General features: G+C 38.9%; 1 protein-coding gene across 1 annotated transcript in view; it reads left to right on the top strand.

Moving 5' to 3' along the window:
• BMP2 (bone morphogenetic protein 2) overlaps positions 1 to 4,488 on the top strand; it is a 10,266-nt gene extending 5,778 nt beyond the window's left edge. The window contains exon 3 of the mRNA XM_036245084.1: positions 3,592 to 4,488. Within this exon, the coding sequence (XP_036100977.1) occupies positions 3,592 to 4,436 (845 nt within the window). The 3' untranslated portion in view covers positions 4,437 to 4,488. The remainder of the gene's footprint in view (positions 1 to 3,591) is intronic.
• The last annotated feature ends 139,691 nt before the right edge of the window (positions 4,489 to 144,179 follow it).

Here is a 144,179-nt window from a genome sequence, read left to right on the forward strand (position 1 = left end):
CATAACCTCTGTGAGCTCCAACTAGTTCATTCATAAATGAAGATAACTTTGTCTCTCTAACCTGGTTGTTGTGAGATAATTCATATAAAACTCAGTCCCAGACTGGCATAAAGAAGCATTAAGCACACCAGTTATCATTATCACTGTGACTCTTGTATGTCATATTCTCCCCTTATCTAGAAAAGAGGAGACCAGGGTGGATCTAGACTGGCTGAGAGAATTCAGCTTTATCTTTGCATTATTTTGATGTCAGTGACTAATTGACAAGAGTATAGATGGTTCTTCACTTTTGGAGGAGAAGCTGAATGCCGTTGCCTTTCTTTTTTTTTTTTCCCCTTTACCCCACATTTTTGCCATCATAGCTCCATTTATTTGGTTAAAGATTTTTAAATACACGGAGAACATTTATTTGGTGAAGAACTGGGTTCAGGAACCCAGGTCTGAGATAAGCTGGAATCCTCAAATCCCTTGGCAAGTTCAAATTTTTCCACAAGGGTTATTTCCAGAGAATTAACAACTGTATAAACCTCCAAAAAAAAGCATACATTCCCTACGTAGGTAAACACTCTATATTTTTGGACTCCCCAGGCTTGTTGTGATACCATGCAGAAGTTTTTTTTTTTTTCTTTTCTTTTCTTTCTTTCGTTAATTTACTTTATTTCACATGGGTCTTGATTTTTCAACCCTGAAGAAAAAAATTCAAGTTGCTCCCTTGCCGATGAAAGGAAAAGGTGGTCGGCACTTACTTTCCTGGGTTTGAGGGTTTCAGAGAACTTCTCACTCACGTCTCTGGCCTGAGTCTTCAGCCAGGGGTGTTGTCATGCAGGCTTCTTTTGTTAAGGAGGAAGAGGGCTCCTTCAGGGAGCAACAGGTGCACTGAGATGAAGCTGAAAAGTCAGAGAAAGGTCTTCACATTATTTGATATTATTTAACAGGGGAATTTTTTTTTCTTCCTTTGTTAAGGTAACTAAGTGATTATCCTTTTTGTCACTTACCCCAGGTGAGATTTTCAAGCACGTGAAATTTCTGTTTTTGTAGCTCAAATCTGGTCAAACGGTGGCAGTCTTATCTGATTCAGTTTTATGTTTATCTTTGGAGGGTTATTGTTGATTGTCTGCCTTGTTTATACTCATCTTCTTTACTTTGGTTACCAGTCTCTCATGCTTGCCTTGGAGAGTGTCCCTTCCTTGTTCTCCTGGCTGTGTGTGCATGTCCAGGTGTCTTTGTGTATATAATTATTTTAATTTATAGATTTAGATTTGGAGTTTCTGTTGCAGTTGTGATTTCTCTGGGTGCCTTCATTAGTACAGTTAGTCAGCAAATGCCCTGGATAATTTGCCTTTTCTTTTCCTTAAAAGAAAAGAAGGTGTTCTTAGGTGTGCTGGCATTTGGAGAAGTCGGGCCCAGGTTTGGCTGCGGGACACTGCCTCTGGGGAGCATCGCTGATGTTTCTGCTGGTGTCCTGTTTCCTCTGGTCGCCTGTGGCTTCTCTGCTGGAAGAATGCCTCAGGGAGAAGATCAGAGGGCTCCTGAGCTGCGAGGAGGAGAGGAAAGGAGCTAAAACACAGCTCTTGAAGCTTGTTGGGAGACACTGAGGAGAGCCCTGGTGATGGGAGGGTTGTTTGAAAAATAGTGCCTGGTCTGAATTATCACTCACCTACAGTGGGGTTTAGAATGTGGATAGCTCTCAAAAGGTATCCCCAAAACATGTGGATTAGGAGGCACAAGGGGACCATGGAGGGCTCAGTTGGCCTGATAGTATCCATATCCAAGTCGATAGTTTTAGGAGATCTTTCTACTTCATGGGCCTCAGCTCACTCCTTGGCCAACACTAGTGGTTCTGCTCATTTTTAGATTATTCAACAAAAAAGCACTTAAAAAGTGTCTTCCAGCAATTTGCACTTGCATGTGTAAAGCATCCTTTAAAACCTTTAGGCTCCAAGGGTAGTGCATGAGCTTGCTAGAAATGCAGACTCTCAGGCACTACCCCTAACCCACTGGATCAGAACCTGCGTTTGAAGATTTAAGGTGTCCGAGATGTTGTGTGTGCAGGTTAGAATTTGAGAAACTTCACATCGAAGCATTACTCCCTAATTTGGTATAATCCGTCCCTGTGGAATTCAGTGCTTCTACTTTCTTGCGTTGATGACTGCTGCTTTGAGGACGAAGGTTTGCACAGGCGGGACCTCTGAGCCAGTGATCTGAAGTGGTTCTCCCCTGCTACGGCATCCTGATTCTGTGAACAACCTATAGATGTTTGATTTAGGAAAAACACAACAATAACAGTAATGAAAATGTGGTCTCCTCTTATGGTGATGACTTGGAACTATGGCCAAATAGATTTGTTAGCACTTACATTAGATCCTGAATGAAGCATATGCATTTTTTTTTTGGACAAATGACAGGATGTGGTAAAGCTAGAAGAAAATAAACCTGAATATCTCAAATTCTAGTGTTGTATACTATCAACTTAACAATATTTTTTACCTTTGATAACTTGCACATTACAGCATTCAAGGTGTTATGCTATGTTTTATTTTTTATTGTTTGCTTAAAAAACAGTACTCCTTACTACTGAAATTCAGGAAATGAGAAAGAACTTTTATATGTAGCCCACTTAATTGTCTCTTTTGTAATAAATATAATAGATAGAGAAAGATTATTCTGTAATAGGATGAGATTATTTCTCTATGTTACAACTATCATAATGGCATCTTTTTATTAGTTTTTTTGGGGGGATGGTTTGTGTCTGTTCTTGGGTATGTGTTTGTTTTTTATATGATTTATTTTTTGAAAAGATAAAGAAATTACAGAGGAGAATCATTTTTTTTTTCTTCTAAAAGCATCTAAAATGAGATTTTGATTTTTGAGGTCATAACGAGGTGAGAGGACAGACAACACTTGGGAAGATATTTCTCTTGGAATTGTCTGGCCTTAATTACTACAGTGTCCCAGTACCACCCTGACGTTTCCAAAGAAGTAGATTCCTGTACATGCCTTTGTCTCTGGATTTTTGAGTAAAATAGTAGGGTGTGCTTTTCAAAATGTCATCGTTGATGTTGAGTTTCAGAGTCTTTAATTAGGAAACTGAAATCTGTATATCGAGATTTGTAAATCATCTAAATTGCAGAGCAATGTTTGAGAATACCGCTTAAGGGATTGACATTAAAGCCCTTTTCTTTTTACGAAATGCAATAATTTCCTCAAATCCTCACTCATTAGACCTCTACTAACTATAGTGCTGACTTTTTTTTTTTGCCCTAAAGTCTGTGAATTGCAAAGAAATGCTTCACCATTTCCCCCATTATTATAGCCACCTGGAAGCAGTATTCATGTATTGGATTAAAAACATAACAATGAATGATGAAATTGTGTTTCATGGTATGCATATTGACATAAATGTATAGAAAAGGGAGGCTCTATTTTTATCTAAAGGGAGAATTTTTATTTTCTGGCTGAAAACTTATATATGGGTTAAATCAAACCCTGAAATGAGATTTACAAATTCTTACATAGAACCAGATTGTCATTACTTATCTTACCCAAGTATTTTTCTTCTTTTTTTTCCCCTACCTTTTTATATCAAATTAGAATCTTTGGAAGAACTGCCAGAAATGAGTGGAAAAACAACCCGGCGATTCTTCTTTAATTTAACTTCCATTCCCACCGAGGAGTTCGTCACCTCAGCCGAACTTCAGGTTTTTCGGGAACAGATGCAGGAAACTTTGGAAAACAATAGCAGTTTCCATCACCGAATTAATATTTATGAAATCATAAAGCCTGCAGCAGCCCACTCGAAGTTCCCCATGACCAGGCTTTTGGACACCAGGTTGGTGAATCAGAATGCAAGCAGATGGGAGAGTTTCGACGTCACCCCTGCTGTGATGAGGTGGACTGCACAGGGACTCGCCAACCACGGATTTGTGGTGGAAGTGGCCCACTTGGCGGAGAACCAGGGTGTCTCCAAGAGACACGTTAGGATTAGCAGGTCTTTGCACCAAGACGAGCATAGCTGGTCACAAATAAGACCGTTGCTGGTAACTTTCGGCCACGATGGGAAAGGACATCCACTCCACAAAAGAGAAAAGCGTCAAGTTAAACACAAACAGCGCAAACGCCTTAAGTCCAGCTGTAAGAGGCACCCTTTGTACGTGGACTTTAGTGACGTGGGGTGGAATGACTGGATCGTAGCCCCCCCGGGGTATCATGCCTTTTACTGCCATGGAGAATGCCCCTTTCCCCTGGCTGATCACCTGAACTCCACTAATCATGCCATTGTTCAGACTTTGGTCAACTCAGTTAACTCTAAGATTCCTAAGGCATGCTGTGTCCCGACGGAACTGAGTGCTATCTCCATGCTCTACCTGGATGAAAATGAGAAGGTTGTATTAAAGAACTATCAGGACATGGTTGTGGAGGGTTGCGGGTGTCGTTAGCACAGCAAAATAAAATAAATATATATATATATATATATATTTTAGAAAAAAACCAAGTTGACACTTTAATATTTCCCAATGAAGACTTTATTTATGGAATGGAATGGAGAAAGAAAGAAAAAAAAACAGCTATTTTGAAAAATATATTTATATCTACAAAAAGAAGTTGGGAAAACAAATATTTTAATCAGAGAATTATTCCTTAAAGATTTTAAAATGTATTTAGTTGTACATTTTATATGGGTTCAACCCCAGCACATGAAGTATAATGGTCAGATTTATTTTGTATTTATTTACTATTATAACCACTTTTTAGGAAAAATAGCTAATTTGTATTTATATGTAATCAAAAGAAGTATTGGGTTTGTACATAATTTTCCAAAAATTGTAGTTGTTTTCATTTGTGTGTATTTAAGATGAAAAGTCTACATGGAAGGTTACTCTGGCAAAGTGCTCAGCACCTTTGCTTTTTCGCAGTGCTACTGTTAAGGTCACAAGTTCAAGTCCAGAAAAAAAAAAAAGTGGATAATCTACTCTGCCGACTTTCAAGATTATTATATTATTCAATTCTCAGGAATGTTGCAGAGTGGTTGTCCAGTCCATGAGAACTTACGTCCTTATTAGGTGGAATATTTGGATAAGAACCAGACAATGCTGATCTAATATAGAAGCCCTCCCCCTCCCCCTTAATTTGCAGAAAGAATAAAGCAGGACCAATAGAAATAATTAGGAAAATGATGAACCTGCAGGAAAGCGAATGATGGTTTGTTGTTCTTCTTTCCTAAACTAGTGGTCCCTTCAAAGGGGCTGGTCTGGCCAAAGTATTAAATAAAACATAAGATTTCTTCATTATTGATATTGTGGTCATGTATAATTAAGACTCATATCTAGTGGCCCTCATGAAGACTTGGAAGTGGATTTGCATTTAACTTTTACCTCATCTGGGAGCTCTTTGTGCTCAGAAGGACCCCGTTTTCTAACTTTGCCCAACACACAGCAAAATTGCGCTCATCATGTTCTCTGCCCACCCCGTTCTCTGTTCGATCAGTTTGCTTTTCTTTCCAAGGTTTTGTGTTTGAACACATTTCTCCAAATGTTAAACTTATTTCAGATAATAAATTTCAAAGCTCTGGCATTTCAGTTTATAAAGTCCAACCTGTAAGAAGAGAAAATGATGTGTTTGTACAGTGTTCTCAGGGATTACCTTGGGTTTTCATTTTTTCCTTCTGAAGTTACCCCTTTTGGAGGGAGGTGGGGAAAAGGCAAGGAATGGTTGGAAATTTGCAAGCAAGCCATTTGATAATTCATATTTGCACCAAAGGAATTACCAATGATTGAGTATTTCACATGAACCTCTTTGGGGCAGAAAGATTTAAGAGAAAACCAAAGCTACAAAACAGGCAAAACCTGGGGAATCCAAGATAAAGTTTCAGAGATGATATCCCATGCAACAGAGGCAATGGTGCCAAAAAATTAGAAAGGGAAAGTGTCTGAGATCAGCTTCTACAAGGACATCTGCCAATTGGATTGAAGCCCAAGCAGAATGAAGTCAAATTAGGCTGCTCAGAAGGAACACTTAACAGTGGCAGGGCTTCTGTGCTCTGGGCTGAAATCAGACCCAAGGAAGGGTTCGGTGGGTGGGTCGGTACAGCCAGCGAACCCACAACTCCCCATTATTTCACTGGAAGTATTTTAGGTCAGTTTCTAGGACTTTGTGTCACTTCTGATCCTGCTAAGATTTGTGAGGCCTAGTTCTAATATCCTTTCCTAGCCCTGCCTTGGAATTGGCTGAAAAAATAGTGTGTGAGTAATGGAATAGACTTAGATTCTTCCCAGGAATAAATTTGCGGTGACCGTGAACATCGTTACATTTTGGGTGTGATAGGTTTCATACTTGCCTTGAGATTATGTAGATCATATTTTTAAATTAATAACGAGCTGTCTTTTATTCCTTCTACTTTTACAATCTTTTAGTTTCTTTTCATCTATAGCCCTGTTGCTCTTGTGTAGGTGAGGATCTTGAGGATTAGATCCAAATTTACAAGGCAGGATGGGCTCTGTCCTCCGGCCCTTCTCCGCCCTCTCTTGCCATGCAAATGAGGGACAGGCAGCATAGTCTTAGCAGCTTTAAAATAACTTGTTTTCTCATCTTCAAATACTCTAGAGAATGAGAGTATAGCACAAGAATTTATATCCATTTGGCATTTGCAGCCACTCTTGATTTCTCTGTTTTATTGGTTCTGATTTACTTGGTTAAAATGGTTTTCATTGGTATCAACTCAAATGTGTTCTCTTGCATGTCATTATATATATATATATATATATATATATATATATATATATTTATATATGTATATATTTTTATATATATACATATATACACACACATATATATAATGCATGAATAAATACATATACAGTATGTAATAGGTATAAATATGCATATGCAGAATTATGTAATAGATATTACATATGTATAGATGATGGCGTTTTCAGTTTAGTTTCAGAGATTTTGTAATACTTGAGGACTCTGACCCTCTTGGCAGCTCATTTGAGAAACAGAATATTCTTACATTCTATGTTCTTACAGACATTTTGGCTCACGTTCTTCATTCTGAGGAAAAAAAAAAAACATGTCACAACTAAACCTATGACACTGAACCTCTGGAATCTTCAGTCACTGTTCTGTAGGAACCTTTAATTCCTTTTAGAGTTGGTATTTTAAAAAGTGTAGTAGTTTCTGAATTTGGGGGGATCACCTTTCAAAGTTGATTAAATGTGTCATCTGTTTTTGTGCTTGTCTGGGCTGTGTCACACGCCTCCCTGGCCTGGTTTTAACCTGCATGGCGGGTCCAGAACGCTCTGTTCATTTTTTTTTCACTTCAGAATTGGGGAGGGGGAGGATGAATGGTTTACACATTTATCTGTGCTTCCATCTTTTCGTAATTTCTACTCCAATTACTCTTTACATGGTATCTCGAGAGGCCAAGAGTGGAGAGATTATCTGTAAATCTGATCTACGCAGCAAGCTACATAAATGCCATATAATCAAAGTGTTCCATATCTTTCCCTCCATTTTTTATTAGAGGTGGAAAAATCATGTGTGCAATTCAAAGCACTTTTAAAAATAGCATATTTCTCTTCTACAGTCATATTAATATTCAGATATTGATTCACTGAATGTGAGATGCCACAGCCCCCTCCCTGGCAATCTGTCACAAGGCCCGAGGGACACAGCCTTGCAGGAAAGATAAGTGTAAAAGAAGCGGGACCGAGTGGACAAGCACAAAGAAGTAAGAATGTCTTGGCATTATTTCTTTCCTGCTCTATTTTTTTATTTTTTTGCAGGGGGCAGGTAGGCTGAGATGGGGGTGAAATGCAAGTCCGCTTCACTGGGGTAAATTGCTTTCCTCTTTCCTGCACCCTGCTGACATAAATTACAACCTTCAAGTATTCTCCAGGGCAGAGTTTCTGACCATCTCCCTGCCCTGCAAACTTCAAAGTGAACATCTACCTAACTTGCTCTAAGTAAGACTTCTTAGATTTTAATGTGCGCATGAATCACCAGTACTGCTTCAGGGAGAATGCAACATTAATGTGTATACAGACCCGCTGGGATCATGTTATAATATAGGTTCTGTTTCAGTAAGTCTGGGGTGGGGCCCGAGAGTCTGCATTTCTAACATGCTCCCAGGTGAAGCTGTTACCGCTGTCCCAAGGACTACAGTGAGTAGCAAAGACTAATAATTAACTTTTTAATCACAACAGCAGAAAGTTGGACCACGTTTAGGCTCCTCTAACAAGTAGCACTTACAGGGAAAAACAAACAAACAAAACCTGTGTACAGGATGGCATTTGAATACATTTCACCATACCTGAAATGATGCCCTACATATTTTTTCAAAGGCATTTTTTTCCCCCACAAGATGACTGGCAATTTTGTGTTCTAGCCACCCTCAGACATGAAAACACTTGGTTGCTTATCTTGTAAAATCTGCCTTGCTTGCTTGCTTGGGCATGTACGTAGTCAGTTTAGTCAAATACGTGTCAGTACATCTATGTGGATGGGGGAGCAGGTGCAAGCCCTTAACGTACTTTAAAAAAGTTTAACACTTAAGTCAGTCCACTGAGTTGATCCCGTGTGATCTTAGTGCCAAGCGTCTGAGTTAAAAGTTTTCTCTTTGAAGGCAGCAACTAGATGTCATACATTTGAAGCATTTGTTTATACTAAAAATGATGCTTGACTTTTTTAAAGTTCTAAGACAGTTCACCATACAACACCATTGAGCCTAGAGGCTGATACACAGCTGCCCAAGCTGGTATTTGAGGTTTGATTTCACGGAGATTGGAATTTGTGATGCCGCGGCTGGCTTCGAACAAGGTGCTGAAGTGAGTGGGCTCAGGCTAGAAAAAGCAAAGGGAAATGATGACCCTTTCTGCAAAAAGTGTCAGCAAAGAAATAACTCTGTGTTGGCACCTTCTTTTTAGCCAAATGACCTATGAAGGTTATCTGTTCACCAGCCTGATTTACTTTAAGGAGAGCACTTTTGAAGATTTCTTCCAAGCAACACAGACTTCAATATTTGTTGAATAAATGCTGGAATGAATGAATTCCTAATCTCAAATATACCTTTTATATATAATATCTGTGTTATATGTAGATATTATATATGCATGTACTATCTATATACATATATAAATATGTATTTTCATTTGGAGATTATATATATATATATATATATATATATATATATGCATGTATATAATATACAACACACACACACACACCCAAGGGAAATTTTTGATTTCTTCATTTCTAGAGTTCAAATGCTGGTGCCTACTTTTTTATTCATTGGGTTTATCATTTCATTGAGGTGTCTATGTTTTGAATTGAGTCCCTCTGAGGGGCTTAAGCAGCGTGCCAGACACTGACTTGAACAGCACTTCCAGCCTGGGTTTGCCCCGTGCCTGGGCCCCCCTCCAAGGCAGTGCCAGGAGTGCATTATTGTTGCCGTCCGCTCTGATGAGATCTCTCTGCAAACCAGCGATTTGCTTAAAGCTTCCCTCATAAGGAGCATGATCTCATCTGGACTGCATTTACACTGGAACCACTTGGCCACAACACTATGAGAGAATAATTATTGAACTATTTTACTGTACAACTATTTCCAAATTGTTGATTTTTTATTGATTTCAGGAGGCAAGCTAATTGCCCCATGGCAACTTGATGTGAACGTTTAATGAAGATCAGGAAACAGAGTTTATGAAAAGCTTTTGTATAGTAACTGCAAAGTTTCAAGAACTGTTTTATACTTCCTGACAGTGCTGGGCCGAGCTTAATGGTTTGTTTTTATTACTTAAGAGTGTAAACCTGGCTTTAGCCCAGTGTGTGGAAACTATACCCTCATCCCGCATTACGCATTTTCAATTTGCTTTTTACTCACTCCCGACTTCCTTTCCTGCCATCTACACTCGGGGACTTTTTCTGTTTTAATTGTCTGAAAGCAAGTTTCTATCTTTGCACGCTGAGAATCTGAACACACGCACACACACTCATGAAGTTAAGTGTCTGTATTGTTTCACTTTGTTTTGGGTGGAGTTTCTTTTCAGCACTCGGTTGCTAGACAACCACGCTGACAAAAGTTAAAGATTGAAAAGGCATTTTTAAAGATGTTGAATCTTGGCAGCTGAATATTTTATCTTTGTCTTTATATGGAAGGCTTAGTTTTCTTACCAGGTTGCCCTGGCCTTTTGTTGGGTGGATGGCTGGTAGGAGGTTTTTTGATGTCGAGTTCTCAAGGCATTATCTGTTTGAGAAGTTTCTGAAGTGTTGTTCCCATTTGCTGGAACATGCTTCCCACCTGGATGGACAAAAAGAAGCCAGCTTAGTTTCCAAGGGTGTGTTTTAAATCACTAATAAAGTCGAGCTCCAGCTCACAGCTGCTCCGATTGTTGCGAGGCAAAGAAGGGGAGAAAAGATTGCCATTTGAGGCAACGTTCAGAAACACAAGGCTTCAGTTTGTGGAGAAAACTGTCTCCAGGAAGCTGCATTTGCTTTTTGGGTAGATAGTATTGGAAATGTTTTTGTTTTTTTAAATTCTTAAAAGCCTAATTTTAAATCAAAGTCATTTAAATTGCTCATTTCAGTGAGATGTTTCAGGAACATGTTATAAATACACGATCTTTATACATCTGCCAAGTTGGACGTGTGTTCACAAGTTCATCTCGCATGTGTACACAATTTGTAGCTAGCCTCACTCCAGGTCTGTCCTGTCCCCTCCTGCACCCTCGGTGATGCTGCCTCTCTGTCTCTCCTCTTTGCAGGATTCCCTGTGCTGGAATCCAGTCAAACCCATGGAAAACTTTACCCATGTTACTGATCCATTTACGGGCAGGATTTCCTGGCAGGGGGATCAGATGGGGAACCCGAAGTTTGTTCATCTTCGGATGTCTTGGAAATAAAGATCTTCTGAAGCCCGTCTGGCCTGTACATATGAATGTGACAAAATGTTCGTCTGTAAAGAAACTTTACCACTGAGTTAAAAATTGCTCAATCACTTGGTGTCACCAGTAAGCCTACAGTCCTCATCAGCACATTAGTATTGTTAATATTATGTCATGACAAGAATAATGCTTAGACACCGGGGCCCTGAAATGCATCAGATGGCCAACCTCATGACAATCAATGAGTGAGCTACATAGAAATAGAAAAATTGGCCCAGGGAAATTTTAAATATTCCCTAGTCTTATAGGATTTGGTGTGTGTTTGCTGCTTGAAGATAGCTTGGCAGAATAAAGGAAAATGGAGAGAACTGAAGAAATTAGGGGCTGTTTCTGCTTAAAAAACAAAAACAATAAATCAATTTCTCTACACACACACACACACACACACACACACACACACACACACACACGTGAACACTGCAGCTTTCCTGAGCAGAGGGGTGATTTTAAATATGGGCTTAGCACAATAACTCTTCCCTGGTGATGCTACAGGGCATTTCACCTATGCAGAGAAGGGCTCAGAAGTAACTTTGGATGGCTCCCTTTTTATTGAATAGCCTCAGCTGAAAAGAGCTGAATTCTAGAATCCTCTTACCAACAACAGCTGCCCTAGGGAAAGTATAGACCTGCCGCGAGGAAATACATATCTGGAAGCTTGTCATATTAGAAAATACGCAAGCGAGCTCCAGATCCTCTCTTGTGAGCGCCTTTCGCTGAATATCTCTTTTACTGAGAAAGCTGGGTCCAGGTCCAGATGTCTTTCCTTTGTGCCTTATTTAATAACTTCAACCCTTGGTGTACTCACAAGTTTGCTGAAATACTTTTAAGGACGTAGCCTGAAGGAGCAGAGAGGGTATTGGCAGACATTTCTGAAGTACAATCAGGTGCATGCTCATAGAATGGCAGGCCTTGTCTCAGAGTGCCTGTTCCCGGATGAGACACTGAAACTGTGACACACTGCTGTTAAACCTGAGGAACACTAATTAAGGAGCATCTCTGGATGGGGGTAAATCCATGTATTTGGTATCATTTCTAGGAAGTTCAGGGGGATAGTGGCGCATTAGCCCCTCTGGCATAAAAATAGGAAACTTCCTTCATGGCAGCTGTTGCTATGCTGGGTCCCAAAGGAGTTGGGACCCACAAGGTCATCCAGTGATGAGGTGGTCCTTCTTTGTCAGGAATAGAAATCGGTACCTTTATCCTTGTCCCCATCACCCAGTCCTAAAAGAACCAGTTAGAATTTTCCTATACTTTTATTTTATATTCAGCTCTCCTCTTCTCCCTCTGTTTCTCTTTCCCTTCCTCTAGGTGTTAGGACTTTCTGTGGAGATAAGGAAAGATGTTAGGGGAAAAGGAGCTGGAAAAGCCAACTTGGTTTGAAGCCAATAAAAGGAGAGGGATTTGATCTTATGTTGTCACAAACCTGAGAGAGTGTGCAGAACCCAACCGAAACTGTGCTGAAGGTCTCTTCTGAGATTCCAGCTTGGAGAAGGCACAAGATCCCATTGTGATTTTTCTTTTCCATGGTGATGGAACTGCGTTTTGGGAGAGGAGTAACACCATAGACTTCCCTCTTAGAAAATGCTGGTGGTGGGGGAGAAATTGCTCTCCTCCCATCTCTAACCAGCCTCTGGGATGCTGGGAAGAAGGGCTGCTCCAGCGGGTGGGGGTGTGGTGGGGTGGGACGGAGCTGGCAGCCACTTGGCCTTTAGCAGAGTGTAAGCACAGAGCAAAGTGCTTCTGTGTCGCAGCCAGAAACAGTGATTCATTTGATTTTAATTTTGACGTTAGCATTTTTCTCATGACTCATTGATAATTTCATATGGAATTTAAAAGGCTGAAACAGTTATTTACTTTTTAGGAACTTAAAACATTTATCGGGTGGAATTCATTTTTTCCCTCTGAAATAGAAGATGCATCATTAAAAAAAAAAAAAAAGAGGAGGAGGAGGAGGCATTTCTCCAACTCTTCTCCTAGCTCCCACCTGTTCCTCTATCCCATCTGATTTCTCACTAATGTGGACCAACTGTTAGCCAGTCTGTGTCATCTTAATGTTTCTCTTATCTTGAATTCCTCTCACCACTATATATAAAAATAGCTATAGGTATTTTTTAAAGAGGTGTTTCTTTATCAAGAAATTCTTCTCTATTCCTGCATTTTGAAAAACTTTAACATACATGAAAAATGCCTTTTATGCTTCAAATTCTGTGATCATATGATTTTTTTCTTCTTTGGTTTATTAGGGTAGATTACATGAATCTGTTTTCAAATATTCAGCCAGCCTTGCATGACTGGAATAATCCCTACTTGGTCATTCTTTTTTTTCCCCATGACAAATGGATTTCGTTTCAGTAGTAGAAGTATTGTTCAACATTCAAAAATTAATGTAATTCACAATATTAACAGAACAGAGAAGAAAAGTTCACAATAGAAAATTATCACAATAGATTCATAGAAAGCCTTTTACAAAATTCTTCATCCATTCATGATTTAAGAAAAAGTAAAGAAAGGAAAATAAACCCTATAAACTAGGGATAAAGTGTCTTAACTTGACAAAGGACATTTAAACCAAATAATACAACTACAGCTAACATCATATGTAATGTTGACTGACTGAATGTTTTTTCTTTAAGATTGGAAACAACAAAATGAAATAATGTCCGCTCTCACTAGCCCTGTTCAACACGGTACTGGAATTCCTAGCCAGTGCAATAATCTAAGAAAAAGAAATTAAAGGCTTAAGATTGGAGCTGAAACTAATGGAACTGTTTGTATTTTTAGATGACATGCTTTTCTACTTAGAAAACTCAAAGGGCTCTACATAAAAGCATATAACTAATTTTTATAGGTATATATATTTCTTAGGGCTTATCACAATTTACTCTTGATTTATATATAGATCATATAAATTATACCTCAGTAAAATTTAAAAATATAAATACCAGCCCTGACCACATGGTTCAGTTGCTTTGGCGTATCATCTTGTGCACCAAAAAAGTTGTGGGTTCCATCTCCAGTTGGGGACTATGCATGAGGCCAGCAATTGTTGTTTCTCTTTCACATAGAGCTTTCTCTCTCTCTCTCTCTCTCTCTCTCTCTCTCTCTCTCTGAAATCAGTCAACATATGCACAGGTGAGGATACGATACACACACACACACACACACACACACACACACACACACACCATAAACTGGGAAACAACAAGTTAGAAATAACAGAAACATCGGCCAAAGAGATTGACAAAGTTCTCAATAAAACAAACAAAATAGCTCTGAAACATAATAAAAAGAATTTTGTTGCACTAAAATAATGGAACTCATTATATAATTTTCTTGCTAATAACATTTTTAAGTATAGCATACATAAAGTAAAAGAGAAGAATTTTAAATGTAACTTTGTTGCATCATCAAGGAAGCAATTCCACTTAACTACCACCCAAATAAAAAGAAAGAACATTACCATTCTCTGGGAAGCCCCCATCATGCCTTCTCCTGAACTAGCCCCTTCGAATTTCCCAAAGCTAATCATTTTGCTGCCTTCTGACAATGTAAGAAGATTTTCTCCTTTTGAGTATTACACAAAGAAAATGAAAGAATATGTATTCTTTTGTGTCTATCTTATTTCACTTATTATATTTGTTAGACTTCCATGGATAAAAAACAATATAACAAAAAAATTTCCAAATGCATAAAACCTTAGTCTCAACAATTGTACTGTGACAAACTTATTTTACAGATATCCATGCATATATGTAGTGATAATATTGAAAAGAAGTATTTAATCTCCACTGTAATCACAAAATCTAAAAATAGCAACAAAAACATCAAAAAATAAATTATTCAATATTTAACGGTATCTACATAGAGTGGAATATTATGGAGACATTTGAAAGAAGGAGCCCATTCTTTTAAAAGGCACATTTAAAATATATACAAGTCTACATCTCTACATATATGTAATTGATCTCTGGAATAATAATTTAAAAGTTTTTGTTTCTTTTTAAAAAAATGGGTGGGGAGAAATTTGTATTTTTATTTTTTTGTTTAAACTAGTGATTAGACATTATATAACTTACTAAGTGATCATTCCAAAAAACCTCATACTCATCTGAACCATACATTATTAGAATATTATTGACTATATTCCCTATGATGTACTTTACATCCCCATGACTATTCTGTAACAATCAATTTGTACTTAATCCCTTCATCTTTTTCACGTAACCCCTCTCCCATCTGGCAATCATCAAAATGTTCTCTGTATCTGTGAGTCTGTTTCTGTTCTACTTATTCATTTATTTTGTTTTTAAGATTCAATTGTTGATAGATATGTGTTTATTGCCATTTTATTGTTCACCTTTTTTATCTTTCTCTTCTTCTTCTTAAGGAACACCCTTTAACATTTCATGTAATACTGGTTTGGTGGTGATGAACATCTTTAGCTTTATCTTGTTTGGGAAGTTCTTTATATGTCCTTTGATTCTAAATGATAGCTTTGTTGGGCATAGGAATCTTAGTTGTAGGTTCTTGCTTTCCATTACTTCGAATATCTCTTGCCAATCCCTCTGGCCTGCAAAGTTTCTGTTGAGAAATCAGCTGACACTCTTAAGGGAGCTCCCTTATAGGTAACTAAATGTTTTTCTCTTGCTGCTTTTAAGATTCTCTTTGTCTTTAGCCTTTTGCATTTTAATTATGTGCTTTGGTGTGGGCCTTTTTGAACTCATCTTGTTTGGGATTCAATGTGCTTCTCAAACTTGTATGTTTGTTTTCTTCACTAAGTTAGGAAAGTTTTCTTTCATTATTTTTTCAATAGGTTTTCAATTTTTTGCTATCTCTCTTCTCCTTTTGGCAAATGTTGGTATGCTTGAAGTTGTACTAGAGGCTCCTTACACTATTCTCATTTTTATTTTTTGGATTCTTTTTTATTTTTCTGTTCTGATTAGATGTTTAATACTTCCTTATATTCCAAACCACTGATTTGATTCTTGGCTTCATCTACTCTATTGTTGATTCCCTGTAAATTATTCTTTATTTAATTTAGAGTAGCTGTCATTTCTGACAGGTTCTTTTTATATGGCTTCCAGGTCCTTTTTTATACTCTTGAAATTCTCACTAAGTTCACTGACTATCCTTATTACCAGTGTTTCAAGCATCTAGTAGATTGCTTGTCTCCATTTTGTTTAGTGCCTTTTCTGGAGTTTTGTTCTGTTCTTTCATTTGGTACGTTTCTTTGTTTCCTTATTTTGGCAGCTTCCCTGTGTTTGTTTCTATGTATTGGGTAGAGCTGCTATGTTTCCTGGGCTTGATAGAGTGGCCTAATGGAGTAGGTGTTCTTTTTTTGTTGTTGTTAATCCTCACCTGAGGATATCTTTCCATTGATTTTTAGATAGAGTGAAAGGGAGGGAGAGAAAGAGAGAGAGGAAAAAAAATCTATGTAAGAGAGACACATTGATTGGTTGCCTCCTATACATGCCCTGACAGGGGCCAGGGATCAAACCTGCAACCCAGGTTCATGCCCTTGACCCTTTGTTTGGCAGGCCAGTGCTCTAACCACTGAGAAAAACAAGCTAGGGCCAGAGTAGGTATTCTGTAGGATCCAGTGACACAGCCTCTCCATTCAACCAAGTTAGGCATTCCGGGTGTGCACCCCCCCACACACAATTGTGTAAGCTGTGTGTACCCTCCTGTTGTAGTTGAGCCTTGATTGCTGTTGGCACATTAATGGGAGGGATTTATCCTCAGGCTAATCAGCTGTAAGGACTGTCTGTGGCCACTGACCACCAATCTCCAACCACTGTGGAGGATCAGCTGTGCAGGGGCCAATGCCACAGACCAGGACTTACTTCAGCGGGGCTCTAGTGCCTGCTGAGTCCACCCCCGGAATTTGTCACTTGTGGAGGTGGTTGGATGGTGCTGAGATGTGCTCTGAAGCTGTCCCCCGGATGTGTTGGCTCTGGGGCCTCTTTGGAGGTGCAACTCAAGTTCAGCCTCCACCTGTGTTCTGCCCAGGGCCACCTGGCATGAGCTACAGAATGATCTGCAGATGGCTGCTACTAGTGCTGGGCTTGGAGGTGCCCAGGCATGGCCAAGCTCCAAACCAAGTCTGGCTGCCGCTAGTGCTGGGCCTAGGGCCACTTAGCCAGAGGTATGGAGCACGCTGAGGCCAGATGCTGCTTGTTTGAGAGATTTTAGGAAAGTCTGAAGCATGAGCCAAGACTGTTCATATGGAAAAGCCACTGGAAACAGCCTGGGTGCTCCTGCAACTTGGGTGGGGCAAAGTTTCAGGGAATCACCAGGGCATGGCAAACAGTGTTCCCCAGGTTGATGGAGACTCAGATATGGTGCCCACCTGCTGGCTCTGGGGGTGGGGCAGGACTCATCAAAGGAACAATGGCCTCTGCCAGTACTTTTGTCTGACAAAAGCTACTCCCTCCCAGCTCTCACCCTGATGCCAAACAATTCAGTTTCTCCCAGTATGTTCCTGGTGCCTTTCGAACTTTTACACCAGTGCCGGAGCTCAGAGGGAGCAATTGCGAGTAAGTTCGTGTGTGGACCCTTTTTAAGAGGAACTGCCTTGGACTACAACAGCCCTCTGTCTCACTCAGCCACCATCCCCACTGGTCTTTTACAGCCAGAAGTCATGAGGACTTCTCTTCCTGGCACTGGAATCCTGGTCTGGGGGCCTGGTGTTGGGCTGGGGTCCCTCACTCTTCAGTGGGGACCTCCACGGCCGAGATATCCCTCTAGGATTTTATCTGCCACACGTGGGTGTGAAATCAGCCGTGTTCTCTGTCTCCATCCCTCCTACCGGTCTCCATGCAGCTTATTCCTTAAATCCCTAGTTGTAGGAAATTCATTCAGAGAGTTCAGTATGATGGTTGTTCTGTAGTTTAGATGTAATATTGATGTAGTTGTAGGAGGATGAAAGTACCAAGTTTACCTATGCCATCATCTTCCCTGGAATTCCTGGAATCATAATACTTTTTATATATTGCTGAATTCTCTGTTAATATACTATTAAGGATGTGTATGCTTCCCTATTTATGAAGGATAGTAATTTACAGTTTTTTCCTTTGGGGGTACTGTTTTTGTCTGGTTTTGTTGTAAGGTACTATTGACTTCATAGAATGAAATAGAAAGTGTTCCCATTCTTCACTTTTCTGGAAGAGATTGTAATAAAATTGGCAATAATTCTTTGAGCATTTGGTGAAAGTGTTCAATGAAAATATCTGGGTTGAAGATTTCTTTTTTGGAAAGGTTTTACATTATAAATTCTATTTTAATTTTCAAAATAGTTATAGGGCTATTCAACTTATCTATTACATATTGGGGATTTATAATAGTTTGTACTTCTTGATGAATTGGTCCATTTTATTTAAGTTTTCAAATTTATGTGTAGAGTTGTTTGTAATATTTTCTTATTATCTATTTGAGGTTTGCAGGGTATGTAGTGATATCTTCTGTTTTATTCCAGATATTATTAATTGTGTCTTTTCTCCTTTTTCCTTGACAGTCTTGCTAGATAGAGGTTCATAGATTTTAATGATCTTTTCGAAGAACCAAACTTTTTATTCATTGATTTTTCTATTTTTTTTTCTTTTAATTTTCATTAATTTCTGCTCTTATCTTTGTTATTTCCTTCCTTCTTTTCATTCGGGTTTGTTTTTGCTTTTCATTTTCTATGATCTTGAAGTGAAAGCTTAGTTTATTGATTCTAGACTTTTCCTCTTTCTTCTTTTTGTTGTTGTTGTTAATCCTCACCTGAGAATATTTTTCCATTGATTTTTAGATAGAATGAAAGGGGGATAGAGAAAGAGAGAGAGAGAGAGAGAGAGAAGAGAAACACATCGATCAGTTGCCTCTGCACGATCCTGACTGGGGCCAGGGATCAAACCTGCAACCCAGGAACATGCTCTTGACTGGGAATTGAACCCATGACCCTTCAGTCCATGGGCTGACAATCTAACTGCTGAGCCAAATCAGCCAGAGCTCTTCTTTCTTCATGTAAGCCCCTAGTGCTACAAATTTTCCTCTCAATGTTTCTTTATCTGTGTCTCACCAATTTTGATGTGGTACATTTTCATTCATTTTTAACGAGACTTTTTCTTTGACCCATGGATTACTTAGAAGCATATTGTTTAGTTACCAAATGTTTGAATATATTTGTTTTGCCTTTCTGCTTTTGATTTCTAGTTTGATTGCCTTGTGGTTGGAGAACATACTCAATGTGATTTCAAATCTTTGAAATTTGTTGTCATGTGTTCTAAGGCCAAGATGTGTTATATCCTGGTATATGTTACGTGGATACCCGAAGAGAATGTGACTTCTGCTATTGTGTAGAGTGTTCTGTGAATGTTGTTTGATGGTGTTGGATTCTTCTATATCCTTGTTGACTTTATGTCTAGTTATTCTATTAATTGTTGAGAGAGGGGTGTTTAAGTATTCTCCTATAATTGTGGATTGTCAATTTTTTCTTTCAGATCTATCAATTTTTACTTTGCATATATACCATATGCATAAAATATACTGTATCACATATTTTTACATCCTTTTATTTTCAACCTTCCTAAATTATTGTTTTCTTTTTTTGTTAATCCTCACCCAAGGATATTTTTCTGTTGATTTTTTGATAGAGTGGAAGGGAGGGAGGGAGAAAGAGAGAGAGAAACATCGATATGAGAGAGACACATCAATTGGTTGCATCCCACATGACCCCCTATCAGGGCCAGGAATCAAACCTACAACCCAGGTATGTGCCCTTGACTGGGAATCAAATCTGTGACCATTTGTTCTGAAGGCCGAACTGGCCAGGGCAAACCTACCTAAATTGTTATATTTGACATTGTTTTCTTATAGGCAGCACATAGCTGGGTCACATTTCTTATTCCACTCAGCCAAATTCTGTCTTTAATTATTTCAATGTCTTTTTAATGACATGTAATACATTACTGATAATTGTTTAACTCTGCCTTTTTCTTATTTCTATTTGTGCTCACTGCCTTTTATTTGTTTTCTTTTTCCTGCCTGCCTTACTTGAACATTTTTGAGAAGTCTATGTTAATTTAGGGCTTTTCTAATGTATCTCATTGTAAAGCATTTTTAGTATATATACATATGTACTAAAGTGGAGAAACTCAAGTGAAGAAACCTGACCTCCCTTGATGTCCCTTTATCCATTTATAATATAGATGTTTTAAGTATTTCCTTTAGATGCATTGGCAATCAAATTAGACAGTGTTATAATTTTTGCTTTAATCATCAGACACAAGTGGAAAAATCAAGAGAAGGAAAGCCTATTGTGCTTAACTCACGTATTTATTCTTTCTGTGCACTTTCTTCCTTGCTGATGTTCCAAGAACCCTTCTTTTATCAATCCTTTTCCCTTATGGCACCCAGCTGGATGCATGCACACCAGGGGGCAGTGCTAGAGAAACCAGACAGCTCACTGAGGCAGCCCCCAAGGTGACCAGGCAGTGCTTCCTGTGACTCTATGACCTACTTGTGCTATTCCTTAGCCGTTCTTTCAAGGTAGGTCTGCTGGCAACAAATTCTCTTAGTTTTTCTAACCTGAGACTGTCTTGATTTCCCCTTCATACCTGAAGGATATTTGACTGGGTATAGCATTATAAGTTGCTAATTCTTTTCTTTCAACACTTACAAAAGACTGTGCCACTTCCTTCAGGCTTCTATGATTTTTGGTGAGAGACACACTATCCTTTGAATTGTCTGAATGGATCCTTCCCCTATCACAATGTGTCATTTCTCTCTGACACCTTTAAAGATTTTCATTGTCTTTAGTTTTTAGAAGGTTGGCTACAATGTGTCTTGGAATGAACTTCTTTGGCTTTTTTCCTGATTGAGGTTTGCTCAACTTCCTGAATCTGTGGTGCCTCCCATCACAATTTCTGACAAATTTAGTAAGTTCTTTGCCATTATTTTTTGGTTACTTTTTCAGCCTCATCTTTCTTCTTTTCTTGTAGGATTTTCATAACAAGATCTTGTTACAGTTAGTTCCACATGTCCCTGGGACTCTGTTTTACTTTTTTTAGTCCATTTTCTCTCTATTGTTTGGATTGGATGATTTCTCTTGTTGTATTCAAGGTCACTGATTTTTTTTCCCACCTGCCTCTTGTATTCTGCTGTTGAGACCACCTATTGAATTTTTTATATCAGTTATTTTGTTGTGTTTTGTTTTTAGTTCTAAATTTCCATTTGGTTTTTTCTTATATATTTATTTGTCAAGACCTTCTTTTTATTCATTTTTCCCCAGGTATGTTTATATTTGTTGATCAGAGCAGTTTTTTTGTTAGCTGTTTTAAAATCCTTGTCAGACCATTCAAACATGTGTACCATCGAGGGGCAGCATCAATGATTGCTTGTTCTCATTCAGTTTGAGTTCTTCCTGGTTCTTGGCACAAGAAGTGATTGAAACCTGGGTAGTTTGTGTATTATGTTATAAATTCCAGATCTTATTTAAATCTCACAGTTTTGCAAGTCTCCTCTGACAGTGCTCTCTCGTGAATGATTTGGGGTAGGGTGTTCTACCTCCTTACTGCCAGGTGGGGGTGGAAGTCCAGATTCGCCATTGACAACTGGGGGAGGGGGAGGGGTCCTTGTTACTGCTGGAGTGGGTGGGATTTCAGGGTTCCCATTAAGCTTCCAGTGACACTGTGGTTTGGGGTATTCTTGTTACCACTGAATACTGGTGAAAATTCTGATTCTCCAGTAGGCTTCCTCTGACACACCCTGGGAAAGAGGGGGTTGGAACACTGTTCCAACCTGCCAAGGGTGGATGTTTAGGCTCTCATCTTGGCCTTTACTGGCAGAGGTGGGGGTTGGGCTGCAGTTCTTTTTCTGTGTTGTTTAGCTGAAGTAGACTGGTTGTTATCTAAAAGTTTTTGTTTGTTTGTTTGCTTGTTTTGTCATTTTAGACTACCCCTACCATCTTCCTTTGGCCAGAAAGGGCAGGTTTTCCTTTAGGCATTTTTGTAGCTGTTGTCCATGACTGTTGGTGATTTTGGGGTGCCAGTTCTCCAGTATCCAGTCTGGAATATATGAAGCAAAAAATAAACCTTAATGTACTCACCCCTTACATTCTTCACAGGTCCCTAGGCAGCCTGCCTTCCTCGTTTTACCTTTCATATCTTCTCGTGTTTGTTTTATGTATACATCCAGGGTTCTTAGTTGAACTTAGCAAGAAGAATAGGGAAAAGTATGTCTACCCGAGCTTCTTGGAAACAGAAATCCCAGCAGGTAGGTTTCATTCAATATCTAAATGTACTTACAAATTTGCAGATCAAAGGTGATAAAATTATTTCAATTTTCCAGAGGAAAAATTGAGACACTTAGAGGTAATTTACCTGATCAAAGTTGCTTAGAAATGTGGCCTTGGCTTGAAGTAAAACCTTGGAATTTTACAGTTATTATTTTGCTTTTCCTTTTCCTTTCTGTATTTGTTAGGAAAGAACGGGGAGTAGGAGTGGTGGGGGGTGGGGGGTGGAAGGGATAGTTACCAAAGAGAAAACGCAAGGATTAGTTTGTCTTAGAAGTGGCAACTGTTTGGAATTATAAAAGGACTTTTCAAGGAGATTTTATTGAACTTTGAAATGTTGTCAATTTCTATAAATGGACTATATGATCCTCAGATTTACTCTTTTATGTCTCATCTTGCAAATGAATGACTTCAACTATTTATACTGTGTCCTAAAACTTGATTGGCAGAGTACACATTAAGTAATCACTGCCATTTCCTTGATTAAAGATGTGCATAGAAATGGGAAGGATGGGGGAAATGTTTCTTCACTTTGTAGTGAAAGTTTGTACAACTTCATCTGAATACTTTTGGTCCTAAAAATTCTCTAAATTGCTTACTATTTCGAAAAAGTTTAGCCTGCTCTCTTAAGACCCATTATGGAGAGTTCTTTAGTGGTTCCCAATATTGTAAAGGCAATGATGAGTTCAGAGAATTAATCCCCCTAAGCACATTTTCCTAATTCGAATATATTTCCTAATACAGCATTCACAGGCCCTCTTTTCTATTTTACTAACATCACTCTTCAAAACTTCCTGAGTCTAAAATGAAGAGGGGATGGGAGATGGGAAACAGCTTTTAGGACCAACTGATCTGTTCACTTGATCCTTTTGTGGCTATGTTGATTCATCCAGTTATTGTGGGTTTAGATCTGGCATACGTTGTAGGAGCTGAGGGTGGGTAAAACAGCATGAGTTCTTAAAAAGAATATGGGGGCACAGGAGCAGGTGGTTGGCTGGGTAGAATAAAGTGAGGGTGTAGTCATTCCAATGGAAATTTCATTTTCTTCCAGGAAGAGTCAAGAGTTGTAACAGTTCTGGCTTTACCTAGAGATTTGGGATTCCACCTCAGCTACTTACTGTTCTGGAATGTCTTGGAGTGCCTCTGTCTTCATCCGGTCCCTGGCCTCCCACAGAAGGAGACAAGGGTAAAATGTGTCTTTGAAGGCATCAACCTCTAGGCTTTCATAAATATGTTAGCTGCAGAGACTAATTTTTTCGAATTGTTCTCGGTGTGCTCCAGCCTTTCAGCTGTAGAACTGGCTCCACTGATGTTCTCAAAGTTGTCTCAGGTGGTTCAAGAAGCTCTTTTGTTACTTTCCCTGCTAAGGAAAGCAGTGACCTTGCTCCCTACACTTCCTTCATTGCAGGCCTAGGCCACTTTCTGCTTGTGGGAAGGGAAGAATGGATGATGATCTTCCTCTGCATTCTCTTTTCTTCTTCCCACATATCCTTCTCTCACATTAAAAACACGGTCTGGCATAAACCTGGCCAGAAAAGAACCTTATATCCCATGAGCTCGGCAGGAGGCAGGCTTGCAGGTTAGGGGCACCTGAGAAAGCTGTTATATGTTTGTAGTCATTTACGTGAGGCTGATTGTCACCACAAGAAATTAGGCCAAAAGGAATAAAAGTATTTTCCCCTAAGAGAAGGAGCATGAGGAAATGGGAACCGGGGATTAGCCCTCTCACAGGAACTGCCTGGGCCTCTGACAGTCATCTGAGACCTGCTACCCAACAGATAAATGAGATGGGGGTCCTCGAAGAAGTGAAGAGTTCATGCTGGTGTCAACTGCTGTGAGGATGGCTTTGGTTTTCTGTAACTCCAGAATAGTTGTTTTGTTAGCATATCAGAATTGGTAAAGCGCCAGGAGTCACAAATCTGAATTTATTTTAAAAAAATGTTTAACAGTCTTCTATTTGAAGTTTTACATTTGGAGATAACAGTTTCTCTGAAGAGCCACCCTTCTGGGTGGATGTATGGAATTCGGAAAGATATCCATCCAAGTATCTTTGCTTCCTCTCTGCAACACAGAACTATTTCTAATGGCTAAAAACAGTAAGAAATACTTAGAAAGATATAAAAATATTTAAGAAAGACTTCTTTGAAGAAAAAATTAGAAGTCCTTTTAAATCTAAATTCCATGCTCTTAAGTTTTCTAAGAGGACAGTGTGTCAATAAAACAGTACCTTATTTCAATAGTAATTTCTGTATATCAGTTTAAATTTGGATACTTTGTGTTACTTTAATTTTTTTCACATGCCACTTAACCTTGTTTCATATAAAAAAGCATGCTAAAAAGTTTGCAAAGAACAATGTAGTTCACTTTCAGGCTTAAGCATTCAGTAATCTTTGTATGTAATACTTCTAGCAAAATGTAGTGCACCTGGAATGAAGAGTCCTATGTCTAAATATTAATGTGTCAATATAAGCTTATCTCTTACTAATTTTATCAAAGAAAGGAGTCTGCTATAACTTTTTCATTGCGAAGTGTAAGTGTATCACATTCATTTGTAGCTTTCAAAGTTTATTAAGTGTTTTAAATAATATTGGAAAAGCTTAAAAGTTGACAGTTGTTCCTGGAGGAAGATAATGACTTAGAAAGATCAATTTCCTGACTATTGATCAATTTCCCAACTTGGGGGAAGATAGCCTTCAAAATTAACAAATACTTACAGGATAATTTTTGTATACTGGGTAGTATTATAGTCCCTGGGAATTCAATGGTGAATACAAGCTTACAAGTCCTTCCATATCTAGTATACAGACCTACTGTTTATTTGTACTCAAAGTACTGACCATTAATGTTATCTGGGACGCTAGATATGCAGAATCTCAGACTCCACTCCAAATCTCCTGAATCAGAATCTGCATTTTACTACGATTCCAAGAGTATTCAGTGGACATAAAATTCTGAGAAGTTTCCCCGCAGTCAGTTTAAGAACTCAGGCTGCAGCTAACCAGTATATGGCATTTCTTTGACCACAGGAATTGGCTGAGAAAGGAGTGTTTTCAAGGAAATGCTAAAGGAAGTTTTTATTCTTTTCTCTGTAGAGACAGCCAGAGGAAGAAATATTCCCTTTGTCCCTGTTTTTTCTGTGCTGTCCAGGTATGATTCTAGTCTGACGTGCATTGCGAGGTGAGGAAAGGCAGAGGCAAGGCCATGCAGCAGAAGGCTGAGTGAGCCATACCTGATCCCCACCCTACCCCTGGACTTTGTCAGTTACAGGAGCCAATATATCGCCAACATCCTAACCGATTCACTTGGAGAGACTTTCCTAGAGCCTTAGTGGAAAGGCCCATGTGTCAAAACACAACATACACCAGAATAGGTAAACCTGGCCAGCTACATGTCAGCCTGGGAGCACCCTTAGTGCCGCCTGCCAAGGGGGATAAATGAGACAGAGTTTTGGGAAATCTCTGGGCTTGTGACCAATTTGGGAGGCAAGGTGGAGGAGTGAAACTGCATGTTTTGCTGATAGAGAGGAGAGAGCGGTGAGTCATAGAGATATACAGATGCTTGGGGTTGTTGTGAAAGAGAGAAGCCCTTGGATTCCTGAAATGGGATCTACAAGGTGGCCTCAGGCAGAATCAGTCTTCTGTGCTTCCTGCCTGCCTCTTGCCACCCTCACTCTCTCTCACCTAGTTCCTCCCACCACCCAAAACAAACCAGTGGACCTCTGTGGCCTTCTGTTCAGTGCCCTCTTCTTTCTCGTCTTTCCAACTTCCCCTCCCACTTCATCCCATTGCACTTTTCCAACCCCACGTAATAGGGTCATGAGGCTCTAATGGGTATATCAGTATGTATTTAAAGGAGGGCTTTGTATATATGTGACTTACCCCAGCATTAATCTAGTAAGTGGGAGAGAGATCAGGTGTGGAGTCCCACTTCATGCATTCAGCCATCTCCATTGCCAACATACAGGACCACCATGGAAATATGAAAGAATTACTTATACCTACTACATTTATGGAAAATTTGGGTGCCAGGGTTTGTGCTATAAATTTGAAATACCATATTTGTTTTAATCCTCTTAGCTGTCAAAGTAATACATGATTTTATACTGACTTTTCAGATGAGGAGCTCATCTGTTATATAACCATGTTATATTACTTATCTATGGTGCTCAGGCCTTGATTATATAGATATTATTTATATTCTCAATCAGGTCATTGTGGATTTTGATTACTGCTCACGTCAAAGGGCTACAGGTGCTTGGTCTAGTAACACATTCATGTTCTCTGAGTGTGTGTTGAGCCAAGTCCATGCTCACCAGCCAGTTTTATCAAGAAAGTATCTCTAGGTATAATGGCTAATACTGTAATTGTTACCATGGTCTTTTAAGCATCTCTCAGGCATGTTTTCTTACAAATATTAGACTTAGAAAGACCCTTTTAGGGAGTTTAATCCCAGCTGCTTTTTTTTTTTTTTTTTGACAGCTGAGGAATCTGAAGCTCAGTAGATGAGGCAACACACTAGGATCATCAGCTCACTGGCAACAGTGTCAGAACCAGAACCCAGTTATCTTAATTCCCAGATGAATCTTTTATATTATTTCTTTTTCATGCTATTCAAATTTTCCAAACTTCAAGATAATTGTAAGTTTTTACTTTATTTTGTATTAAACTGATATTTCCCTTCAGTATCCCTTTGTTGTGGTTCTAAAGATGTACACTTTCATTCTAGAGGGCAAGGCTTCAGAACGGAGGAAGTGAGGAGCATCGCAAACACTCTCCACGAAAACCAAAGACAAAAGTGAAATTGAAAAACAATAATTTTATAACTCTTGATATAAGTCCACTAAAGATACAGAAACAAATTTAGAAGTATTTATTTATTATTTGTTAATCCTTACCCAAAGTTATTTTCCCATTAATTTTTTTTTATTTTTTATTTAGAGAGAGCTGAAGAGAGTGAGGAAGAGGGAGAGAGAGAAACATTGATGTGACAGAGATACATCAATTGGTTGCCCCTCCACACACACCCCAACCAGGGCTGTGGATTAAATTACAACCCAGGTATGTGCCCTTGACTGGGAATCAAACACATGACCCTACCGTCTGAGGACTGACACTCTAACCACTCTAGCCAGGGCTAGAAGTATTTATTTTTAAAACAATCTACTGAAACTTGGGTTAGAACTGTGACAATCTATTGCATTTTATCTGAAGATGCTTTCATCCACACCATCCATAAGACTGATTTTCGTCAGTACAGAAGTTCTATTAGGGTGTGGCAAGTTGAGAAAACTAGAAGTTTCACTGCTAGAGGGGATTACTTGATTTGGAACATAGTGTTAATAAATATCACATCCCTAAGTGTTAGTAAAAATAGTATGATGTTGGTGCCAAACAAGTAAGGAAGGGCAATGTTTCAACCAGCCTGAAGTTGTGATCCTGGTTGGAAAAAAATTATTTAACAGGAAGAGACAAAGAATGAGTCCACTATAGTGGACCTTGATGAATTCCAGGATTACTCTGGTCACCTGCAAGGATGTGTGCATGGTTAGGCTATACATATGCTCAGGAGAGACTGGGGAGGTCCCTAGCTATATATTTATCTTGGGTGATAGTGAAGCTTTACACAGAGAAAGTAAAAGTCAGGGCAGTCTTGTAAAACACCTCAACTTTAATTTAAATGCATTTTCAAGCCTACACACAGCTCTATTCTCAAATGATAGAATGGCTCAGGTGCTTAAGTACAACCTCTGACCCATCATTAACTGAGCAGTAAGCTGTACTAATACAAGGGCAACTCCTATGAAGCCAGGCTCAACAAATAAAAGCAAGAATAAATAAAAATCTGAACAAAGACATTCGTGGTCACATACTCCACAGCATTAGTTTAGGCAAATTACTAAACAAATAAAGAAACAAACAAAAGAGTAGCAACAATAATAACCCCAAGGAAGGGAAAATAGAAATCCTTAGTTGCTACCTTATGTTACCTGAAATTTCTGTTCTTAACAAAGTGTTCAGGTTTCAACAACAACAACAACAAAATTGTAAAACACGAAAAAGTAGGAAAATGTGACCCAGCCTCAGGAAAGAAAAAGTTAATACTTATTATCTCTGAGGAGTTCAGTTGTTGCACTCAGCAGAAAAATTCTTCAAAGAAACGATTATAAATACATTAAAAAAATACAGGTAACTTGCAAGGTATTAAAGAACACTATGATAACAATCATAAATCAAATAGAGAACTTAATAAATATGTATTATGCAAAACAACTAAATTAAGTAAATTCTGCAGTTGAAAAATAAAATAACTGAAGTAAAGAATAATTATACGGGCTCTATAGAAGATTTGACATTGAGGAAGAAAGAATCATAAAATTTGAAGATAAAACAAAAGAAATTATTCAAGTTGGAGTACTGAAAGACAAAAATGAGAAGAGACTCAGAGACCTTTTGTGGGATATTATCATTTAGACAAATGTATATATACATATTGGAAGTTTTAGAAGGAGAGGTGAGAAAGAGGGGTCAGAAAATATGTTTGAAGAAATAATAGTCACACTTTCTAAATTTAATTAAAAACAAATCTACAGATCCAGCATAGTTAATAATTTCCAAGTAGGAAAAGTACAAGAGAGCCACATCTAGACACATCATAGACAAATGCTTGAAAACCAATGACAAACAAAGTTTTAAAAAGAATAAGAAGAGAATGACTCATCACATACAGGAGAACAACAATGTGACTAACAACTGATTTCTCATTCAAAACAAAAGGAACTAGAAGGAAGAGGGATGAAATATTCAAATTACTGAAAGAATATAACTGTTAACAAAGAATTCTAAACCTATTAAAATTATACTTCAAAATTGACATTCTAAAAATACATTTCCAGATAAACAAAGATAAACATATTTGTGAATTTGTTGCTAGCAGACCTGTCTTACAACAAATACTAAAGAAATTCCTTCAGACGAAAGTAAATTATACTAGATGGTACGTAGAATCTATGCAAAGAAATAAGGAACAGTCCAGCCGGTGTGGCTCAGTGGTTGAACATCAGTCCATGTACCAAGAAGTCACTGGTTCGATTCCTGGTCAGGACACATGCCCATGTTGTGGGCCCAGTCCCCAGTGGGAAGCATGCTTGGAGGCGGCCAGTCGATGTTGTCTCTCATCAATGTTTCTATCTCTCTCTCCCTCTTATTTCCTCTCTCTCTAAAATCAATATAGAAAAAAAAAATTAAAAAAAAAAGAAATAAGGAACATTACAAAATTTAAATATAAAGATAAATATATCAGACTGTATAAATATATATTTTCTCCTCTTACCAGGTTTAAAATACATATGATTAAATACACTTCAAAATAATGCATATCAAACTGCATTACTGAGTTTATAAAATATTGAGATATGTATGAAAATAATAGCAAAAAGGAGAAATGAAGGAATAAAAATTGATTTAATACTAATGTGAAGTAGGTTGTATTAAGCCAAACTCTTTAGTGCAAGTCCTAAATAAAACACTAAAAAAAAAAAAGCAAAACAAAAAATCCAAAATATTTAAGAAGTAACCAACAAAGTAATTAAAATGTTTTACTACAAAATATCTATTTACCACACAAAAAAAGTAGTAATGAAAAAACAGAGGAACAAAAAGACACAAAACATAGAAAACAAAAATCAAAATGGCAGATGTAAATCAACCAATACCAATAACTACATTACATGTAAATGGGTTAAAAATTCTAATCAAAGGCAGAGATTGTCAGACTGGATAAAACTTTAAGCTCCAACTAAATACTATCTATAAGTAAGAGCCACACTTATGATCCAAATGGATTAAAATTGAAAGCCTGTCAGTGCAAACAATAACCTTAAGACAGTTGGAGTGGCTCTACTCATATCAGAGAAAATAGACTTTAAGACAAAATATGTTACTAGAGACAAAGAAGGGCACTTTATAATGTAAAAAGGCTGACTCCTCAGGAAAATATAATACTTATCAATGTATAAACACAATAAATAACAAAACGCCAAAATATACAAAGCAAAAAGTGAAAGAATTGAATGGAGAAATAGACCACTCAACAATAATGGTTGGACACTTTAATAACCTACTCTCAATTTATGAAATGGTGTTCTACAATGATAGCAAACCAACAAACACAGACTTAAGTAACATTACCGACCAATTTGAAGTAACAATCTGTAGAATATTCTACCCAACAACAGCACACAGGGAACATTTTCTAAGGTAGATTATATGCTAGGCTATAAAAGAAGACTCACTAGATTTAAAATGATTGCAATAATACAAATTATGTTCTTTGATCACAGCGCAATTAAATTAGATATCAACAATGAAAGAAATGAGCAAATCTCCAATTTGGACAATACATTTTCAAATAACTTGTGGGTCAATCAAATAAATTACATGGAAATTAGAAAATGTTTTAAACTGAATTAAAGAAAAAACCACAACATATTAAAATGTGTGGATCACAGCCACAGCAGTCCTTAGAGGGAAATTTAAAGCTTTAACCAACTACATTAGAAGTGAATAGCTTAAATGGAGAAATAGCTTAAGTAAATAACTTAGGCTTCTATTTAATAAACTAGGAAAAGAAGAGCAAACTAAATGCTAAGCAAGCAGAATAACATAAGTAATAAAGATTTATATAGAAATCAATGAATTGAAAACAGAAAAGCAGTAGAAAATCTTAATGAAGCCAAAAGTAAAAAACTCAACAAAATTGACTATTATTTTGTTAAAGTTACTAAAAAGAGAGAGAGAGAGAGGAAAAAAGAGAGAGAGAGAGAGAAAGGACACTACCAAAATAGGAACAAAAGAAGGGATATTAGTGCTAAGCATAAAAAAATTAATAGTTTTATAAGGGCACCCAGCCGATGTGGTTCAGTGGTTGAGCATCAACCCATGCAGCAAGAAGTTGTGGGTTTGATTCCCAGTCAGGGCACATGCCCAGCTTGTGGGCCAAATCCCCAATGGGGGGCATGCAGGAGGCAGCCAATCAGTGTTCTCTCTCATCAATGTTTCCATTTCTCCCCACCTCTCCCTTCCTCTCTCTCTAAAAATCAATAAAGAAAAAAATGTTTTTAAAGTTGTATAAGGGAGTATTATGAAGAATTTGAGGTCAACAAAGTGGACAACTTAGAAATAAACAAATCATGGAAAGTTGAAAACCAACTCAAGAAGCAATAAAAAAGTATTAGTCTAGAACTCTAACAAGTAGAGAAATCGAATTAGTAATTATAACTCTTCATGCATACAAAAGCCCAGACCCAGATGACTTCTATTAAATATTTAAAGAACAAATATTACCAATTCTTCACAAACTCTTCCAGAAAATAGGCGAGGGAACTCTTTTCAACTCTTTCTAAGAGGCCAATATTACCCTGGTACTAAAGCCAAGCAAAGTCTTCACAAAAAATTAATAAACCAATATCCCTTGAGAATATAGATGAAAAATTTCAAAATATTAGCAAACCAAATCTAGCAACAGATATTGAGGATTATACACTATGAACAAATTTCATCTGTCCTAGGAAAGCAAGGTTGGTTTAATATGTGAAAATCAATATTACATATCATCTAAATTTTGAAAACTATAAAACATATGGAAGAAAACGTAGAAGAAAAACCCTCATTACCTTGGGCATGGCAAAGAGTTCTTATATATAACACCCAAATCAAGCTCTATAAAATAACTTCACAAAATGGACTTCATCTAAGGCAGTGGTTCTCAACCTTCCTAATGCTGTGACCCTTTAATACAGTTTCTCATGTTGTGGTGACCTCCAACCATAAAATCATTTTTGTTGCTACTTCATAACTGTAATTTTGCTACTGTTATGTCTTAGGTGACCCCAGTGAAAGGGTTGTTGGACCCCCAAAGGGGTCGCGACCCACAGGTTGAGAACCGCTGAAAGTAAAAATTTCTGTGCTTCAAAAATGACCATTAAGAAAATGAAAAGACAAGCCACAAACTGGATGAAAATATTAGCAAATCATATATCACTTAAAGGTTCTGTATTCATGTATATATAAATAACTTTTACAATTGAATAGTAAGAGCAACAACCTAATTAAAAGATGAAAAATTATTTGAGTAAGTATTTTATCAAGAAGATACATAAATAACTAATAAGCATATGGAAAGATGTTCCTCATCATTAATGACTTGGGAAATTTAAATTAAAACCACAATGAGGTACCAGTGGGAAGGCTATAATAGTAAAAGCAGAATATAGAAAAATGTTGACAAGGATATAGAAAAACTAGAACCCTCATACATACTGATGAGAATGTACACTGATGCAGCCATTTTGGAAAACAATGTAAGAGTTTCTTATGAAGTTAAACATAAATTTACTGTACAACCCAGTAATTCCACTACTAAGTATTTGCCCAAGAGAAATGAAAACATATGTTTTCCTAAAGACTTTTATGTGAATGTTTAAATAGTTTTATGCATACCAGTCCAAAAGGGGAAACCACCCAAATTTTTCATCAACAATTGAATGGATATACAAAAAGTGGTATATTCATGCAATAGAATACTATTTAGCAATAAAACAAACTGTTGATACATACTACAATGTGGATGAATTTTAAAAATATTTTGCTAAATGCAAGAAGCCAGTGGCAAAGACAATATATAGTATGACTGTGAAATGCTCACTGAGGGGAAATTTATAGGCACAGAAAGCAGATTAGTGGTTGTCTGGTGCAGAGACTGACTGCAATGGGTCTGAAGGGATGTTTTGGGGGGTGATGGAACTGTTCTAACACTAGATTGTGGTAATGGTTGCATAACTCTATAAACTCACTAAAATTTGTTGAATTACTTAAAATAGGCAGTTTATGGTAGGTTACACTACAATAAAACTGTTCTATTTAAAATTATTTTCTAGGTAAAATTGACTAACTAATAAGCATGCAAACCAAATATATATATATATATATATATATATATATATATATATATATATGTATATGTATATATATACACAAACAAACACTAAAACATATTATACCGAAAACATCTTTTAAATGCTAGCTTTGCCTTGAACTCTGGGTCAATGTTGAAATCGTGTTCCAGAAACAAGGCTAATTTTGTTGAGTAAAACTTAGCACAAGTGTCCTGCTCTTTGAAAATGCTAGATACATCATACACTGTGTATTCCTAAACAGCTGTGAGCTTCTTTAGGTACCTGTTTCTTCTTTTTATTTGCTATCACTTTCCTATGGTCCCCTCAGGAACCCACAAACAGTCAGAGCTCAGTCAGTGTTGACTGACACCCCTGTTGTCCTCTCCCAGTGGGAGCAGGACTGCAGGTAATCCTTTCTCAGCCTAAATTCTTGTGGGAGGAGAGGGAGGGCACAGAGCCAGGTAGCTAGTCAGGACTGAGCTTCATATATGGGCTAGCAGAGATGATTCTAGTCTGTAACTACAATTGTCACACGTTCTTACTCCATAAGGGGCTTTTGGAGGTCACCTGGCTGAGCTCACCGTTTCCCAGCTGGTTACCACCTGTCTTAGTGACTCTAATTCTCTGGATTCAAAATAGTAAAATTATGTGCTCTTACTTCTCTGACTCAAGGCAAATTTTAAAATTTAAAGGGCCCTAGGTTCTTTGGGTAAGGATTTCTCACTGTAAGTATAAAGGATTCTTATCATTATCAAAACATTATGAAAACAATGGTGTTCTTGGCATTTGACCCGATTTCATATCTAGACAAAAAATAATAATAACTGTGCACTAAACTCTTACTATCTTATGTTTTCAAGGTTCCAGAAAGCAAGAAAGTGGTAAATATTACAAATGGAATTTCTCTGTAGCCTCACAATTAGGCTTCTGAGAACACCATAAGCAAAAACACTAAATGAAAGAAGCCTATAGAATCTGCATTGTCCAGACTTTTCTCACTGTTTCCTCAAAGTCCCCAGGCTTAAGACCTCAGGGAACTGGCAGGTGCAGATTTCCATGGAAACCAAGCTTAAAAGAATGAAAACCCAAAGAGAGAATTGTGTGAAGTACCCTGGCTCCTGTGTGATTTCTTTGCCAACAGTTTTCGAGGTCAACTTGGTTTATTTCTTAAAATTAGAGGCCCTGCTGCTAGGATTTCCCCAAACAAGGAGGGTTGCTCGGCATCCTTGGTTGGAAATTCACAGATTAGGGCTGGTTCTGCTTCTAGAAGAACAACCCTCAGTACTTGGTCTGACTTTATATTTTTTTATTCTGGCATCATTCTAGTAAACCAGAGCCTTGTTTTATTTATTTATTTTTATTTTTCACTTTTAGGTTGTTTAAAATCTTAATTAAAGAAAATTGGGTTTTTTTAAAGAATCACATAACAAGGTTTTTATATATGCACATATAACATCATATATATATATATAGTAATGATAAGAAATATAGATAGGGAAGAGGGTGTCTGCAGGGGTAAAAGAGAAACATCTGTAACAAAAATAAATTTAAAAATAAATAAAAGGGAGTTAGGATGCAGTTATAATAATTCTACTTTCCTAAAAAAAAACAAAAAACACAAATTCCTTTTATTTATCAATTCACTTATGGTCCTTTTCATTTGTATAATTAGTTTTATTGTATTGAAATCACAAATGCACAGTAATTTCATACCCTGTTATTTTATTTAATATTAGATACAGGATATTCCAAAGTCTGAAAGTAATAAATTTGAAGGTTTGCATACACACACACACACACACACACACACACACACATAGTTTAAAATATTCTGACAGTACAAAGTGTTAAAAAGGTAAAAGGAAAATCACTGAGTTCTTCTCCTCAAAAGCAAAATGGTACAAGTATAAATTTGGGAACCTTCTTCACCTTGCTAAATTAGTAAAAATGTAGCTAAGAAGACTTTATCGGCTCACAGACCCAACTCATGTAGTAGATCAGTGGTTCTCAAACTTAACAGCATATCAGAATCACCTGGAGGACTTGGTACACCCCTTTTCTCCCAGATGACCAGGTCCATCCTCAGGGTTCCTCATGTAGTAGGTCTGGGCTGGTGTCTAAGAATCTGCATTTCTAAGCAGCTCACATAGGCTGCTGATGCAGCCAGTTGGTGCGCCATCCTTTCTGAAGTACGGTGCCTGAGTGCTGTGGGAAGACGGAGAGGTCTCATCAGCCACACAGCATGCCATTGTATGAATTCATCACACTCTGTTTAACCAGCCCCATATCTTAGACATCATGCAGTTCTTTCTGTCCTCTCATTATCCTCCTCACAACCATATGGTGTAATACTGTCAATAGCCACCATTTTTAAGTACTCACAATGGGCCAAACAGTGTGAATTACCATATTTTATCCTCACAGCAATCCTATCCTGAAGGTATTACCATTATCCCATTTTAAAGATGAGAAAACCAAGTCTCAGAAATGAAATAATGCAATTAGGTTCATAACAACTAGTAAGTGTCAGAGGTTGGAAATTAAAGGTGGATTTGGGTGATTCGAGAGCCCAGGTTCTTTTTAGAGTTCCTGCCTGCAAGGAAGTTACAGACTAGTGTGAGAAGTAAGGATGACACTCTGAGGACTAAGAATAGTAGAAATGAGAAGGGCCATGAGGAATGCAGAGAAGGGAAATTGGTTTAATCGAGGCAATCAGGGTCTGCGGTTTGCACCGTCACATGCTTCGAAGTGCTTGCCCGTGCTTAAAGCTCTAGGGTCATCATCTTGAAATTCTTAATAATATCTTTACAAGGGTCCCATATTTTCACTTGTATTGGGCCTCACACATTATATGGTCACTCCTTGAAGGGTTCATTTACTCCAAAAGCTTCAGCATTGCCTTAATGACCACTAAACTGATATGTCTACAGAGTTTATTTTTCACTGTTCATTAGCTGTTTACTGTACCTTCATGGTGGGGAGGACATTTTCATATTGTGCAGATTTTTATTCTATACTGCTTTGTTTTTAACCTCCAAGTGGACACATTCCTGGGATAATTTGTTTTTTACCTTTAATATGATCAGAGAGGCATTCTTTTTTTAAAGAATAAACATCACTATGGGAGAGCATAATTGCCAATGATACATCAGATAAGGGGTTAATTTCCAATATATATAGAGTGCTCATACAACTCAACAAAAGGAAGACAAAAAATCCAATTAAAAAATGGGCAGAGCATGTAAATAGACACCTCTCCAAATAGGATATTCAAATGGCTAAGAGACATATGAAGAAATGCTCAACATCACTAATCATCAGAGAGATGCAAATTAAAACAACAATAAGGTATCACCTCACACCTGTCATCAGCAAATCATCAAACAACAAGTGTTGGCGAGGGTGTGGAGAAAAGAGGATTCTAGTACACTGCTGGTGGGAATGCAGACTGGTGCAGCCACTATGGAAAACAATATGATGTTAACTCAAATAATTAAAAATTGAACTTCCATTTAACCCAGTGATCCCACTTCTAGGAATATACCCTAAGAAGCCTGAAACATCAATCAGAAAGAATATACGTACCCCCATGTTCATAGCAGCACTATTTACAATAGCTAAGATCTGGAAACAGCCCAAATGTCCATTCTAGACGAATGGATAAAAAAGCAGTGGTACCTATACACAATGGAATACCATGCAGATGTAAGAAAGAAAGATCTCTTATCCTTTGAGACGACATGGAGGGACCTGGAAAGTATTATCCTAAGTGAAACAAGCCAAGCCGAGAAAGACAAGTATCATATGATCTCATTTATTTGTGGAATAAAATGAACCTTACAGTCTGAAGAACAGGGTGGTCCCAGAGATGTTGAAGTAGGGTACAGACTGACAACCCCTAGAAGAGGGGGTGGGGAGTAGAGATAAACCACAGAACTTATATGCATGTATGCATAACCAATGAACGTGGACAAAAAAACTGGGGACAGGGTGGGGAGGGAGGGGAAGGAGGGTGTCAATGGGGGAAAAAGGATAAACATCTGTAACAAAAGTAAATAAATAAAAAATAAAATAAAATAAAACAAAACAAAAACAAAAAACAGAATAAACATCATTAGGAAGATAAGTCCAAAGAAAGATAATACCATACACAGCTTTCCAACGTCAGGCAGAAATGATTTTGTTTTGGGCAGGGAGGGAAAGGAAGACTCATTTGTTAATCCCCATACCCTGCCCGACATTGGTCTGTTAGTATCTTGTTACCCTAACCATAGCTTGATGTTTCTTAAGTTTATTCTCTTTCTGAAAAACACAGTAGAGATTCTAAAATTTTACTGCATTAGCTAATTTCCATCTATTTTTCAGGGAAAATTTTCCACTTTCATATACTGAAGGTGGGAAAATTCCATTTTGAACACAGTGCACATCAACTGTGCCCCGGGGGAGTGCTGCCTTGTGTATTTCATATTTCACGCCGTAACAATGTTATCCGATTTTATAATTAACATTAAACTTTTATAGGGAAAAGTACCTTGTTATATTAGTTGTTAACCTTTCAATGTATTTAAAGCTTATTTCATAAGGAGCCATATGCTTCTTCATCACCATCCTAAGTGGACTCTGTGGCTAAGTGTTATGGGATCTGGTAATGAAAGGTATATACACAATGCATTTGCCCAACACCAGGGGCAGAGTTAAGGGAGCAGTGGGAGCCTTAACTCTTAGATTTCCTGACTTCTGTGGGTTTCATTTGCAATTTCAACATTCCAGTGATATTTCCTTTCTCACACTCATTCTTTTATTTATTTATTTATTTGTCTTTCTTCCTCAGCATGTCTGCCTCCTCTCCAACCCAGATAATAGCTATTTAAACATTCATACTCACTTTCTGACCACATCTGTTACACGATTAGTTTATAATGCATTAATGCCACCTCTCAGGGTTTAATTATTGCTTACATGTTTCCAAACTGTTGCTCAGTGACACAGATCCATCTAAGACAAGACATGTAATAAGAAATCATGAATGAACCTAACAGGTATTTATATAATTTTCCAAAAATGTAAGTGGATAACAGCTTACATAGGAATAGGTTCCTAAGTTTGTATTTAAAGTAAAAATAGAGAATGGTAAATATGACCATTGAAAATCACTTCCAGTATTCCTCAAGATTATGTGTACATGTGTGTTTAATATAACAATGATCTTTACTAAAGCTAAAATTAAAGAACAACTAAACCAGACCTAAAGAAGAAATTAAAGACTACTGGGCAGCCAGACCCTCTGCGTTCTGACGCCTCCCTAGTGGTGAAAAGGACATGGGGAGAGAAGGTCTATGTGTTCTTACCTGCCAGATTATTTCTTTCTGTTCAAGTATTAAGCATCTCTGATATTAATTTATGTTAAGTGAGTTCTTGCTCATGAGAATGAAGAGAAATGGTAGAGTCTCATCTCACAGAGAGTGAGGTTTTAAAACCAGACCTGAGGAAGATTCACATGTGGTGCAAACTTAGACTTCTGGCATTAGGTTGATTTTTGTATCACTCATACTCAGAGAGATAAGACATTCTGATTACATTATCATCTAATTTCTAGAAGAAGAAGAAAAAAAAAGATGGTGATTCCATTAGGTGGTGGTGTAGCCTGAAGCAGTGCTTCTCAAACTTCAGGGAGCCCAGGAGTCCCCTGGGGATCTTGCTGCTTTAGTGGGCCAGAGGTGGGACCTGAGACTGCACTTCCACATTCCCGTCAGGCTGCTGCTGTTGGGCTGCAGGCTGTATGTTGAGTAGCCAGTGTAATGGGATAAGTACTGGGAACTGAGAAAAGAGTGGCCATGACATTTACCTTCACCTCTGCCTTTTTGTGCTAGTAGCTGAAAATGCATTATTTCAGTTCCTTCACCTGAAAACAAAGTATGGGGGAGGGGGACTTTATGATAATGAGTTTTTCAAATGAATGAATATTTAAGCTACATGGAACAGGTTTACAAAATACTTTAAATGTGAAAGTAGGTTACCTTTTATAATGTATACATGTATGTTTTTGGTTTAACATTTAAAAAACCATAATGCTGAAACTGTTCATAATTACTATCAAGGATTAAGGTCTGCGTTGCAGACTTTGAAGACTGAACACACAGTTGAAAGCATCCCTAGTGAGGAAATGGACTATCACTTATGGATGTCACTTTTTCTTTAAAAGAGCTCCCCCATCCTGAACTTTTTAAAAACGTATTTAATATAGTCTGCTCAGTATTTAATTATTTTTTTAAATTTAGAAACAATTCTGTGTGTCCAATTTAAACTCTGCAAATGAAAAGATTTTGTCCCTGGACTCATCTTAGTTAGAGAATATAAATCCACTATCCACTTAAAGAAATCACAGTAGATATCATTTATTTTCCATAAGCCATGTGATTTTCTTTTAATATAGCAAGGCATTTGGGGGTTAAAGATGATTTTTTTTTCTTAAAGATGCAAACTTTGTATCAAAAATATTGTGGCCAATATGTCCTAAGGACTGTCATTTTCCTGGAGAATAAGGCATTGCATTGGAACTCATCTAATACACAGAGCTTCAACTTCCTCCTTTATTCTATAGAACAATGACACACTGCAATAACAATGTCCTTTGACTGGACTCTCTAAAAGCACATGATCAAACTTGGATAATTCAAAGATTCACATTTTTAAAATATTTGCACTCATGGAAAAACTTCTCGATTGAATTTTCTACCCACTGAGATAACATGGAAAACAAAAGTATGAATGGTAGGAACATTTAAAATTGCATTTAACTAATGTGATAAAAATAAACACCTCTTTCTTTCATGGGTAAACTAGACACAGAAGCCCAGGATATTTCTCAAGGAGGAGCTTCTTTTGGATATTTGGTTTTTCCAGTCTTCTTTTACCCGACAGATTGCAAAGGGTCCCTGGTGAGGGTGGGGTAAAATCTAAGGGTGTTGGGAGTTCTGAGAGTTCAGGTTGAGGCCGCTGACCAGGGTGCTGAGAGGGGAAGCTGTTAAAAGTGCAGCTGCCTGCCCATTCCAGTGAGCAATGTAGATGGACAAAGCTTTGCCCTGACCCTGTGGCTCTTCCAATTGGGTTTTCCAGTGTGGAGTCCAGAGGGTGATGTAACAGGGGCAGTTGCCTTTGTAACAAAATAGCAGTGATTTAGAGGAGATGTGGAATTTATTGTGATGACTGCAAGACTTTTCTGTAGAGAATACTAGTTGATATTTTATATTTGTCCAGTTACATTAAAAAGAGGTTTAAAAATGCACTTTAGCTGGTGACTTTTAACAATTATGCATTACCTTTCATGGGACTGGATGAAAACTCAGTGAGATATTTCCTTTGGTTCAGATCCTTTGCTGTATATAATTAAAGAGTTACCACTGCTAACCATGATACTTTCAAGATGTATTATTTGGGGGCTGCAGTTTTTGAATACCTTTATTACAAAGCTTCAGAGACCCAAATCATAGGTAATTAAACCAGATAAGGATTTTTTTTTCTTTCATATATTGATGTTTGTAAGGAGGCAGTGTAGGCATGAAATGGAAATTCCATATCATACCAAGGTCTTAGGCTTGTTTTGTTCTGTTCCACCGTCCTTTTAGAATTGAAAGAGGGCTGCTCCAGCCCCAGTCATGCATTCACTCTTAGGCAGGAAGAAGGAAGAAGGGAAAAGGACTCCTCTCAGTTCAGCAAACCCCCTTTGGATGACTCTCCCAGATGTCTCGCATGTCAGCTTCCTCTCCCATCACATTGTACACACTGATCTAAGGAGGCTGGGAAATGTAGGTTGTAGCTGCCTCCAACAACATAGGGATTTTGTTAGTAAGAGGGAAGGGCATTATGACTTTTAAAGAGTGAACTGGTAGAATCTTGCCACAGATGTTTAGCATTTTAGTGAAACATGATGCAGTTTCATAATGACATGACATGTATCCTCTTCAGAAAGGTCATTCAGCATGGTGTTGTCCATGGGTTGGATAAATTTTTTCTCATATGATCCAAGTAGATGGGCACATTTCTTACAGGTATTAAAAAAGAAAAAAATGAAAAAGAAAAGAAGAATGAAAGCAACTTCCACAATGTGGCAGAGTAAAAGGTGAACTTAGGTGTGGCAGTTCTAGGATGGTGGATGGAATTGTTCACTCCTTCAGTGCCCCCTTGTGCCCAATATATTGTAACAGGATAATAAAGTGAAGCACTGTCAAAGGAGACTTATTAAAAGCTTCTTCCATTGCAGTTACAGTGTGGCAACGTGTGGTTTCAGCTATTAGAAAAGCAAAATGAAAAAAAAATATATATATATATCTTCATGATATTGGGACAATAGGTTATAATGTTGAGGCGTATATTAATTATATTAAGTGGTTTTCTTGTCAAAATATACGTTTTACTTACATTTAGATTAGGAGGTTTTTTTCTTATATTTATGCATGGTCCAGTGTGTGTGTGTGTGTGTGTGTGTGTGTGTGTGTGTGTGTATTAATCTATTAATTCCTCTTAAAAATATGCAAACTGTGAATTTGGGTTATAGTTTGCAAACAAATTTGATAATTCAGAATTTGAGAGGCTTTTGTGCAAATAAAATGCTGATTAGGTCTGTGCAGACATCAAATTACTCTTAACTAAAAACAGTATGGATCAAAATCCTTATGAATTTAACAGGAATTAGATAAATATTTGTTTGCACTTAAAAAAAGTATGAAGAGCCCTGGCCAGTTTGGCTCAGTGGTTAGAGCGTCGGCCTGCGGTCCGGAGAGACCCGGGTTCGGTTCCCGCTAAGGGCAGGTACTTCGGTTGCAGTTTGTCCCCAGCCCTGGTTGGTCGTGCGGGTGGCAGCCACTCGATGTGTCCCTTCACGTCGATGTTTCTCTCTCTCTCTCCCTTCCTCTCTCTCCCTCCCCCTCTATCTGTACAAAAAAAAATGGAAAAATATCCTCGGGTGAGGATAAAAAAAAAAAAAAAGTATGAAGAGCTATGAGCATCATTCTGTTCCTGTTTACCTTATAACTTACCTTCTAGTTTATCATATAAATCAGGATCCTGTGTTTGTTTCTGGAGACAAAATGGACGCAAGCTGGATGATTACGTTAAGATAGTGTTTCATCCTTGACTTGCTGCTACCAGGCATTTGCGATCGGCCACAGAGAGAAACAACAACAGACCTCTAACAGGGTCTGCCAGAGATAAAGCATCAGATTAAATTCATATTAAATTCTGCATAATCTGTTTTTGATCTCTACCTTTATGCAAACTAAATTTAAACTAGAATGTGAGTGTCTTTGGCTTAGCTTTTAAAAATTTTCTATAACTGTCTGAAAAGTGTAAGAACACGTGCTGCAAACTATCATCCAGAAATTGATAAAAGTGGGCAGGAAACTAGAGTTCCCCCTGACCCTTGCTACGGGTAGGCGCCCACTGAGCTTTGAGTTGACCTTGCTGATCTGCCCTTGGGCAGATTCCCATAGAAGCAACAATTAGAGCTGTTATCATCAACAGAGACCAGCTAGCCCAGTTCTCTCTTTACACAGAGGAAAAAGTTGAAGTTATAAAGGAGAAACAAATCCTCTCAGGGTCTCATGGGCTAGAGTAGGAACTAGAACCAGGGCCTCATCCAGAGTTTGTGTTCACTCCAAACTGCTGGCGCCATATTTACAGAAAGGTACTGGGGTATCTCCTTGCTGTCCATCCATGTGTGTGTGACCACCCCACGGGAGGGCTTGGAATTTTTGCCTCTTTGTCCGGCATTCTCTTCTGTCTGTTATATTTTCACTCCATCTTCTTTCTCTAACTTGAAGACTTGATCCACTCTGAACTTCCTTTGGAAAAAAATGGGTCAATATATAAGAATACCACTAGGCAAACACTGTCAATAGAAGAATTGAGTTTTTTCTTTCACTTGAAATAAACTGTTGTCAATGTAAAGTACAGTAGAAAAGTAATTCACCACAGGCAAAGAGGAAGGAGAAGCTTTGGAATTTATTTTCAATAAAAGATCCTGAAAGTAGGAAAAAAAAACCTGAAACTCAGGTTTTATTGAGGCCCATTAACATGTGTACTTGTAGCAAGAGTATGAAGCTCTTAAAATCTGCCCTTTCAAGAACTTTGAAAAGTTATGTAGGGGGTTATAAGTAAATAGATGAAAATGAACACCTTCCCTTGGTAGATGTATTTCCCGAGCATTGAGGAACCATAAAGAGAAATTTGAGGGTAATAGAACCTCACCTGGCAATTTTTAGGGGTGAGAAGAAGAGGCTAAATTGCCCAGAGCTAAAAGAAAGAGGAGAAAGCAGGGCAACACCCTATTAAATTCTGGTCTGAAATTCTTATTTTGGGTAAGAAAGTTTAGCTTCCCTGACAATGTGATCATATTGCCTAATTTGATAAAATGTTTAAGTATATGTGTTTCTGTTCAATAAAAACCTAAATACAAGTGAAATATTTTTGCTTATTCTATAGCAATATAATTAAGTAGAGAGAGGGAAAATTTGATCAGTGTCTCACTTCACATTTAATATCTCTTTTAGCTTGGTTGTAGTGGAGATTCTAGGCATTTCTGTATGAGAGTCTATTCATTTATTCTGTCATGGACCTTTTTCTTATCTTAAATCTGTCCATAAGTGGCCATTATATCCTGGTCCTAACAGCAGTGAGTGAATAGGTGATTAGCAAATAGAACTCTTAACATCCACCTGCTCTCTGCACGATGTCTTTGCTCTTCCAAATGAGCTGGTCACATCAGGATCAACTGGGAGCTTGTTTGAAATGCTAATCTCAGGCCTTCACCCTAACCTGCTGAATCAGGACCAACATTTGAGGAGATGTTTGGGTGAATCATATGCACATTAAAGTTGAGAAGCTGCCATGATCTATATAACACTCTTCACACGGAAATGTTGATCATGAAGGCGATAAAGTGTACACTATGCTCCACATGATTTAAATGTCTACTGTGGGAAATATCTGGCAATATCTGGGAAATAAAACTGAGATTACCTGTGTATATATGTCTCTGCTTGATGTTTCTTTTCTTCATTTACAAGCCAACAATTCAGCTATTCTACTGAACTAGACATGCTTTTCTCTTGGAGAAATCCAGATTCTGACCAAGGTAGCAAACTTGTTGTTTCAAGGAACTAGCTCAGACATTCTGAACTTGAAGTGGGTCATAGGTTTGAAGAACTTGGTAGCACAATGGAAGCTAAGGAAACTTCTTCAGGAAAATCTCCTCAATTTTGGATATTAAAGTAACCAGAGTTGGCCCAAGATGGAATTGCTCATGCTAAGCCTTATGTCAGCAAACCAAAACATAAATAAGTTTCTATGCTTGGCTCTCCCAGAAAAGGAAGGTTTAGGTCCACCAACCTTAGTCCTTGTTCAGCACAAAATACCTGAGTTGCTTCTAAGACTTTCCTTTGCTTCATATAAGAGAAGTAACCCTGCTTTGACCAACCAGTATATGCCCAGTATAAGTTCCTTGATCCTGCTCACATTATTCTATTCAAATCTTTGTCTTATATAGCAGTTTGGGGCATTTTTTTATCTGCTAGTTTGGATGCTGCCTGATTCACGAATCACTGAATAAAAGCCTACTAGATTAATAAATTGTCCATGGACATTTTCTTTTAACACGGGGAATTCATGGTACCACAGGCTCCCATTTTAAGTAAAACTTACAAGGTTTTCTTACTATGGTTCACTTTGACCGCAGAATCTTGGATTCATGAATCTTAAGAGATATCCCCTGAAATCATATTAAAAAGTTCTATGTTGATGTGCATTTTTCTGGGAATAGAAACTATAATATTAGTCTGGTTACCAAAGAAGTCCATTTCCCAAAAAGCAGGTCTAGAAGATAATAATAAATTTGAAGGTTTACAGAGGATTTTACTACTTCAGAATCCTTCACGTGTTACCTTAGCAATTCAACAGAAGGGGTAAACTGAAGACTCAGGGTGAGGTCTAAAGCAAGCGTAAGTGAATGATATAGCTTCACACTCGATTGCCATCTCCCGCCTCTTGAGCAGGTAAACCCTTGGCGGGCCCTTCTCCAAGGCCCACATATACCATGTTCACAAGTGTTCCCAAAAAGGTGTTCTGACTCCCAAATCTTAGTTCTTCCTGGGCATTCCCAATCAACCCCAAATTCCCAGGAGTCCGGTCCGGACCTTATAAAAGAAGCAGTCTCGCAGGTTTCCTGTAGTTGGCAGGCAGAGCAGAGCCACTTTAAGGATCTGAAGAAAAGGAAGGCAGGAAACGGAGGGAGGAAGGGAGGAAGGGTGCAGGAAGGAGCTGTGGGATGTGACATTCTCTTTCAGAGAGTACTAGGGGTTTCCATGAATAACAAATGTTTGCTTAAAATGCAGTAGGTAAGCTTTCTCTTCTGGCAGGGTGAATTAAAAATCTTTTGAAGCCCTGGCTGGTTTGGCTCAGTGGTTAGAGCATCGGCCTGTGGACCAGAGAGACCTGGGTTCGGTTCCCACTAAGGGCACGTACCTTGGTTGCAGTTTCCCGGCTGGGATCCTGTGGGTGGCGATCAGTCAATGTGTCTCTTTCACATCGATCTCTCTCTCTTCCTCCCTCTCTCCCTCCTGCTCTATCTGAAGATGAGTGCAAAAATGTCCTCAGGTGAGGATAAAAAAAAAATCATTTGAAGTTTAATTTAGTAAAGCCCTTTAAAGAGTTTCAGCCTGCCTAAAGTTGCCCAGTTAGTAGAGCCTCAGCTTCATTTCGTAGGATGGGTGTTTCAATATATAGCTCTTTGTATTCTCCTTTGCTTGAGTAATCTTCGATGTCTTCACAAACATGAGCAACTGTGATACTTTCCTTTGAAATACTTTATGCATTAAAATGTTTATTTTCCTTCTGGACTCTAAGCATACGCTACAAAAAGTAGGCAATGGGCTAACGTATATTCCTTTTTTCTTCAATGGTAGAGTTTTGAACTGTAGTCTTAATCACTTCTATAGAACTAGATCCGACAACCAGGGAACATGTTAGGTTAGGGAAAGCTGGCTTGTTTCTTCTTTGAAACGGAATTTCTTCTTAGACGATGAAAATGTTGGAAAAACTGTCTTTGAGTGGAATGTTTTGTGGATTGTTTTAGAATGTAGGTGATGGTTCTTACTTTTTAATGCTGGACTTCATGTATGAATTATAGTGCCTAGAATAGTCTTGTTATTTCATTTTCATTTGCCTAATAGTAACAATTTACTCTAATTGAATCTTTTAATCGAGAAATACCAGGGCACTTTACAAGCATTAATTAATGCTCCCAACTCCCCAGTGCGGTAGGTAAGTGTTTGCCTTGTTCTATAAATGGATAACTGAAAGAACAGAGTTAAGTGACTTGCCCAGGGCCACCCAGGAAGCCGAGGGGTGCGAAGCCGGGAGAAACTGCCAGGACGGATGATCATCCCCGTGGTTCTCAAGCTGGAGGCAGGCCTGCGTTTTGATTTATGTGGTGTAAGAAGAAGGAGAAAACCGGAGATCCTTTCATCTTCACGTCTGTTTCCTAGAGGAGGGAACTCAGTCACAGAGCAGTGATGTGACTTCACTGCCCAAGACGAACTGATCCATTCGTCCACTCATTCCACAGATATTCATTTGAGCACCTGTCCCATGACACACATGCTTAAAATCTGGGAACACACTGAACAAAACAAAGGCTCTGTTCTTGAGGAGGGTATACGACCATGGGAAGAAGACGGTCGGTAAATATACTGTATCAGGTTGTAATCAGTGTTTTTTGGGGAAAAAAAGAAAAAGCCCCAAAAGGGGAGAGGAAGTGTGTGTTTGTTGGAGAGGGGATGTTGCTACTTCACAGATGGTGTGCAGTAAAGATCTCATTACTGGTAAAACATTTGGGTAGAGAACAGAGAGAACAAGACAGGCAGGTGCTTGGAGGAACAGTTTTCTAAACAGAGGGAACAGCATATGCAAAAGCCCTGAGAGAAAAGAGTTTTGGCTTATATGAGGAATAGCGAGGAGACTTTTACCCAAGAGGGGTAAGCAAAGGGAAGAATCTTCAGCAATGAGATCAAAGTATAAGAGGTACAAAAGGGGACACTATTTTAGAGAATGTGGTCAGACGTTGTAAGGCCTTCAGCTTTTGTCCTGATTGACATGTGAAACCATGAGATAATTTGGAAGGAGAAGTGATACAATCTGATTTATAGTGGCTGTTATATGAAGAGATGTCAGGGGTGCATGGGGGAAGTATGCAAATAGGAAAGCCAATTAAATGGGCAAGAGATGAGCTAAAGCTGAATATTGACCAAGAAAATGGCATGAAAGAGGAAAAGCTGTTACATTACATTCCAACTTCAAGGCACAAGCTTTTTTTCCTTGTCATGCAGGTGTGTGTAATCAGCCTCAGGAGACTAAAATATTCCTTCTGGGTGAGTAACAGCTACTGTATCTACATTTTCTTCTATGTGCTTTCTTTAAGATACAGATGCCAAAAGATGACCAAGGATGAGCTGCATCTTAGGTGTGGATGTACGGGTCACTCAGGTGAGACATGTTACAGGAAACTGATTCTGTAGATCAAAAGAGAAAAGAAGGAAGGGAGTTGATTATGTGCTGAGAATCTCTGCTGGAGGCTGGAGGATGGTGCTGGAGATAAGCTTATGAATGTCAGGTCAGTGGACCTGGGTTCAAATTCTAGCTCTGTCTTGGAAGCTGAATGACCTTGAGCAAATAACCTCTGAGAGCCTCAGTTTCCTCATCTGTGAAATGGGGTTAGAAGAACTAGCTCTTTCATTAGGTCAGATAATTCACAAGCCCAAATCCTTGAGGTTGCACACTTACCTACTATTTCTCAGTAGTAGTCAGACTTATTAAAGATGAATTTTTATTATTCTTAGGTTTATTAAGCAAGCTTTTCCATGGAAATGCTCATAAAACAAGTCACTTCTATACTTCAACCTTCACTGGTTATTACTTATAAGCTTCAAGAAAGTTTAGCAAGAAAATTATAGTCCTCAGTAATTCTGTTGGTTCTTTATCATTAGGTATTTTTAAATGCACACTACATTATAGAGTCTAAGATTCTTAAATAGTCAGTCATCATCACTTAGCAAGAAAGTCCTTTGTGAATGAATATATCAATTGGGAATATTTTCAGCTGCATGTAACAGAAAGATATGACCAGCAGGATCTTAAGTGATAAAGATATGTAACTATTTTTCCTGGGAAGGAGTCTGCTAGAGGTGGCTAGGCCGGGAATGGTGTATTGGTTCAAAGATCAGAGTCCTGTGCTCTCTGTATCTTATCATTTATCACTCTTATCATGCTGTTTGTCTCATAGTCACAAGATGGTTGCTCATCTCAATCATCCTAGTCCTGGACATTCTCTCCTCCAGCAATCACACTCAGAAAAGCAGTAGCTGAGAAAAAGATGCTGTCCTGACCACACTTGCTCTTTTTATCTTGGAAGGAAAGCCCCCCCATAGACATCCCCTCATCTCTCGTTAGTATAGGACCACATGACACTTCTAGACCTTTTGCCGTATCCTTGGAGGGAAAGATTACCATCCCTGCTTAGAGCAACCATGAGTCCATCTGTATGGATGAGAGGAGCCTGCATTTCCTAAGATCAAGTTCTCTTTGCCTCCTCTTGAGCACAATCAGGATCCTAGGAGCAGGTGAAAACTACACTTGTGTTTCTGTGTGGGGCAGGGGGCAGGTGAGTACCTGAATCACTACTTTAGATACAGTAGTGTGTGATGACTTTTCCGGAGGTGACACTTAAACTGTGACTGGTATCTTCCCAAGAAAGAGGAACCCTGGTTCATTGGAGGAAGAAGAATATATCCATGGTGGCCAGGTGTGGTGGGAAATGAGGCTGACCAAGAAGCAGGGCCAGGTTAAGTGTTTGGATCCTAATCTAAATAAACTTGGAAGCTACTGGAGAGTTTTAAGTAGAAAAATGACAAGATTTGATCTACATTTCAGAAGGAAACTTCCAGCTGCTGAGTGGTTAATGAATGGAAATGGCAAGAGGAGGAATGGAGATGTATTAGGAGGCTACTTCGGGCACTGAGGCAGATTGGGGGAAGGCGTGGGCTCGGATGATGTGGGAGCCCATAAGGACTCCCTCCTCCTGGTGTTTCTACCCTGTGTAGTCAATGCCCACATTTTGCCAGGGCAAGTCAATGTGACCAATAGAATATAGCAGAAATGAGTTTCTGTGCTCCTGAGATGAGGTTATTAAAGATGACGGCTTCCATCCTGGTCTCTTTCTTGAGTCTTTCACTCTGGGAGAAGCATACTACCCTGTTATGAGCTACTCTAAGGAGAAGCCGATGTAGCAAGGAACAAAAACCTCTAGCCAGGCACCATCAAGGCACTGAGCCATGCCAGCAACTCTGTGCATGACCTCAGCAGAGATCCTTCCCTGGGTGAGAGGACTGAACCATGGTTGGCAGTTTGCAACCTCACGACGGAACCTGAGCCAGGGCCACCTAACAGAGTCCCTTCCCGGCCCTTGGAAACCATGTGAAGTACAAGGTCCTTGTTCTTTTAGGGCACCGTATTCTGAAATGATTTATCATACTGCAATAAATGGCTAATACAGGGGGTAATAGTGTAGATGGAGAGAATTAGATGTTTAGAGAATTTGATGCATATGGATTTAGTACAAATTCCTGAGAGATTATGTGTAAGGACTGAGAGAAAAGAGTCTGATCAAAGTTAGCTTTCAGACTTTTTTACTTGAGAAACTGGGAGACTTTTAGTATCATTTACTGAGATGAGGAGATTTTGATAAAAGACCAGGTTTGGGTAACATCATCAAGAGTTACATTTTGGGGTGTATTAGATTTAAGAGGCTGGTTATGTCTCAGTTGACTATGAATCTGGCATTCTGGGGAGAACTTAGGAATGGAGAAATAGATGTAAGAATCTCTGGAATAGAATATAGGTAGATTGAAGACTGAGGATCTGGATGAGATCATCTACAGCGAGTGTATAGAGGAGAGAAGGGTTCAGGGCACGGCCCTGGGTCCCTCAGGATTGCTGTTCTTATTGCAAACATTGACCAGGGAATGAGAAGTTAATCTTTACATTAAGACATAGCTCACTTTACAAATTAAAACTCAGAATGGGAATACATATAAGTGTTAAGTTGTCCGTGCTGGGCCTATTCAATATTGGGCATTCCTACTGGAGAAACCTTTTAAACCTCTTTACGATGTGGCATTTGTGCGCTGTGGGTGTGCGTAAAGACTGCTAAGGGACCTTAACGCTTGAACTTCCTGACACTCGGTGCGTTTTCATGTGAAACCTTCCTATTGTAGAACCATAAACTTACAAGTTAAATATATGCAGATTTGCACAGTGGCTTCCAATGTGTTGAATTTCCAAGGAAACATGGAGCATGGTATTGGCTATTTATAAGTGTAGAGAAATCTAAGGAAATGTGTTTCCATGTCATATTCCATAGCAAGTTACAGCTCGGTATGGGCCTTTAAAAACAGATTTGCGTTACTTCAAACAACTTGCTTACCCCAAGATTTTCTGAGAGTGTTGGTACATATACTCCTGAGGGCTCTTTTATACATGGTGTGGGTGTGCCAGAACCTTGTCACCCCAGGCTCCTTGGAAACAGGCAGAAGAGGTTATTTTTTGCTTTGAGAGTTTACATAGGGAAAATGAAAAGTAATTTTCCATTTGAGGTCAATTTCCATTACACTGAAAACGTATAGTCTTAGAGATACAAAATTGATAAGAGTGTGTCCCCAGGGGTCAGGAGAATACACGTCCAACATACATTGTAAAGAGATAACGTCAGTTCATTCAGTTTCTTGTGTTGGTAGGATAATAGGACAGAAACATACTACACTTCTTGAAAGTTGCGTGTGAATACAATTTTTTCCCTTTGCTCTCTGGACTTTCCTTTTTCCTATCTCAAGAAAGACTGAGGCCCTGGGGCATGAAAACTTTTGATAAGGCTTTAAGTTTACAGTGTGCACCTCCTGGAAGATTACACCCACCACCCTGCCCTGTACGTCAATCATGATATGTTACCAGCAGGTGGCAACAGCGAGTGCGAGAGAATGGAAAACCCCAGGTCAGGATCTCTGCAGATAGGGAGGAAGGGTGGCATAGAGGTGTATGCAGAAGGGAAGTGACTGCTATTCATTTAAAAAGAAATGTGCTTCACCACTCTATTCCTCCTCTTCAAAAGCCCGTGTTCTTTCTTCCACCAACCCTGATTTGGACCAAGTCATTACTCTATTAACCAGAGGGAGGTCCTTTTAACAGCCTGTAGATCTTTTCCTGTACATCAAGGGGCGGGTGGTTTGCCAGGGTTTGTTAAAGAGCTCTCATTTTCTGACTTGCCTGCCCCTATGGGCCTCTTAAAACAACTCTGAAAGCAAGTGACAAAGAATAATTTATTACTTAGAAGACTTAACAAGAACCAACTAATTTGACCCTGTAAGTGGGGTATCAGAAAGCTGGGAAGGGATGACTAGGTTATTTGCCAACACACAGGAGCACCAGAGCCCGTTGGTTTTAAAGGCTGGCAGCAGCTGTGGTCAGAGGAGGTCACTGACATTGGCTGCAGCTGGTCGAGGGGCCACCTCAGAGAGAGGGAGTTACTGTTCCCCTGCCGTGGTCTCTGTGTGATTTCAAAACTGGCATCATGGCAGGTACAGCATGGCAGAGTGGCCATGCTTGGGCCTGTTACATGCGCGGTGAGGTCTCAAGCTCTCTTTCAGGCCCAAGGAGCACGGTTATTTGAGAAAGGTCACCTGGGAGTGAGTGTTTTTCGAGAGAACATTTGCTCCATAGGCATACAGACCCTTGGAAGGACATTCTTTGCAGGCTGTGGATGAGACAAGCCATAAATGAATGAGGATGAGATCATCCTGTGTTTGGGTCTCCTCTGAGCTCAAAATTACCCTATAGACTTAACAAGTTAGACCTGAGCCACAGCAGTGTGTCAAGGGAAGTAAATATAAAAACATGAGGACACGGTTGCAGACACAGCCTTAGTGGGGCAACTCTAAAAATGAGATGATCCCTTCATTTTCCTCTGAAAGCAAGTGTGTGAGCATTTTGCACAGACCTCTTGCCTCCCATCCCACTGAGAATCTGAAGCGTTGGCAGCTTCCTGAGATGCAGTTCCTGTCCCCCATGAGGCCTATTCCCACTTCACTGGCTCTCTAAGAAAAATGATGTCATATTTTTAAAAGGAGTGGGAATTGTATTCACCTCACTATCTAAAGCTCACTGGTCCAGCGGTGTGGCTCAGTGGTTGAGCATCAACCGGTGCACCAAGAGGTCACCAGTTTAATTCCTGGTCAGGGCACATGCCCAGGTTGTGGGCCCAATGTCCAGTGGGGGGCAATTCCCAGGAGGTGACCTGTCAATGTTCTCTCTCATCAATGTTTCTATATCTCTCCCCCTCTCCCTTCCTCTCTAAAAAAAAAAAAAAAAAAAAAAAATCAATAAAGAAAAAAAAATTTAAAATAGCTCATGGTAGTAACTTGGGCAATGGCTTTAGTCTTGTCATTGACAATTTAACTTCTTGGCAAGTTTTAAAATTTTTGCATTTCCATATACAGTGATACCTCGGTTCTCGAACATAATTCGTTCCAGGAGGACGGTCGAGAACCAAATTGTTCGAGAACCGAAGCAATGAAACCCAATAGGAAATAATGGAAACTGGATTAATTCGTTCCAAGCCCCAGAAAATGCCTATTTACTGGCCTAATTTGTATATAATATGTAGAAAAACATAAGTTTCAACAAGAAATAAAAGTGTACAGTATGTCTAAGGGTTAAATTCAGTGTAAAGCGTGACTCTCTCCACAAAGCGTGACTCTCTCTCTGCACTCACGCTGATGACGCAAGCAAGGCGCGCTGGGCCGAATGAACGCCATTCGGCTCAACTCGGCTCATCTCGGGAGTTCGAGTTCCAAATATTTGTTCGGATTCCAAGACAAAAGTTTCTCGAATCTCCTGGTCGAATACCGATTTGGTCGAAAGTCAAGGCGTTCGAGAACCGAGGTATCACTGTACTGATCTCAAATAGAGTAATCATTTTGCCTTTGAGACTCTACAGAATATATAATAATAATATTGATAACTAATTATGACTATTGCAGAATCCCATTCTAATTGCTAGACCATGTGATCCCCTCACCCATATACCGAATGTTACTCATAACCCATGTCTGGCTCTTTCTCTACATTCCAAAACACTTACCTATTAGTTATGATTATTGTTTATTAACATAAGATCTATAAGTGAAAGAATTGTTGTTGGATTTTTTTCTCAGTGGAGTATCCCAATTACTTTGAAAGTGTTTGACATACAAAGGCATTCAAATTAAAATTTGATTTGGTAAATTAATGACAACAAAACAGTCCTGCAGGTAGGTACACACACCACACACATTCTCAAATACACTCATACAAACTGCATGTTAATTATAAATGATTCTTATCTATTAATTCAACTAGATCTAGCAGAGTGTTTGGCATAGCTTAGTAGCCTGCTTCCTATTACTTCCTATTACTTTAGATACTGAAAATAAAACCACATTTCTCTTAAAATATTCCTATTTTTTGATTTTTTATAGTGACCATCTCATAGTTATTTAAAATTTTTTTTCTTTATTGAGACTAAAGAGAGAGAGGAAGGGAGAAGAAGAGAGAGAGAGAGAGAAACATTGATGAGAGAAAACATCAATTGGCCGCCTCCTGCATGCCCCCCACTGGGAATCGGGCCCACAACCTGGGCATGTGCCCTGACTGGTAATCAAACCTATGACCTCTTGGTGCATGGGTCGATGCTCAACCACTGAGCCACACTAGCTGGGCATCTCATAGTTATTTTATATTAGAAAGATAATACTCTCTGAACTATATGAATAATAAGAAATATAAAATATTTTCTTTTATAAAAATAGTTTCAGAAAAAGATAGTAGGAATACAAAGTAAGATATTAACCAACCTCATCAAGATCTAAAATGAATCCTTTTATGTGTGTGCGAGTATATATGCATTTGAGAATTTATGAGAGGTGTGTGAGAGTGTGTGGGTGGATGAGTACATGTATGTGTGAGTGAGTGTATGTGTATATGAATGTGTGGTGAAGTCTATATGGGCACCTTGTTACTGCTGTTTATCTGTTTCAGGTCAGATTGTAAACATTTTTTTTTTTAATTCTCACCTGAGGATATTTTTCTATTTATCTTCAGATAGAATGGGAAGGAAAGAAAGGGAGAGAAAAGGAGAGAGAGAGAGAACATCGATGTGAGAGGGACACATAGACTGGTTGCTTCCCACACAACCCTGACCAGAGCTGGGGAGGAACTGCAGCAGAGGTGCGTGCCCTTGACCAAAATAGAACCCTTGACCGGAATAGAACCCTTGACCGGAATAGAACCCGAGATTCATTCATCTGTGGGCTGACGCTCTACTGCTGAGCCAAACTGGCCAGGGCTGTAAACCTTCTTATTGACATCATTGGCTCTTAAAATATCCCAGAGCCTAATCACTGCTTTTAATATTCTAGGGAGGATAATTCTGAAGTACAGATTGACCAAGAACCTGTCCAGATATTATGCAAATATAGCCAGGAATCAAATCCAAGTCTCCGGACAACAGCTGTGAGGACAGGCAAATGCAGTGCTTCTACCTACACCAGAGGAGGACATTATTGTAAGTAATGATGATTTTAGTCTTAATTATAATATCTTAACTTTTTCAAATTGATCAAAAGCAACGGATTTACAGAGGGTTTGCTAACCTTGGCAATGTCTTAGTTCCTAGGATGACCCCCAGATTCTAGATTGCTTTGAGGAATAGTGGAACACATAGCAATGATTAGCAGAATTGTATATTCTTCCTCAGACCCAGTTAACAGAATCATCTGAAGGAGACTAAAAATCAGAATAGAGCAGGGTAAAAGAATTATGAAGGACAATCACCTTCGACTTAAAAACTAAATACGGTGACATCTAATATCAAAGAGGACGCTTGCAGCGTGTGAATTGGTTAGCCACTACAACGATCATCTTGAAAAGCAAATCTTCTGCTCTACCTCGATCGCAGTTTTTGTCCACCAGCAAGGTCCCCGGGCTTTTGGGATCCTGCGAGCTATTTTATAGAACGAGTGGGGGTGATGGCAGAGGAAATGGGCTTGCTAACACATGGTTGTTCACAACTCACTGAATTCCTAGGACAGGAGTCTGAACACTTTGGTATTAAGTGTAGAGCAGCCTATGACATTATGCAAAAGAGTGTTTTGCATATTCACCAAACTTTTTTATTTTTGCCTAGCTGAAGTAAAGTTATAAAATGTGGCACGTTACTACAAAGACTAATTTTTTTGTTTCCTATTTCTTAATGGCTCTGATAATCTAACCAAAGGTACTTGTTAAATGGAACATGAAATACATGTGACAACTTTGCAAGACAGTTGTCTCTCTGTGTCATACAATTTCCAAATGACATTTATGATCTTTTTCCACTTTCAAATAATAAATGTTTTGTTATAGAAAACATTGACATTTTTGAAAAGTATAATGAAAGAAAAACACTGATCCAGACATTAGCACTGGTAATATTTTAATGTTTCTTTCCTACCACTGCATTTTATATAATCTATATCATTTTGTGTCTGTTTCCATTACTTTATACTGTTGTTTTGCACATTATGGGCTTAATGTATTGTTTTGCATCTTATGAATTTTTCCTAAATATATTTTGTAATATTCTGTCAGAAAGGATAATTGACAGCAAGATGACCAAACCTTTCTTTTTTTATTGTTAATCCTCACCAGAGGATATTTTTTCCATTGACTTTTAGAGAGAATGGAAGGGAGGGAGGGAGAGAGATCTGAAACCCAGGCATATGCCCTTGACTGGGAACCGAACCCGAGACCCTATGATGCACAGTTGGATGCTCTAACCACTGAGCAAGAGCAGCCAGGGCATGGCAAAACCTTTCTACATTTTAACAATGTTGTTTAGGAAAAACATACTTTAGATCAGTCATTTTCAACCAGTGTGCTGCAAAAAATTTTAAAACATGCAATACCTGACTATCTAGTCAGGGAACTGACCTCTTTTCCCTTAGATTGTCAAACAAAAAAATGACAACAGTCAACACAACAGCTGACAGCCCTCCAGTGTGAATGGATCAAAATTATACCTTTTTTTTTTTTGTCAGATCGGCAAAAAATATAACAGTTTTTGGTGTGCTGCAGAATTATAATACTTAGTTTATGCGTGCCACAAGATGAAAAATGTTGAAAATTGCTGCTTTGGATGATGAAAAAACAGTGAAACCTATAAAGCGAAGCTTCACTGGTTATTGGGCACTTCTGTTGCCAGAGGGAAGAGGGGCCAGCCTCCTCCGACACTCGTGGGCAGGAGACTCGCACGGCAGGATGGGTGGTTTTTATTGGTGTGGAGTTACACTTCTGGGGTTGTAAAGTCCCATGGCCCTCAGTCCAGTCTTGGAAGAGGGACAACCATGGGTTTAGTGAGGCCAGAAATAAAGCCAAAGTCCAGAGAGTTTGCTCCAAGATGTAGCTGGGCTCAGATTAGGATGAGGCTGGATTTCGTCCCTCAGTCCATTGTCTGGGGCCCACATGGTTGTGGGCCACGTGGGAGGTGCAGGGCCTGGGACTCCAGCATGGCAACAAGAGACAAGAGCCAGACAGGGGTGGGGGACCTTTTTTCTGCCAAGGGCCATTGGATATTTATAACATAATTCGAGGGACATACAAAATTATCAACTTAAAAATTAGCCTGCTATATTTAGTCTGGCTAATATGTAAGCGTGTGATGTTAGCTGGTATCGATTTCAAGGGCCTTATAGGGCCTGAGGACCAGCCATTTCCCAACCTGGTGGGGGATTAGATATTCAGGTTTCCCCATGCTCGCAGTGGCCACACCTATTCTGGCCACTGACTTGCTCCCAGGTGTGAAGGGCAGGTAGGCACCTGCCAGTCACTCAGACCTCACTGGGTGAGCTTCTAAACTGCCTTTGTGCAGACCCCTCCCCCATGCAGGGAACCACCTGGAGTGTTAAACCAGCTAATCTTCCCTTTGCTCCTTTCCTGTTAAATAATAACCAGGTTATTGCACCAATATCACTACTATGAAAATATTAAGTCCCCATTAAATGTCTTTTGGCTTCTTGGTTCTCCTGTACTCATGTGACAGTGGATTAAAACTATCATTCAGATGTTGGGAGTAAATTTTTTCAAGTTGGACTTTAGACAGGGAAACTTACGGGGACATAAAACCATTAAGAAAGACACAGAAATCCATGGACCTCCTGCAGGAAAGGTATGTATTTTAGGTTTCCTAAATTAATGTTAAGCTTAAAGAAAGGTGACACTGGTCAGCTTCTATGGACAATTTTTTGTACTATGATATTAAACGAAATAAAAAAATATTCCCAATATCCGGGACACATACATACATGCAGTTTATGGTTTAGTAAAATTTAGAAAGAAAAGATGCTATTTTTCTGAATTTCTCTGTATTTTCTTTGTGATAATCATCTGCATTTTTCTTCTGATTTAATCTGCTTTGTGAGGGGTGGGAGAACTATTAATATAGTTTTTCAGTCTGTTGAAACTTTTGAAAATCTTTGAGCATACAATACCCTCACCTTTCAAGATATCATATAACTCTTGTTTATTTAACAAGGGGGAAAAACCCAGAAAAATGACCTCTAGCCAAATACCAACACAACACTCTTAGACCAAAATGTTCTCTTTGCTGTTTCTGAATAAGTCAAAGTAACACATGGTTAGTGGGATATTTTAGCTGCTGAGGTAACATTCTATTGGCACCCAGGACTCTGAGACTTTTGGATTTTCAAACTCTACCCTGACCACTCAATCCCATAGGTTGATATTCCAGAGCTTCAAATACACTTTTGAGTTAAGCAAGACAATTAAAAATGTATTGACAGCCCTGGTCATGTGGCTTGGTTAGTTGGAGCATCATCCTCTAAACAAAAAAGTAGTGGGTTCAATTCCCAGTCAGGGCACATAACTAGGTTGCAGGTTGTAGGTTCTATCCCTGGTCAGGACATGTATGGGAGACAACAGGAGGCAACCAATTGATGTTTCTCTCACATGGATGTTTCTCTCTCTCTTTCTCTCCCTTCCTCTCTCTCTCTAAAAATCAATAAAGACATATCCTTTGATGAGGATTAAAAAAAAAATGTACTGACACAGTTGAGAGGTACATTAATTCCTCTTATTTAGGATTATGAAAAAGGACACTTTGTCATGAGTTCCTGCATCAAAATTGTAGGGTTCATGAAAAAATTATAAAGCCAGGAGATGCTTGAGTCACCTGTCCAAAGCAATCTTTGTTTTCCAAAGAGTGAAGACTCAGTGGTTGTACCTGTGTAATTCAAACGGCACCTCCTGTTCCTCTCAAGAGTTTCTGGTTTAAATTATAAATGATATAGCTCCTTACTAATGAAGTAAGAGCTGCTCAAGTTATCTCAACAGACCAAACTAAGTTTATGGCAAAGTAGAGATGAACCCTCTAACTTCCAAATGAGGGTCAAATTTATTTTACTGTTGCTATTCACGATGTCATATGAAATGAATTACTGCAACAACTCCTAGATTTTTGACCAAGTAGCGCCTGCCTCATGATGCTTAGTGATGCTGTCTCTGAGAACCTTCAACATACAATGTTAAAGCGACATTTTCATATTGTGAGGGTAGAGGTGTGAGCTTGTCTCTCTCCCAGCTGTCAGTGTTCACTTGTCCTTCGCAGTGTATAAGTAATTTCAGATGTGCCGGAATTTTCTCACAGTAAAACTCAGAGAGGTGGGGTGGAAAGTTCATTGGAAATACAGAATTCGTGGAAGAAGCTAGGGTGATGTGGGGTTGGGTTGGCTATTTTCTTTTTTCATCAGGTGGTGAAACTGGAAGCCTATCCAGTTGGAGGGAAGAAAAGTGCTTCTACATTTATGCTCTAGAACCTTGCTACTCAGAGTGTGTTCGTGATTCATCCGCATCATTTGGAGATTGCTGGAAGTGGAGTTAGCAGAGCTTCCTCACTCCGTCCTGGTGAATCCCCTCTACAGCGTGATTGCAGAGGACACTGAGCCACTGAATTGGAGGTGGCACCCAATGTTTATCTTGATTTGGAGGGAGCATTAAAAAAGTGTCGATTGCAAAAATTCTTTCCCATTGAGATTTGAGCTTCAGAAAATCTCTGCTTCCAATCTACTTATGAAGGGAGGTTAAAGTTTACAATAAACTGATCTGAATGAGTTCTGTTTTCTAAACACAGTAAAAACCTAAACCAGAAATCTGGGTCAGGAAGAGCTGCATCAACTCTCATTTGGAGAAATCCAGAAATAGATGGGAAACCTACCTCAGGTAAGAAAACAGAGGAAGGTTGGTGAGTTTTAAATCACAAGGAAAGCATCATGTCAGTCAGGGGAAAACTTATCTCAGGCGTTGCTTAAACCAAGGTTAGAGAAATCTGGTTAGTAAGAACGAAGTTATGTATTGATAAGCATCATTGAAATCAGATTCACCTGGAAGTTCTGAAGGTGGCGTTGCTAAGACTTTCTGGTCATGTTATTTCAAGCACTTTGAGTTTTCCAGGAATAATTAGATCCAAGTGATAAGACAGGGGCATTCGATTCTCAGTCCCTCCTTTTCTTCAACAACAAAATGGGAAGATCATTTTCCTGTAAAATACGTATTAAAAACAGAATTCTGTGTGAGTCAAATAAAATTACCTTTGCAACTGTAGCAATGGTGAGTCACCATTTTAAATTACTTGTCAACTCTCAAAACCCTGCTGTTGCTATGAATGACATCGCTTTTCCTGGAGCACGCCTGGGAGACAGTCAGCCCGAAGAGCACCATTTTCTCTCTGCCTTTTAACAGGCTGAGCTTTCAAATGCACGCTGCCTTTGTGCACCTGCAGTTTTGAGTCAACAAAAATTGCCAACCCAGGGTGATAAGCTCCATATAAATAATTAATGACATGGAACTAATTACTCCTGCATTAGGCCACCTGCACCCTCAAAGCTCAAGAGCCCCAGGTGTGAAAATTGCAGGGACAACTAATTGTGAGCCGCATTTCATCACATAAACCCTGCAGAGGAAGCCCTGGCTGTTTCCTGCTCACATTTTTTCAGGGTTCAGCAGGCAGAGCATGGCTGCATTTGTAACTCTCTCAGAAAGTAAATCAGACAACACAGTGACTCTTGAAAACTAAGCCCTTGGAGGCCACCAGGAGGTAATAGGGATTAGGTTTAATTAAAGAAAAATATGCCTTGAAGGATATGGTTGGAAATTGTTCCTTGAGGTGTGTGAAACCTCTCACAACCAACCCTAGGTGAGAATGCAACACTTCGGAGGTATGAGAGCTTTATTTCATCATTCAGGACTTGGCCCGACTTTAGTCTCTAAATATGTGCATGAAGTTAAATAGCTATACATTTGAAGTTATACAAATGTACATTTTTTGATGGAGGTCTTTGTTTTGTTCATTGGTGTGTGTGTGTGTGTGTGTGTGTGTGTGTGTGTGCACGTGCATGCATGCATGCGGGTGATATAAGCTCCCCTGATCAAGATCTTAACATCTTGTATAAAAGAAATCTAAAGAAAAGAAATGCACAGGGTATGCTGACTAAAACACCAGTAAACGTTCTCAGGCTGCCTTCTAGAACAGTTATTTTGTGTTGGCTTTGGAAAGAGTAAGAAAAGAACAAAAAAACCACAATTAAAATGACCAGTACTGGCAACTTCAAATTCCCTGATTGTGCTTGGTGCAAAGCGCCATCTGAATCCGGCTCCTCGATTAGTGATCGTTTCTTACCGATCACCATCCCTGTCTCATGGTCTGAAGGGGAGTCGAGGAAAGAGACTTTCACCAAGTGACAGAATTAGGGATTCTAAAAGTACCTGTAAAATATTCCAGCTGAATTTGTTCAACTCTATATTTTCACTTTTACACACACACACACACACACACTTTTATGTAAATTAGGTCAGAGAATACCTATAGTTTTCATCTGGCGAGTTTAAACACATCCTTGTTTTGGCTTACCTTCCTCATACACTCCTCTTCCTCCCCTTCCACCTTCAGCTGAGGCTGCAAGCTGTAGTGTTTTTCTGCTCCTTTTTCTATTTACATAAATATATAGTGATCGCTAATCATTATTTAAATTAATAGGCTTCTTACTGATTTGGGAGATAGATAGAGGCATCAATTTGTTCCACTGTGGATGCATTCATTGGTTGATCGAGGATTGAACCCACAACCTGGGCATATTGGGACAATGCTCTAACCAACAGAGCTACTCAGGCAGCACTTAAATTAATAAACATTTTTGAGCAGTTTTAGGTTTACATAAAAAGTGGAAAGTACAGAGATCTCATGTACCCCCTCCCCTCCCCTCCCCTAGTTCTCCTATTATTATCTTATATTAGTGTAGTACATTTGTTATAGTTGATGAGCCAATACAGATTAATTATTAGGCATTATAATTATATTTTTAACTAAAATCCATAGTTAGGTTTCTCTTGTGTTTTATATTCTGTGGGGTTTGACAAACGTATCCAACATAACAGTATCAAGCAGAAGAGTCTCACTGCCCTAAAATTTCTAACCATTTTTTTGTTTTCCACAAAAATAGGATATATGTTACAGTTGACTGCTTGGATGGTTTGACCCCCTTTCTTTAAATAAAAAAGTTTTTATTGAGCTGGCAACCCAGGCATGTGCCCTGATTGGGAATGGAACTGGGACCTCCCAGTTCATGGGACAATGCTTAATCCACTGAGTCACACCAGCCAGGCTACCCCCTTCTATATAATAGCTGTGTTGTTTTCCATGACACGACTGTGCCCTAGTCTATTCAACATTCCCCTTGTAGATAATTCACATTGTACCCTACGCATAGTCTGCTTTTACACCTACAGGATGAACTCCCAGGACTAGGGCTTCCAGATCAAAGACACTGTGCACAATTAAAATTCATGAGCATTGCCACATGACTCTTAAAGATAGCAGGATCAAGTGACATTTCTAGGAGTGATATGCAAGTGCTTCTTTTTGCCCCAATCCCCACTAATAGCAGGAGTTTTTTTGACACCTAATATTTTAAAATACTTGGTAATTTTTGTCTGAGAAGGATTCAACACACTAGTTACTTAGGTTAGCTCTGAATTCTGATTGGGTTCGAGTACTAGTTCTATCACTTTCTGCTCAGCAACCTCAGGAAATTCACTTCATCTCAAAGTGCCTCAGTTTCCTCATCTGTAAAATATGGATGGTAATGATTCTGTTAGAGCATATGGTAAATTGGGTGATTAGACCAGATAAGGCATATAACAGACTTAGCTTGTGCCTGGCTTAGACTGAGTATTCGCTTAGTGATCATTGTTATTAGAATGTTATAGACTGATAATCAGATCCTCTAGGCAATGTCTAGGATTAGTGATTTATTATGATATCCCTGGATAAATTGTGGATTTCTACCAAATTTGATGCTAATTAGATGAGCTGCAACGCTGTGCAGACACTTCCTTACTGCCAAACCACAGAATAAAACATTCTTCTGTAAATGTGCAAACAACAACAATAATAATAACAATAATAATGATAACAACAACAATTAAATCCAGATTACTGTAGAACCTTGCTTGGTATAAACACAAATCTGTTGTCAGGGTTGAAACTACTGTCTTGGCATATCAAATTTATTTATGTATTATTTTTTCCTTTTCTTATTTGAAAATGAAATAGAAACGGTTACTATTCAGTTATTAAGTAGCCTCTGTAGGCTGTGCCTCAGGGCAAATCACTATATTCCCTGTGATTCTTTGGGTCCAAGGCCATTCCTCTGATTCTCACCCTTTCCCATACTATTCCTGCTACTCACTCACCAAAAATTATTTGTTAACAGAAACCTGGAGCATCCTTTGTGGAGAGAGAGAGAGAGGGAGAGGGAGGAGATAACGGAAGGGGAAGGACTGGTGTTTGATTTCTATTTTTGAAAGGGAAGCGTCACCTTTCAGCAGACTATAGGCCAGTGGCAGTCAGGTGACAGGGTAAGTGTCCCATTGGAGCCCCAGGTGAAATGGTCCCTCCCTCAAATGAAAATTCTCATTCTAGGTTAAGAAACTGTGAACACCTCGATAGTATGGCTTCTGGTCTCATGCTGGATAATGTCTAGTTTTGACAGAAAGCTGGTTATATTGGATAAAGATCTTGAAGAAGTGTGAGAAGTTCTGTTTGTTTGTCTGGGGGCTTTTGTTCTATACTGAAGCAGGACTATGGCTTATGAACCGGATGACCTCGCCTGTATGTCCTGCTAGAACAGCCCTTTCTGAACCAAAAATCAGGGCATAGGTGACAAGGGAGTTTTCATTAACTGCTCTAAGTAATGACAGGAATTGAAATTTCCAACACCTTCTCACTATTTTATGGGATTTTCATAAGAGAGTATTCTCATTAAAATTGGTATTAACTTAAAAGTCAATAAAATTCAGTTTCTCAACAGTGAAATTGAAAATTAGTTGTTGTTTTCTAATTCTAGCCAATTTTTACTGACTTCATACTAGGAAACAATTTATCTCATAGCTATTTTGAATTATTCATTCAGTAACATCTGCTGAATGCCCATGTTATATAAAACATGGGCCACAAATGTACAAAAGGCCTGATCTAGCTCCCCTCTAAGCTTACCATTCAGAATGGTTGATACAATATTTTCTAATACTTTTAATGTATAGAAAGTTGTGAGGAAGTAGAACTGACCCTAAGTGAGTGTGAGAAGAAGAAAGAATAAACTCTCTTTGGAAGGTTAGCAACAGGTCACGTGGGCAGAGAAAGGGGCCAGGCTTAGAATGATGGGTATAGATAGGTTCCAGAATCAGCAGTGAGACGAAGCCTTCTCGAGAAGCAGTTTTGTGTCGTTGAGAGTGTGAGGAATGTTCTGGAGAGAGGGGACAGATTGGTTTGGATGCAAGAGGTGTGGGGTCAGGCTTCATTTCAGATATTCTCTTTTGTTGTTCTTTCATCCAAATAAATTTGTGAATCAATGAAGAGAGAAACTCCTGTGACAGCATGTGTCTCTATGCTCACAAACTCTGTGCACCCAAATCCAAGAGAAACGGTAGGCGGTCACTCTCAGATCGTAGGAGGACAGAATGTTGAGGGACTTGAACAACAGTTTGGAAAAAAAAAAATGGACTGCATTTTTGGTGTCCACAGGGAATTACTAAAATATTTGAGCAGGCATGGTGGTGGAACTGTCAGTGATGAGACAGTCTCTAGGAGATTCAGAGGAAAAACAAGACTTGGGAATTATTTATATGGATGGGACAATGAAATGGGAGAAACCAGAGAGTAATCTGAGGTTTTTAACTATTGTGGGTTGATTGAAAAGTAATATAATGAATGAATGCTTGAAATGTACAGTGTGTGGATATAGCTTGAATCTAATTTTCCTCACTAAGAGTGGGGCTTTGGAAAAGTTTTCTTATCTTTAAAATAGAAATCCTTCTAGAACCCAGAATATAAAATTGCCTCAATAAGTCTGTGCTCCAAAAACGTTTAGTGATATTATTAGGAAAATATTTTAGGCAAGAAAGCTTAGACATTCTCACTGAACTGCCCAAATCTCTTCCATTTGTGAGAATCAATACAGCAGAGGCAGAGATCAAAATTAGCATGAAATAATGGGTCACATTTTGCCTTGATTTCTTTATTTATAAGCAAATTGCATGTAGAATGCCATGGGTGATTCATAGACATTTTGGTAGTGAAGGATGGAGAGAAAAAAGAAAGGCTGGTAATAGGAGGGTGGAACATCCTGAACCAAGGCAGGGAATTATTACCAGGAAAATCATGTGTGATGGGGGGATGGGAAGCCGGCGGGAGGAAGCCTGGACTATGTGTGTACTCATTACACTGCTTATTTTGGAAAAGATGTGGAAAATTGCATGCAGAGTTTGAAAATGACTGTCCCAGCTATGATTCACTAAAGAAGTCACTCTCAGCCTCATCGACCTTGGCATTTTTTCAGAGGTCATGTTTACACATAATTTATAAAGTTATAACATGTGGTTGAAAGTTTCTCTGGCATATTTAGAAATGTCAGGGAGGGCAGTTCTCACCATTTCACTCAGCCTGCTTCAGTTTCTGCCTGTGTTTTAATTCAGCAAGTATTTATTGTGCTTAGAGCAAAGAGGGCTCTCGTTTTCTGTGCTGTGGACCACAAATTTGGAGCACTCTGGAGATTTAGTTCCTGCCACATCTGCCACTTGGTGATCACCTGGTCATTTTTAAATAGTGAAGAAATGCTGTGCTGCGGACTCTGAAGCATCGTTCCTCTGGCCCTGCACATTGGTCCTCTTCATTGTCTAGGTCATAATTGGGGAGGGGTTTTCAAATGCTTTGAAGAGAAGTCATCAGGTCAGGTGTATTGTGAAACCCCACCTGGCTGCTTCTTTCCCTTGTGATTTGATACCACTGAACAGAGGGGACTTGTGCAAAGGGCCTGACTTATTCCTGGGAAGTTTCATTAGCTAATAAGCTCTTACTTAAAACCTGCATCTGTCTAAGATTGGTTGGTTGCTCTGGGAGCTAAGTAGAATAAATCTGTTCCCTCTTTTGCATTAACAGAGATTAATTTGAAGGCTCTCATGTTCCCATATCTCTCCTTGTTTTTTTGTTTTTGTTTTTGTTTTTTTGGTATGTGCCCCTAGCGGGAACTGAACCCAGGACTCTCTGGTCCGCAGGCTGATGCTCCAACTGCTGAGCCAAACTGGCCAGGGCTGTTTTTTTTATTTTATTTATTTTTTTCACAAGTTTAATTTTCCCAGTCCCTTCACTAATTTCTCATGCAACACAATCAATGCTGTTTTATGTTTTCTCTTTCTAATACTTAAATGTCTTTTCTTGGTAATAACAGTAAAGTGTTATGTCTTCAGCATAACTTATCTTGATAGAAATACTGGGCTTTCACAAAGTTAAGGAACTAATTTTTAAAATTAGCTTCTCTTCGGAAGTTAACATGCTGACTATGGAACTGATCATTTCAATTTTTTTTTTTTTTAACCACTTTTCTAAGGTAATCTCCTTAGGCCTAATTTTGAGGGTTGCCCAGTCTTCTTTGCAAAAAGGATTCTGGTGACCAAGTCTGCTTTTAACATGCATCATATTTTTTAGAATGGAGTTCCTAGCTTTTGGGACAAAATTATTTCATATTATTAATTCTTTTATGGCAATATCAAAGTGAGCTGCTTCTTCATTCATTTGTTTATTAAATGTTTACTGAGTGCCTGACAGATTAGGTCAGTAGTCATAAAATATGAGTAATGTTCCTGCCAAAAGCTCTCCTGGTCTGGTGGCTTTGCTCTCCGATTGATAGAGCTCACCATGCCTCTCAAAGTCCTTTCATGTATATGACAGGGTTTAAGCCATGGACTCTGGAATCTGGAGGAGCAGAGAAGCCAGGGGTCTCACCTCAGCGGAGAACTGAGTTATTGAAACCGAGTGGTAAAGTCTTTTGACCTTTGTCCCACCCGGTTCACCAGGCTCTGCAAACAAATAGATATAAAGTCATCAAAGCCACCTTGGGATTAAATGACATTGTCTTTACTCTGTAACCAACAGTGATGTGAAAAGGTTTAAAAGTGGCAAATGAGGCCCTGGCCCGGTGGCTCAGTCCCATGCACCAAAAGGTTCCCAGTCTGGGCACACATCTAGGTTGTTCAACCAATTGATGTTTCTCTCTGTGTCTCTGTGTCTCTCTGTCTCTCTCTCTCCCTTTTTCTCTCTCACTCTCTAAAACTAATAAAAACATATCCTCAGGTGAGGAATAAAAAAAAAAAAAAAAGACAAACATTTTTCTTCTTTTTGAGGGGATTATGTTACTCTCCGTAGATCTCAGAGATTATTTCTGGAGTTCACTGGAAAGGGACAACATGCAGAGAAATGTTTAGACACCATTATTAAACTTCCCAACATGTCTGAGATAATGGCACATATTTATTGTGATTCAGCAACAAATTTATCTGTAGCACATTTTTCTAGCTACCTCAACTTTGGGAACCAAGGCAAAAACCCAGAGAAAATCATAAAAATTCTTCAAGCAGCCAAACAGATGTTAAAGTTCTATAATTGAGTTTTACCAAGAGGATTCTGCAAATTCAAGAAATAGCTAAATGTTGTTTATGCATTATTTTTAAGATGGCAGGGAAGGACTTCATTCATTTTAGAAATATGGCTAACAGATCTAGCTTTTAATGGTTGAAATCCTCACTTATGTGGAAAATTACAAATGTGGAATGAAATTGGATTTGTGAGATGTTACTATGATCTGTTGAGTCGATTTGAAATGGAAGATGACTCTACAAAGAGAAATTGATTAATATGGGTTCGAGAGTTTTTTGTTTTTTAAGTAATATTGCTAAGTAAAAGGATATTTGAACTTAAGCTTCGAGACTGTGCCTAAACCCTTTGAAACTTCAGGCTTGTGGCTATGTGGTGCATTTCTTTACCTCTGTCTCCTTATCACCTTTGGACCCCATCATTAAGCACAATATTGAACAGTATAGGTCAACATCTTTTTAAACAAATGCCACTAAAAATGCAGAAAAAGATTCTCAAATGTCACAAACTTTACATGGCATTGCATACAATAAAATTCCAGAACTATAACACAACTTGGTTAAACTTGAGACTTTATTGTATAGTAGAATTTGGACTGTGACCAAGTTATCTAAATTGTAATAACATTATCCACCTGGGTTGAGCCTGACTTCCCATGAGCTTTTCCCTGAGGTAGGGGGTCTTGAGCTAATTAGTCACTTCTTGCCAGAGCCAGGGATTAAATCATGTTTCCTAGAAGCTTATAATTCCATAGATCTGTTTTCAAAGTCTGTACCTCTCAACAGTGTCACCCATCTGCAAAGTTGCATGTTTTTCCACCAGTGTTTGACTGCCTGGATGTAAAAGGAGAGGAAGCATGTGGTTGGATTGATCTAAGGTGCAGTTAGAAGACAAGGAAAAAGAAGTGAATAGGTCAAGTAGATGCTGAAAGGACAAAGCAGAATGGCGAGGCTGCTCAGGAGAAGGCTGGGAGGAGACTTTTATAATGGAGAACCAGAGGGCTTGGTGAGTGAGGGAATGAAAAACTGAGCAAGAAGGAACAAAGTGCTCAGAAGGCAGGGTGTTTGGAACTAAAATTTCAGAAGTAGAACAATTCTGAATGCAGGATGTGGCCGTGGAAGTAGATTAGCAGAGGCAGTAGAAATTTTAGTTATTGGGTTCAGGTAGACAGAGCACCACAGAGCTGATAATGGCCATGTTTACTTGGATATTGCCAGTTAACAAAACTCTGGTGATTTAAGAAGACTATCATAGAGGTAGGGAAGTCTTCAGTGGATGAAGTATTCTAGGAGCCAATAGGCATCAACCCTGTGGAGGGACAGAGAGTGATGGGGTTAGGTGTCATAGGCCTTGTGGAGAGAGGGAATTTTGCAGGAGGTAGAAGCGGTGAGGAGCAAGGCGAATGCTGGTGTTACACATGCCCATGAGTGGTGGGAGATGGGACAGTCTTCCCTTCGCAAAGCTGCAAAGAGGAAAGGAGTGAACCTGTGAAAGGGCAGGTTTTGCTCAGCAGGGGACACACATTCGACCTCCAGTTTCCTTCAGCCATACAACTCTCAGGATCTGCTTCCCACATTTAGACTTCTCAGCATCATCGACCGCAGAGAGGCCAGTGCTACAGCCTTCACATGGGGAGACCTGGTGGCTTGGTTTTAACCCTTTTTGTAAAAATCAGCAGCCTGAATCGGCAAGCCTCATCCTTTCCTGCAACGTTCCACCGCTGTGAATTCTCCAGTTAATTATATGTTGGTTAATGAGGATTGCTTTTATCTGTACTAAATTTCAGTTTTAAGCTGTATTAATGGGCTTTCATTTTGGCACTTGTGGGAAAAGGGCAGTGAAGAGGCCTATTAAATTTTCTCTGGGGTTTTTATATATGTTCCTTCCTTCCAAATAGAACAATAAAACATTGCTTCATTTCTTCTCCTGTAACATTTTCTCATCTATTTTAAACCAGAAGCCCCTTCCATGATTTGTGAATCCCAGCTGTAGCACTTATTAGTTCTTGAGTTTCACCGTGCCTCAGTTTCCACATTTGTAAATCGATGATAAGAATGATATCTACCTCAGAAAACTGATAGGGTGTAAGTGAAGTAACATTTTCAAAGCAGTAAGAACAGTGTCTGCAATAATAAGGCCAGTGAGAAGTATTTGTTAAATAAAAATATTCCCTGTGTGTGTGTGTGTGTGTGTGTGTGTGTGTGTGGTGTGTTTATGTGTCTGGTGATTCTTTAGTAGTAAAACTTTCTGGGAACTTTGCCACAGAAAACCAAAGTGCAAAGCTATTGACTAGTGTTGTCATCTTTTAAAGATGAAAGTCTTCTTTTTGGCACTCCCCATTGTGGTTCTGCAGACTTGTATATCTTTACTAGAATCTTGTGAATAGACACATCCTCAGTATCAACTCCGTAACTTCCTCTGTCTCTGTCACCACACCACTTAGCTCTCTGCTGTCTCACACTTGTTCCAGCCAAAGATTAGGAATTTCAATCAAAGTCTTAGGAGGGGATTAGGAAGCCTTCTTCTGCTTTGGTACACTACACCAAAGCCCCTGAAGGCCAGTGATTGGGCCATATAAGGGCCTGAGCTGAACTTAATTGTCAACCCACTTCCTAACCAAACCTCTAACTCAATTAGCACTTATTTGACTGTCTAAATCATTGGCTTGAAGCACCCTGCCAGTTTGGGTGGGAGCTTTTGGTATTAAATACTCCCTTTTCCTGGGAACTCCGCCCGAACAAACCAATTCATTTCACACTTCTTTCCTACCGCCTACAAATGGGAAGCAAATCTCCATCCCAGTGCAGTTACTGGGATTTCAGCCAGCAAGCTGATAGATCCCATCAGCCCATCTCTTGGGTTACCTGGTCTTTCCATACTTACGGTAACTTTGGAATAATACCTTTGCTTTGAATAACCATTCAATTGAGAGGCTTCACATGCTTGCTGGCAGTTCCTTTGGGGAGACCAACATTTTTGAAGATGATATTTGTGTCCCTCTTAATGTCATTTTATTGCTTGAGTGTTAAAGATTGTTAAGCAAACAAGTACAGCCTTCGGTTTTGTACTAACATTTTATGACTGGTGAATTCACTGACCTTCTACTTGGGCTTTGATCTTAATTATTTAAAATATCATAGGGTCTGATTCACAAGGCAGTAACAGCAGATCATTATTCCTGGCATGATTAGTCTAGGTTAAAAATTCGCTTTGATGCCTCCGGCGCTATGCTCTAATACTTTCTGAAATGGAACACCTGTGTAATGGCTGCACAAATCATTTGGTTAAATCAGTCTCTAATTTAATGAGCTCTGACTTCACGTTTGTGTGGTGACTGCTAACATGTATGCCTAGTTTTGAATCTGTCATGTTGTACAATAATATGCATGCGCCACTTGAGTAACTTTTTGCTACTAATTTGTGTAAGAAAACTTTGCACAAAGAAGCATCTGCAAGTTGAAAATCTGCCTTTAATTGAAAAGGAATAAAAATAGAAATCCATAGTAATCTATTTACACATCAATCTACCTACTAAAATGTAAAGAGCAGCTATAGAATGTCCTCATGATTTTTATCCTCAGAAACTTTGGAGGAAGTCACAAGTGAATATGAGATTTTTGGTATCTACACCAGAGGGTCAATATTGTGCATGGCCAATTGCTATTTAGAAAGTTACTCTTTCAGTTTATGGTCTCTGGACCATCACATCACCTGGAAACTTCACACTGCAGCAAAATTCTTTTAAAAACTGACTTAAATTCATACTTCACTGCCCAAAACCTTCCATTCCCCCCACCATGTCACTCAGAGTAACTACTGTTACATGTAGACGTGTTCTGCTCACACATTTCAAGCCAATGGACACTAAAAATCATGTGACTGCTCCCTGGGGTGAGTGGATGTTGGGTATCATATGGTGTCTACTTCCCTAATTATATTTTAATACACAGTTACTTTTCACTTCCCCAAATCTTTGGAACCACTAGGGTTTATGTCACTGAGCTTCCTTCACTGAGAAGGGAAGGGATTGCTACTGGTTGCCCAATTTTCCTTGCTTGGGATTCTAGGAAATCGGGCTTGTGGGAAGGGGCGGTGGCAGGCTGCAAGAGAAAGTATTGGAGGCGTGGTGCTCAAAAACCTACCAGTGGAAACCTTACTATGCTGGTGAAATTGCACTTTTTGCCCTTCTTTCTTGCTGTATAACTTTCATGTCTTTCCCTTCCTCCTTCCTTCCTTCCTTCCTTCCTTCCTTCCTTCCTTCCTTCCTTCCTTCCTTCCTTCCTTCCTCCCTCCCTCCCTTCCTCCCTCGCTGCCTCGCTCCTTCCCTCGCTCCATCCCATCCTTCCTTCTCAATTTTTTTCACACGTTCTTCAAGTTTCTTTGAGAACTATTGTGAATTGCTGACTATTATCTAAATGTCTTCATGTTCCTTTCCTTATTTTAAAGATATTTTGAGTTGTTATTGTTCATGTTTCTTTAAACAAATTCACTAGAACTCAAAGGTCCAGATTTTTTTTTTTTTTTTTATGTAGCAATTTAATGGATCTCAAAAGAGGAAACCTCATACCCCTGCTCTGAACATTCAGCAGCATTTGAGCAGTCCTACTCAACTAGTTTACCTGCAAATACCTGTCTGTGGATAATATCCTCTTATGGGCCAAAATTTTTGCCATCAGGTTCCATAAAAACCATCCATTTGAGATTTATACAGACTGTGTTTCTATAAATCCCAGCAGTGATATCTCCCATGCCACATGTTGTGGAATTTTGACAATCTGTTATCAGGAGGTGAAGTCTGTATCCTCCCTCCTTGAACCTGGTTGGGCCACTGTTATTGCCTCAGTGAATAAAGTAAAGAGAAAGCAAACAGTCAGTGACGTCCAAGGCTAGGTTATTAAAAGGTGTTGTTCAGAACATCTGGGATATTCATGCTGTGAGGAAGCCCAAGCAGCATGGGGAGGCCCTGTTGGGAAGAACCATGACCCCTAGCCCCTAGCCCCAGCTAATCCCCCAGCCAGCATCCAGCACAGACTGAGCCAACCATGGGAGTCAGCCATCTCAAGGATGGCTCTTCCAGCCCCCAGGTGAGATGCGTGGAGCAGAGCTGAGCAGTCCTGACTACACCATCTGAAATTGTATCTCCATGAGCAAAATAAATAATTATTTTTGTCTAAAGCTACTAAATGTTAGAGTCACTTGTCATGCAGGAATAGATAACTGATACAAATATAAATATATTTATATATATTAGAAATTCATTTATGGATTTAGCCAGAGTTTGAAAAACACTTAATGATCAAAGAGTACAACCTACTCATTTTATAACCAGGGCCACCCCAAAGAGTAGCCATTGTCTCAGCTTTTCTGAAGCATTTACTTCATCCCAGGGCCACAATTTGAATGCAAGAAACCCTGGAACTCTGCCCAGGATTCATTTGATTTTCTAACAACTTATCGCATTAGGAAGTGATATACTACTCTTACCAGACCCATGTCAGACTCTTGGAAGCAACGATAGATGATGCCTGAGAGGCTTCACATCAGGAATGAAGGTAGCAAGTATGAATTCCAAGCTTAATCACAGCCATTATCTGGGCAGTTTTAGCTTTACTGAGGGCAGGAAGTGCCTAAAATAAGACATGATATAAAAGGGGAATGAGTCTTCAGGGAAGGGTAAGATTGAAGCTAGCAGGACTGAACTGTTCTTGAGAGCTGGCCCCCAAGGAACTTGGATAGAAGTCCAGAGAAGTGTGGTTTATTAAGCACCATCTTGACAGTGGTCAGTACCAGGGATCCAACTTGCTAGGTGTGGGTCTAGTATTAGGAATCTCTGGGCAGAGACAGAGCTCAATTCCAGGCAATTCTAAGCAAAGTTCATCCATGCAGTGGTGAGGCCCTCCGCAGTGTCTGCAATCCAGCCTTTCTTGGAGAGGGGCCAGCCAGGGTCAGGCAGCCTGTCTGAGCTGTGGTTCAGAACAGCACTCTCAATCTGAAGGGGAATGGATCGCCAGCCAATAAGAAAAGCAGACACAACTGGTTCCCCCCAAAGGGGCTAATTTGATATTATGATTGTTGGTCTCTTTATTGCATGATATTTCTCAGCCTCTAAAAAGTAAAATGGACAAGAATAGGGGTCCATAACCCAGTCATCTATTTTCGAATCGGCCTTGACTGTCATTTTTTTCTTAATGTTCTACTCATTTCAACACACGCTCTCAATCACTCACTTATTTGTCCGTGTAAATTGCATAGACCTTTCTTAATTGGAGACCCACAGAAACTATAGAGAGATCATTTCTTGGGTAAAGGGGCCCTTCTGCCAGTTTGTAGAGGTGGTAGAGGGGAGGAAGCAGGCTAGAGACAGGTGAGCCACAAAGAAGATTACCTGATTCTATGGCCAAGTGACACAGGAAGGTGCTCAAGAACACCAGACAAATGCTGCAACAGCCTTAAGAACAATTTGGGGCCCTGGCTGGTTTGTTTCAGCGGTTAGAGCGTTGACCTATGTACCAGAGAGTCCCAGGTTCGGTTCCCAATAAGGGCATATACCTTGGTTGCAGTTTGTCCTTGCCCCGGTTGGGGTTGTATGGGTGACAGCCAGTCAATGTCTCTCTCTCACACCGATGTTTCTCTTTCTCTCTTTCCCCCTCTCTCCCTCCCGCTCTATCTCAAGATAAATGCAAAGGTGTCTTCGGGTGAGGATTTTAAAAAAAGAACCATTTGGGGCAGTTTGGTTCTCCTGTAGAAGAAAATGAAAATTGGGGGGAAAAAAAGTTCATGTTTGTGTCTATTTTATTTAATTTTTTATCTCCAGAAATTTAGGGCTATGCCTGGAGTATACTAAATATTCAAAAATATTTACCAGAGGAAATGAGCACACGCATACCCTGCAGCTCCTATAGCACATCTTTGGGACAAACACAGGCCATTGACCTAAGTTTTCAGTCCCTGCAACCATCTTCCAAAGATTCTTTTTAAAATTATTAGTGATGATAGATGAGCAAGAGCCCTTTCTGTCAGAAATTCTTGTCGCTATTAGGGAAGAATACATTCTTTTGACCATTCTCTAATTGACTAACCGAATATTCCAAATGCAGCAGGATGAAGACTATACATTCTTGGGTATAAAAATCAAACAAAATGTTCCCAGATCCCTGCCTGTCCCACAAAACCTCTCTTATTTCCTGCTTAAAGTATCACAGGTTATAATCGGGCACCATTACTATGGGATTCTTAGCCTTTTTGAGGGGAGGCTTCTTCTTCTTGTTTCAAATGTCCAAAGAGTAGAGACCTGTCATCCCCACCCCCCCTTAAATAAAGAAAAACAGAAGTTAATTCACCGGAGAGATCTGTGGACATGGCCAGGTTACAGCTTCCCAGGGGCAAGGAAACCTGACTCTCTCTTTAATAAGCAGATGGTTGACCTTGGTGACATCCACTTACCACTTTTCCTTTCTCATGTGAGGCCCTGGGAGGTGGGTTTCTTCCTTTCTCTAGCAGATATATTATGAAATTCCAAGTGAACACCTTTTCAGGACAGAGAGCAAGGTATTACAATGGAGCAGAGCCTTCTACACTTCAGGTTCTTTCACATGTTATAATATTTGGGGATTGTCTTGAATAAAATGATCCTGTTCTTGTGGTTCCATATTCAAAGTATAAGAGTGCTCACTTATCAAGTTTATTTTACCCCAGGTCCAGGAAGATGCTAATGTGTAGGAGTTAATTTTGTGCTCCATGCCACGTTCCCTCTGAAGAATTTGGATTTCAGCCACATTCTGTGCCATTCCTTAGAGGGTCCTCACGAGATAAAACCCCATGGCCCACAGTGTAAACAATGAACTCACCTTTAAGGTGGCTTTTCCCTCATCACTTCTTTTATTCTCCTGGGATCATTTCTATTTCCTATGGGATCACCTCTCAAATAAGCTACCTGCACACAAGTGCTTATCTTAAGCTGTATTGTTGGGAGAGCTCAAACTAATACAAACTATTATATGAGAGGGAATAAACAATACAGCAATTTTTTTTTCAAATTTTTTTTCTTTATCGATTTTAGAGAGAGAGAAATATCGATGAGAGAACATCAACTGGCTGCCTCCTTCCTGCAGCCCCCCTCCCCCACTGGGGATTTGGCCCACAACCTGGGCATGTGTCCTGACCGGGAATCGAACCAGTGAACTCTTGGTGCATGAGTCGATGCTCAACCACTGAGCAACATTGGCTGGGCCAATATTGCAACTTTTATATGAAATACACAGTGGTGTGCTGGTTGTCAGCTCTCTGAAAGAAAAATCCCTGATTTGTAGCATTTGATGATTTCTGTGGTGTAAATACTCCCACTCTGACCAATTTCAAGCTACTGACAGACATATCACTCAACTCGGTGGGATGAATGGTGTACCATCAGCTCTCTAGATGCAAGCTGGCTTCAGGACATCACTCCCAGAGCCCAGATCAATATAATTCATGTAACTGACCATCATGAAATAGCAATTAAGTGTGTCAATATTACTAATGTTCTGTCTTCTGTCAGAAGCCCTAACACATTGTACTGCATATTGCTTTATTTATTTTAAGCATTAAAAATGCATATTTTATCCTAAGGTAAGTCACTGATATTTGAAACTGCCTTTGTTGCATAAAAAGCAGTTTCCATCTCCCCAGAAGGAAACAGGTAACATACTCACATGGGAATAATTTCAAGAAAGTTTAGTGAAAGAGTTATCTACAAAGGAGAAGACAGGGTATAGAGAAAGAAGGATTTGTGCAGCACCCATAGGTCTGTGTTACTAATTTTAGGTCTGAAGGGGTGAAGGGAAGGTACAGTTATCAGAAGGTACAGCACAGAGAGGGCTGTGTGGAAAGGGCCAGCTGACAGAGGGCGGAAGATTGCAGAAGACATAGCCCACAATAACTCACCAGGAGGCATCAGAGGCAATTATTCCAGCAGCTTCCTCCTTTCCAATACCCTACTTGGGCAACCCATTGGCAAAACCTTCTCTGCCCTCGAGAAGCTTACAGTCTGTTTCTACTAGGGTCTGTGCATTCATTTTAGCCTCAGAAGATTCACTATGTTGACACAAGAACACGTTTTCACCAAATGAACCAGTAAAGGCCTTAATGAATTAGGTTACAATAAAGGAAGGCTGCAGTGTGAAATAATAATAGCACTTGGGCTGTTTGGAATGATCAGGGGAAGAAGAATCAAATGCAATGCTGATCTGTTTGCTGGGAATGCTGTACTTTAACTAATGAAAGTACCACAATTGAAGTTGGGAGAGTGGAAATTTACAAGGCAAGTATGCCAGAGAACATTCTGAAGGCAATCCAAGGGAAAGGTGTCTAGACAATATTAAGGAGTGGCTGGACAACGCCGTCAGCTGGTGACACAAATAACTATCTGTAAAGTTAGTGGCTCAAAATGGTTGCCATAGATACTCCTGGAATGGAACAATAGGGTTTCTAGCAATGCTTTCTTTCCAACATATTAAAATGTCTGAAGGAAATCTCTTAGATTTTATTTTTTAATTCTGCCTACTGACCTGTCCATGTGGAAAGCCTCAGGTTTTAGAATATGGTCCTGGGAGCAGTATTCTGCCCTGACCTAGATTTTGACCTCATTTTCATTTTCAATCTTTGGTCAACAGGTTTCAGAGAAATTGTCAAGTCCAAGACTTGGATTTAATCTTTGACACTGCTTTCCATTAGTGAGAATTTGGGGGTAGGGCAAGGTGGAGGAAGGGTTGCTTTTAGTAAGATATTTTTGAACAATATTCAAACAAATGACTCTTACCTTGAAGTCATAGGACTCCTGCAGCTGAATTTTCTATTGAATTTCAGTCTGTTGCTTATGGGACACACAGCATCCTGTAGCTTGAAGGGTGCATGCCAGGCTGCCGTACTGCACGACCCCTGCTCCCTGGGACCACAACTTTTGGAGGACATCTTTCTGGAATGGGGTTCAAGCTCATTTTTATAAAGAAGGAAGAGAGAGAAGTATGATGTGCTGGACAGTAGAGCAAGAGTTTATCAAGATGCTTTTGGTTATAATTAAGAAAAGACCCAACCCTAATTGACTTTAATGATATGGAGTTGTATTGGTTTTCACATCTGAAAAGTTTATGAGGCTTCAAGCCTGGTTTGTTCAGGGTTCAAGCTCCACTTTCCAATGAGTCTCCCATTTCAGCCCTCTTCTGTGTGTTGTTCTGTGCTCGTGGTACCAAAGGAGCTAACATGGCACCACAAAGACACCCTGCATCACCCAGAGCATAAGAGTCACCATTCCAGAATCCTTCCAGAATTCCCAGAAGTCACTATGATTAGACTGACTTAGGTTACACACCCACCCCCAGCTCAATCCTGTGGTCAGACCAATAAAGTGAGTGACCTTCTCCCCCCTCAGTCTGTGCCTCTGCAACCACATTCACACAAAGGGAGGCGTGGAATGGGTGGTAAAACAACCACTGCAGCACACACTGTGAAGAGAGAATGTGACAGAAGGAAGAGAGGGCCAAAGGAGAGGTTGACAATAACCAGGCTGATCTGGTTCAGGCAATACCAAAACTATCTGAATCAGAAGCAGTAATCTAAAGTGGTTGTATCAAACAATAAGAAAAGTTTAGACCTATTGCCTGTAAACTCTGTGGTTTTGGGTGGGTTGGCTTCTTTTTCTCAGTTTTTTCAACTGTAAGATACAGATAATAGTTACTATTGTGCAGGGTTGTATTGACAATTAGCTAATATAGTGTTTCTACATTACCTGCTGTAAGATCCTGCGTGAAATAGGCACAAAATAAATGGTGGAATTATGGCCAAAATAACAGTAATTTATTGCTACAATACTTAGTTCATGTTATATACTCCCAAGGTGGTAGTAACTGTATTTTAGGGGGGTTTTGATAATTATAAAACAATATCTCTAAAGGATTTCAAATTAAATGGGGAGAAAATTAATATTATAATTAATAACTATTTTATTTAATATCATCTAACATGTAATTATTATATATCCATAATAATCTATTACTAATTTTATATTTTATGTAACTCTAAGGTGCTAATTTGAAAGACAGCACTCCTTTAAATATTTAAATTTAAAAATGGTAGCTAATAAGATTTGTCTTATTACTAAATGTCTCCATAGCATAGTCATTGTGAAAGGCCAATAAATAAACAGTGCTGGCTATGATTCACTATTATTATTTGTCAGTTGTTATTGCTATAGAACTCTTAACATGTATTCATGTGTTTACAATGCTATATAATTTCCCCCTTTTGGTACTTAACACCTCATGTGCACAATGATACAATTTTGAGAAACAGGGTTCAGATGGCCATGGCTGGATTAGGGGTTGAGGTCCAGTGACGGCAGTGCCTTTCTGGGCTGTACTTTCAATTGTTTTCTCAGTGGCTTATCTTTTTTTAACTTATCTTCATTGTCGAAAGTATTACAGATGTTCCCCCCCTTTCTTCCCCCACTGACACCCTTCTCCCAGCCTCCAACCCCCTCCTACCTTCCCCACACTATTGTCTGTGTCCATTGGTTATGCATATATGCATATAAGTTCTTTGGTTTATCTCTTCCCCATCCCCCTTTCCCCTTCCCTTTGAGGTTCCTCAGTCTAACAGCCAATTTGTACTTATTAATCCCTTCACTTTTTTCACCCTTCCTCCTAACCCCCCTCCTATCTGGCAACTAACAGAAAGTTCTCTGTATCTATGAGTCTGTTTCTGTTCTGCTTGTTCATTTTGTTTGTAGATGAATTGTTGATAGATATGTATTTTATTGTTCATATTTTTTATCTTCTTCAAGAAGACCCTTCAACATTTTATATAATACTGGTTTGGAGGTGATGAACTCTTTTAGCTTTTTCTTTTCTGGGAAACTCTTTATATGGCCATCAATTCTAAATGACAGCTCTGCAGGATAGAGTAATCTTGGTTGTAGGTTCTTGCTTTTCATCAATTTGAATATTTCTTGCCGCTCCCTCTGGCCTGCAAAGTTTCTTTTGAGAAGTTGAATGACAGTTTTATTTTGTTTTTTTAATTATCACCTGAGGACATTTTTCCTTTTTTTTTTTTTTTTGTTCAGATAGAGCAGGAGGGAGAGAGAGGAAGAGAGAGAGAGAGAGAGAGAGAGAGAGAGAGAAAGAGAGAGAGAAACATCGACATGAAAGGAACACATCAAGTGACTGTCACCCGCATGACCCAACCAGGGCCAGGGACAAACCGCAATCGAGGTGCATGTCCTTAATGGGAACCAAACCAGGTCTCTCTGGACCGCAGGCCAATGCTCTAACTGCTGAACCAAACCAGCCAGGGCTCAAATGACAGTTTTATAGGAACTCCCTTGTAGGTAACTAAATGCTTTTCTCTTGCTGCTTTTAAGATTCTCTCTCTGTCTTTAACCTTTTTGCATTTTGATTATGATGTGTCTTGGTGTGGGCCTCTTTGGATTCATCTTGTTTAGAACTCTGTGCTTCCTGGACTTATATGTCTGTTCCCTTCACCAAGTTAGGGAAGTTTTATTGTCATTATTTTTTCAAATTGGTTTTCAATTTCTTGCTCTCTCTTTTCTCCTTCTGGCACCCCATAATGAAAATGTTGGTACACTTGAAGTTGTCCCAGAGGCTCCTTACACTATCCTCACATTTTTGGATTCTTTTTTCTTTTTGCTGTTCTGATTGGGTGTTTTTTGCTTCCTCATATTCCAAATAGATGATTTGCTTCTTGGCTTCACCTACTCTGTTATTGATTCCCTATAAATTAGTCTTTACTTTAGGTCTTTATTTCTGACTGTGCATCCTTCATTTCTGACTGGTCTTTTTTTATGCTCTTGAGGCCCTCACTAAGTTCATTGAGCATCCTTATAACCAGTGTTTTGAATTTTGCATCTAGTAGATTGCTTGTGTCTGTTTTGTTTAGTTCTTTTCCTGGAGTTTTGTTCTGTCCTTTCATTTGGGACATGTTTCTTTGTCTTCTCATTTTGGCTGCCTCCCTGTATTTCTTTCTATGTATTAGGTAAAGTTGCTATGTCTCCTAGGCTTTGTACGGTTGCCTATTATAGTAGGTGTCTGTAGGGCCCAGTGGCACAGCCTCTCTAATCATCCCAGCTGTGCTCTCAAGGTGTACCCCTCATGTGGACTGTATACCCTTTTGTTGTAATTGAGTCTTGATTGGCCTGTCAATGGGAGGAATTTACTCAGGTGATCAGCTGCAAGGAGTTGCTGTCCCCACTGATCACTGAACTCTGACTACCTTGGAGGACCAGCTGTGCACAGGCCCACTACACAAAGCAAGACTTACTTCAGCAGGGCTCTGGCACCCACTGACCGCACTCTTTCAGTGTATCACTTGTGGAGGTGGTTGGGAGGTGGTGCTACAACATGGTCTGGAGCTGTCCACTGGTGTGCTGGCTCTGGGGCAAGGTCAGCCACTGCCTCTGTTCTACCTGGGACCACCAAGCGTGATCTTCAAAGCTATCTGTAGATGGCTGCTTCTTATGCTGGGCTTGGAGGTGCCCAGGCAAAGCCAAGCTGTGAACCGAGGCTTGCTGCTTCAGGTGCTAGGCCTGGGGCCACTTAGCAAGAGGTATGAGGGCTTGCTGAGGCCAGATGCTGCTTGTTTGAGAGATTTGAGGAAAATCTGAAGCAGGAGCCAAGACAGGCCAATCCTATGGTAAAGCCACTGGCAACAGCTTGGGTGGGCCTGAAAATAGGTGGGGCGGGGCCTCAGGGAATCACCAGGGCGGGGCAAACAGTGTGAGCCAGGTTGAAGGAGTTCCAGATATGGTGCCTGTCTGTCAGCTGCTTGGAGGAAGGGCTCACCAAAGGAGCAATGGCCTCTTCCAGCACATCTGTCTTGGAGGAAGCTGCCTCTCCAGCTCTGACCCCAATGCCAAACACCTCAGTTTTTCTCCACATGTCTCTGGTACCTTCTGAGCTGCCTCCCCAATGCTGGAACCTGGAGAGAGCAAGTCCGAGTAAGTCTGTGCGCGGGCCCTTTAAAAGGAGCTGTCTGGGGATCCAGAAGGCTCAGCCTCCCTCAGCCTCAGTTCCCACTGTTTTTTCAGCCAGAAGTTATAGAGACTTCTCTTCCTGGCACTGGAGCCCTGAACTGGGTGCCTATTGTGGGATGGGACCCTTTGCTCCTCAGAGGGGACCTTCACAGCTGAGGTGTTCCTCCTGATTTTTATCTGCCACACATGGATGTGGGACCAGCCTATTTGCACCTCCACCCCTCCTACCAGCCTTGATGTGGCTTTTTAAAAAATTTCATAGTTGTAGGACTTCCATTCATTTTGATTTCAGGCCATTCTGAATGATGGTTGAGCTGTAGTTTAGTTGTAATTTTGGTGTGGTTGTGGGGCGAAGTGAGTACTGAATTTACCTACACTGCCATCTTGACCAGAAGTGCTCAGTGTCTTATCTATAGAAATCTTATTCTCATAAGCTGCTTTTATAAACTCAGGGATCTTAGGCAGAGGGTCAGATAAAATACGTATATTATGGGAGTATTTAGTGTATGTTTTGAATTGTTTGCCGTGCAACACTCAAAACTGTAACATATTTCTCACTTCCATATTCACTGCTATTTGTTGATTACTCATCTCTGGTACTTCATTGTTTAATTCCTAACGCAATCTTGTTTTTGGTCTCAACTGTTGTGTTCTGTCAAAAGATTTTTAATCATAATCGGTGGTTAATTTTGGTTTCATGATCCATGTCATTTTGCCTCCAGTTTTTCTAAGCATTTCTTCCGTGACTTCTTTGGGTTCTTTTCCAACTTTCATCCATTTTAATACATCCTGAAACATTTAAAACTTTTTAAGTCTCAGAAACACATACAATAACTTGATGCAGTAAATAAGTGATTAGAAATTCATAGGATTAATATTTTATGTTATGTTAATATTTTATATTAAATTTCAATGGAAAGACACGAGTTTGCTGTAAGACAACATTAGAAATTCTAACTTATTTATAAATAGTACATAAATAAAAGTTTAGAAATGCATATAATTCTTATTAAGTGTCCTTACCTTTCACCTTTAAGTGTGGACATTTATCAACTAACAGACTTGATTTATCAGGAATCACTGCGAGTGGGGTCATCCTCTAGCTGGCATCGTCATGTGAAAATCACTCCTACCGAATCTTACGGGCACATGTGTACATGTACACATATCCTAGGTTATAGGTGAGAAAATTTGCATTTAGAGATGCACAATCAAGTGCATCTACATTTCTTGGAATTGGACCACCAGTTAAATGAAACTCTGGTACTTTTTGATGTCAAGAAGTAATAAAATGGGTTGTCAAAGGATAAGTTCTTTGCAAAGAGTACATTTTAGAGTCAGGTGTGTCTTACAAAACATCGACATTCAATTCTAAGATGAAACCATTAAAAGAAGGAAAAACATTGTCATGCTGATGAAATGGTGGTTTCAGAAAGCATAGGGCTTTAAACATGACTAACCATAAATTATTTACTTCCAGATTGAAGGGAATAGCAGGAAAGATATTTCTTGATCAAGGCCTTCAAACTCATGAAATAGGACCAGGTTTTTCCCTAAAGAAATTTGTGAAATTTCCCTAGGGACTCCACTTTGAATATGATACATTTGATAAAGGATGTTTTTTTATCTTCTAATTTATTGTAGTAAAATTAGAGCAATATAATGTAAAGAGTAAATAAAATTCAAATAATAAAAGTATCTTGATATATAGCATATTATAATTACATATTATATTATGTACAATTTCATATACTTGAAACTAGAATGGCCCTGTTTAATCGACTGAGGTGCATCTTAGGCTGTCTTTTACTTAGAGCATGTAAGTACCCTATACATGACTTTTGGCTTTTGACATTTGGCAACAGATCCCTTACTACAAGAGTGTTTCATGTGAAAATACACGATAACTTACAGACTTGCCTTGCCCAGTACCTCTTTAAGGAATGTAGTGTGCCTTGGGTAACAAGATTGTCTTTATTTATTCCCATTCCTGGTTATCAAATGTGTGTTGACCAATTTATAAATATTAAGGAGAAGTTTTATCACTATGGGGTTGACATAAACTACTTCAATGGTAGATTTGTGGAAAGCTTAAGTCGTTTTTTCTGTTTGCCAAGGAGGTGAGTAAAAGACTGCTGACAGGTACTGAGTTTTTGCTGTGTGGCTGTGGGCAAGTTTCTTTGCCTTTCTGATTCTCAGTCCCTTCATCTGTAAAATGAGAGTGTTTCAGATTTTAATCTCATAATGAATTAAAGTTGCTCATTGGTAGCACATTAATATGGGAAAGGTAACTAACACGGGACCCCACTGTGTACTTCTTGTCTCAATCTGATGAATGGAGACACAGATCACCTGTTTACAGGTCATTGCTGGCCAGGAAGCAGCACCACTCAGGTGAGCCTACATGGAATTAGAAATGTTCTAAGTTCATTTTGGAGCTTACTCCAAGTAGAAAGGTATTTCCTGGCTCTCTGTGTGAGCCAATAACAATAAGAACAGGAAACCCAATTAACTTTGAACACCCCATCTTCAGACAACCTCCCCTCCCAGGACAAGAATAACCACTTTAGGTATTTGGCTGAAATTTTACAAATGCCCTTAGAATTTTAGAACTTTTCTTTAATGTTAACTTTGGCATGAATATATATATAATTGTAATAGTAGCCTACTTTCAAGTTTTATTCTTCCCAGGACATTTCTGAGGATATTCCCACCTATTTTTTTTCTGTCCCAATCCTGAAATCCTGACCTTTATTCTTGTAATGTTTGCATTTATTTTATTTAGGTGTGTTCACTCATTTTCCAGTGTTCCACATTAGAAAAGAATTTCCATGAAGACAGAACTTGAGCTGTCTTGTTATTCTTATATACCCAGGCCTGACTGACACAAGTTTATTGTGTGCAATGTTCCATGAAAACACTGTGTTAACGATTATCTAATATCCTCCCATAATTTGGAAGTAGGTTATGTAGTCCTTTTCGACAGATGAAGGAACTAAAGATCCAAAATAAATCCAAGTAGATTAAACTTGCTACAAAAAATCATTAGTTTCCATATTTAAAATAAGTATATAACAACAATAAAAAATAACCAACTTACTAATGTATCTTATGAGACACACCCTTGAAGCAAAACAATGAAAGAGATTGAGAAGCTAGGAGATGGAGAAACATGCACTTAAAACTGCAAGAAAAAATTAGACAAATCCATAATTATAAAGGAATATTTATACACATTTCTATCAGAAACTGACCAATGAGGCCAACAAAGGATTATTGTAGATATATAATTTTTGACAATTAACAAGCTTGATATATTAACCTGACCCTCTAACTTGGCTGTTCCTTCTGTTATTCCTTTTTTTCTAAATGCCTTTATTGAAGTATACTTTAACTAGAGTAAAAAGCATACATATTAACTGTACTGTGTGATGCACTTTGGCAAATGTGTATACACATCACAGTTTCCAATTAGGATTAGAGCATTTCCATTATCAGAGAGTTCTCTTGTGACCCTTTCCAGTCAACTCCCAACGCCACCTCCACAGGCAACCCTTATCTGATTTCCATCACTAAAGATTAGCTTTCTTCTGTTCTTGAACTTCATATAAATGAACTAATATAACATATTCTTTTATCAGTTTGTCTTTTTTTACTAAGCATAGTGTTTTTGAGATTCACTGATATTGCTGCATGTATCCTTCTTTTTAAGGTCAGTAACAGTTTATTCTAATATTTCTATTTGTAACTGACATTTTATCATTTAAAAGCAATTGAACATTTAGAGATATTTTCTTTTTTAACTAATTTTTAAATCACAGTTGACATTATATATTATATTTGTTTCAGGAATACCCCCCAGTGATTAGACATTTATAAAACTTACTAACTGATCACCCTGATAAATCTTGTACTCATCTGATACCATAAATAATTATTACAATATTAGCCCTGGCCGGTTTGGCTCAGCGGTTAGAGTGTCGGCCTGCGGTACAGAGAGACCCGGGTTCAGTTCCTGCTAAGGGCATGTACCTCGGTTGCAGTTTGTCCCCGGCCCTGGTTGGTCGTGCGGGTGGCAGCCACTCGATGTGTCCCTTCACATCCATGTTTCTCTCTCTCTCTCTCTTCCTCTCTCTCCCTCCCGCTCTATCTGAACAAAAAATGTCCTCGGGTGAGGATAAAAACAAACAAACAAACAAACAAAAAACAATATTATTGACCATATTCCCTATGCTGTACTTTACATCCCTGTGAGTGTTTTTATAACTGACAACTGTCACATTCCTTCCCCCTTTTCACCCATCCCCCTAACACTCCCCACCCCATTGCACTTCAGATCGAAAGACACACACAGACTGAAAGTAAAGGGATGGAGAAAGATATTTCATAAAAATTGAAACAAACAAACATATATCAGACAAAACAGACTTTAAAACAAAAATTGTAACAAGAGACAAAGAAAGATCCAGAAATTCCACTCCTGGGTGTTTACCTGCAGAAACTCAAAACACTAATTAGAAAATGCATGTGTACCCTGATGTCAATTGCAGCAATAGCCAAGATATGGAAGCAGCATAAGTGTCCATCAGTAGATGAGTGGCTAAAAAAAGTTGTAGTACCTATATACAATGGAATATTACTCATTCATAAAAAGTACTGAAATCTTGCCATTTGTGGCAACATGGGGGTGGGGAACCTTTTTTCTGCCAAGGGCCATTTGGATATTTATAACATCATTCCAGGGCCATACAAATTTTCAACTTAAAAATAAGCCTGCTGTATTTGGTCAGGCTAATTTGGTGAGGCGTGTGATATCAGTTGGTATTGATTTCTATGGCTTTATATGGCCCACGGGCCAGATATTCCCCACCCCTGTGAGCCAGGTATTCTGCTAAGTGAAATAAGGCAGACAGAGAAAAACAAATACCATATGATTACACTTATATGTGGAATCTAAAAACTAAATAAATGAACAAACAAAACAGAAACAAACTCAGAGAACATTTTGATGGTTGCCAATTCATTCTTTTTTAAAGCTAAGTAGATTAGTGTGGATTTATCACAGTTTGTTTATTTGCTATCTTTTTATCATCATTTGGATTGTCTAGGTCTTGGTTATTATGAATAAAGTCTCTGTGAACATGTAAATACAGGCCTTTTTGTAGGCATATGCCTTCATTTCTTCTGATAAACACCTAGGAGAAGAATCGCTGGGTCATATGGCAAGTGTACGTTTGACATTACAAGAAATTGCCAAACTGTTTTTCAAAGTGATTGCATTATTTTACATTCCGACCAGAAATATATGAGAGTTCCAGTTGTTTACATTCTCACCAACCTTGCTTTAGTCATTATTGTGGGTGTGAAGGGTGTTGAAGTAGTATCTCAGTGTAGTTTTAATTTGCATTTCACTGATGATGAAAGATTTAATGATTTTTCCCTGTGTTTATTTGAATGTTGTATCAAAAGACCCAAGTGTTTTGCTCCATAAAAAACAAAACAACAAAACAAACAAACAAAACAAACTTAAAATGTTTATATATTCTGCATATAAATCTGTGGTAGGCAGAATGGTCCCCCAAAGATGTCCATGCGCTAGTCCCTGGGTTCTGTGCATGTTACATTATATGTCAAAAGATATTTTGCAGACAGAATTAAGGTTAGGGACCTGAAAATAGGAAGATTACATTATCTGGGTGGGCTCAATGTCATCTCGTGAGCCCTTAAAAGCAGAAAACTTTCTCTGGCTGGAGGCAAAAGAGATGAACCAGGGAAAAGTCAGAGAGATTTGAAGCATGAGAGGATTTGACACACTATTGCTGGCTCAAATATAGAGAGGACAGTGTGACAAAGAATATAGGCAGCCTTAAGGAGCTAAAAGAGGCTCCTGGCTGACAGCCAGCGAGGAAATGAGGACTTCAGTTTAAAAGTCTCAGGGAACGGAATGCTGCCAACAACCTGAATGAGTTTGCAAGTGGATTTTCCCCCAGAGCCTCTAGTAAGAGCCCAGGATGGCTGACACCTTGATTTTGGCCTTGTGAGACCCAGAGCAGAGGAACCAGAAAGCCCACCTGGACTTACAACCCACAGAGCTATGAGATAATAAATTTAAGTTGCTTTAAGTAACTAAATTTGTGGTAACTTGTTCAAGTGGCAATCGAAAATGAATGCACGACTCAAGTCCTTTATCCAATAAATGCATTGTGAATATTTTCTTGCAATGATGGTTTGGCTTTTCATTTTCTTAACGATATCTTTGGATGAGTAATAATTTTACATTCAGGTGAAGTCCAAGTTATAGTTTTTATTTTTATTATTCTTAGTGGACCTTATTTTGTTTTTGGGAACTTATCTCTTACATTAGGGCCCCTCTTTCAGCGGACTTTGTACTTTTTCAACTTGTTAATGTTTGTCCTGCAGCTTCCGTATTGCATTGCCCAAGAACAATGAAAAGTATTAGATCATTGGTTAGCCAGAAATCCTAAAAGCTAACACCCACATTTATCAGCCAAGGTCTCCCTATATACAGAAGCATTCATCCTTATTTCATTGAATTGATATTGGTTCACTTTTCTCAAACTATTATCTTCCCATATAATTTTACAATGGGATGTTTTAATTCTAACAGAAAGCAAACTATCTTCAGTGTGTATTTCCTTAGCTTCCATTTACTGAGCCTTGTAATGTAGAAGCACTGTACTGGGAACATCATATATCTCTAATATTTGTAATAACAGTGCAGAGTAAGTATTATTGACACCATTTTTAAAAAGAATATTGTAGCTTAGTATTTAAAGGGAAACACAAACATTCTCAAGATCTATTGCTTCGAGTCTTTCCAGTTTACACCTCTGATCCCATTAGGATATTAATCTATATATGTCCATAAATTTTATTTTAGAGTAGGACTTCACCAGTTTTTACTTTTTAAATAATATAATTATAATAAAAAATTTTTTGGATTCTAAGATATTTCTGTTTAAATATTTGAGTACAAACTCTATCTAGAAAATTGCATGAAGATGACAGGATAACATGGTCTTAAATGTCAAAATCAGAACACATGCATATGTAGTGTGTTTCATGACATCTCCTTTATGAGGGGAGGCGTCTCCTAACCACACATGGACAAGAAGGACATTTGTCTACCTAGAGATTATACCTCTCTTGGTAAATTCCTTGTTTTGGCAGGGTTAGGAACTCATGAGATATGTATTCTGGCTGTTGCAGTTTTTGTATACCTATGCCACCTGGATCAAAGATGGCTCGGGGTCCTCACCTGCATTGGGCAAACACTGCTACGAGAAACTCAACCCACTGTAATTCATTCTCTTGAAATCTTTATAAAGAAGTTGCAAGGGAAATGCATGGATAATTACTGTTTATGCTCAAAGACCAAATTTACTCCTTTCATTGGGCCTGAAGGAGATGGTGATGAGCTTCTTTTGTGGCCCTGCCATTCACCAGAAGACAGCTCTTCCTTTCAAGCTGAGGGCTGGTTTAATTCTTTCTCACTGAATAGCATTTCAACAAGGTTGTCAGGGGAGTTTTATTTTTATTATATTTTTTTTTGTGAAAGTATTACATCCACTACTTTTTAAAAATCAAACTGTACAGCAAGGTACACACCCTGCACCTCCTAACCGTAGAGTCATTATTAACAATTTCTTGTATACTTCTGGGGGAAGAGGATACACACACATACGCATGTGCATGGTCTTTGAAATATACAAATGACTATTTGCTCTATAAAGTAATTTCCATTTTTTTTCTCTATAAAAATATAATCCCCCCTTAATAATATATTTAGTATGTCTTTTATATGGTTGAAATATAACCATATTTTGGGGTTTTTTTTTTTGGTGGTTTGACCTAATATATCAGGATACAGATGTAGCTCATTCTTTGGACCAGTGATGTAGTAGTCTCTACATATTTTAATTGAATTATACTTGGCATACAGTATTAGTTTTATGTATACAACAGAGTGATCTGATATTTTTATATATTATGTAGTGCCTCACACACTGGATACACAGAAATGTATCTTGTCAATCCTAGCTACTGAACATTAAAAATATATATATTTGGAATACTTTGTGACTTTATCTGTTTGATTTATCCTTAGTAGGAGAATTTCAAAGTTGAAGAGAGCATACATTTTTTAATCTCAATTTTGTCAAATTTTTCTCCAAAAACGTACCATTTACATAGATCCCAGCAGTACAGAATACTGCCTCAAAACTGCTGCAGCCCTGGCCAGTTTGGCTCAGCGGTTAGAGCGTCGGCCTGCGGTCCGGAGAGACCCGGGTTCGGTTCCCGCTAAGGGCATGTACCTCGGTTGCAGTTTGTCCCCGGCCCTGGTTGGTCGTGCGGGTGGCAGCCACTCGATGTGTCCCTTTCACATCGATGTTTCTCTCTCTCTCTCTCTCTCTCTCTCCCCCTCCTGCTCTATCTGAACAAAGAATGAAAAAGTGTCCTCGGGTGAGGATGAAAAAAAAAAAAAAAAAAAAAAAAAAAAAACTGCTGCAACTCAGGAATTTTAATTTTTGCCAATTTTATGGGTTCAAATTTTAGTTATTTCATTATTTATATTGACTTTAAAGACCATTGTTTGACTCATTTCCATTGATTTGTGTATGCACTGTGTAAGTTCAAGAAATTGGCTATTTGTTACATATTTTTCAAGCATGAGGAAAACATTGACAGGGTAAAAGTAATTTTGACACTATTTCACAGCTTACCCATAGGATATTTTTCTTTTTTAATTTAATAAAAATTTTCTTAAATTTTTAAAACAATTTTTATTTGTTTATCTGATATAACATTTTTTAATTGATGGTTTGTATATTCTTTGTCTGACTTAGGAAGACCTTTCCTGCTCCAAAATTATGAAAAACTCATCCCTATTTTCTTCTAATGTTTCTAGTATTTCTTTGTTTTCTTTTGAAGAAGCACATATGTCTCTGCTTTTCCCGGAAATTTCTGACTATAATATTCCATCTTATATAAGAGTAGGCCACCAGAATCAATTTTAGAAAAAGCAGAACTATGTCCAGTAACTTTAGTTCCTATAACATAGCTAAGCCGTGGTCTGCATTAATTAAGAATTCCTCCAAACTTTACCTGTTTTGCCAGCTCCTTCCTGATTCATGCTCCCAAAACAACTTTCCAGTCTTTACACTTTGTTTTTCTGGAAGGTGATATTCTGGAGTGCAGTGTAGCTGGACTCCCACATGGAAATGATGGATTTGCATTCTGATGCAAAGCAATGTTTTCTGCAACAGGGTTTCCCCTTGAAGTTTCAGACTTGCAGAGATGAGACCAACCGAGCTTACTCTAGCTAGAAGCTGGAGGTGCGGGTGACTTAATTACAGGTTAAGAAAGGGGTTAGAGTCTGTTCCTAATTTAGTTTCCCATCTGAAAGATGGCTCAGATACTTGTCCCACAGAAGCCAAAAAAAAGGAGGGGGTGTCCAGGTAACAAGATCTTCCCTGAGGCAAGCAAATGTTAAGGCAACAAAGTCTGGGGTGGGGGTGTTGTTGTTGGTTTTGTGCATTTTGTTTGTTTGCTGGCTTGTTTTTTTCCGGGAGTTCATTGGCCCTCAGTAGCCCAGCTTTCATTTAAGGAAAGGTTTGTGGGCGTCTTGTGGGCTTCACTCCATATGCCTCTGCAAGACCTCTGTGACTTGCAAAAACAACCATGTGGGATACTAATTCAGTCTTTGGTTTCTTTTTGGTATCAAATACTGCCAACTTGGCCTTAAATGTGTGCCAGATGCGCTATGGTTTTATGATGTGATACAGTTAGGAAGTCTGGGTTAAGGCCGAATGTGAGCTGGCTTCTGCTCCTGGAGCAGGTCCTGTGGCTGATGGTGACGGCACACGCTCGGGAGCCCGAGAGCTTTGCGCGGGGCTTTGGTGAGAAGTGCCTGGCAGTGAAATGTCATTGACTTCCTGGTGACAACTGCAGGTTCTCCGGTTTGCTGTCTTTCCTCTGGTGGCTGGATTTCTGAGTCCTGTGAGAACTTGCTGCATGCTTGCCTGGGGAGAGATACAGAAGCCTCACCAGAGTGTGACACACTGTCAGTGCTTGTCACAGAGTCCAGGGTGACCTCCTGATATGCACACCTAGGGCACTGTTCTCTTTCCAACTGAGATATCTATATCCATATCCATATCCATATCCATATCCATATCCATATCCATATCCATATCCATATCTATATATCTATATAGACCAGCAATCGAACCCGCAACATTTTGGTGTACAGGATGATGCTCCTACCAACTGAGTCACCCAGCCAGAGCCCCAATTAATATTTTAAGGATGCTGTCATCACTGCTGGGCAAAGAAATTTAAACAAATTTAACTTTTTAGTAGGAATTGAAAATAAAGAAGGAGAGAGAGGGAGAGAGAGAGAGGGAGCAAGTGAGTGGTACCTAATGGGAAAAAATAATAACTAGGAAGTTTACGGAGAGAAAGAGATGATTTGAACTAAAGTGAAATCTTTTGGAGACTGCAGTATATGGACAATTGTCCTAGTTCTGTATACTCATTTTATAAGAGACATTACAGACACTATACATGAACATTATTATTTACATTTTTTTATTTCCTTCTATTGCTTGAAATCAGGTGCAAAAATAGTTACAATTTTGTTCTTGGTTCCTGATTGTAACCAAACCTAGTTTTTCTCATGCCTACCTATGATCAAAGATGTACTACCAGGTGGTATTAAAATACTGTACACTTAGGAAACTAATCAATGTTATGAATCAATGAAATTCTAACATTTTAAAATCTTGATAATTCAAGGGTAAGTTCTGGGCAGACTTGAGTATGTTATTTCTGAAGCCTGTTTGCTTACTCTGTTAGTATTCGGGATAAATTAGTTTCTACCAGAATATTTACTGTTGCTGATAATAGTAATGACAGATGGAAGAAAAATCATAGAGGAAGACAGTGATATGTCTTAGACATTATTTCCATAATAAGGTATTTATAAAATGCAGAACAATGAAAGGGATTTTTACACTGAATCAAAATGAGGTCCAAAGACCAATTTGTTTTCAGGATGTGGCAGCGACTCCTATTTCCTGTAACAGGGTCATAACCTCTTGCTAACAGGCCACCTTCTCCCACACCTTGTGGCTCCAAAAAGATTTACGACTTTTGCTGTCCAGAATCATATTTAGTTTACATGTCCTTGTAAACTTGGGGTAGAGGTAAGGAAGAGCATCCATTCCCTTCACTTTCCTCTCCATTTCTTCTGTTTTTGGATATTTGTCCTAGGGCAGAACTGTCCAATAGAACTTTCTGTGAGGACAGAAATACTCTAAATCTGCCCTAATTTGGTAGCCAGTGGCCACATGTGGCTATTGAGCACTTGAAATGTGGCTAGTGTGGCTGAAATTTAGACAGGCACATGTGTTAGTGCTGCTGCTTTGGACGGTGCTGCCCTGGATTAGCGCTCACGTAATCTTCCCAGTGAGGACTGACTCAGGGAAAGTGCCACCAGCCAGCAGTTATTTAATAGCAGCACTGGTGAGAGAATTTCAAGTAATTGTTTACCATTTCCAGAATTTCGCTTAGCAAGATTTCATAGGACCCTTGTTCGCCCTAATGGCTTCAAGGAAACGTTGTTGATTATATAAGAAGCTCCAACACCACTTTCTAAAGTGTTCAAACAAAAGTGCACAAGTTGATAAACAAATCTTATCACTTAGATCTTTGGGATATATATATTTTTTTCTTTCTTAAATACTTTTAAGTTGTCTGGTGTGACCTTAAGTCAGGTTAGATGTAAATCGGAGGCTCCTTGGATTTACGCCAGACTGTTTTAGTAGAAATCCTATGTGGCAAGATTTAGAGAAGAGGCGTTTTTCTTTCTGTGTTTTGGTGCTTTGCAACCTGTCTTCTTTTAAATCATGAAGGGGTGGGAGAAATGCATAAAATTACTCCCAGAAATATGTTCTGCAATTGCCTTTGCTTTACACCACTGGGAAAAGCAAAACTTTTGTTTTTATTTGATCCAAGATGACTGATGTCATCCCTAACAGTGTATCACTGTAATAAATTATTTATTCCCAAATGAGTGATATTTAAACATGTAAACTAACAGTCACCAAGGAGCATGAACTCTGCCATGATTTTACTCTAAGGGACATAATATGATAAAAGGTGATGCTGAAGCATAGAGACTAAGAGATATCAAACATCTGTTAGCTAGAGTATATGTAAGACATCTAGTTTGACTTTCTGGGTACTGATTTTATCATTAACCTACTTTATCACATGGATGTGCTTTTTACTTCTTTCTTGGGAAATCATTGTCCAAACACCATCCCAATTCATATATATATATATATATATATATATATATATATATATAAACATTGGATTTTATATGTGAGTTATTAGCCCTGTCATGACTTGATAGTTTTCTTCATTCTGTAGTTCTCAGGGCCTCTGTTTAATCATCTGATGTGAGATACACACACACACACACACACACACACACACACACACAGTGGAGAAGTGACACAGGAAAGAAAGTGAACACAAAGCAAGGTGATGAGCAGGTATCCATTGTGGGCAACTGGAGTTCATTCCTGCTGGGCCATCTGGGAAACTGTGTAGAACATGCCTCAGATATGTCCCATCTGAGGGGCAAGGAAGCTGATGGATTTATCCACCAACTTTTGTCCATCTCTGCTTGAGCATTGTTCTCCAAGTCTTTTAATTGCCAAGCAGTACAATTAAAGGGCAACTAATAAGTAGAGTGGTCTTCCCTGACTTGGGAAAATACCTAGAAGCAAAGTGATACAAAAATATTGGCATTTGGCCCTGGCCAGTTTTGTTCAACAATTAGAACATCAGCCCACGGTCCAGAGTCTTGGGTTTGGTTCCCGCTAAGGGCACGTACCTCAGTTGCAGTTTGTTCTTGGCCCCGGTTGGGGTCATGAGGGTGGCAGCCAGTCTATGTGTCTCTCTCACATCGATGTTTCTCTCTCTTCCTCCCTCTCACCCTCTCATTGTATCTGAAGATGAATGCAAAAATGTCCGTGGGTAGGATTAAAAAAATAATAATACTAGCATTTGGAAATAAGAAGGTGCACAATAAATTGATAAAGCTGAAAGATATAGATTGAACAACAGCATCATTTGCTACATGAGAGGGGTGCAACAAGTCCAAAGAGTCTTGTTGGGCTTCCAGTGAATGGGGTTACCATGTATGAGACCTGCTCCACTCACTCCTGGGTGACTTTGGGCAAGCCACTCAGTAACCCTGGGCTTCATCTTTCTCTTCTATAAAATTCACGGATTGCTAATAAATCGATTCCTTTCATCTCCAATATTGTTTGATTCTTTTCATTGTCTTGTATGACCTGGCTACTTAACGTGTGGTCCACAGACCAGCAGCCTCAGCATCACATGGGCATCTATTAAAAATGTTGGGTCTCAGACCTCAGGTTAGAACTAAGGAGGCAGACTCTTCATTTTAGCAAGATCCAAGGAAATCTGTACCCACATTGGACTTTGGCAAGTGGTGGGTTAGGCTATTGTTTCACATTCTCCTTTCCTTTGGGGAGGGTCGGAGGAAGACATTTTCCAATGAAATGGCTATACTGCTAGAGCTGAAGCAAGTGGCCTGAATGTGGTGAGCCCACTTAACCGCTGGCATTTTAGTAGCCTCAGAGAGAACAGACTGTCTTGTGCCTCAGCTGGCTCATCCACCTGCAGGCAAGAGAGTGTGTTCTCTCCCAACACTTTGTTCAGCCTGATGACTCCACAGTTCTGAGAGCAGATGATAAAGAAAGCGACTGGACATATAGAAGACGTGACAGGTTGGGAGGGTCTCTTTTTATTTGGAACTTGGTCTTCTTCCCAGGTAGCAAAAGCTGTGGGTTTTGAAAATGCCAAATGGCATGATGCGTAAATAAATCTAAATTATGTATTTAATAATGTATGAATCATTCCTACAATTGAATAATAAATTTAACCCAATTGCTGGAATTAGTAAAACTAGGGCTGAACATATTTAGTTAGCAGCTATTGTTGCATGTGTATTAATTTTATTGATTGTGATATTGTTCATTCTTTAAACAACCCCATAAAAGGTATAGTCCTAAGATTCAAAGCAATAGGGTAAATGGTTAAATATGCAATTGTCTGATAAGGGAGACAGATGAAAAAGGCCAATAACTGTAATATAAGGTGATAAATACCATTAAAGAGGTATGTCCATTATGCTTTGGGAAATGAGTAAGGTATTAGGAAATCTTAATACAAATTTTAGGAAGTTAAATTTTTTTAGATAATGTATGACTTAATGGGAAAAGATTCTACCAAATTTCTTTTATTTATTTATTTATTTATTTATTTATTTATTTATTTAATCCTCACCCAAGGACATTTTTCCATTTTTTTGTTCAGATAGAGTGGGAGGGAGAGAGAGAAAGAGAGAGAGAGAGAGGGACATCGATGCAAAGGGACACATCGAGTGGCTGCCTCCCGCCCGACCCAACCAGGGCTGGGGACAAACTGCAACTGAGGTAGGTGCCCCTAGTGGGAACCGAACCCAGGTCTCTCTGGACCGCAGGCCGACACTCTAACCACTGAACCAAACTGGCCACGGCTCTACCAAATTTTAACTAATACCTGATGCTCAAAAGCAAGGCTTGGCATCTATGGCAAACTATGGCCATGTTGAGCCCACACTTTGTTTTTGAAATAAAGTTTAATTGGAACACAGACACATTCTTTTCTTTATGTGTTATCTGTGGCTGCTTTTGTGTTACAAAGATACAGTTGAGTAATTGTGGCTGAGATCATGGCCTGAAAATGGTAAACTGTTTAGTGTTAGACTCTTTAGAGAAAATGTTCGCCTACCCCTGCTCTATAAAAGTAACAATATTAGAAGGTTACCATAACAAACCCTTGCTGGACACCAACTCCCCAGGAGTCACCAAGAAGAGCCTAGGAAGGAGCAACCTCTGACCACAGGGGGAAACTTTGAAGAAACAGTTCCTTCTTGACTGCCTGCCTCTCTCTTGGCACGCTCTAGGTTCCTGCTCATTGCTGCTGTGTATCTAGTATTCGAGAATCTCACAGAAAGAACATTCTTTGTGTGTATATCCAGGAGTGGTGCAGGTTCTCATTTATAAGTTAAGGAAAACCCTTAGAAGGACTCCAGTCCTGTTCCCACTTGGAAGCTTGTGGTGTTAGGCCTGAGCCCTCCTTTGATGCCTCTTTGCAGCTTTAGGAAGACTCTATCTACTTGCCTGTGAAATGGGGCCACTGGTCTAGGGGTGGCAGAGTGGAGGGATGGCCTAGATTGTGAAGATGCCTTCCCTTTTAGATAACAGAATCTTCTGGATACTGGTGGCCCTATCACTTTGTATCCACTTATAATGCAAACACTTGATGTGGCCTTTCAACCCCTTTACTATCTTGAAAAGCTTCCTCCAGGCTTTTTCTCTATTGACCAAATTAACAGGAATGCATGTGTTTGTTTTCAGGGTGTACTAATAAGCAGCTTCCTCCAATGTATCAGACGTTTTCCCCATTCTGTTGCACCTGTTACACCTTGACTTCTCCCCCTCAAACAATGTTCTGTCACTATTTTATCGCCTCTCTCTCTTTGTTTCAGCAACATGTAGGGGTTATACCTTATTGGCCAGTCAAGTTGTAGAGACTGTCTTATGTTTCTGACTTTTGACAATATTCCACAAAACTAGGGCCTGTTGCAGCCTGTCAAACTGCCTAGCTTTCTAGTGTGGGAGTAAGCCACTTCATAGAGAGAAAAAAGCTCTATAAAATTCTTAACTTGCCCAGTTGGCATGTCTCAGTGGTTGAGCATCAACCCATAGACCAAAAGGTCACCCATTCGATTTCTGGTCAGGACACATGCCCAGGTTGCAGGCTCAATCCCCTAGTAGGGGGCGTGTAGGAGGCAGTCAGTTGATGTTTCTATCTCTCCCTCTCCCTCTCTCTCTCTAAAAAAAATTGAATAAAAAAATTTTTTTAACTACATTTTTATAATGGTTTTGGGCTTATCTGAGGGCAGAAGCAGACTTGAAACTGGGGATGGAATTAAAAGTCTGGACACCAGTGTGAACCACGGAGAGAATGGAAGGATACCTAAAAGACTATAACTTAGGGTTGTGATTCCCTAAGTGATCAAAACTGCTGTTTCATTTTCTGCCATTCTTAGCTTTTTACTCTGTAGTGATAACAAACTGGCTGTGTTTTCCACACACACGTCATGCTGTTTCCTATCTCAGTGGCCTTCATTGGGCTACTTCAATCCATCCATCCATTCTTTGGGTAACCCTAATGTGCTACTCACTCTAAAAGAAGACAATAGTTATTGATTACTTACCATGCTGAGGCATTGTGCTAAGCACTTTACCGGTGCTGGCTCATTTCATTTGGAGAATGCCCTCTGAGATACACTCTATACATATCAGCATTTTTCAGACAAGGAAATAAAGGCACAGTGGTTAAGAAACCTGCTCCAAGTCATGCATCTGGAGGGTGAAGGACCTACCGGTTTGAGGTCACACTACTGATTATACCTCTTTTCCTTCCTTCCCAGGTATGATGTGTCATTCATTCTAGGTCCTAAAAATATAGAGAAGTGCTATGGATTCTTCCTGTTCTAGTAAAAGGAACAGTGGGTGAAGAAAAACAGATATATATATATGATGACAAATGTTAAGTATGACAATGAAGACATATTCAGAATATGAGGGGAGGAGGGGAGAGGTGTGGCCCTTACTGGAAGAGGTGAAAACAGAGAGCACAGGTCAGAGAAAGGCTCTCGACAAAGTACTGTCTCAACAGGTTCTCAGGATAGTTAAGAATAGACTAATAGACGGAAATGGGGTGAGGAGAAAGGCATTTAAAAGAGAGGGAATCTTGCCCTAGCTGGGTGGCTCAGTTGGTTGGAGCACTCTCCCATATACCAAAAAGTTGTGAGGTTATGGGTTCAATTCCTGGTCAAGGTACATACCTACGTTGTGGGTTCAATCCCCAGTCAGGGCACATATGAGTGGCAACCAATCAATGTTTCTCTCTCACATCAATGTCTCTCTCTCTCTCTCTCTCTCTCCTTCTCCCTCTCTCTCTCTGGCACACACATACAAACACGCACACACACACAGACAAATCAATAAACATATCCTCAGGTGAGGATAAAAAGAAATAAAATAAAGGAGGAATCTCAAAAGCACAGAAAAGCCCTGGGGGTGTTGCTCAATGGTTAGAGTGTCATCTTGTGCAACAAAGGGTCATGGTTTTCATTCCTGGTCAAGAGCATTACCTGGGTTGCAGGTTCAATCCCTGACCCCTTTTGGAGTGCATGTGGGAGGCAACCAATCCATGTGTCTTTCTCACGTTGATGTTTCTCTCTCTCCCTTCCTCCTTCTCTCTCTGCCTCTCTCTCTCCCCTTTCTCCTTCCCTTCCACTCTCTCTAAAATCAATGGAAAAATATCCTTGGGTGAGGATTAACAAAAATAACCTTATAGAACAGAGATAAATACCTTATAAGAAATAAGAAGTGCAATATTGCCAGAACATAAAGTCTATTCCAGAGGGACGGTTCAGGAGGGTGTTGTAGGCCTTCCTAAGACGCTAGTAGCTAATGGGAGCCATGAAAGGCTTTAGGCAGAGGAGTTGCATGTCTGACTTGCATTTCAGATAAATCACACTAGAAGCAGCTGGAAGAGGAATGAGGAAGAGAGACCAGTCAGGGGGCTGTTGTGGTGAGTGCAGGTGAGAAAAGGTGAAGGGCTGGGTGAGCAGCAGTGAAGCCCTGGTTGTGGTGATGGGAAGGAGGGGAGTAAATTGGAAAACATTCATGAGCCAAAGTCAGCAGGACTTGGAGATCGACGGGATATAAGATACAATGGGAGCAAAAGGAGTGATAAAATAAACAGTACTCAGTGTTCTAATTTGGGTGACTGGACAGATATTGGTGCCAACAACTGCATCTGTGAACTGTAGGGGATAAACTAGATTGGGGGAAAGATAATAGCCTTGACGTACCCTTGGAATATATCCTCAGGAAACTATCCAGAAGGCTGTGAGATATGTAAGTCAAGGTTAGAGAAGATTTCTGGGCAGGAAAGAGAGATTTAAGAAACATCAACATTCTGGCAAATCTCCCATGTATGGGCAGTGATGGACTAGGATAATCAACATATAAAAAAAATAAAGAAAAAGGAACCTATGGATATAGAGAAGGAATAGGGTGGTGTGGGAGGGGGAGAAGGAAAATGAACAAGAGTGTAGCATCATGGGAAGGAAAGAAATCATTCCCAGAAGGTGATCATGGTTAATACAGAAATAGTATAGACTGAGACTATTCTGTAGACATTATCTTACACATGATAAGCTTCTAGCCCCTCTGTTGACTGTTTTTCCCACTCTGACTCTTCTCCATGCTGTACCCCTGCATATTCTCTCATGCATTCCTCAAAAACTCAATTTAGAGGCAGGCAAACTTTCCAAACTTGATGTCTTACCCACCAGAACTACAGAAGATGCTTCTTCATGTGACCCTCTTGTTCTATCACTGACTTCTGTCATTGCATGGACAGTACCTGCCTGCTTACTTTCTTCTCCATACTACAAGCTCTTCAAGGTTATTATGGCAGATGGATTTGTGCCGAGGGCCCCACTTTTTCATGCTTCTCTGTATCCACTCCCTTTGATAGTGCCCTCTCACACTTGGACTTGACTGAGTGTCTTATTTGGGCCAATGGAATGGTAACAAACTTGATATGAGCAGAGGCTGGAAAGTGCTTGTGCATTTTCACTTTTTCTCTTAGATTCCTGCTACCACAAGGTGACAAGGCCAGGCTAATCTGATGGAAAAAGAGAGATCACTTGGAGCAAAACCAAGTTATCCTAACCAAAGTCATCCTGTACCATTCAGCCCCTAGCTGACCCAATAGCTGAATTCCCAAGCACTAAGATTTGGGGTGATTTGTTACGCAGCAATACCTGATACAATGAGAAATCATGTCTTATTCATTTTTTTACATTAGCATATTTAGCTGCGTACTTAATATAGTAAGTGATCCATAAATATATGTTGAACTGAAAAGCATAGAAGAAATGGAATGAAAATTTCAATCTATTGAAAAGTATTTTTTCTCCTCTCTCTACCAAACATCATGACTCACTTTCACCTCTGAGATCTCAAGAACTATATCTGTAGGGGTGGCTGTGGGAATTTCAGCATGCACAGTGCGGTTTGAAGTCCACAGACAAGGGAGCATGGCTTCCTTCCTTGGCCCGCTGCCCCATGCGCGGTGAGCAGAGCAGCCAAGCCTAAGTGGCAGCCGCAGTGTGGGAGCCCAGCTCTGCTACCATAAATCACCCAGGGGCAGGAAAGAGCAGTGAGAATCAGTGGTTTCAACTAGTAGTTCATTTTTTGAGTTAGCAATCTGTAAAATTTATTGCAAAATTAAGCTCCCTGCTCCAGAGTCAATAATATTCCTGGTGCCAGGTGGTGTAATAATTCACAAAAAGGGCAGGAGTTGGAGGGAAGGAGACTGAATTAGGAAGTAGACTTCCAACTCCTGTTTGTTGCTGCCTACTCCCTGCTGCTAAAGGTCAGGTAAGTAGAGGGCTAAGATTACAGCCTCATAATATCCTTGGAGGGCTAGAATTTCTATTGGGTTTGAAATTTAAAACAGAAACTATTTCTTTTGCATGATGGATTCCTTTTATGGTTCCCACCTCTGTTTCCATTTTAGCATAAAAATAGAAACATTCAATTTAGTATTTTGTTTCTGGCATCGCATGGGAGAGGTATTGTAGAAAACTTGGCTCTGCGCAAGCTTCCTATAGTGCTTTCTAATACCCTAACATCAGTCTCTCTGAACTGGAGGAGCCATTGGAGACCTCTCTCATCCAATGGCTTTATTTACAGATACAAACACCTTATCTTTGTGTAATTCATGATTGTTAACATCCTGCCCAGCTACTACCTGGGACTAGAACCTAGATCTGATTCCCAGGTCATACACCAATTGCTTCATTCCACCTTCTGCTACACAAAGGAGTTCAACTTACCACTTTAGTCTTTTTTGATTATACAAAGGTTAGCAAAAGTAGATTTACAGTTGTGGGTCTATGAAACAGTTTATTCTTGTATTATTATTTATTAATTATTGTATTATTTTCTATATGAACAACTGTAAACCTACTTTTGCTCATCCCTGTTTATAGTATCTTTAAATAATCCTCATCTCCTATTTTTTTTTCCTTTCTTTTCTTTTTAATTATCTTTATTGTTGAGGGTATTACAGATGTCCTTTTTCCCCCCATTAACTCATTTCACCCTATTCCCGGCCCCCCACTCAGGCCTTCACCACACTGTTGTCTCTGTCCGTTGGTTATGCATATATGCATATAAGTTCTTTGGTTTATCTCTTCCCGCACCCCTCCCTGATTCCCTCTGAGATTTGTCAGTCTGTTCCCTGCTCCCATGTCTCTGAAATCATTTTGTTTGTCAGTTTGTTTTGTTCATTAAATTCTACATATAAGCAAGATCATGTGATACTTGTCTTTTTCTGACTTGCTTACTTCGCTTAGCATAATACTCTCCAGGTGCTTCCATGCTGTCTCAAAGGGGTAAGAGAACCTTTGTTTCTATAGGTGCATAGTGTTCCATTGTGTAAATATACCACAGCTTTTTTATCCAGTCATCAATTGATGGGCACTTGGGTTGTTTCCAGATCTTAGCTATTGTAAATAGTGCTTCTGTGAGCATAGTGGTGCAAATATTCTTTCTGACTGGTGTTTCAGGTTTCTTAGGTTGTATTTCTAGAGTGAGATCACTGGGTCAAATGGTAGTTACATTTTAAATTTTTTGAGGCAACACCATATTGTTTCCCATAGTGGCTGCACCAGTCTGCATTCCCACCATCAGGGTGCTAGAGTCCCCTTTTTTCCACATGCTCATCAGTACTAGTCATTTGCTGATTTGCCATTCTGGCAGGTGTAAAGTGATACCTCAGAGTCAATTTAATTTGTATCTCTCTGATGATTAGTGACATTGAACACTTGTTTATATGTCATTTGTATGTCCTCTGTGGAGAAGTTTCTATTCAACTAACTCCTCAGCCCATTTTTAATTGGATTGTTTATCTTCCTTTTGTTGAGTTGTGTACTTTATATATTTTGGAAATTAATGCTTTATCTAATGTATCATTGGGCAAATATGTTATCCCATATAGTGGGATCCCTTTTCATTTTGATGTTAGTTTCTTTAGCTGTGCAGAAGCTTTGTAGTTTGATGTAGTCCCATTCATTTACTTTTTCTGTTGTTTTTCTTGACCAAGGCAGTGTATCAGTGAAAATTCCACTGCATGAGATATCTGAGATTTTGTTGTCTATGGTTTCTTCTAGGATGTTTATGGTTTTACAACTTACATTTCAGTCTTTTATCCATTTTCAGTTTATTCTTGTGTATGGTGTAAGTTGGTGGTCTAGTTTAATTTTTTTGCATGTAGCTGTCCAATTTTCCCAACACCGTTTATTGAAAAGACTGTCTTTCCTCCAGTAAATGCTTGCCTCCTTTGTCAAATATCAGTTGAGCATAATGGCTTGGGTTGATTTCTCTGCTCTGATCCTTTAATCTATCTACCTATTCTTGTGCCAGTACCAGGCTATGTTGATTACAATGGCTTTGTAGTATAACCTGATATCCAGAATTGTGATTCCTCCAACTTTGTTCTTATTTTTCAAGATTGCAGTAGCTATTTGAGGTATTTTGTGGTGCCATATAAATTTTTAGAGTATTTGTTCTAGATTTGTGAAATATGCCATTGGTATTTTAATACCAATAACAGATAATAACAAACCAGGATCCCATAAGTTTTATAAGCAATATATCCACAGGGAGATTTTAGCAGGCTCCAATCCCTGCTGAGGTGAACCATGTTTCACATGATAAGCAAGTGCATAGTATCCTACATGCTGCGTTAGGGGTTGAGCCTCACTTTCAGCCAGCCTAAGGGTCAAGCCAATCTATGAATCAGCCAAGAACAAATAAGACTCAATTACAACAGGAGAGCCCACACAAAGTACACAAGAAACATTATAAGAGTACCCAGGTCTATTGATTAGGGAGACTGTGCCATTGGGTCTCATAAGTTACCTACCACTTAGGGCCACCCTACCAAGACTGGAAGTTATAGCAGGTCCACCTAATACAGAGAAACAAACCCAAGCAGGCAGCCAAAATGGGTAGACAAAGAAACAAGCCCCAAATGAAAGAATAAGATAATTCTCCAGAGAAGAGTTAAATGGAGTAGAGAAAAGCAATTTATCAGAAATATAGTTCAGAGTAATGATTATAAGGATGCTCAATGGCATTAAAAAGATATAGAAACTATAAAACACAACCAGTCAGAAATGAAGAATGACATAGCAGAAATAAAGAATACACTGGAAGGAATAAATAGCTGATTAGAGGAAGCAGAGGATCATAACTGATTAGAGGAAGCAGAGGATCAGATCAGTGAATTAGAAGATGGAGTAGGAAAAAAATCACTCATTCTTTTTGGAGAACCAAAAAGAGAAAAATAGTTAAAAAACAGGAGAACAGTTTAAGGAAGTTGTGGGACAATATGAAATGTAACAATATCTCATCATTGGAGTACCACAAGAAGAAGAAAATGAATAAGGGATAGAGAACCTGTTTGAAGAAATAATAGCAGAAAAATTTCCTGATGAATGAAAAGTCACGCAAGTTCAGGAAGCACAGAGAGTCCCAAGCAAGAAGAACCCAAAGAGGCCTACACCAAGACACATCATAATTAAAATGCCAAAAATTAAAGTCAAAGAGAGAGTATTAAAAACAGCAAGAGAAAAACAATGTGTTACCTTACAGAGGAGCTCCCGTAAGGCTGTCAGCTGATTCCTCAACAAAAACACTAGAGGCCGGAAAAGAATGGCATGAAGTACTCAAGGTAATGAAAAGCAAGAATCTGAAGCCAAGATTGCTCTATCTAGCAAGACAATCATTCAAAATAGAAGGTGAAATAAAGTGCTTCCCAGACAAAAAAGGGTGAAAAGAATTTATTTTATGTACTCTATTTTTCTTTTTGCAAAATGGTCACCACAATAAGTCTAGTTATTATTATTAATTTATATTGTTTAAAATAAGTTTTTATTGATTTTAGAGAGGAAGAGAGAGGAGAAGAGAGAAAAACATCGACGTGAGAGGGAAATACTGATCATTTGCCTCTCATGCACACCCCAACAAGAATAGAACCCGAAACACAGGCATGTGCCCTAACTGGGAGTCAGATTTGTGACCTTTCAGTGCATGGGGTGACAGTCAATTAACTAAGCCACATGGGCCAAGGCAAGTCCTATTTCTTAAAGAGTCTAAATTATGATCTGATTATCTAAAAGAACCATAAAGTGACATTTTTATTACAGATGCAAGGCATAAGATGTTGCCCTTAATTTGCTTTTAGTTAATTATCTTTACAAAGTTACTTTCTGAAAGACAAGGATTAAAATGTTATATTTGGTTATTCAGTTTCTTCTTTAAAATGCTTATAAAATCATCTTTGCAATATGGGGTGCAAGTTCAGTGTTTTGATGACATATTTAGCAATTGAAAATTTTACTTTACAAGTTAAGTGTCTATGCATTTCTTTCTTCTTTTTTCATTCATGTCATTTAAATCCCAGAGTTAGTTTTAATTTTTTTTTCTCAGTCTTTCATCTGCAGGGTTGGCTTTCTTGTTCAATGTCCCTATTTGCTTTCTTAAAAAATTTAGATGGAGTTTCTTTCTTTCAAATCCTTAGTTCTTCTTTATTGGGATTGGAACTTTAGCCACTGCTCAGGGCTGGCTATAAGGCATAGATTAGATGGAATTGCTTTGATGTTTTTCAAAGTCGAGAAAGAATTTTACACCTCTCTGAGTATTGCTTGACCTCAGGTAAAGAATGTACCTTTCTGGAGAGGTACCAATTAGAGCTAATTGTATATGACCTGATTGATCCATGGAGCGCTTAGAGTTTCTGATTAAATTTGCTATTTTCTTCATAACAGGAAAATTTGGTTTAGTTGCAAATTGTGGATTGGAGGACCTAGTTGCATTCTCTATCTGACCACAATGATACTGTCAATATAATGACAAAAAGGGGGCTGTGTAAATCAACCCTTGTCACAGAGCTCCTCGTCTAAGATCAAGAATGGTTTAGGGGAGTTGGTTCCCAGCATCTGGGAGGGAATGCTAGTTCTATCACTCAAGACCTGGTACTTTTCCCCAGTTACTTGCCTGGTGGGTAGAATGGGAGAAGTATAGAAACTCCCAGGTTGTGAAACTTTTGGAACCTGACCTGGGACTAAACAAGAGGAGCCTGGCTTCCAGCTTCACCAAGATCTCGAAAGTGAGCCCAAGATGATTACAACTTGTGAGTATGTGAGTCTTTTCAAGTGTACTAATTGTGTTACTTTGTGAATGGAAACCATGAAAAAATGGGTGTTTTGAAAGTCTCCAGCTTGTGGTGAATCTTACTTCTAAGATGATTAAACATCTGTTCCACTCTGAGATTTGGGTCAAAACTCAAATAAATCAACAGTTGGAAAACAAATTAAATAGTCATAGTTCAGCAGTCAATAAAATGGATACATGCTCTGATTATGTTTATTCTGACCTAGTTGAAATTAAATGTCTCAAATGGGTATCATCTTTTCAATTCTGTCCACCAGTAGGTTTAAAAAAACTAAATTAAATTTTTTGATATGATACTTATTGCATATTTCAAGTTGTTTTAAAATAGGAATTATCTACACTCAAAGAAACTTTCTTAAGTTACTTTCTCTTTGTAAATGTCTGTAGTGCACATTCTATGATCTTCCATGGAAAACGAAATTAACTGTAATGCTATCTCACCCCTTGTAAAATAGTATTTAAGATTCCATACCCAGTTGCCTTCCTTACCTTACACATATAGCACACTGCATTTCTCCATCTCCCAAGCACCCTAGACATAAAGTTTTACTGTCTGCCTTCCAGAATCCATGTTACACAGTTAATGGCAGAAAACAAAAAAGGAAGCATTTTCTCAACTAGCCATTTTGCTCCCAATTTGCATAACAACAAATTGTCTACAACTGCTTGTACATGGAACAGAGGTACAGGCAGCAGTACATAATGCTCTGGTGAAAGGTATGCGTTTTAAAACTAGACTGCCTGAGCTCAAATTCCTGCTCTGCCACTTATTAGCTTTATGACCCAGGGCAAGTTATTTAAATTGTTTGAGCCCCAGTTGGCTCCTCTACAAAGTGGGATAATAATTCCACCTCTCTCAAGGGATGTGGATGAAACAAATCAATCTATATAAAGTCCTTAAAATAGTGCCTGGGTACTATTACATTTACATATACAATATACACATTTCTTTTATAATACCCTAAGTGTCTTAGGAATCTCACATTTGTGAATTCAAGTAGTCATGCAGTACATTTTCTTTCAGTTACACAAGATTTACCTAATTGAAGTGCTCCAGTTTGAGGTTGTTTGGTATCCACATGCCTCCCTCCTCTTGAAATCAGGGTATTTTGTAAAGCACACATCTTGGGGCCCCAGAGCATACCACTTTGGATATTTTAAAATCCTTTTTACCTGCTTTTCCTCAGGTCTACGCAAGTTTTATTATTCTTATCACAAAGGACAAGAAAAGCTGATGTACTTGATGAAATAGTTTTAGTTAGGAAATGAATGAAAGCCCACTGACTGCAGTTGATTTGCCTCTCTGGCATCTGCTCACCCTTTATACAACCTCTTAAAATAGTAAAATGCTATTTTTCTAGAGTCCTTCTCATTAAGAAAAGTTTTTAAAGACCCTCTTGGAAGCTCATTTGAAAGCTCATGGTTCTCAGGGTGGTGGGGTTTACCTGGTGCAGGGATTTGTTTCAGGTTGTGCCATAAATCAACAAGTGTGCTGCTTTCTCTGGTCCTCTTTATGATCCTGATGGGGACTGAGCCATTCTTTAACACGAAGCTTAAGTAGAGCGGAGAGGAGAGGAGAAGGAGAGGGAAAGGAGACTATTAGAATAGAAAGGAAAAGGAAAACTAAGCCCTCATGTTTTAAGAAACCCTTATACTTATCCAGGCTCTATTCTCCAGTCTCTCTCTAAGACAGATGAACTTTGATTGAGGTGCCTCTCTGTCAGGCATCAGAGTGAATAAATTCACAGGCTTTCATGTTATGGGACTTTTATTCTTTCATGTAATGTGAACTAGATGAATGATCTCTTGGCCCTCTTTAAATGGGTGGACTTTTTTATATTTTAAATCCTCACCCAAAGATATTTTTCCATTTATCTTCTGATAGAGTGGGAGGAAGGGAGGGAAGGGGAGATACATAGATAACACACACAGAGATAGAGAAACATCAATATGAGAGAGATACATCAACTGGTTGCCTCCTGCAGGACCCTAACCAGGGCTGGGGACCGAGCCACAACAAAGGTACGTGCCCTGGACTGAAATCAAACCTGCAACTCTGGTGCGTGGACTGACGCTCTAACCATTGAGCCAAACTGGCCAGGAATAAATGTGTAGACTTTTAAATTTTGACTTAAAACATTGTTTTCCTTTTTGTAAGAATTGTGACTCCATTGTTGTCTCTGTTTTGAAGTCTGTCCTCTGTAAATCCAGGTATAATAATTTCTATCTTATTTGTTAGCCTTTGGTGATTTCATTGCTATGTTAGATGTAACACTAAGAATACTTTAAATATATTACAAAAGAATTCAGAATTAGTTTTATTCTCACCAGAGGATATGTTTATTGATTTTTAGAGAGAGAGGAAGGGAGGGAGGGGCAAAGAGAAAGAGAGAGAGAAACATCAATTTGAGAAAAACATCAATTGGTTGCCTCCCGTACCAAACCTGAAACATAGGTATGTACGATGACCAGGGATTGAACCCGCAATCTTTTGGTGTATGGGATACTGCTCCATCCAACTGAGCCACTTGGCCAGGGCCAGAATAAGAGTCTAGTAATCCTTGTTTGCTTTCTCTTTTATAGCATAACGCTAGAAATGTCTCATCATGGTGTCAATATATCACTAGGTATGAGATAACCAGTCACTAATAATGATAGCTCAGGAAGAAACCATTTATATGCATTAAAAAAAGGGATACAAATAAAGTGTAAGAAAATGGTATTTTCAGAGTTTATAATATCTCCCCCCAACAGGTCCTTTCAAAATTTCTGTGTTTCCATCTGACTCTGCCCGATGGGTCACTCTCTCTGAGAACCCAGAGATAAATTCCCAATAGCCACTGACTTATTAGAGAACATGCCTTTTCACTGTTTGAATCTTGGTATCCTAAGAGCTACCCCAACCTAAAGAGCCAAAATAATCTATGTGTAGAATACTTTTGGCAAAATTTCTCTGACTTTGTGCCCCAACAGTCAGTGGACCATTAGTGGAGTGACCCTGTAAATTATCATTGAAACCAGTACATTTTTGACAGTGAAAGGAAGAGATCCTAATAATTTTCCTGGATAGCAAAAGCAAAACTAGGACTATCTCACACAAATTGGGATGAAATATTAAGAAGTAACTGGGTAGCCCTGGCAACCTTGGCTCAATGGTTAGAGCATTGGCCCTTGGACCAGAGGGTCTTGGGTTTGATTACCGGTCAAGGGCACATGCCTGGGTTGCAGTCCTGGGCAGGGTCATATGTGAGGCAACCAATCGATGTGTTCCTCTCACACTGATGTTTCTCTCTCTCTCTCTCTCTCTCTCTCTCTCTCTCTCTCTCTTTCTCTCTCTCTCTCTCTTCCTCCCTCCTTCCCTCCCTTGCACTCTATCTAAAAAAAATCAATAGAAAAATATCCTTGGGTGAGAATTAATAAGCAAACAAACTAAACAGAAGTGACTGGGCAGCAAATAAAAACTTAGTCAAAAGAAAGAGGGAAAATCAAATTAGAAATTACTTTCTTGCAATAATATTTAGAAAATACTGTGTACTTTGTATCTATCAGCTCATCATAGTAACTGTATTAGATACCTGTCATTATTCCCATTTTATGGATGAGAAAACTGAATCTCTAAGAAGTAGTTATTTACCCAAAGCCACAACCTATTATATGTTGGAGATAGTATTGCCTTTGAGATGTTAGAAATTATGAAAGGAACTGACCAAAAGAATGAATGAATGAATGAATGAATAACATGATTAAAAAACAAGCAAACAAAAAACAACAGCACATTTATGAGGTGAAGAAAATCCTGTGTATATTACCATCTGAGTTTTCAGAAAGCTGCCAATTTAAAAAAATATTCTTAGCTAATCAACACTTCCTGTGCCTAGTTTACTCTTACATCATACAGATGACAGCAAGTCCCATCAAGTAAGAATGCTCAGACTTCTGCTGTGGATAATTTCTTCGAATGGGAAAATGTGTATTGCTTCCCAGTCATATATTTGACTAGCTTAAAAGAATTCTTATACTTTCATTCAGTCATTTCACTTCTAATCATGCATTTGACAGAATAGAGCTGGGCCTTCATACAATTTGTATAGACCAGTTGTTGGACACAGGTTGAGACCTTCAGCTGGAGGCTTTTGTCAGCCAATTTTAACATGCTTTCTTATGTTAAAATGGGGATCGGTAATAACCACCTTGTTATTGTGGGAACCAGTGAAATGCCACTGTACCTTAAATATATTTATACTTATAGCAAAATATAAAACATGAGCTATGAGCCCTGGCCAGTTTGGCTCAGCAGCTAGAGCGTCGGCCTGCAGTCCGGAGGGACCCGGGTTTGGTTCCCGTTAAGGGCGCGTACCTCGGTTGCAGTTGTCTCCAGCCCGGGTTGGTCGTGCGGCTGGCAGCCCCTCGATGTGTCCCTTTCATGTAGATGTTTCTCTCTCTCTTCCTCTCTTTCCCTTCCACTCTATCTGAACAAAAAATGAAAAAATGTCCTCAGGTGAGGATAACAAAAAACAAAAACAAAAAAAACATGAGATATGAGAGATGTCAGTTTTATAGCCCTGAATGAATTTGCCTTCCAGCTGGACTGGGTATGAGGACCTGATGTTTTAAAGGAGGTTATTCAGTGACACACTTGGCTTTGGGAAGGTTCATCAAAGCAGGCAGCACAGAACACATTTCTCCCTTTACATTCCGTGAGACTTTCTTTCCAAGGGTAAACATGATAGTTGGTGAATATCCTTCATGTACCGGGTGTGACAAACAGATTTTAACATGACCCCCAATTACCCCTCTGCTGGTCTTCATGTCCGTATGTAATTCCTTCTCCTGGAGTGTACACAGGAACTGCGATTTGCTTCTAACCAGTGGAATATGACAAAGCGGAGGGTTTGCCACTTACATGATTATGTTACATTGGATTGTGAGGTTCTTCCTTGCTAGCTTGATGAAGTAAGCTGTTATGTGAGGGAAAGCCACCCAGCAAGGAACTGAGGACAGCCACTATCTGACAGCCAGCAAGAAACTGAGGCCCACCCCCAATCTGATAGCTCCCAGGAAGTGAATTCTAACAGCCATGTGAGTTTAGAAGTGGGTCCTTACCCAGATGAACCTCAGGCAACAATACAGCCCTACCTGCCACCTTGAACGCGACCCTGAGCGGACCCAGAGAAGCCGTGGATTTCTGACACCAGAAACTGAGATAATAGACACATGTTGGTACAAGCTGCTAAGTTTCTGATACGGTTGTGCAACAAGAGATCACTAATACACTAGGTGGTAATAATCATATACTTTCAAAAGTGTATATTCCTGAGTTATTTTTCCAAAATGGACATTTTATAAACTAAGCCAATTATGTATTCACTGACCATGAGTACAAGAGAGTTCACTCAGGGAGTCTGGGAAGAAAGTGCAGTAAACTCAAACCTGGGAATGAGCTCTATCCATAGTACTATTAGCTGTATAACTGAGAAAGTCACATAACCACAATATATATAAAACCACCATATATATAGCTACTTTATATTTACAGTGAGATAACATTTGCCTTACAGGATTTTGTGAGAATTAAACGAGATGATGCATCCGATATGGTAGTCCTTGATAGATTCAAGTTTCTTTCATTCTTTCAAAGGTTGAATGGAATTTATTTGAACTGACACACACCATATACACAAATGGCGGGGAAGAGTATTTATTCATGAAACTGAGAGAAGCTAACTTCAGTAGAGGATCATATTGCCTTTAGTTTTGTGATTAGATTAACCAAGTTAGCTGGACATTGACTAAATTGGTTTTGTCTACTAAAGACAGATTTTGCTGATAAAAGTGGTAAATTGTTTGGACATGTAAGTCTGGGGGATCTTCAGGTTTCTGAAAAGGCTCAAGGATGCCATGTTATAGTGACTGCAATATGCGTGTTATCTAGATAGAAACTTTTTTATTCATTTAACAAATATTTATTGAGCACCAGGCACTCTCCATGATGTTAACATTTAATGTTATCTGGATATCAGGATATAAAACTCTTTATTAAAGGTCAACAGATTTAAATGTTTAGGGACAGGCTTTCATTAGCCCACAGTATCATGAAATGATTTTTTTAAAGTTAGGATTGTTGAAGTATTTATATGGAATGTTCAACTATTCAGCAATAAAAGGAGCAGACCACTGATAACATGCAATAACCTGCATGAATCTCAACATTATTATTCTGAGTGAAGAAGCCAGACAAAAGAGAGTACATACTGTATAATTTCATATAAAATTTCAGAAGTGCTAACTCTCTAACAGTGGTTACCTGTGAATAGGGCTGGAGACAGAGATTGATTGAACCAGGCTTGAAGAAATGTGGGGAAGTGTTGGAAATACTCAGCATCTTGATAGAGTGTGGTGACGGCTTCACAGATTTACAACTATGTCAAAGTTAATAAAATTGTATACATCATATCTGTACTTTATTATATGTCAATAATAGCTCAATTAATTTGTTAAAATGTTTCTAAACCATTTGATAGATATGTGAAATAAGTTTCCTTAATTCAGCTGATATATAATCTATATCTAATCTAACACTATTTTTGTTGTGGAGTTTTAGTGGAATCTAGGACAGGGAAGGAAAACACAGTATCTCTTTTCTACTACAAATCATGTAAACAGCTTGGGGATTAGCTATAACAAAAGTGTGCAGACATTGAAAGACATGAATCATCGTTAGTTGGGGGCAGATTTTCTCATGGACATTTAAAATATTTTTCTTGATTTTAGGAAATGAAAGGTCCTACTATCGGAGTTTGGATAGTGACTCAATGTAAAACCATTCACATGGTGATTTCATAGAATCTGTAGTAATGATCAACCAACTTTAAGTTTTTTTTATTACTACCATGATACATCTTGTGTATTTATGAAAACAAAACCGTACACACCTTTTTATGTCATTCAGGAAAGTCTTCTTTCTCTGAATAGTATTTGAGTTTCCCATTGGGCTTAAATAGTTATGTGAATATCTAAATGGACTGGTAAACATAACATAACAAAGGCAAAGAGTTGGCATTAAAAATTTAAATACAATACTTTTTATTAAAACATTAGGAATGTATTTATATTTCTACTTTTGCATTACTTAATTTTCTTTAGGTTGAAGATGTATGCTATTTTATCTTCTGGATATTACTGGAAATCGTTTTCCAATAGAGAAAAAAAAAAACATTTGTTGTGACTTTAGAAAATAAACTATTTGACTTTAGAAAAGAAACTATTTATATAAGTTAGAAATACTTACTGTTCATTATCTATGCCATTTGTCACTCTTCTTTCATGTCCATTTCTTTATTCTTCCCTTTATGTTATGAGGTAATATCTCAGGATTTTACTCTAATTCAGTTCATTGATTTTATGCAATATCCAACCTATTCTTCACCACTATTTTCAATGACTTTTGATTAGATAGTTTGATTTCTCATTTGTAAGAACCTTTATTATCTTCAGAGTGCTGGTTCTTGTCTTGTGTCTATGAGATACAATTAGGTTACAAGTTCAAGACTTTTAAGATTTTCTTCCTTTCTTGTACTATGTGTTATAAAGTGATAATTATTCTACTTTCTCAGGTTAACCCTCTTCCTTCTAGAGTTGATTTATTTATTCTTAATCTGTTCTATGAATTTATCACAATTTATTTCTTCATTCTACCATTGGTAGGCCTTTGAGTTTCTTCTATTCAGGGGCTATTACATTAATACTATACTGGCTATTTTTAGAAATGGTTTCTTCTAGTTTACATAAGTTAGCTTATCTTGATTATATAAAAGAAGATAGAATTTTGGGGTCATGTGTATGCACACCCTCAAGTATATTAGATAATGCCCAATCATTTCCAAAGCAGTTGTCCCATTTCACACTCACCCAGTAATGAATGTCTTCAATTGTCAGACTCTGTAGCAGACATTGTTGGTGCCTCCCCACCCCAATATACTCTGGCACTCACCATTTTCACGCATGACCAAATCAAGGTCTTTGAACTACAAACACCTGCAACTTTTTGCCTGAAGGCTTTCTTTTACTGCCAGAGCCCACTTAGCTCACAGGTGGAGCAGTCTGGAAATGCCCAGGAGTTAACATTCCCCCATCTACCCCTGGAAGCTGCCCTGACCAAATCACTAACCAGAATGATGTATAGCAGCAACTCCAGCTCCCTCTTTCTACTAGTGGGATAACTCTGAGATGTGTTTACCACCACCTGGTGTTTTTCAAGGGATAAAGCTCTATTTGTTCACAGTGGTAACTTGCTCAATAATAATACCTTTTTGGGCTTTTTCTTATTTCACTTCTCTACTTCCATATTAATGATTCCTAGGATCGTCTTCCAAATAAACTATTTGCGCTTGAATCATTTTCTGGCAATTTTCAACATTTATGGAATGAGCCTCTCTCCTGTCTTCCCACATAGTCCTGGAACCTTATTCAGAACATTGCATTGTCTTCCATGAGGAACGTAAGCTCAATGAGAGAAGGGACTTGATTTGTTTTCTTCACAGCTCTATCACTAATATCTAGCAAACTTTCTGTTATGTAGGAGGTATTCAGTATTTCTAGAGGAATGATTATCTTCAATTGTGTCAGGAAGTTAAAGGAGTCATGATGAAAAATAGGGCAGTGAAAGACGGCAGTGAGTATAAGGAGGTGTATCCTAGAGAATTGGAGTATCTCAGAGAATAGCCCTGAGCAGGAACATTTGACCACAGTGAAGTGTAGGAGCAAACTATACAGACATCTGGGGGAGGAGCATTGCAGAAAGTGGGAAGAGTATGTGCAAAGGCTCTGAAATGGAAACATGCAAGGATAAGATTATATGTTCATTTGGCTAGAGCAGAACAAGAGAGAGTGACAAGAACCAGGCAGGAGAAGTAGCCAGTGATAAATAAATGAATAAATTAATGCATAGGGTTAATATCTGAATGGATATGTGTATGAGAAGTAGCAATGTACAATGAAAAGACAGATCTTGTTATGAATAAATGCCCTAATTTATAATATGGGAATATATTAATGTTTAACATTGAGGGGTTGAAGATTAAAAGAGAAACAATAAAAAAAAATTACCTAGTCAGAATAGGCTCTCAGTGAGAACATAGGAGAAGTAATAGTAGTAGTCATTCCAAAGCAGAAGTGCTACTAAAGTACTCTGGTCAGTGTGTAGGAATAATTTTATCAAGTAAAAGAAGGGCTGGGAGAGCTACTGAAAGCACTTAATATTTGAGCTCAATCATAAAGAATACAAAGAAATTAGGAAAATATATCAGTCAAAAAGACAAATAGCATACTAGAGGTTAAATTGTGCCGATTGTTGAGGATCCAAGATGGTAGCAGAATAGGTGGATATTACACTTATCTCCCCCCATGGCCAAACTGGAATTACAACTAAAATATAGAGCAATCAACCTACTTCACACAACTTGAATAACCAACTGAAGACTAGCCGAAGACTAGCCAAAGACAAGCCTTATAACTAAGGAATTACAGAAGAAGCGACATCGAGACTGGTAGGAAAGGCAGAGTTGTGAAAAGTCCTGGCCTCCATTCCCACAGGTAGCAGCTGTGAGGAGCATGGGGTTTTAACTCCACACCCGGCTCCGCAGCCCAGAGCACCAAAGCTGGGAAGAGGCGTCCACATAACATCTAGCTGTGAAAATCAACAGGGATTCTGTCTGCCAGTGAGAGACAGGAGTCTGCTAGAGACACAGGTGTTCTTTTAAAGGGCCAATGCCCAAAATATTTTTCCCAGACACTCACCCTGTGTTCCAGCAAAGGGAGGGTGGAGTGTTATAGAGTCCTGCGAGGAGAGACTGGGTTATGTGGCTCTGGGTAGAAAGTTGAGGGGACAGCCACTAGGACCCCTCTGCTGAGTCCCTTTCCCACAATGAAGACACCATCTTCATTGGGTGGAACATGCCCCTCCACTCAGCATCAGCCTCAGGGAATGCAATAGCCCCACCCTCTGGACTTCCTGTCACCCCACCCTGCAGAGTTTGTGCCCTGCTGAGGAGTCAGCTGCCTGTGTTACGATGTAGATGTCTGGGCAGATTCAGAGGTTGTCAGTGACTGAGTTGTGTGACTTTGGGGTGGGACCATTTTTCCCACTTTCCCATGAACTTTACTGGTGCCTCCCCTTCACATTAGACCTGCTAGCCTCACTCTCTGGGGTCCTGGCTGCCCTACCTTCCCAACTACTGGTCCCACCCTGATGAGGTTTGGGCAAAATCCAGAAGAGACTGAATTATGTAGCTCCAGGATGGGTGGATTTTTTTTCTTGCACACCCAAGCAGTGCAGAGCTTCCCTTCACATGTCCATTTTAATCTGTTTGGGTCTGATACATTTGGCTGGCTTCACACTGACAACATCCTGAGAGCCCACGCCACCACAAAGGTGTGTGAGCACCCAGTGGGTGGCAGCTAGCCTTGGTATACTCTTGGATATTTGCAGACACAGCCCTGGCACCAAATTTAAACCTGTGTAGATCTGGTGAACACCATTCATCCCTACCAGGTGACTCATTGAAAACCTACTTCACACAACTTGAATACCGCCAGAGGCTCTTTTAGTGATTGAGCCTAACAGGCAGCCAGCAGGGGGATACAAGCAGAGGCAGGTCTTTGGATGCCTTGGGACTTTTACTGGCTTGCCTTAGGGCCTGGTGCTGGTAAAAGCCATCCTTGGTATGCAGCTTGCTCCTTCCTGTGCACACCCAGGCCCAGCAGAATCAGCCACAAACTATGGATCACTTTTTAGCTCCATACAGGTTGCCAAGTACCAGACACAAGCAGCATCTGACATTGGCCTGCCCTCAAGTCCTAGAGGTCCCAGAACCAGCACACCCAGTAGCTAGCCTCAAACAACACCAAAGCAAGATCCAATTATTTTCACAAGTGACATATACAAAAGAAATCTTGGCAGGTACGAGACCCTACTGAGGCAAATTCCACTCTATGTGGTCAGCATCTGCATAGCAGCTCATACACTGTGATCAGGGTTGATCCTCACAGTCAGCCAGCTTGAGGGTCAACTCCACTCACAAATGGACCAATAGCAATCAAGACAATCATAACAGGAGGCCCACATAACCCATACAAAGGACATTATTGGAGCACCTACCCAGGTGATCAAGCAGATTATGCCACTGGGTCCCACAGGACACCCACTACATAACACCACCCTACCAAGACTGGAAGTCATTTTTAATACATAGAAATAAATACAAAATTGGAAGACAAAGAGAAAGAACAGGAAATATCTTCAGAAAATGAGCTAAATGAAATGGAGGCAAGCAATTTACCATATATAAAGTTCAAAAAAATGGTTATAAGGATGCTCAGGGAACTTAGTGAAAACTACAAGAAATTTAATGTGAACTATAGCAGCATAAAATGGGCATAGAAACCATAAAAAGAACCAGTCAGAAAAGAAGAATGCAACACCTGAAATGAAGAATACACTAGAAGGAATAAACAGTGGGTTGGGTAAAGCAGAGAATAGAATCAGTAATTTGGAAGACAAGGTAGCAGGAAACACCCAATCAGAGCAGCAAAAAGAAAAAAAATAATTTAAAAAAAAATGATAGCTTAAGGGACCTTTAGGACAATATAAAGTGTAACAACATCCACATCAAAGGGGTACTAAAAGAAGAAGAGAGCAAGCAAGGGTTAAAAACCTATTTGAAGAGATTACAGGTGAAAACTTTCCAAACCTAGTGAATGAGAATGACACACAAGTCCAGAAAACACAGAGTCCTAAACAAGATTAATGCAAAGAGGCCCATACCAAGACACATCATAATTAAAATGGCAAAGGTTAAAGTCAAGGAGAGTGTCCTAAAAGCATCCAGTGAAGGACAGATAGTTACCTACAAGGTAGCTCCTATAAGACTGTCAGTTGATTTCTCAACAGAAAAATTCAGGCCAGAAGGGAATGGCCTGGAATATTCAAAGTGATGAAAAGCAAGGACCTACAACCAAAACTACTTTACCCAGCAAGGCTACCATTTAAAATGTAAGGAGAGCCCTGGCCGGTTTGGCTCAGCGGTTAGAGCGTCCGCCTGCGGTCCGGAGAGACCCGGGTTCGGTTCCCGCTAAGGGCATGTACCTTGGTTGCAGTTTGTCCCCGGCCCTGGTTGGTCATGCGGGTGGCAGCCACTCGATGTGTCCCTTTCACATCGATGTTTCCCTCTCTCTCTCTTCCTCTCTCTCCCTCCCACACTGTCTGTACAAAAAATGGAAAAATGTCCTCGGATGAGGATTAAAAAAAATAATAAAATAAAATAAAATAAAATGTAAGGAGAAATAAGAGATTCCCAGACAAGAAAAAAACGAAAGGAGTTATTATCAAACCAGTATTATAAGAAATGTTAAAAGGGCTGCCTGAAGAAGAAGAAGGAAGAGGAGGAAGAAGAAGAAAAGGAGGAAAAAAACAAAAACTAACAGGAACAGAATTAAAATAAAAAAAAATGGCAATAATATGTACTTATCAATAATCACTTTGAATGTAAATGGCTTAAATGATCCAATCAAAAGACATATGTTAGCTGAATTGGTAAGAAACAGGACCCATATATATGCTGTCTACAAGAGATCCACTTCAGAATGAACAATATACACAGACTAAAAATAAAGGCATAGAAAAAGACCCATGCACCAAGAAGTCACTGGTTCTATTCCCAGTCAGGGCACATGCCCAGGTTGTGGTCCTGATCCCTAGTGGGGACTTGCAGGAGGTGGCCAGTTGATGTTCCTTCTCATCGATGTTTCTATCTCTCTCTCCTCGTCTCTCTCTAAAATCATAAAGAAAAAATATTAAAAAACAAAAGAAGAGGAAAAAGTATTTCATGTTAATGGAAAGGAATGAAAAGCTTGGGTAGCAGTACTTCATCTGACCCAAAAGACTTTAAAACAAAGGCTATAGTAAGAGACAAAGAAGGACACTACATAATGATAAAGCAAGCAATCCAGCAAGAGGATATAACTGTTTTAAGCATTTATGCACCCAAACAAAGGCACACCTAAATATATAAAACAAATTTAATGGACATAAAGGAAGATATCTTTAGTAATACAACCATGGTAGGGGATTTTAATACCCATTGACATCAATGGATAAATCTTCCAGACATAAAATCAACAAGGAAATGTTGGCCTTAAATGACAAACTAGATGAGATGAATTTAACTGATACTTCAGGGCATTTCACCCCAAAGCAGCAGAATACATTCTTTTCAAGTGCACATGGAAGCTGTTCTAGGAGAGATTACAAAACAAGTCTCAATAAATTTAAGAAGATTGAAATTATATCAAGCATGTACTCTGACCATAATGGTATGAACTAAAAATCAATAGAAAAACATAACAACTGAAAAACACACAAAGACATGGAGGGTAAATAACATGTTACTAAACAATTAATGGATTAACAATGAAATAAAGGAAGAAATAAAAAGATACCTTGAAGCAAGTGAAAATGAGAACAAAACAACCCAAAATCTATGGGACATAGCAAAAATAACGCTAAGAGGGGAATTTATAGTATTACAGGCCTACATCAAAGGACAAGAAAAATCTCAAACAATCTAATTTTACACTTAAAGGAACTAGAAAAAGAACAACAAACAAAGATGAACGTGAGTAGAATAAAGGAAATAATAAATGTTAGAGCATAAATAACTGAAATAAAGTCTAAAAACTAATACAAAAGATCAATGAAACCAAGAACTGGTTCTTTGAAAAGATAAACAAGATCGACAGACCTTTAAACAGACTCAACAAGAAAAAGAGAGAGAGGGTCAAAATAAATAAAATCAGAAATGGAAGAGGAGAAGTAACAATTGAATTAAGTAAATACAAAGAATTGTAAGAAAATATTATAAACAACCATATGCCAACAAATTGGACAATCTAGAAAAAAAAATTGATGAATTCATAGAAACATACAATTTTCCAAAAATTAATCAGAAAGAATTAGAAAATCTGAATAGACTGATTACAACTAATGAAATTGAAGCAATAATAATAATAATAATAATAATAAAAACAAATTGCCAACAAATAAAAGTCCTGGACCAGATGGCTATACATTAGAATTTAACCTAATTCAAAGAACTAATACTTATCCTTCCCAAACTATTCCAAAAAATTCAAGAGGAGGGAATACACCAAACTAATTGCAAAACCAGATAAAGACATTACAAAGCAAGAAAATTATAGGCCATTATTTCTGATGAACATAGATGCTAAAATCCTCAACAAAATATTAGCAAACCAGATCCAGCAATATAGTAAAAAGATCATACATCATGATCAAGTGAGATTTATTTCTGGAATGCAAGGTTGGTACAATATCTGCAAAACAATAAATGTGATCCAATAAACAAAATGAATGTTAAAAATCACGATTATATCAATAAATGCAAGAAAGAGCATTTGATAACATCCAGCACCAATTTATGGTAAAAACCCTAGGCAAAGTGGAAATAAAGGGAAAATACCTCACCATTCTCAACATAATAAAGGCATATAAGACAAACCCACAGCCAACATCATATTCAATGAGAAAAAACTAAAAATGTTTTTCTTAAGATCAAGAACAAGATAAGGATCTACTTTTGCCACTCTTATTCAACATAGTAGTACTGGAAGTCCTAGCCACAGCAGTCAGACAAGAAGAAGAAATAAAAGGCATCCAAATTGGGAAGAAGAAGTAAAACTACCTAGCCAGTGTGGCTTAGTGGATTGAGCATCATTCCATAGACTGAGAGGTCCTGGATTGATTCCTGATTAGGGCACATGCCCGGTTGTTGGCTTGATTCCCAGTAGGAGGCATTCAGGAGGCAGCCAATCGATGTTTCTCCTTCACCTTGATGTTTCTATCTCTTTCTCCAATCCTTTCTCTCTAAAAAGTCAATAAAAACATATATTTTTTAAAAAGACATAAAACTGCCATTATTTATAGATGACATGATACTGTATATAGAGAACTCAAAAGACTCTACCAAAAAATGACTAAAACTCATCAATGAATTCAGTAAAGTCGCAGGGTATAAAATAAATATCCAGAAATGAGTTATATTTATAGTACATATGCCACTAAAGAACTATCAGAAAGGGAAACTAAGAAAACAATTCAATTTATAATTACATAAATACCTAGGAATAAATTCAACCAAGGATGTTAAAAACCTGTACTTGGAAAATTATAAGACACTGAAGAAAGGAATTGAAGAAGATACAAATAAGTGGAAGCATATACCATGTTCATGGATATGAATTTTACCATCATTAAAATGTCCATACTACTCAAAACAATCTATAGATTCAACACAATTCCTATCAAGATACCAATGGTGTATTTCACAGAACTAGAAAATAATTTCTAAAAATTTATATGGAATCACAAAGATCCCAAATAGCCATAGCAATCTTGAGAAAAAAACAGCAAAGTTGGAGGAATCATGCTACCTGATATCAGACTATACTACAGTGCCATAGTAATCAAAACAGCATTGTGCTAGCATAAACACAGACATATAGATCAATGGAACAGAATACAGAGCTCAGAAATAAACTCATGCCTTTGTGGTCAATTAATATGTGACAAAGGAGGCAAGAACATACAATGCAGTAAAAATAGTCTATTCAATAAATGGTTGGGGGAAAATTGGACAGATATGTGCAAAAAAATAAAACTAGATCACTTTCTTGCACACACACAAGAATAAACTCAAAATGGATTAAAGGCTTAAATGCTATACTTGAAACATAAAAACCCTAGAAGAAAAAATGGGCAGCAAAATCTCTGACTTTTCTCATAGCAATATTTTTTTCTGATATATCACCTCAGGCAAGAGAAATAAAAGAAAAAATAAACAAATGGGACTAGAGCAAACTAAAGTGATTTTGCACAGCAAAGGAAACCATCAACAAAATGAAAAGACAACTTACTGAATGGGAGAACGTATTCACCCATGATGCTTCTGATAATAGATTAATATCAAAAAGATATACAGAACTTATCAACTGAACACCAAAAAGCAAACAATCCAACTAAAAAATGGTCAAAGGACCTCAATAGACACTTCTCCAAAGAGCACATACAGGTCCAATAGACAAATGAAAAGATGCTCAGTATCACTAATCATCAGAGAAATGCAAATTAAAACCACAAGGTGATATTGGCTCACTCTTGGTGATATGGCTATCATCAATAAATCAACAAATCACAAGTGTTGGCAAGGATGTGGAGAAAAGGGAACCTTTGTGCACTGTTGATGGGAATATAGATTTGTGCAGCCACTGTGCAAAGTAGTATGGAGTTACCTCAAATAATTAAAAATGGTACTGCTTTATCACCCAGTAATTCCATTTCTGGAAATATATCCAGAGAAACCCTAAACACTAATTTGAAAGAATATATGCACCCCTGTGTTCATTGCAGCATTATTTATGATAACCAAGATTTGGAAGCAAACCAATGCCCATTAGTAGATGACTGGATAAAAAAGCTGTGATACATTTGCACAATGGAATATACTCAACCATAAAAAAGAAGGAAATCTTAGGTTTTGGGACAACGTGGATGGACCTGGAGAGTACTGTGCTAGGTAAAATGAGCCAAACAGAGAAAGACAAGTATTACATGATCTCACTTATATGTGGAATCTAGTGAACAAAATAAACTAACAAACAAAATAGAGACAGACTCAGATAACAGATAGCTGGGTGAAAAAGGTAAAGGGATTAAGCAAACAAACCAAAAAGCGCAGATAGAGAATGTGGTGATTTCTCTGGCCGGTTTGGCTCAACAGTTAGAGTGTCGGCCTGCAGTCCAGAGAATGTGGTGATTACCAGAGGAAAAGGGTGGTGGTATAGAGTAGGAGAGGGTAAAGGGGGTGATGGACACTCAATACAATATACAGGGGATATATTATAGAGTTACACACCTAAAACCTACATAATTTTTAAAGTAGTGTCACTCTAATACATTCAATTAAAAATTTAAAAATAAATTAAAAATAATAAAATAAAATAAATGTTGCCCATTGTTATTAACTAAAATAGTTTTTGTTTTCCTAATTCTATACTGACTGAATCACTTGGATTTCATGAGCAAGCCTGGATGTGTCAAATATATTCCTTTTAGTTTATTGAAATTTGTTACTTTAACATAATAACTTATTTATTTTATAGGGTTTACTATAGAAACTCAATGGTAAATATTCATAAATAATGGGTATTAAAGTAGGCCCTATGGAAAAAAATCAAGAATTGTAAAATATAAAAGTGTTTGATAACATTGGTCCCAAATATTTTATGTAAATTGCTGAGTAAATCAGGAGTCTCTCTCTTTCCTACTCATCTTTTCTTATGTCTGGTCCCATTATAACTGCTCATGGATTTTATACATATCTCATTGAAAGCATTACCTTTTCATTGCATACATGTTATTAATGTTGTTAAGGTGACCTGCTAGTTCTGAATGCTTACCTGCCATTGGATGCTCTCCTGACTGTCAAATACATTCACAAAAAAATGTCAACTCAAAACCACTTGTGACTTAAGTAGAAGAAAGACAGCCTAATGAATTATGTATAAGTAAACACTTCAGGAGTACATATATCATAAAATTTGTGGCATTTTGAAGCTATCAACTACTCTAGAAATTTTAAAAATCCTGTAACATTACTTATGGCTTACAGAATACAAATTAACATATTAATCAATAAACTAGTTACACAGGTGATGTTTACCTTTCCAAAATGTATTTATAATATAAACATTTTCATATTTTACACATTGCTACATAAATTTTTCTTTTTTAAAAATTTATCTTTATTGTTGAAAGTATTATATATGTCTCCCCTTTCCCCCCATTGCCCTCCTCTACCCTGCTCCTCCTCCCAGCTCCCCAGGCCTGCCTGCACTGTTATCTCTGTCCATGGGCTATGCCTATATGCATATAAATTCTTTGGTTAATCTCTCTTTTAAAATTAAAAATATTCTGTTATATCTATATTTTTATTCCTTCATTTTATTTATTAAGAGTAATTAGAGTTAAAATCAATTCTATATTTTTTCACTTTCTAGTCCATTTTAATGTATGCACTAATTTTTTTCCTGCCTAGTTATTTGTTTGACTTTTTGTTTATTTTGCAATTCAAAATTTTGCCTGAACATGTTTATGTATCAGTTAGTTTCTGTTCCCCAAACTTGGTGAACTGTTCCAATTTGCTTGCTTTTCCCCCCTCCTAAACGAGCACTTTTTTAAATGCTTTTTTTGATTACTTATGTTTTAATTTTTACCAGTTTTCCTATTGAGAATACAATTAAATATTTGGTTGGAGCCTTCGTTTTTCATTTTTTTATTCTTGCCCTCCATGCTGAGGAAAACTGTAGGTTTGTCCTTAATTTGGGTGACCAGTGGTCTCAGTTTATCCTCAATGGACAGGTTCCCGAGACAGGGAACATGTAGTGCTAAAACTGGGAAGTCCTGAGAAAACTGCAGCATTTTGGTCACTCTAACTGCATACCACTGACTCAGTCTTTCACAGCATCCTGTTAGTACTTACCCCTTCCAACCTTCCAATATGCATTTTAATTATCCTATTCCAACCTTCCAATATGCATTTTAATTATCCTAGTTTTAAAAAAAATATTTTCCTCCTGTTGTTCCTTACCTTGATGTGCTCCCTTTCCATCATATCCTATTATCATTGATTCAGTCTGTCGAATTCTTTTTGTCTTCTGCTCACTTTTTAACAATCTTTTCTTCCACGTATAGAAATGCCACCAGTTTGGTTTGCGTTATAGTTTTATAGTTTCTGTAGTAAGTAATTTTCAGGGATGATGGTATCTTTTGAAATTCCACCCATTGTTCCTTTTCTATAAGTACGAGTCATGTAAACTTATTTCTAAGACAAAAAAAATGGTCAAATATCCAAATTTCCATAATACCAACACATATATTATGTAGTGTTTTTTAGACCCTGTTTATTTCTTGTATTCATTCTTGATAGGTGCAATTATTGTTTATTTTCACCAAAGACAAGGAATGTGGATTTCTCTTGGCTTTACCCACTGCCTTGCTTGGGTGCTTTCTCAGACCCAAAGGTAGATACACATGGTCTACACCAAGCTATGCTGCTTCCGATCCCCACGGTCTAGGCTCTGCTACACTGCTCTGCTCTCCCCTGACTATGAAAGAACTTGTATCTCCAACATGTAGTCAGTCCTCCCAATGTTTCTAAAAACTTATTCGTGTGAACTATCTTCTGCCTCTCTTCTTTGTCTTCCCCTTCCATTCACCCCTTTATGCCAACTTCTGCTTTATTGTTTTCTGGGAACCAGAAATAAATGCAGAGATATAAGTGCTGTAGTAAATGTAGCTAGCCTCCTCAAGCGCCAGCAACCAGGTAACAACAACAATCATGATAACAACAGCAACATTCATTAGCACTTGCTATGTGTTAGTTATTGTGGTAAAAGTCTTAGATAGGCTATCACCTTATCCACTAAGTGGTCCAACTTTCTTATTAGTTAAGTTCATGTAGCGCTAAACTAGGGACAGAGAGTAAAGCAGGGTCACATGCATTCCTACTTTTTATCCATTAATTATATTACTTACTTTTTTCATCTAACCAACTCCATTATCATTCTTGGTAGTGAAAATTTCTTTTATATTCTAGCACCAGGTTGCTCATACATTTTCAATATTAATGTTTTTGAAAGTTGTAATATTTTTATCTTTTAAAATATTGTGTTGAGAAAGGTAAAAATTATATTTTAGTATTTGTACTTGCATAACTTTATTTTTGTTTACAAATTGGAATCCTAGGAGCCTTTAGCAGGTAGAACTATTATGATATTGTCAATTGCAAGTGATAGAAGATATAAGTCATAAATAATTAAAGCCATATATTGGGTCATGTTATTGACAAGGTCAAAGTTAGGATGGATTTCAGGTGAAGTTTAACCATGGTTCCATTTCTTTGAGTCTCTTCGCTCTTCTCTCACCTTTAATTATTCCATGTTCTTTTTTTTTTTTTTTATCCTCACCCGAGGATATTTTTCCATTTTTTGTACAGATAGAGTGGGAGGGAGAGAGAGAGAGAAGCATCGATGTGAAGGGACACATCGAGTAGCTGCCACCCGCACGACCAACCAGGGCTGGGGACAAACTGCAACCGAAGTACGTGCCCTTAGCAGGAACCGAACCGCTCTAACCGCTGAGCCAAACTGGCCAGGGCTATTCCATATTCTTAATTTGCTTCTCAGATACTGACAAAATTGTGTATTAAATTCTGAACATTGAGCCATGCAGAAAGAAAGCGTTGTTCTGTCAAATCCTTGAAAAAATGTCCTAAGCTGTATTCTGCTTCTGCAACTCCTGAATTATTCTTTGATTCTGGGATGGATCACAGAGATTTACCCTGGAACTCAAACCATAGTCAGTCCTTCCCAAATCTCTTGGCTGCTACCTATGCAAGGAAGAGGGAGGGGACTGGTTCCCAGGAAGACAAGGTCATGGTTATAGATCCATTCAAATTCTCTTCAAGTACGAAGCACATCACTATGGCCTAGTCCATGTTTCCTCTTTCTGATACAAATACTAGTACGTGTTTTTTCTTGAAAATTTTTAGTGAAATATTTCTGGGGTGAAAATATATTGTTCTTTGATTTGGAAATCTCTTCCTCCTTTGACTGTGAGTTTTCAATTCGTCTTAATCTGGGAAATCTTATCTGTACAAGGGCCCTCCTTTGGTCACCAAATCATATAATGAAATGAATCATATTGCTCTTATTTTCTGTAATTTTTACTTTTACATTTAGGATATTTACTATATATACCTTTGCACAGTTAGTGGATGAAAGATATTCCCAACACTAAAGCATTACATGACTATTTGGTGTGTTAGCCTTATATTTCCTATTAAATTAAAAGTGCACAGTACCTAGGAAGTGAGTCTGATTGATTTTGTCCTCATCCCTTGGTCTTTTTTGTGTTCTGCATGCAGCATGTGCTAAATAACAACCTACTGAATAAGAGAAATAAAAATATTCCACTGGAATGGAAAAATTTGCTCCAACACAATCACTACCTACCTAAGAGTTTCCTATCTACTCTCTCATCTCCATCCAAATTACATACTCAGCCTTATCTCTTCCCTCTAATTACACCCCCTCTTGACCTGTAAATGATGGGAATACCTCACAGACCTTTGCTGAACTGGTTTTAAGTTTCTCTCCTGTTTGAAAATCTAGTGCCTTGAATGTTTTTTTCTCTGTAAACTCTTGGAGGGCTGTGTCAAAATCTATATCCTTTGAGTTATAATATACCTAGCATGATATTAAGCTCAATTTGGTTCATAAAAATTGGTTTATGATTATATGGTTATTTATTATTTATATGGTGTGATATATAGTGTGGCTCTGAACAAAGTCATATAAAGTGGAAGTACATAATATCAAGGAATGCACCTTAAAAAAACTGCATTAATTTAAACCTTATGTAAAAGAACAGAAATACAGAGGGTACTAAAATAGGGGAATTTAAATGCACTTCAATATTTTGAAAGGAAAAACAAATTCTTTCTCTTTTTATACACTGTACATGTATGCATCTATAGTGTTATTAAATGAAAACAAACAAAAGTTTTATTCTGAGTATTTTTCATGCTTAGAAAAAGTTAGTTGACTCTTAAATCTCATTCCTGAAACTAGTCTTCCATTTCAAATTGGAAAGATCTGTGTATTCTTATTAAAGTTTTTAAATACTTCAGAATAATACACAGCATTTTTTATATTGATTTAATCTTTTTACTTGTACCCTGATAGCAACAAGACTGTTGATCTGCAGTAGTCATCACATTTCTGCCCTTGCCCAACAGACCTCTCGTAAATTATTCTGGTGTATTTTAGAAAGACTGGCTAGAATATGAAGGGTTTTCACTGTCTCCTCTTACATTTCCCTCAAGGGCAAAATGCAGTGAAACAAAATGAAATTAAATTACAAAAGGAGTTAAGCTACAACTAAGTAAAAACGTCTTTATTTGTCAGAATATGAAGATGAATGAGCAACTCTAATGGTTTAAGCAGTGCAAAGGAGGTATTAGCATTCTGAATTTAAGAGTGTTGAATTCTCTTAAATTCTGAAGTGTTAACAATTAAGTGTTAACTCAAACCAGAGGAAATTATTTAAGTAGAAGCTAGATAACTCTTAACTCTGGCACCATCTCTAAATGATGGGTGGGTATTAATTGATAATTTTTTTTAAAACTACAGATTCTATCAGTGTGGGTTTTTCTTACAAATCAACTCATGTCTGTAAAAACTGCATGAGAGCTAAACTGGAATGATTACCTAGTAATCTAGACAGATAAGCTGCATTCAAATAAAACTGACAAGCTGTCCAGTTGCAAGGACATTGTTAACACTCTGAACATGGAAAGTTGATGCATCAAGGAATGAATAAGTGATTATGGAAATGATATTTCTTGTGCATCTTCTCTTCTGACAAAACTAAAAAAAAAAAAAAAATGAACTTAACTTAATTCTTTATATCCGTAGAAATGATATTAATTAGACAAAATCCAGGGCATAGTTCATGTATAATGTGGCAGTTACTTTCACTTTATTCTCAAACCACAAAGTGAATTTCTGGTTTTTGCAAATGTTAATTTGAAACAATGAAGTGTACAAATCTACCACGATTGAGGGTTTATTGAAACTTGAAGTCTATGATATGGATCAATAGGATCCATATAGATTTAACAGTGTGAGGATTATCTTTATGTTATTATCTGTCACTCAGCTGATTCCCTGAGGTGGTAATGGGTCAAAGACATGTATCATTGTCTAAAGAATGCCCCTTATCAATTGGTGGGGTTGCTTTCTCAATTTAATGAGTTGTAGTGGGAGAAAAAAAGCTTAGTTTTGAGATAGGAAAGGAAATCTGTTATCAGTGTAGTATTATTATTTCATTTTTTCTTTATTGATTTTAGAGAGAGAGAGAGAGAAACATAGATGAGAGAGAACTTCATTTGACTGCCTCCTGCATGCCCCACACTGGGGATTTGGCCCACAACCTGGGCATGTGCCCTAACTGGGAATCTAACCAGTGACCTCCTGGTGCATGGGTTGATGCTCAACCACTGAGCCACACTGGCTGGACTGTTACCACTGTATTAAAAATGAACAACATTTACCCAGCATTTTTACTTGCTGTAAACACTTGGCTTTATATGGAATAGTCCTTGTGTGGCTAAGGAAGAGTAGATGCCCCACATTGTGGAAAAGGAAACCAGATCATAGGGTCACAGGTTGTCCAAGTCTGCAGAACTACTACATGACAGAAATGGGATTCAGACCCAGCCTATCTTACTCCAGAGCCTTTCCCTCACATACTGGTGTTCTAGTAACAGCTACTTTATTTTCAAGGACTGGAGTGTACACTAACTTACACAAGGGCAGAAAGCCCATCTAACTAAAATAGAGCTAGACAGTCATTAAGAGCCAAGCTTTCTTTCATTATATCAGGTATCTCTCTCCAGCTCTCTCTCTCTCCTTTCTTATTTTGGTCAGTTGGCTTTCCTCTACCTTCAAATTTCCACATGGTCCAGAATTGGCTAATAATAGTTTATATGCTTTTAATGAAAATTCTCAAGAACCATGACCACAGTTGATTCAGCTCATCACTCATAAGTTGTTGGATAGACAATGACTTGTCTTGTTAAGATGTCCAACCTCATTCCATGAATGAGAAAGGGCAAGAACACTAGAATAGCCATGGAGCAGGCTGAGGATAGAGGCATCCAGGCACCCCTTTCTCCTTAGGCCATTGACCTGTAGTCAGCTGCTGAGGCCTTAGTGCTCTGAAGCTTGGGGGTTGCTCTCAACTATCCAAGAACCAAAGCCAGGGAAGGAGTTACCTAAACCCCCAATTCACTTCTCTCTGTATGATAGGGGCTCATTAAATGTTATACTGCCTGGAACTACAGTCACTTTTATTTAGTTAGTCTTGGCAAGAGAGAAGTCATGTTCCCATTATTTGGTTCTTTAAATTTGGGTGAGGGAGCTGGGCCTATAAGGTGAGTGGAAAGAATTAAACTCTCAGTGAAAGAAGAAATTTCTTGCTGGGTTCACACCTGAGGATTCCAATGGATCCAAGTATTGCAATGAGATTTCTTCCCCTCTCACTCTATCCCCTGCTTCTGATTGGGGGTCCTCTACTGACATACATACTAAGGCAATATTCCCTCAGAGGTATCTTTCAGGGGACTCACACTTCTTCCCTAGTCTTTGTCCTTCAGAGAAGCCCTTTTCAATGACCAAGAGTTCTCTGCTATTCTCAAACCACCATTGCCTCAAAGGTGCGAGCTTAAAAGCTACTGTTCACTTCTGCCAGCACCATGATGAAATCATTCCTGTGTAGTTTAGATTCCCCCAAGTACAATATTATTGTGTTATGGCTCTGAAAATTAACCTCTATGTCCTCATTTTGGTATATGGCTTTGCTGGCAGAAAAATACATGTGACATTATAGATCCTTAACATTCTGTGTACATAGTTGAGGAAATTATGTAGTAACTTCATTGTCACCTTTGGTTAGTTTTCTTAAGTTGGCTTTAAAATTTGTTGGCTTGGCCTCTGAAGAATGAAGATTTGGGAAAGTTTAATCTTGCCTACAATTAACTTTCTCAGTGCATGGAGTTTAATGCCAGATCCCTGCCTCTTGGTGCAGTCCCCTTGGCTGGCTCTTGGACCAATGGAAGCACCCATTTTTGCAAAGAAAAACCAACCCTTGACATAGCAAGGTCAGAGCTAGGATCCTAGGAAGCAAGTTTGGCTTCCCATGGTCCCTCTGATTTCAAAGCAAAGCAGTTAAGGAGACAGCTTGGTAGTTGTTTTATTTTCTCTAGAGTGGACTTATGTTATCAATGGCAGAAAGCCATGAACCACAAAGATAAAATAATGCTAACCAGAGTGCTAAGTAAAGAAAACAAAGATGGCTCCACAATTAGCAGCATTATATATGTTAGTGCTAAGTAACAACAGATGTGTCTACAGAGAGTGAAGCATTCCTTGCAATCCATCAGAAGCCAAAGACCTCTGATACCACAAGCCATTATGGTTATCTTGGGCTTGGAGGAATGATGGTCGAGTCCATTGGTTTGGCAAAGTGAGGTTGCTGTTGAGGGTGTTCCAATCTACCTGTGTCATCCTTACCACGCTGCACACTAGTGCTGAGTTAACAGGGCGATGTGTGCTGTAAAATCTGGTTCTGTAAAGACATGCACTAGCCATGAGTCATTAGCAAGCATGCGGAGCTAATTGGCAAAATACTCATAAAAGATTTTGAAGGTGGGTTAATTACAATTCATTACACCGTAAACTGTCCCCAGGCTATTGTTAAAAAATGCAGGAGTTTCAGGGCCCATTATTTTATGATTCATTTTGCCATGTTGTGAAAAACAGACTCTAAATCAAACTACATTTATTATAGGTCAGACCACAAAATCTTTATTGGTTTTTCCAACATTCCACCCTCGTTATATGAATTCATATGGACTGCACATTTCTGTCAATTGGCAAGAAAGCATGAAATAAAATTTATGATATTTTCTTACCTTATCCTCAATGCAGCCTTAAAAATCACAAGATCTAATTGCTTCCCCTATTTCTCCAAGTTCATGAGAAAAATAAGTATTTCAAAATCAGCTCTAAAGTTCTGATGATTGGAAACAACTAAAGGATCATGAAGTCTGTCTTCTAAAGAAAGCCTTTCAAAGAATAACCTAAGATGCATCATCCTGTTGAAATGTATTAGAGCTGATTTCCCACCTAGAAAAATGACTAGAATGCACTTTTCCTTTGGGGGTTAATTTGAAGACCATTGGCTTCCTAAGCATTAATCTTGTTCTCCTTGTCCCCACCTTCAAATGTAACTTTAAAAAATAATAATAATAATAATTTAAAAAAAAGACAACATTTATTTCTCAAAAAAACTGATACAGTTGCGTGCCTCTTGTTATTACCACAGGCAGACTTGGTCAGAATCCTGTCAGGTCTCATAAGCAGTCATTCTGTTCTTTTATATGTAATTGTTTGTTGATTAATGCTTTCAATTATGTCGATTTTCACTATGTGACCCAAACCACCTTGACAGTGACAACCTGGTATACTCACTACTGGGGATGAGCAGAGAACAAAACGCTAGGTTCATGTCCAGCCCTCAAGAGTTCAGCAGCTCGTTTGAACCTTATCTGAACGATCAGAAGTTTTGACTCTGCAGAAGCCCATGTTTGAGGAAGGGGAGGAAATATGTGGGCAAGGAAGGCTTGGGGGTGGAATGGGGCGGGGGCGGGGGTGGGGGTGGGGAGATTGTTGGAAATTGTGCAAGAATGAGTTTCCTTGTGAGTGATCCGGTACTTCCTGATTCTGGCTGGGCCAGAAATACCACAAAAGTCTTTCTTGAAACTCCCAAAATCTTTGGAAGGCCTTCCTCTAAGCAGTTTGCTACTTCTGCATGCCTGGGTTTTGGCCAGGGCTGGAGACAGAAGTATGAGCAGTTTAATAGAAAGTTACCTGGATACTTGAGAGTTGTCAAAAGAGGTTTACCTCTAATGAATAAAACCTGAATGGTTTGGCCAGGGTCAATGATTTTAACCACTCCCATCCCTTGCAGAAAGATGGACCTGGAAGGCAACATTAGAAATCTCTTATTTTATAGAGGAAGTCAGGATGTCCAGAGGAGCCACGTGGCTGACCCTGTGCAGACGAGGACCGGAGTGAAGTCTAGAGAGCCAGTGGAGGAGCAAGAGAGAAGGACAGGACCAAGCACATTTCCAAAGGCTGGAGTTCTGCCTTTACCCTGCCCCTAATTAGTGGTATGACCTTGGCCAAGACATTTCACTTCTCTGATTTTCTATGGATCATTTCAACCACGAAATACTGAATTAAACATTTCTGTGGGATGAGAGTTCTAAAAAGGGGTGATTTAGAAACAACACCTGGCTGGATGAGCTGAGCGTCATGTGGAGAAGAGAAAGAATGGCACCCAGGAAGGGTTGGCAACTAAGGAGATAACTTTGAACGAAAAATATGGAACTTGATAAGGTGTTTATTTTATTTTGCATTTGGTAACAGGCAGATAATTAATTAAAAAAAAAAAAAAAAAAGCTTGCCCGGCCGGTGTGGCTCAGTGGTTGAGTGTCACCCCATACACCCCATACTGGCTCGATTCCTGGTCAGGGCGTGTGCCCAGATTGTGGGCCCAATCCCCAGTGGGGGGCATGCAGGAGGCAGCCAATCGATGTTCTCTCTCATCGATGTTTCTCTCTCTCCTTCTCCCTTCCTCTCGCTCTAAAAATCAATTAAAAAAAAAAAAAAACTTGGGGAGGAAGTAAAATTGCATGATGTGGTTTTTGAAAGCCATAATAACCTAAAGTTGTGTGAAATAAATAAAACAGTCAAAGAGAAGGGCATGGAAGGAAGAAGTACCCCAAAGAGGGCGACACCAGGACACACTCATTTCCTAAACTGGGCTGGGCGGGACTCATGGCTGAAAGCATGGAGGACCCGTCTCGACTGGAGTGATCCCTAGTTTAACTTGGGAGAGGAAGTTTTTGTTTAAAGCAAGTTTTCTGAGACTGAAAAGAAGCTTGCTAATAATGACTAAGCTTGCAAGAAATCAAGAAAACTGGTGTCACTTTTATGAGGTCAGGTACTGTGACTCTGACACAATGAAATCCCAGGGCCTTGCGCGGAAGAAGCTCTGAAGTGGTTATCTGGGATAAAACAAAAATGGAATTTGAAAACATGGTCATTCTGATTGGGAAGTAATGTTGGCACTAGAAGTCTCTGAGCTGAGCTCTCCAAGGGACGAGGACCCGCCCTCTTATAGCAACTGACATTCCGTCTGGGGCATGGTCTCTTGACCGTGTTCAGTGTGTGTGGAGGAGAAGAACCAGGATGCACGGCATTCCCCACCCTGCAGTAATATTGGCCTGCAGAAGAATCTGATTACAGTAGAGGAATTGGGGAATGTCAACAGTGATCAGTAACTCGAGAGTATAAACATCGAGAAGGAAGAATATCCAGGAAAACAGGAATAACTAATAAGCATAATGGCATGATAGAGAACCAGTGATACTGGTTGAAGCAAAAACGGTGGTCTTGCAGGGGGCAGTGTTAGCACTGGAATCTGGTGGACAAACCTTCCCATGTTGATTTAATAACTGCATGATGGAAATAAGAGAGAAGGGGTCCCTGCCCACAGCAGTACAAATAGGAAGATGCTTCTCTTTGCTAGGCACAGAGAACATTTTTTAAAAAAATTATTAAGTGACCAGAGCATAGTCTTTTCTTCTTTTCTACCCAAAGGGCCTTAGTAGTTACGGCTGCTTGAATGCTTCCTCACTAAGCTCTTACTCTGAGGCATGAAGGCTTTAGCTGTGATTGCCTCAGCTGAATAGAGCAGACAGAACTGTGGATTCCAGAGCCAAGTGTACAAAGCAGCTGGCTCCCAACTTGTTGCCCAAGGGAGCCAAGCAGAGCAGAGCTAACAATTGCCCTGGCCAGGGGGAGCAAGAGCCAGGCACCTGTGGAATGCTGCTTTACATACGCTCCTGTGCCCAGCTTGCTGGGGCACCTGCTACGAGATGGCAGTTCATGCCGCCTCCTTCTCCTTCCACAGAAAGCCAGCTGCCAGCCGACATCCCCCTAACGTCCTTCTCCAGAAAATATTTTAATATTTTGATTCCTAAACAAGTTTTCCCCTCCCTCATCCCGCCTCTCGCTAGGGGAAAAAATAATGCCCAAAGGGAAAAATGATAATAATGTCTTTATTTTGTTCTTAAATGAGACTATTAAAGATAATGCCATTCTTTGAGGAAGGACAGAAGGCATGTGGTTTTGCCTGTGTTTGTGAGGTTATCCTAAGGGAAGAGATTTGAGTGTGGGTATTTATGTTATCTCTGTCTTGAGAAACTCGAAATTGGAATCTGGAAAAACTGGCCCTCTTCACTTCTCAGTCCCGAGTTAAAGTGTTGGTAAATACTGTGTGGATTCTTTTATTTCTAGGTGTGTTGGGTTCAGGCTGACCCCAGGGAGAGGGCATTGAAAAATGAGCCACAAAGCTCTGGGCATGAATGGAAATGAGAATTTCACACATCCAGCATGTGTGAAAAGGCTTATCAGCAGGTCTGGCCTGCTCTGCCTCAGAAAACACTGTCCACTGAATTGACCATTTGGCATGGGACATAGGCACTGGCCTGGGAATCGAAAGAACCAAGTTCAAGATCAGTTCTGTTGCTAATTCACGTGGGCCTCCAGCAACCTTTTTCCTAAACTGGGTTTCAGTACCTTCATTTGCAAATGAGAGGGTTAGACATTACCTCCAAAATGCTTTGATTTTCATAAATTTGGCCACACTTACTTTGTGGAGCCAGCGGCCCTAACCTGAAGCCTATGAACCAAGTAAACTTATTTCAAGTTCTTTCTTTCTTCACCCAGGGAACACAAAAATACAGTGTTGCAAAGAGCCCAGGGAAGCAGTCTTGTTTTTAGAGGACCTTGATGTGACAGTGGCCTGCATGCCCGGCACATTCCTTCCCCATAACCACAGAGAGCCTGCATATATTTGTTGTTGTTTTTAATTGCAAACTTTTCTAACAATCTGCCCTTTAGAAATGATTGCCCCTCTCGGAGGATCAGATCACCGCCTAGCCAGTTCTCAGAGCAAATTAACTGAAGAATGCTGAGCCTGGAATCTATGATTAGGATGCCTGGCTAAGTAAAGATGATCATGTACTTTCGCGAATGGGTCAGCGACAGCCCCAGCTATCCACAGCAGGGTGGCAGATGACTCACACTGGCTCGATCGCCTCTCGGATGCTGGGTTTAGGGCTGGATTTAGGGCTGAATGTTGGAGGTAAATCTAAAGGAGCATAAAGGGGCGAGGGAGGGGATTGAGAGTCGAGGGAATTTCCATCAAAGCTTTCCAGAAGCAGGAATCCATTCCACCTCTGTCGATGGCTGTGGTTTGCTAGGATCAAGATCAAAGGAATCACCGTGGGCAGAGCCATGACAAATGCGAGGCTCAGTCTAGTGAAACCTAGCATTAGCCCCTCTCTTAGGCTGCCGTCTAGACTGGAGTGGGTGCTCATGCCAGACCGTGCTGTGTGTGTAGTCACTGTGCTCCTTCATGACGGGCAAAGACTCTTCTCTCCCTCACAGAGTCCACAGCCAGGGCCAGCCCAGGGGGCATAATGGGGCTACAGCTCTGACCAGAAGAGTAGCTTTTGTGGGAAAACGAGGGACATGGAGTAAGATGGAGCTAGGTGGTCGACAGAGGTGCAAATGCTAGTGAAATCCAACGTGACTTGTGCATCTTTCCTCATCCCTCCCTGATGGCTTTGGAAGGCTGCTTCAAAACTCTGCTAAAATGTTGTTCATCTGCGGGCCCTTGACACTGCCAGATATTTGAACTGGTATTTGCCAAGAACAGCTATTGGTATCCCGCTCCCCTCCCCCCCAAACGATGATCCACATGATTTCCCAGAGCTTCAGGTAATTTTCTAAGACAACCCAAGGGCCTGATGAAACAATATTCTGGATCCCAAATGGGCAATGCCGCCTTCCACATTGTCTGCTGCGTAGCACATCTGCGTTAACCACTGCTTACGCCCTTGTTTGCCTCTTAAGAACACCAGAATAGAAAAAACATCAAGCTCTGGCTGTTTGGCCCAGCAGTTAGAGTGTCGGTCCATGGACCAATGAGTTGCAGGTTCAATTCCGGCTAAGGGCACTCACCTCGGTTGTGGTTTGTCCCTGGCCCTGGTCGGGTCATGCAGGAGACAACCAATTGATGGGTCTCTCTCCCTCTCTCTCTCTCTTTCTCTTCCCACTCTATCTGATGATAAATAGAAAAAAAAAAAATATATATATATATATATATATATATATATCCTCAGGTGAGGATCAAAAAAATAGTAGACACCCATGACATATTTCATGTTTTGGGCTTGTATTCTCTCATGTGGCATTTATATTGACCTGGTGAAGTGGGCAGAACTATCCTACTGCACTTTAAGAGTGGAGCCCAGAGAACTAGAAAAGTCAGGAATTGGGCTTTCGATGATGCCTCTGACATAGAGTTGGAGTGACATTAAAGGCAAATTTTACTTTCCTTTTCTATGAGTTGGTCATAAATGGGGCATGCTGGGCTAGGGGTGGGATGATAGTGCACCAACCTTCAAAATGATGTGCCCCATGGTACAGACACCAGACAGAAAAATGTGCATCCTTGAAAAATGACAGTTATGGATATAATGCAAAAAACATGATCACGATACAATGCTGCATAAAATGTCAAACCCGTACTGAGTTTGCACACTGCGTTTATAGCTTTGTGGAATGATGTATGTGGAACATACAATGCCAAATTTCGCTAAGGTTGCAGTAGAATACATTTTATGCATTTTCATATGTTCTATAATATGATTAGCTATATTATTTATTACAGATTTAAATGTAAACAAATCTGTGAATTGAAAAAGCAAGACCCCCCACCGACAATCCCCAAACCTACAAAGTGATTTGCCAATTACTAAAGTCTTGAGCAAGTGATCTGAGCTTCAGTTTCCTTAACTATAAAAGGACTATAAAGATCTTAACATATAAGTATAAAGTCCTTACTTTGTGCCAGACAATTATCCTGAGCATTTTCACTTGTACTAACACATTTAATCCTCATTATACCCCGAGAAGTAGGTCTTATTCATATCCACACTTTACAGATCAGGAAACTGAGTCAGCGAGAGGTGAAATCAGGTCAGAGAGCCATGAGTGGAGAATCTGAGAGCAAATCAGGACAGAGCAATTCCAAAGCCTAGAGCGGGACCCCTGAGCCATGTATCTTCAAGGGATGGTTACAAAACTGAGTCTGATTCCTTGGAAAGTCTTTGTTGCAGAGCTGACACATTACAGGCACAAATAGATTTAGTTCTTTCTTAGATTTATTCATTTCTAAGGCTCATCTGTATATCTATGGAGTTACAAAGCTGATGACGAAACAACTGTCCTAAAAAAATCAGTGTAAATTTGTCGTGTGGTTGCTAACTTCACTGGGTTTAGTCAACTGGGGTTAGTGATCACAAAGAGGGACTTTTGGGAATCACATGGCTAAATCTAGAAATGCGTGTTTTGTCTAAAGCGAAGTTATCATGAACATGTTTTGATATTATCTAATATTTCTGTTTATTTATTTTTTCTCAAACATTTGGGACTCAAAGAAAACCTGAGCCCACTGTGTCCAGAAAATATTTTTCAATTCTTTTATCCTCCAATAATCTCTCCAATTAAAACTAGGTGTGGTAGGGGATAGGGAGGTAGCATTATACCTACAAAATAGAATTCACACAGTTCTGATTCCTTTCCTTGCAAAATGTCGCTCTGTATGGGCTACTTTATATATTGATGCCCATAGAACTTTAAGATCCCTTTTGCATGGATTTTATAGGTCCGCTCAGTGACTTAGGTACTTAATGCTTAGAGGCTGCATTTTGCCAAGCTAGCTCTTAACACCAAAAGATTTAAGTTCAAGAGGAATCTTCAAACCCAACTAGGAATGAGTTTCAGCTACTTCCATTTTCATTGCACAGATGCTCATATAGAAAGATAAGCAGGCACCGCCTTCCACTAAATTAGGCATCTTGATATTTAAGTTTTGTATGAGGATCATTTTTAAATGACCCTGTGAATTTGGGTAAGTTGTTGAATTTCTGTGGCTCTTTTATCCCTCTTGAAATTGAGTGAACTCTATTGATTAAACAGCCAACTTACTCTCTTAGAAAAGCCTACGATTAGGTTGAATTATTCTCATGCAAATGAAAATATTGTTTTATGTGAGCTATTTGAGGCCCATTTAAGAATACCCTTATGTTGTACATCTTCCTTAAAAGGAAGCCAGAAATTCAACAGCAAAGTAAGAGGTGGGCTGGTCGGTTGTTCAGTAGGGTGTCTCTTATGGTACAAATCCATGATTTCATAATTCCTGCTTCTGGTGCCACTATACTCTCTGTCAGCTTTTAAACTAGAGAACAAGAGTGTAAGTGCTCAACTACATAATCAATGTGTGTTGGAATACCTTAATGGATGGAGTCCCAGCTTCTTGGTGGGAAGAAGGAAACCTCCAAGAGTCAAAAGTGGAAACCATAACTGGTAGAAGTCTTGTTAACTAGACATTGCCCTATTAACTTCTCTTAATTATTGGAAAAGTCTTCCTCCTCACTCCAGCTTCCCTTCCTTCAGGTTGAACCTCCCATGCATTTTACAACTCATCCAGTTCATTTTCTATCTAAATGATTAAAGCAAGGGTTGGCATCCTCCCAAGACTAGCCTGCTAAGTGTTCATTTATTCCCCGTAATTTAAGGCTTCCTCTGCCAGGAGTAATAATCCTCCTCCCTCAGACCACTGTGGCTGCAGATCCTCGATGCCAGCCTGGGGCAAGGGAAGGAAGGGAAGGAAAGGTAGAGGGGAATATAATTGCTCATAGATTTTAAACATATTTTTCTGTGAAGCATTCTGACACTTGGAAAAGTTGCACTGATCATCAGATGACTTTCTAGGGAAGGTAATTCTGGAAAAGGAAAAGAGGGTGTGTGGCTTTGAAGTATCTCTTTAAGAAATAGAGAAAACATTAAAAAAATACTAATCAAAACCAGGAGCAGCTTGAACAGACCTTGACAAAACAGTGTATCAGGAAAGAGGATGAGGGAACTATTTCTCTCTCGTTCTACATTCTTTCTTTTCCTTCTTTTTATTGTCAATCTATATCTAATAAATAAATATGTGGATAAAGAACCAGTGAATGAGTACATTTTGAATGGATAAATAAGTGAATGAATCATAGATTAGTGTTTCTTAAATCTGATTCATCTTTAGAATCAACTGCAAGACCATTTTATAACACAAATTCCTAGGATATCCTTCAGAAATTCTGATTCATTAAGTCAAAACTGGAGACCAGGATCTGAATTTTTCAACTACTTCCCCAGTGATTCTAATGGTCAGCCAGGTTTGGGAACGAAAGACCCAGATCACAGCTATAATGTAGATTTGATTTCTTCTCATTTTCATTATGAATGAGAGCCCCACACTGGTTGGCTCCATACTGAACTTAGTTGCATGTTAATTAATCAATTGTTATTTCCTCCTTGATCAAATCAGCTTATTACCCTGCCTGCCATCCTTATATGTTGCCAGTGAAACTTGATGCTATTTTGCAATAAGTTATCTTAGAAGCTTTTACATTAAAATATTCAGAAGGTCTCCCATCCTGTTCTATCTCAACTGTTTTGGAACTGCTCATTCACAAACAAACCAAGAGTCCTTGCTTGGTTTACTTATTTGTTTTTGGTAGAAATGAGGATGCTTCTGCAATCCATGGGTTTTAGAAATGCCTGAACTCATCTCTTTCTCCTTGCTTATTCATTCATATTTATTCAATTCATCTGTATTGAGCATCTCTAGTTTGCTCAATTATTGGAAAAGTCCAATAATTGGGGATACAAAGGTGAAAGATATCCTCCCTTTCCTTATGGAATTTACAAACTAGTGGATAAGATGGGTAAGAATATAATTATTTTACAGTCCAAATGTAGTAAAAGTAGGCATAGGTTAGGAAAGTTGAGGTGTATGTTGGGTCATTTTTTTTTATGAAGAAAGTGAAAATCAATATTTAGAGAATGAGGGAGGACTAAAACTTTGTGTCTTCAGCCATAGAGGTGATGTCCTTAACACCTTGAAGAGCTAAAAAGCAGAACTGTATGTGTTGGAGGGGTTGGTGGTGGGAGATGACATTGGAGATGCAGACAGAGACTATATCATGACATACCTTGAATGTCTTCTTAAAATTTTGAATTTTACACTGAAGCAGTGGAAATCCCATAGTGGACTTGAGCATGAGATGGACACAAACAGACATATGAAGAAATGCTCTTTTATCATTGTAGAGGGTTTGCCTGACCTAAAATTTGCCAAACCAGAGGCTTCAAGACCATGGAGGAAATAATAAGGACCTGAAGAACTCACCTCCAGGGCATTTAGAAAGAGGAGACAGAGGGGAAAAATGAAGTGGTAGAAATTATTGATAAGACTCGGAGAAACATAGGTATGTTTGTATATGGCACAGGTAACAGTTGCAAAGGAAGGGCATATTAGAATGACTCTAGTGTTTTTAAACCTCAATTACCTGCAGAATGGTAGTGTGATTCATGGAAACAATTGTTGGCTGATTTTTGTTCCTTTTCCTGTGGTATCCAGGAAAATGCTGACAGTATCAAATGTGAGGACCCAAATCCAAGCACTTGAGTAAGTGGCTTTTTTTTTTTTTCCTTAGTTCTTATCAAGGCTGAAAAATCTTCTAAGCACACATGAAAGAAACAGCAGGGCCACAACTACTTTGAACTTACTGCACATGATTCCTTTCATATAAGATGTGCTTGACAAACATTAATTAAGCCTCGCAGGACCTCTTTGAAGTAATGCAGGAAATATGTACAGGTGGGTAAACTGAGGCCCCAGGAACTGGAAAGAGAGCCTGAGGACATACGAGGGCAGGTGCAGCATTTGAAAAGACCCCCATATGAGGCCCCGTTTCTCTGATGAGGCCAGATGTGGGCGACTGTGTTTAAGCAAAGGTCTTCCAGCAAGTTCTCTAAACCAGGCAGGATGAGGCAGGCTGGTTCTTTACTCCAGTGGCCACACTCCCTGACCTCAGACCCGGCAGCCTTTGGTCTTACAGCACAGCTTGTCTACTCATAATCCAGACCCACCATCTCCTCCCTGAATTCTACAGCTGTGTCGCATCTCTTCTGATGCTTGCTTTGTCCTTGCAACTTGCTGGTAGTCTTGAGAGCTGGAAGGTGAGGGTGCTTGATTTCATGACCAAAAGAAATCACCTGAGTCATTTTTGTACCTGAGTTTCTGCTTTGTAGCTTTTGCATTTGTTTTGTTTTGTTGCAGATTGTCCTCTTCGGTTTAGTGTGCAGGATGTTTATTGCAGAGTAGAGTGGGTCCCTGGAAGTGTTGAGCTGTGGTGTAAGCCCATCAGCAGCATGCACTAAGCTTATTGAGCGCTCTGAAGCTAAAATGGCCCTTCTGCATTGCCCCATGTTGGTGATGATGGCTAGGCCTTTGTACTTCCCCATCGATCAGTCACTGGCCATGGCTAGGACTATAGCTGAGCCAATCCCTGAACTGGCTGGTGGTGGAAGGCTGTGCACAACACACATTAAAGCCTTACCTTCAACAGAGACCAGAGGGATGGTGGTCAGAGGGGGGGGGGGGAAGCGATTGGGGGATGAGTACAAAGGGTGAAGAGCATGTGGTCAGTAATACTGGGATAAGTTGACAGATGAGTACTAGAATGAGTGGAGTGATCACATTGTAAAGTATAAAAATGTTAAATTACTATATTATAATTTATATTACAATATAGTTTTGCCTGAATATTGTTTCAGGTGAAACTAATATAACTAATATAATATTGTATACCAACTATACTTAAATAGAAAAATAAATAAATAAAAGCCTTATGTTCTGCTTGCTCAACTAGATGCATCCAAAAAGATGGGCCTTGATCAACTGCATGTACTGCCTATCTATTAATTCATTCTACTCAATTTGTTATTCTCTCTCTCTCTGTCTTCCTACCAATTGCTCCTCTAGCACATATGGCGCTGAAAATGATACAATATTCTAAAATGATAAAAGAGTAAATCTCTGTGCTCAGGAAGTTCTCAGTCTAGTGAATGAAAAATGAAATAAATGGCCCAGCCAGTGTGGCTCAGTGGTTGAGCATTGACCCATGCACCAAGAGGTCCATAGTTCAATTCCCGGTCAGGGACATGCCCAGGTTGTAGGCCAAACCTCCAGTGCGGGACATGCAGGAGGTGGCCAGTCAATGTTCTCATTCATCGATGCTTCTATCTCTTTCTCCCTCTCCCTTCCTCTTTCTCTAAAAATAAAGAAAAAAAAAAAAAGAAAGAAAAGAAAAAACAAATAAGTAGATGAATGTACAAACAAAATCAGCTCAAAAATAGCCAAATGTTTCAGGAAGTAAAAGACTGAGCGAGGAAATACAAAAAGCACACATATGCATATATGTTGTTGGAAAAAAAAAGATGGGATGGACTTTCACTGTCTCCAACGGGATAAACAAGATGATGCAACAAGATGTGCAGATCACCTGCAGTGTAGGAGCTTCCCAAGCTGAGACGTGTTCAAAACACAGTAATTGAAACATATTTTTATAGTGCAATTGGCCTTCTTCTCTGCAAAGGGAAAGAATGAAAAAACAATTACTCAGAGAAAAGAACACATTTTTAAAAATTAAGATTTGGAGTTAATGGGATGGTAAATAATGAGATTTCTGTATAACACATCAATAACAACCAGTGTGTATAGTTTTGTCCTTCTTCACTGACTCTCTTTATTTCTGATACATTTTTTTCTGAATCCATTGTTTTTTTTTTTCTCTTTAGAAGCTTTCATTTTTTTTCCAGAAGGGTTTCTCAAAGAAATCTTTGACTATAAACATATTCAGTTGCCTTACTGAATGTAATGGCCCCTTGGAAAATCCTGATCCAGTTAAAATTTCTAAGGAATCCATTCAGAGATGCGAGTGATCTAGACATTTTATTCATTGGTTTGGTTAACCATTGGTTTTCCATTTTTATTTACTACATTTTCCCTTTTCTCTATGATTTAGCTCTCTAAAACATTTGGGCGGTTTGCATGAAAGGGGCTATATCATGAATGCTTTTAAGGTCTATATGATTTATACATACAGCACTCATGATTCATGTCTCAAATGGCCATGTTGGTAAATTTTTTTTATTAAATTCTTGATTTATGTGAAATAGATAAATACATGGATCATTCAGAACAAGGGTGTCTGTGTCTGGGGGTGGACAGGGGAAGGACGGGAGGGATTTGTATGCATGAATAACTCCCTATTGGTCCTAATGGGATTTGCACAAGGAAGACTCCTGTATTCCACGATACAATCTTTCTTCCTCCTAACATGTGGTTAGGTATATGTTATTGATATCATAACTTTAATTTCCGAGCCATGTTAAATCGATACGTGTTTTAGATGTTTCCCTTAAGGAATGAAACATAAAAGAATACGCCTTTTTTCTTCTCCCTCTCCCCATGTTGTATTTGGCAAGTCACCTTGAAATTCTAAAATGTTTTATCTACCTCTGATTTTTAATTGGCTT

Source organism: Molossus molossus, unplaced genomic scaffold, assembly GCF_014108415.1.
Source record: "Molossus molossus isolate mMolMol1 unplaced genomic scaffold, mMolMol1.p scaffold_m16_p_6, whole genome shotgun sequence".
In the NCBI taxonomy this organism is placed as follows: domain Eukaryota; kingdom Metazoa; phylum Chordata; class Mammalia; order Chiroptera; family Molossidae; genus Molossus; species Molossus molossus.